This window comes from Euleptes europaea, chromosome 6, assembly GCF_029931775.1.
Source record: "Euleptes europaea isolate rEulEur1 chromosome 6, rEulEur1.hap1, whole genome shotgun sequence".
NCBI lineage: Eukaryota > Metazoa > Chordata > Lepidosauria > Squamata > Sphaerodactylidae > Euleptes > Euleptes europaea.
Genome location: NC_079317.1, coordinates 33,992,228 through 34,093,566, shown reverse-complemented (window position 1 = coordinate 34,093,566; position 101,339 = coordinate 33,992,228). Strand labels below are relative to the sequence as shown.

Genomic DNA, 101,339 nt, shown 5'->3' with positions numbered 1-101,339 from the left:
AATGCCTACTGTTTCTACAAGCAAAATCACAGATATACTCAATACTAGAGAGAGCTGTGAACTGCTGACCTTATGAAGAAGAAAAGTGGGTTTTTATACCCTTTTTCTCTACCGTAAGGAATCTCAAAGCAGCTTACAATTGCCTTCTCTTAACCCCCCCCCCCCGCCCCAAACAGGCACCTTGTGAAGTAGGTGGGGCTGAGAGAGTTCTGCGAGAATTGTGACCAGCCCAAGATCACCCAGCAGGCTTCATGTGGAGGAGTGGGGAAAAACCCAGTTCACCCGAGTCCACTGCTCATGTCGAGGAGTGGGGAATCAAACGCAATTCACCATATTAGAGTCTGATGCTCTTACCCACTACACCACACTGTCTCTCATGCTTATGCTACCTAAGCACATAAAGCTTCATTTTAGAGGTCAAAGGTCCCCACTAAAGTGAACCCATTCCTGCTGCCCCACCACTTAGCAGTCACTACAACACAAAGAGGCTGTTGCATTCTCTACAGCTACAAGTTCTGTTGCAGGACCAGCTATCCTGCAAGGGCCTACATGTGCTTTGAAACCTTTTGGAAAATCAAAGGCATTTCTCAGGTACCCCACCATGGTTATCTCCTGTGCTCAGGCATCTCTCTTCTCCCCCTTATCCTCACTAGGCCTATCAGACAATAGATGCCTAAAGTGGATTCTGACCTGTCCCAGATTCAGACAGCACTCAAGGAGACAGGCACCATCCAGTACTCACCTAAATTCAGGATGTGGGTGTCATTCAAGTATGTAGAGTTCATCTGGCCCCCAAATATGATCAGCTTGTTCCTCAACAGGGTGCCTGAATGGCTATAGGACAGGAAAGACCGTTCACTTTCATGCACTTTCTTTGAGCTCTATCACACAATCTTCAAAGCCAGAGATCTTGTCCACAAATTATGTTAGTTCCCACCCTTCCATCTTTGTGGCAATCAGGAGCTCCCATTGTGGAAGGATGAGTTTCAAAGAAGCTTCCAGTACAATGGAGCCACATCAAAGCTAGGAAGATCTTTGGAAGAAAAATTGCTAATGGTTCTAGCTCCAACAGGGCCATGCGAAAATAATGGTGCAGTACAGGAGGTATTTAGGAAACTCCTGGGTTCAAATTACTACTTCAAAGACATAAGATTCCAGTATGCAGGGATATAGCCTCAAAACATAGAATATGAATTACAATGAGCATTCCCAAAAATGTTTATTATGAGAAATATACCAAGCAAAACAATTTTACATACCACTGCCTGAGTAAACAAGAGCTATCTGGTTTAAATACAGAGAACATCAAGTAACCTAGAAGAATGGAGGGTTTTGTTTTCCTCTCAACACTAATGAAGCCTCTTACAAGAAATGTACTAGTAGAGAAAGCCATTGATTCAAGTTCCCATTCTGCCACATAAACCTCAAATCATTCCCTCAACCTATCCTGTCTCACAGAGTTGTTAAAAGGACAAAGGCAGTGGGGAGAAGATAAAGAGACGATACACCACCCTGAGCTCCTTGGAAGTAAAACAGGTAACAATATAATTTAGTTCAACAGGACTTTGTGAACAGAAGAAAAGTTTCAGCTAAACTCACAATTTGTATGCTATAGATGAGGAAGGCTTCATCAGAACTACTGAGTGATAAGAAATCCACGTTTCTACTGTACAGAAGTATAATTTTCAGTGAGAATGATAAGACAGGAAGATACATATAGCAGGGTAAAAGTGTCCTTCCAGGGAAGAGACATCAAGAAAACACAATGTACGAACAAAGTATTCCCCCCTCCCTCAAGAGAGGGAAGCTTTTTGAGAGAGCACTAGTTCAACTGAAGGGCCAGAGTGCATACCCAGGGCAGTCTTCCTGGGGTAATTTTGCGTAATGGTACCACCAGGTGGAGATACAAGAGTCTGAAAAACAATCACCTGAGTTACTTTCAATTGGGGGAAGGGGAGAAGAGCCCCAACAATGCAATTTGACATCCAGGTGAGAATACACATCAAGCTGCCTTATACTAAGCACCATCGGTCTATTAAAGTCAGTACTGTCTACTGTAAATAGAGGAAGCCATGGCCCTCAATTTGCAAGACCGGAGCAAGGCTGTAAACGGTAGGATATATTCTGGAGGTCATCAATACATAGAGTCATAAAAGTTAGAAACGACTTGATGGCATGTAACATGCACAAACTGTCTATCCTGGCTGGTTGCAGCTCTCCAGAGTCCTAAATAGATGCCTTTTACTTCACCTATTATTTGATCCTCTTTAACGGCGATGCTAGTGGTTGAACTTCAGACCCTCTGCATGCTCTACCACCAAGCCACGGCCCTCCCCAAAACCAAAAGACAGCCCCTGAACAAACAAAAATATCATCCTCAAATTTCTCTGAGATATCAAATGTAAAAGGTGCCTCACCCAAGCCTAGGCAGAGGCTTCTCTCCCTCCACAATGGGTTGGTACCAGATCTCATACTCAGGGTTGAAAATGAAAAGTGAATTACTGCAGGCTCCAGTCTCCAGGGATGAGATTTTTGGGAACACCCCTCCAAAGACAAACAGCTCCTTCCGATAGATGGTGGCACTGTGGTAGGCCAGTGTTGGCACCTTGCCTTTGGCCTGAGGAAGAGATCTGCAGTCACAACACAGCCTTTGCATATTAGAGGGACTTGAGTATGAAAATCGGGGGGAGGGGCTCCAGCTACAGACAATACTAGATGACTCCCCTCAAGGTCCTGATTGAGGTACTTGGTCTCATAAAGCACCTGCTCGCTCACCTGTGACCTGAATGAGGCATTAGTCCACCTCTCTATTAATTTACAACACGCTTACAAAAGGAGTTAGGTGAGCTGTAGGGTTAGAAAGAGAGGAATGGACAGAGAAATGTTAAGAACCTATTCTGTTGTTAACCAACGTTTGTTTTAAGGCCAAACTGCAGTTCTCTACTAGTTCTGTCTGGGTTCCCAGACCCAACTTTCAGTCAGACGCCAGCTGCAAGGTTGCTGCTAAGGGACCAATTCAGACCATTGTCACCCCTCAATGAGGCCATTTCGCATCAGAAAAATTACATGGGGGGGGGGGGGAAGGCTGAACACCACCTCTTTATGTATTTGGGAACTAAATGCCCAGCAAGGAACTTGCAGATGACATCTGATGGGCTGACAGAAAATCAGGTAGGGGAACCCACAGCCAGTGGAACATGTAGTTTGGCCCTCACTCACAGATATGCGAAGCCACTTCCAAGATGTCGTGTCCAGGACATGGAGGCTGCTATAGCACTTCCCTTCCCTTAGGCCACCAAAGATGTAGATGCGCTTGGTGTCTGGGTCATAGGTGGCAGTGTGACCCCGTGAACGCTGTGGCATGAAATTTTGTCCTGGGAAGTCCACGGGAAACCAGAAGTCATCATCTGCAAATTCAGTAGCACAAGTCAAGAAGCAAAATCAGGGTGCACCTGTAGCCATACTCATTAAAACATGGAGCCAGCTTCTTGACCATCCAGACTGAAATATCAAGAAACAGCAGCTTGTTCTATGTTACTATCCACCATGGATCTCAAGAGACCATACAGAGGGTTGCTAGGAGGTCTCCCGTCTATCATTGACCAGACCCAAACCAGCACAGCTTTAGCAGAATTATGTGCCCCCAACCATACCCACGGACCTATGCATTCTTTTCAGATTACCTCCAGGGCACTTTCAAGTCCAAAATGCCAGGTACGACAGATATTCCATGGACTACTCCTTTCTCATCCTAAGCCCCATCAGCCCTCATTTAATCTCTCCCCCTGCCACACACACACACGCGCAACTACAATCAGAGAAGATGCTCACCAATTTCCAGTTTCCAGAGAGCATCCTTGCAAAACTGCTGATTGGCTCCTTCACCGCCAATCAAAACAGCTGTTTCAGGGTCACTGAGGCACATGGCATGACACCATCGAGGGCTTGGACATGCTGCAGAGCAGAACTTGATATAGTCAGCAGAACGAGGTTATTGATCCCACCCCACTTTGAGAGGGTAGGTCAGGAGACCCTTATCCTCAAAACAATTATGTGAACTATCTTGAACTCTCTATTTCTTATACACCTTGTAAAGGGGGTGAAGAAGAAGAGGCAGTTCAGGTCCTCCACACACACAAAATCAGAGCAAAATAATCTTCCTCAAAATAATAACTGCTTGATCTGCTTCAAAATAATAACTGCTTCAGGAATTAGCACCACAGGTAAAATGTCTACTGGACCAGCTGTATTTTAAAACTAGCTCTTAAACCAAAATAGATGCTGAGATCAAAGAGAAGTGCTATATAATGAAATCAGATGTTATTTACCAGAGTATGCATGGTTCTTATTATCGGACATTTCATCACTCAAGTATTTAGTATATCCTGCACTTCTTCCATCATAGAGCCCAGGGTGATGAATATGGAGTTCAAAGGCTCCTATCCAGGAACTGACCAGATCCAGACTTGCTGAGCTTCAGCAAGGTTGCTGTATCAGGTACCAGTACCCTAGGACTGTGAGGGTCAACATATGAACAGCCGCTATTGGGAAATATTGCATTTAAGGTGATGGGCGGCAATTTGTCAAAGCTCACTTTGAGGCTTTTGACTGCAGCAGCTATTTTGCACTCATCACTGCTTCCTGTTATAGCTTTTGAACAACTCAACATAATTGCTTGCATGACTATGTTTTAGCTGTTAGTAGCCAAAGTTCTATTAGAAATAAAAAAGATATTTTCAACTAGTGATGTAGGTTTTCCAGAAAAATTTGTTTCTGAGAATTTGCCAACTCAAATTTAAATTGTTTAAATTATGTTAGCAAAAGAAGGCAAATACACCAAACACTGGGCTTTGTCCGTGCTTCAGGTCCCATCCCATTTAGCCCATCTAACATGATTGATTTGCAGCACAACAGCCATGGCAACTATAAGTAATCTTTATTTACATATGTCCATGGAAAAATATAGCACCAGAAAACTGTCTGCCCCACATCACTGGCCTGAACTTCAGGGAAATTCGTATTTTTGCTCTGCAAAACTGTACCCAAGAGAACTACCTTCAGCCAGGAAGCTTACAACTCTTTGAAACAATTATGGACATGATCAGAAACATGGGAATTCTCTTTTTCTGCTTATAAAGGAGATACAAATGGGCACCAATTTTATTTTATCTCCTTTTATAAGGAGTTTCTGGATCTATCCAAGAACAAGATTAAGATTAGCATACTTCTTCTCAAAAGGCCCCAGGGATTCATTTATTTAAAAAAAAGAAGGCAAAATGACAACCGGTACCCACAGATTTCTCTTTACAATACTCCCACAAGTCCTTCTGCAGTTGTGTCTCAGCCTCACATTACTGGAAGGAAGATAAACAGCAACAGATATAGTACTAGTCTGAGTGTGGAGAAAATGCAGTGTCCCAGAAAGAGGAGCATTTCCTTGAGAAAATACTTCACTCCTAGGGAAAAGATGAATTTAATCTCATGTTGCCAACCAAATATCCGGATGAGGAATCTAACCAACTTAGAGCCACCTACACATGACCCTAGTTGCCCATATCTATTATGTGTAGAGGGGGAGCAGTAAAACAATTTAAAATGCCAATGGGGTACAGAAGAAGCTACCGTAACCTATCTTTGACCACAGCTCTTGGCCTTGTACTCCACCCCCCTCTTCCCACTTCCCCCCAGACAGATCTGGACAAGAAAGAAGTGCTTTGGGAGGGGGAACAGCACCCCCCCACAGACATCCACTTACTTGGGGCATTGTTACTTCTGTTATAGTTAGAGGAATTTCATTTCTGGTCCACACATTTGAGAATTCTGAGGAAAACCAATAAAAACATACAAGAACCGCTGCCCATAGTATAAGAAACCCAAGAAAAGTATATTGGACAGAGGTGCTCACCTTGCAGCTCTTTCACCTCTAAATCTGCAGAGAGAACACACACAAATTATCTTAATGTGATGGTGTTTCATGCTTCTTTTTTGTAGAAGGGAGAGGCAAACTCCTTTCCCTTCTGAAAACTGAACTTTTACTCATTTCATTTACCAGCTTTTTCATCGATATAAATATCAAAATGAACATAACATATTAATTGGACAAATTAGAGAGAGAAATGCAACTCTACCAAAGAGAAAATAAACAACCTTCAAGTCTGTATCTCCTGCAGAGGGGAAATGGTCTTGACTCGCTAGAGGTTTTAAAAGATGAGAAGAGTGGCAATGTGTAATGTGGCGGGAATCTTTTGACCCCCCCCCCACCTTCTAGTTAGTTGTGCATGGTCCTCCTCTGCCTGCTTCTTACCAAAGCAATGCCAGAGAGTGTAATAGGAAACCACAAACCATGTTCTTAAGACAGCCTCAGACCACACATTCATAGTAGTAGAGCATATAGGTTTATTAAAGGTTATAAGGCATAGAGAAGAATAGTACTCAGACAAATTTAACAACACCCCACATGGATACACACAAACAAATAACATGTTGCAAAGTACTTTGGGTCATTCCAAAGGAGAGAGAGAATGCTTTCTCCCTGGGAAGGACAAAGAACTGATATTTGGACTGTTCATTTATAGAGAGGAGGTCTCAAATGACCCCTCCCTGTCACATTCTTAGGAAATGAGTTTTCTGCAAATGACTTAATTGTTTAGAAATATCTTGTTCCATAATAATTCTTTCAATGTCCGTTTTGATATCTGATTGTTTTTGTCCATCAGTCAGTGTTCCAATGTTCCAAAAACAATTTCTCCCTTAGTGAACAGATAATTTGTTGTCTGTTTTAATAACCTTGCATAAATTTTGGGGAATCTGATGTGCTTTGGGTGATTAACTGCGAGCAATGCAATTTCTTATGACCTTTTAGGTCAGAGTCCTGCTTGGGGCTGATGTCAGCTATAAGGGCTGCTTTTAAAGGGTCAGGTATTATTATTATTCATGGTAAGGTAAGCATGTGGTCATTTCTAACCCAAACTCATTTAATATAAATTAATAAAATATTTAATATGAACTAATGTTCAATACTGAAAATTCTCGCGACATGTAACTGCGTGACCTACTGGTAACCCTGAGCCTGAAAGAGGTGCAGAGGGTGGTAGGCACTCTTGAGTGGAGAAAAGGCGTCACAATCACAAAAAATCAGAACCTTGGATTTTAGAGGGCAAACTTAAGTTATATTCACAGGTCAATCTGTATGTTTAGTTTTTGATTGCAGAAAAGAACTACCAGAGGGTTATGTTAATGACACGTAGGTTTGGGTAGGCAGCTGCCAGAGAACAATTGACAAACTGGAGTACTCTGAATGCAAGCTGAATGGTACTTGCAGAATAATAGGTATGGGTTGTGTGGCAACTTGAATGTAAGTTGAAACAGAGCAACTACACCCTGTGCTGCACAAATCCACTCATGATCACAAACTAATTTGAACAAAGCCTTCTGAAGGTACCACCCTGCAAAAGGAGATGATTGACTCCTGCCAGTACCAGTGCCGGATTTACGTATAAGCTAAACACGCTATAGCTTAGGGCCCCACTCTCTTGGGCCCCCCCAAAAAATTTAAAGGAAAAAAAACGATGTACATTTCCAAAATATAAGATAAAAACCAAATAAAATAAAACCTACATACAGCAAATTGCTTTAGATACCTATTAGGTCCATAAATTACCATATAGCATATATTCAACACAAAAAAAAGAGACAATTTATTGTTGACAAAGGACAGCTGGACATATAAAGGGCCCCATTACCTTCAATAGCTTAGGGCAGGGGTGGGGAACGTCAGGCCCGGGGGCCATTTAAGGCCCGCGAAATCATTTGGTCTGGCCCTTCGTGGGTCCTGGCAGATCTCTAGCTCAGAAGGATCTAAGACGGGTGGGGAACCTCCGGCCCGTGGGCCATGTAAGGCCTGTGACATCATTTGGTGTGGCCCGCAGAAGCTGCCATTGCCACCACAGGTCCGTGCGCGCAGGTGGGAAGGCTTCCCCTGATTGTGCTGGGCCGCTTGCATGGCCTGGTGACTCTGTGTGTGTGGAGGGGAGGGGAAGCCGGGAAGGCTTCCCCCGATTGCCGGGCTGCTTGTGCAGAACCCAGTGAGTGCATGTGTGTGGAGGAGGGGGGAAAGCCGGGAAGGCTTCCTCCGATCGCAGTGCTGCTTGCGCAGAACCCGGTGAGTGCATGTGTGTGTGTGTGGAGGAGGGGGGAAAGCTGGGGAGGTGTGTGTGTGTGGGGGGGGAAGCCTCCCTCCTCTGCAGAGCCTCTCCTAGATTTGCCAACCTCCAGGTGGTGGCTGGAGACCTGGCAACCCTAGCCTCTCCCCCCACCACCGCCAGGAGATCTACACCTAGTATGGCCCCCGAATGATGTTATAAATGTGCAAATGGCCCTTGGCAGGAAAAAGGTTCCCCACCCCTGGCTTAGGGCCTCATCAGACCTAAATCCAGCCCTGGCCAGTACGTGTGTTTTCTCTGCTATGCCTCCCACCTGGCGGAACAGCCTGCCTCATAAGGTCAGGAAGCCCCCGTACTTGTATTGCTTCACAGAATGTGCAAAATGTTCAGCAGGGTGCTTTTATAAAGGGAATGGGGCTGTAGAATAATGGAATGGTTCAGAAAAGCATTTCTCTAAATGGAACAGGTCTGTAGTCTATGCTCTTACTACACTGTTTATTACTTGTATAATTCCATTCACTTGCATTGTTTGATTTATCATATCTAATACATTTTTTGCAGTGCTATTAACTTGTAATCTTAGTCTTACTGCATTGTTGTTAGATGTCTCATGTTATTGGATGCATTATTTGACCCCATGAAAGCCACCTTAGGTCTCAATAAGAAAAGCCAACCAAATGGCCATCACTCCTTTATTATGAACCAATTTTACCATCCACTTCCTCCTGTCCATTGGTTGCTGAAGGCTCAAAGAGAACCCTTCGGGTCTTCCGTAGAGGTACTGGGCTAGGCTGGCAAGTTTTCTGTTCGGCCTCCTCACATTCTTTGGCCTCCTCACATTCTTGTTGGGTAGCAGTTGTTTCTGGAGCTGGAAGCATCAACAGATTCTCCAATGACAGAGAAAATTCCTTTTTTTCGATCACAATTTCTTTAACAGGCACTGCTGATCGCTGACCTTCAGCCTGTCCAACACAGTAGAATTAGATTAAGAGGAACTTATTTGTGAAGAATGAATGGGCAGTCTTGAAAGGAGAGTCATGCACGGCACAACTCTTGGCTGCAAGGAATCCTGCAACCTTCAATGAGAACCATAACATCTGGGCAAATGTTCTGCAGTTGGTATAGGGTATTTGAGCTGGAGCCGTCCTATGCATTATGAAAGAAGAGATCTGGATTGTACTTATTACTTATGGACAATCCAAGCAATGCTACTGTCAACCCATTTGTTCAGTCAGCCAATGTGAAGTTATACTTCTGAATATTCTTCCATGCAAAAAACCCCAAATATCATCGAACACAGAAAACAAACTGGGGAAATCAACCCCCTCCCATGAATATATTTGTATATTTATAATTGTGAACAGAATTGTATATGTATTAGGATGACTGTACTGTGGTCCAGATAACTGCAGCAGAGAATTCCCTCAGGAAGTGGAAGGAGCCTGAGAGCTGTAGAGCAGGGAGGGCTGAATAGCTGTGGAGAGAGCTAGGCCCCAGCGGCCTGACTACAGCCAGTCTCAAGGAGTCCACAAAGGGAGCTGCTACAGTGAAGTGCAGGGAAGAGGAGATTCCCCTCCCCATGAGAATGCTGGCAGAGAAGCCTCAGAGGATTGTAAATCTGAATTAACATATAGAATAAAAACAAGGACAATTCTGCATTTTTCTATTGTTATCAAGTTGGCGTTATATATTAAAGAATTCTGTTTGGATCTGAAAGAGCTGTTCTTTGACTTTGGAAGCAAGAACCTAAGGCCTAACTACGTTAGCCAACTCCAAGATCCTGACACAAGCCCATCGAGGAGAAAGGCATGTAGAATTTCAATGGGGGAGCAAAATCAGTACCCCTCCCCAAACACACCCACACCCAGTCTGAAGAAGCTTAGTTCAGGAGTCTGCCATTTCAGTACGCTTTGAATGGTTGCTGATCTCACCACACCCTTGAGATTCACATTCATTCAGATGATACAAAGAAATAACGAAGATGAGTGAACAAGGCTGCTAACAGAAGAAGGCTGAACAGCTAAACATACCTCAGGGGGCTCATCTGATCCCTTGACGTCAGAAACAATCTCCTCAGGAAGAACAGGCGACTGACTGGGTTCCAGGGCCTGAAATGGGCGAGTGGGAGTGCTGTTGAGCAGCTAAGAAGGAGATGCAGATATGAGGACAGCTGATTCCACTTGACCCAAGTTTAATACAGAAATGGCCAGCAGATGCCTTTGGTCTTTCAAACAGATGGTCAAAAGACCACAGTATGGTTGCTTACTAGGTGCTTAGTCTGAAGTAGACATCTTTCTTCTGCTCACTACTGATGGAGACTCCAAGCTATGCTGTCATAGGCTTTTTGCATTTCAAAGTTCTCTCTGCTGTTTTCCTTTTTCAAAGACCCAGTTTGTGGAGATTTTTCCTCACGTAGAAAGCAACTGCAGCATTAGCTGCCTATGTGCACTCCAATAAAGCACCATTGAGGCTTTCCAGGGCTACCTTTTTTTTAAAAAAAAAATCCTTCCTCTTTCTCCTCAGCTTATTTAATTATGTCCTGTTCGCTCCTGAATGGGTTCCTCATCAGCTCTTAGTCTGAGCAATGGGGGGGGGGGGAGAAAAGGAAGCATCAATTGCTGCTGCTCTTATCTTTACAGCAAAATAGTTTTGTTCATTAATTTTATTTCTGCATCTGCTACCCATGTCATTATGAAATTATGACCAAGAAAAAATTAAAATATTTCAGTTGCACAGGAAAAAGCAATAATTAAACCCCCCATCAGGAAGGGTGGGGCTCATTAGAGTGTGATGCTACATTCAGTGATGGCTCATTCAGTGATGCTACAGCCCTTTAAGTTTATGGGCATTAATTAAAAGAAGAATGAGAAGCACTCTCATGTTGTGAAACAAGAAAATATCAGAATTTAAAAGGACTATTCCTGAATGGGACTGATTTGCATTATTTCCAAGTAAACATAATTGTAAGGTCTTACCCATGGGGATAGGCACTTCTGGATTTTGTTTGGAACCAGTTTCAGATCCATGTTAAGCCAGTCGTAGAAAAAGGATTTTTCATCAGTGAAAAGGGGTCATAGGCCATTTATGCAGGGCTGTCTCCGTCAGTCACCCTGCCAACTGCTTCGGGGCTTCCTTTTGATTATGCATGACTTTCCCGACCGTCAGAGGTCGCCTCACTCTTCCCATGTTTCACCCGCTTTTTCCAGATGCTGTTTTAGCCAGAATCTAAGCGGGCAAAACGCACAGAAATGCACGGGGAGCATGAGGTGACCTCTGACGGTCAGGAAAGGCATGCATAATCAAAAGGAAGCCCCGAAGCAGTTGGCTGGGTGACCATGAGGGAAACAGCCCTGCATAAATGGCCATACTGTGGAAGAAACTAGTGGGGTTGTTGTACCTCAATCCTATATTGCATTACAGAAAGATGGACAAATCAAGACTCAAAGCCATATTTCAGCAGTCTCTTTAAACAATTTCTGACAGCTTTCCAGGAACCAATTTCAAATTGCAGTTGAGGGAGGGGGACTGTATGCTAAGGAAATATTTCAGTACTGAGCAGGGAGACTGGACAGTGGCCACAGCAGAAGTCAAAAGAGCTGGACAAAACTGCTTAACACTTGCCTGCCTGCCTCTAATGTTGCAAGAATGGTTTTTATTGTTTACAAAGAACAATTGATAGCATCACTGCTGGGAATTAAGAAAATCCCCTCTAAACTAGTAATTCGTAAAACCTACCTGAATTCAAGACAACATAGAAGGTCTAGGGGGAAAATGCAGACAAGTACTTTTCAGAGATCTCAAACAAGATATTAGATACAACAAAATGTTCCCATCACTGGTCAAAGTAATATTACAAGGATGGATACTGTTTTCAAAACAACCACTTTGTGGCTTGGGTCTAAATTAAATGAATCCGGATGGCTCAACTGCAGGGCTCAGAAATGAGATATCAGGTCTCTTACCTTTTCCTTGACAGTCAACAGCAGCTTAATAGGGTTACCACTCTCTGCCTGCTTCAACGAAGCCATCAGAACATCCACCCTCCATTCACCTTCCCACACTAAACACCTGCCCAAGAAAAATAACAGGTCACTATTGACAATGCTCTGGAACTATTTCATTTTACGTCGATAACTGTTGATATAATGACAGAGATGGTATGGAGCATCTTAAGGACTACCCCAACAGATATACGTGCTAACAAGAGCAGAACATCCAGGGTGAGCCTCATGAAGGACAATGCATCGTAAGTTGATCCTTCATGTCTAGATTCAAATTCAGACTGGAATAGTATCCATACAGGGACAGGCCTGTGTGGTTTCCCCATTGCTGGTTTGATGGTCAATACAGAGCAGCAATAAGACTTCTACATGGCAGGTGTTCCTGCAATTAACCTGTCTCAGACTCCCAACAGTGGCCCATTCCCTCACCATAGCCAGAGCTGTTTTTAATTTCTTTTAATTGTAATTGAACTATTGTTATAGTTATATTATGTTAAATAAAATTATGTTATATTAGCATAATTATACTAATATAACATAATTTTACCAATATGGGTAACAGATTATCTGAATCCTCAAACTTTCTTTTCTTTTTAAAGTATGTCTTTAGCCTCTTCCATTGTGGAGTGATACTTTTCCTCTTATATCTCTTTCCTCTTATATCTCTGCAATGGAAAGGGTTAAAGACCTACTTTAATTTTTTTTTAAAAAAACAACAACCCTCCCCCTGGTGCGTGGAAGAAGTGGCTGCTGCAGCGTCAATGCCAAGGAAAATGGCTGCCATGCGGGCAGGAAAATCCAAGCTTTACTGTGATCTTTCCCAAAACTTGCAAAGAGAAAAGGTGGGGAAACCATGTGAGGTGCACAAAAGCACCACAATGCTGTGGGGAAACGGGAAAACCCCACTTCCCGACAGCATTGACCCTGGGGCAGATAACCCCTGTGGAAATGGCCTGGGTGAAACATACTTATAAAGTGATTTAAAAAATATTCTGTCACAATAAGCTTGGAAAGGATTTCATGTTACCAGAACCACAACACAGGTGGCATGTTTCATTTGGTATCTAGAATTTACCTGGTTTCAGGCCCCAGTTTTCCAATCCTTTGTGGCTTAACATCCGGATTCACTAGTATTTCCACACTGAGGCTCATCTCCTGAGAACAGCAGCTCCAGTCACCCAAACCAAAAATCACTAACTGTTTCGGCAGCGGAAGCGGCAAGAGAGTCTGGTAACACTTCCGACTGAATTTTCTTGGGCAAAAAAAGGGACATAAAGAGGGGTTATTGCATCTCAAAAGGGGTGGGGGAAAGGGCAGAATTCCAGTTTCTTTGCTTATCATCTTTTAAAGGGCTCTTCTGCTTGTAATGATGCTGTGCTCCCAAGAGAAAGTTGACAAAACGAAAAGATGGATGAAGGACATTGGAAATGAGACATAATAAGCAGTGTTTCATCTATCGCTTGTTGCCCGGACCATATCATTTGTGATGGAGAATCCTATGCAAGCCTACAGTTTGTTACCAAAGCCTATAAGCAACTGATCTCACCATGACCCACACAGTGGGAGACAGGCTTTTTAGAATGACATTTCCACACTCTCCTTCATTTGCTTGCTTTGAAAACACGGCACCAGCAGGAAACCAACCAAACCGGTAAAACTATACATATTTCTGTGAAACTGACACAAAATTTATCAGTTTTCACGTTTGATTTTAACATTTTTACATGGAGCAGTGTGTGTGTGGGGGGAAGTGTACATACACACACATACAGTTCTGCAGGTTCACACATGCAGAAAAATTAGGGTTGCCAGGTTCCTCTTTGCCACCGGTGGGAGGTTTTTGGGGCAGAGCCTGAGGAGGGCAGGGTTTGGGGAGGGACTTCAATGCCATAGAGTCCAATAGCACATTTGGCCATTTTCTCCAGATGAACTGATCTCTATCGGCTGGAGACCAGTTGAAATAGCAGATCTCCAGCTAGTGCCTGGAGGTTGGCAACCCTAAGAAAAATGCAGCAAAAAAACGAGGCACAGAATTTGCTTTACATCAGCCTGAGCATCACACGTTCACCTATGCTAAACCCTGGACAAATGGAAAGTCAGCACAAGCAAAGGAAATCTTGCGGTGCTAGTTTTCCGTTCACACGGAGGTGTTTTTTTCTATAACATTTTTTATTGTTTTTTATATTACAGTAGTTTCCATCATTCATTAAGATGATTATATGATATATAGAATAGAGAAATATTGTTTATAACTAATTAATCCATATATTTACGGTGACTTCCCCTCTCTCCTCCTCTAACTTTTTGATAACTTTATTGTCACCTTTACATGTAATTTCTAATTCAATACAATACTTCGTATATAAATCGGAACAATTCTTAAAATCTAAATCATTTATCTTAATAGTATTTCTACCTTAATCAATTGAATTAGAACAAAACATAACCTTCAATACTTCCCAATTTAAATTCATTTTGACAATATATTGGCCATGCCTCCCATTCTCCCACAAATTCTGTATTCTCCTTTTGATTTACTAATGCCGTAAGTTTAGCCATTTCTGCTAGTTCCAACATGTTATTTATCCAGTCCACGGAGGTGTGTGTGTTTTTTTTTTAATGCAAACAAACGCTGGAAGGCAGAAGCCACCACGTGCCACCGGAAGCGTCGCGAGCCATTCGACTGCCTCGAAGCTCTGCTAATTCGTTCCCCGGCATGAGTGAACCAGGCTCGCTTAAACGTGCATCCCTTCACACTCACACACACACACACACGGCAAAAAGAGCGCCAAGCCTGCTTTTAGCGTCACGTGGGACAAGCCACAACAGAGGGGGCAGCAACTCCACAGCGGGCAGCAGACGGGAGTTACAACAAGTTTCACTTCCGCACCTGCCGAATAATACGCTTTCAATCCGGTTTCAATGCACGTTGAAGCTGGATTTTACTGTGCAGAACGGCAAAATCAACTTGCAAACCGTCGCTAAAGCGCATTATCCAGCATGTGCGGAGTTTCCCCGCTTCGTTGCCACGCCGCGTCCCGGCCTTCCCGCTCATAAAGGCCCGGAAAACGAAGTCGCCGCCAGGAGGTCTCACCTGCTGAGCTGACGGGGCGGCTCCTGCAGAGACCAAAGGACGTAGAAGTCGAGCTTCGCTCCCGCCGGGGCGGAGGCGGCGCCTCGGAGCTTCTGGGCGGCCGCTGCTCCCGCTGCAGCCTCCCGCCGCCGCAGGCCTCCGGGCGTCCAGCTCCACCGACGGGGCAGAGGCTGGGCGCCGCCTGCAGTGAGGACGCTCGCAGAGAGCATGGCTGCCAGAAGGAGCCACGTGGAGCGCTGGCTTCTAATTGACGGAGCCCCCCCCCCCCGGGTTTGGGCATGCGCCGGCCAATTAACTCGGGGCAACCTCCCTGCCTGCCCTCTAATCGCAGGTGGGTGCTAAGGAGGGAGGCAGGCCTTTTGTACGTGCTCTGAGGCTTTCTTTATTACTCTCACATGGCCGGGCGCTTTACTTTTGCTACTAATCAAATAGGCTTCTAGCCCCTGGGCGCACCTGGGATCATTTTTCAAATGCTGGGGTGTGTGACCCGTCTGTGGAGAGGAGAGATCCTGAGTGAACAGAGGGAGGAAAGCCAGGACTCTGTCGTGGGTGCGTTGCATCCTCTGTGTCTGATATTTCACATCTGGAATTACCTGGAAACCTCTGGGTTGCACAGCGTTCAAACGAGAGGCTCTAGCATACTTCTGGGTAGAACCAAAATGCTGTCCTGCACATTTGCATTCAGAAGTTTGTTTTACAATTCCCATTTTATTGAGTATGGCTTACTTTCAGATAAGGGTAGGTAAGACTGCAGACAAAAGCTCCCGGCCTGTGCTGGAGCCAGGCAGTACTGGCTGAGTTCACATGCAAGAAGGCTAGGCTTCCAAACACTCCTACCCCAAACTCTTTAGCTTTTCCCAGTAAATTGCTCCACCTGCCTGATCTTTTCTTTTGTGGGGTGTCCTTTTTGCATGTTCCCCAGATGTGATACCATTTTGAGATGGGACACTAGCATTGTACACAATATTCCACATACAGATACACTTTAGATCTATGTAAGGACATTACAGTATTGGCTACTTTATTTTCAGTCCTCTTTTCAAGTAATTTGTTTAGAATGTGGCTTTTCCATCAATACTCTTGCAGTAAGTTAACATTTTTTCACTGAGCTGTTTACAAGCCCAAAATTTCTTTTATGTTCCATCAGTTCAGATCACATTAGTTAGGATTTTTACTTCACTTTACTGCTACATAGTGCTTCATTTGCCAAGTTACTATCCCCCCCATTGTGAAAAATATTAGGGCTCTTCACAATTCATATTTGCTTTCCCCAGTCTGAGTAACTTGGTGTCATTTGCAAACTTGATAAGTTCATTTCTAACTCAGCTCTTGTTTATGAACAAATACCAGTGCCCCACTGCTTATTCCCCTACATTATGAAATTTGTCCTTTTTCTGCTTCTGGTTTTTAAAATCGATTACTGATTGATGCACAAGAGTCTTCGTCTCCCATGACTATTTACTGAGGAGCCAGTGGTGCAGTCCTTTTTCAGAAGCTTTCTGAAAATCCAAGTATATAATGTCTCCCAGCTCACCCTTATCCATTAGCTTGTTAACACTTTCAAAGAACTCCACAGGGTAGGCTTCTCTTTGTAGAAGCCATGCCAGTTCTTCCTCATTAAGGATTGTTCCTCTATATATAATTCTAACTTTAATCATGGTTTCCCTTAATTTACCCAGAACAGATAACAAAATAACTGGTGTGCAATTTCCTGGATTTCTCCCCTCTCCCCAATCTCTTTTTAGAAGTTGGTATAGTGTTTGTTGCCCTGACCTGGATGGCCCAGGCTAGCCTGATCTCATCAGATCTCAGAAGGTAAGCAGGGTCAGCCCTGGTTAGCATTTGGATGGAAGACTGCCAAGGAATACCAGGGTTGCTGTGCAGAGGAAGGCACTGGCAAACCACCTCTGTTAGTCTCTTGCCATGAAAACCCCAAAAGGGGTCGCCATAAGTCGGCTGCGACTTGACGGTACTTCACACGCACATAGTGTTTGTTACTTTCTAGTCCTCGAGTAGGGAGGCATATTTTAATTACTGGTATGTGGTTTACAAACAATTTTCAGCTTATTTAAGAACCCTCAAGCATTAGCTGCCATATAGAGAGCAATCTTCAGCAGGTCTGCTTGAGCATATGTCTCATGTTATTCATGGGGCTTACTCTCAGAAAAGTGTCCTTAGGACTGCAGCATTATTTTGCCAGAGCCTGTGTTTTTTTATTTTACTTGTATGGGCAGGATTTTCACAAAGGAATTCTTGCCTTTTATAGTATCATTGGCATCCTTTCGGTTTTTGATAGGTAGTGTACTATTAGGAAAGGTACTAAGTTTCAATTATTGTCAAAGGTGGAAAAAAAGGAGCATCTGTTGAGAAATGTAACAGTAGCTTCAAGATTACTTGTTGCAAATACTGGACATGATGACACAAGCAACAGAAATATGGTTAGGGAAGCACTGGTATAGTATGATCAAACTGTATGCAAACAGTTAAGCGGAAGGAAGTTTATACACTCAGGCTATGTGAAAGGGTGGAGACCCTTTATTAATCACTGGAATATATTAAAACTAGGAGAAGATATGAAGGCTAGATATTGTCATATATTTAAATTTCCATTTTTTAGTTTCACAATGTTATAAAGAGTTATCTGTGGGTTAAGCATCTAGATTTATGGGTAACTAATTAGAATGATATAGTTGAACTTAACTAGACTTTAGGTTGTATGAATTTGTTGCAATGTTTTATTTAACGTATCTATTTTTTTTCTGTCTGAATCCGAGTTTGTAATAGTGATACATGGTGTATTCAAATATCTTCCATGTATCCTGTAAAGTTTTGAACTTCCTTCTCATTAGTCCCATTTTGTTAGTTGAGTCATCTTTCATTGTAAAACCTGAATGCAATCAGAATATCTGTACTTTTCCCTGACACTAGTTTACTAGATACAGCACCAAAAGACAGAAAACTTGGACTGTGTGGTGAAAATATTTATTGAAAGTCACACACTCAATCACAAAAACAACAACTTCACACAAAGTAACAGACTAATTTCTGGAGAGGGACACATTATACTTCATCTAGTTAATAGCAGAACATGTGACTCAGTGCTACAGCTTAGACAAATATCCTCTCAGTTTAAGGAAAAAATTGCTTGGGAGGACATAAGCAGCAGATTTGTGCACATAAATTCTGATTTAGAAGAGATACCACCACAGGCAATCATTCCACGTTCATTCCCTCTGGAAGTCTTCATGAATGACATATTGTAGCTAGAGAGTGAAGGTGACATTCGGTGCTTTTCTTCTTAATCACAATGCCCAGGCTTTAGTACTCCTACGAAGATCTCTTACAGCCCAATTCTATGCATCCATACTCAAAGTATAATAGGACTTCTGTTTAAAAGCCTATTTTTGTTTGAAAGACATTATTTATTTTTTGAACACCTATTTTGGAAAAACCTCACTTCCTGCATTTTGAACATTAGTTGATCCTAAACATCTGATCTACAAGTTCTTGGTCCGTTAGGTATTGCCCTACATCTATAGCAGTTTGGCACATTCCTACAGCCCAGCCTTTTCCATGTTTACTGAGAAGCCAGCTCCAAGTTCACTGGATATGTTTAGGATCGCATCTTAACAATATTGGCTTATACCTTAACTTGGGATCAAGCTGAGTATATTGTTTTTTAGTTGCATTTTCTCTGAATATTGTCATTGCTTAAGAAAACAACCTCCTTGATCCATAAGAAATAAGGACATGTTTTACAGGTATCTTCAACACTATGCACTTTGTTATCTACTTCACAGATCGTGTTTCTTCAAGAGAAGAAACCTGTACATTTCACCATGCTGAGTCTGCTCCAGACAAGATATAGAGCCTATTAGTGTATTTTAAAAAATGCACAGTTTGCTTGGCAGAAGTTACTTTTATTCTCCAGGGGGAGGGGGAGCAAACCACAGAGAAAGCAAGGAAGGGCCATTCAAGCACACAGCATGCTAGAAGGTCAGAAAGAAAGACTGGCCCACTGATTTCCCCAAAGATCAACAGATGATGCAGGACAAATTATTTCTTACATTGCATGGATTTGGATCTTGGTACTGGGGTGAAGCACTGTAAGATGACACTGTGAAACAAAACATATAGGAAAGTGTCAGGGGATGAGCTGGTACCTCCATAGATCCTTCCCTCTGTGCCTTCCTCACCTCATGCTATTCAGCTAAAAAAAATACTTTAGGGAACTATCACCTTCAAGAACACCAAGCCTTCTGCCTTGCTCTACCTCATCTGTCTGTAGTGCTAGAGCCATTACCCATCAGGTGATTTTAGGATAACATAAATTGATCATAAAATCGAATTTAACCTCACCACCTTTTAACAGAACATCAATGGAGCAATTGACACTAGTGGATCCCACTAGAGAATCTAAGAGAACACTGAAAATAGCATGCATCCATATGTAAAAGTGATGCTATTTGAACAACATCCTTGCCAAGTGGTTCAGAATTTGTCTACATCAAAATGAAGGATGAATTCAGCCTTCTGAAGTTCTTTTCAAAGAATAGCATCATTGTGTATTCCAACCAAACACAGAACAGGTTGAGAACAATGTCAAGATGTAGGGAGGCCTTTTGTCATCAGGGTTTGTTTCATGGAGCACCCTTGAATGTTTATCATCAAGTAAAAGTGCTAGAAGTACCAAAGCAATATACTTGGTCAAACATTGTTCCTGAAGCTGTGTGACCATATAGAACTTCCTTACTTCAACTTATCTAAAGATACAACTCAGCAATCAGTCCTTCAGAAGTTACTTCCTCAAGATATCTCAGCACACACTGCTGTGTTTCCCTCTTATTATCTTATCAAACTGATACAATCAGTAGCATCAGGAAGCTGCACCCCAGCTTATACTGCATTAATGAAATGGGATAGCATCTTTCAGCTGAAGAGAACCAGGCAAACTGTAAGCACATGGAATTTGTATGCAGTTTGATTAGCTACGTTTATGCTTGCTATTCTACTTTGGAGTAGTCAAAAAGGGCAAGAGTCCAGTAGAACCTTAAAGATTAACAAAAATATTTTCTGGTAGGGTATGAGCTTTCATGAGCCACAGCTCACTTCTTCAGATACAGCTAGAATGTGAATCCATCGGTCTTTAAGTAGAGGAACAGTATGTAAATGTGAATAGCAGGCTTGATTGGATTAGGGGTGATATGCAAAAGAGTCTGTGATGTCCAGGGGAGAGATGGGTGTGGAGAAATCAGCATTGGTAATGGGCCATGAATGCAAGGTCTTTATTCAGCCCAGGTAAATGCATTCTACTTATTCTACTTTGGGTAATCTTTTCTCAGTGGACCTTTAAAGGAGAAAAATGCCATCAATGTAGCTTAGCTGTGATGACAGTTTTGACCAAATGATCTTTAATTTCTCAGCATTTGGAAAACTTCAGTTCCTGTTTCATTTTTTGTTCCATAGTAAATCAGAAAACTACACTGGTTTTTAATAAACTTTTTCTGAATTTTTAAAAAAGTATTTAGGACCTGTAAAGTAACAGGAATAGGAGTGGATGGTAGAAGTCCTTTGTTATTAAGGTTAATGCACCTTTTCTGGTACACAAAGCAGCTTTGATTCTCCCAAGCAGCCTGAAAGGACCAATACAATTGATTAGCCCCAATTTATCTCCACAGCATGTTTTTCTAGCACAAGGAGAAAAGATGCAATTACAGAAACCTTACCAAATAGCATGATTAACTCTGCTTAAGATGGCTCTGTAAAGCACATATATGTATTGAATATACTATCACCACTTACTACAGTACTATCAGAACTGGGTTTTTTGTAAGAGGAAGGGAAATAAGCAAATTAAGTAAGGGCAGACACAATATCCTAAGTTAACAATTAGGCTACACACTGGGGATCAAATATAACAGGGCTCTGTACCTGTAATTGCTACACATTTTTCACATTTCAGTCCTGCTAATTCTATATAGTACCTTACGAACGTGGCTGAGGTAATATTTCTTCAACTACATCAGGGCTTCTGATTGTTATTTTAATCTGCACAGCCAATGTTTTGGTGGCCGCTGCTAAAACAGTGTTGGTTTTATTCTCTTGAAATCCTCTTTCCCAGTGTATTTTTTAAAATTACTACTCTTACCCCCCTGCACTTGGGCTTCCTCTGTGTGTGGCTCCACTTCCTGCAGTGGCCATTTTGTGGCTGGCCCCACCCCCTCTGACAGCCAGGATAGCAAGAACCAGTTCTCTTTTCCAACATTTGAAAGACTGAGGTTTTCGCTCTCTGAGCCTTTTTCCCCTTAAAAAGAGAAGAGTTAACTGGAACCAACTGTCTTTTGCAAACATATTTGCTTTGCTAGCTACATAATTCACATCACCTAGCAGTACACAACAAGACACAAAGGTATTACACCAGGCATCTTTGAAGCTAAATTCTTTGGCTTTATACCTTCCCTTGCTAAATCTGCACCAGCAAAAGACAGGTGTATTCACAGCAAAAGCATCCCCTGGGAAGGATACTATGAGTATTAGCTACAATCATGCTAAGAGACAAGCATAAACATTACAAAAAAAGCAAATGCTCTTTTTAAAAAGCATAATCACATTTGAACATGAAATCTTCATAAATAAATTTACCAGTCCTCTGCTAAAGAAACATCTTCTGCCCGGTAGGCAAAGTATTCATTAGCTTTCAGAAGGACCCTTCTCATTTGACTCCAAAAGGGGGGAGGTTTGCCCTCCTACTCCTGGACAGCTCTGCCTAGTTCACAGCCTAGTGATTGGGAAACAGGTTTCTAGCTGAGGTCCTAGGAAGCTCAGCTTTTAATTCCATTTCTCTCCTTCCTCTTTAGATTTTTGCCTCTCTGTCTCTTCTTCCCTCTCAGCTCATCCTAGGTATGGTAGAGAACCCTCCACTACTCAGGCCCAGAGAGCCTAACATGATCCTTGCCAAGCTAGTAGGAGCCGCCTCATTCCTCGTCCCGTCCCTAAGAGAGTGCCAGAGAGAAGAAACAAAGCAGCTTGCCCAGGCCCAAATTGATTGGAGCCATCTCTAGTCACTTCCTTTCCACTAGATATTTTTTCAGGGGAGGGAAGCGATCAAGACACACAAAGCACCCTGTTGTTATACTTAGCCCATCTCTAAAGGAAGAAGGCTAACAAGTCTTCTGATCAGAAAATAAAATCACATTCTTGTTTCTTGAGTGGGCAGAAGGGCACTTCACTGTTAGGTGGGATCAGTCTGTTCTTCTGCCGTTCTGTAATTTTTACTGTTTACAATACAAAGTTGACCAGGTTGCTTTTTCTCCATTTGAATGTTGAGGATGTGTTGTTTTTCTCTCTCTCTCTGTTAGACTTATGAGCTCTCCCTCTCCCAGTGCCATGTAGGAATAGGAAAGTAATTCTCCCTCCCAGAAGGCAATTAAGAAGCAGTCCTGCCACCTAGTCAGATGGGAGGAGGCAGCCTGAAGGCTAACAAATGCCCATCTACCTACTACAACAACAACAAGACCTTACAGTAAAAAAGAAAAAGACATACCCCTATCTGAACATCCTTCCCCCCATAAGACCTGAGCTATGAATGACAGGCAATTCCACTGCCATCTTCTGAAATGTAACAGGTAGCTGTGTTGTATTTGCTATGTTGGGCATTGACCTCTGATGTCTGAGCAACTGCACAGGGATGGAAAGAAACAGCATTTCTTAAAAAATGATTAAAGACCTGAGATCTTAAACTAAGTGTAACAAACATAAGGCCAGAAGATCTTATCAGACCCTTCAAGGGTCTGATCACATTCCACACAAATTAGGCAAAAGAAACCAATGCCTACAATAGAATAAGGGGCTATAACACAGCAGGGTTACTATGGCATGCATCATCATCATGCTCGGTCACTGGTACTATCTTGCAAGCCCCTTCACTGGAGTGGGTGTGGGCTGCTCATATTCCTCTACATAACTATCCTGTAATTGAGAATGCTTGCTCCAGGAATCCCAGGGTACTGCATGGCAAATGGGAGCAAAGCATAATAACCTTCATTATATTCAAGCTATAAATATCAAAAACAGTTTTTTTCCAATTTTAGTGTAACTGATTACTTTCATGAAAATCAATTAATCTCTTGCAATTGCACGGAAACTATAATCAGTCAAGGTGAAACTGATTGTGATTTGGTGTCAATTTAAAATAAAAGAGGGATTTTTGGTTAAAGATGTGGCCTCTGGGCGTCAAGTTGATGAGGAATTTGGCACTCCAATTCCACTGAGTTTGACACCCTTATCTTAAGCTACATTGTAACTATAGGACAAGCCCACTAAAATAATAAGTCCAAAAGCGCAGGGGAGTGAGGGGCTTGGCTACCGACAATTGTCCTAATCATTTCCATAATCAGAATGATCTAGTTTATAATTCCAACTTCCATAGTGGCTTTGCTCCCTTATTTAGAGCACAAACATGCTATTTAGACTCTTTTCACCCAGCCTGTAAAATCCAAATATATAGCAGCCACTGCCCTCCAGCTGTGGCGGGCAACGGACATGCTGCAGTTGCTGGAGAAACAACACTGTACATAAGGGGAGAGAAGACAGGCTGCCAGGGACTGAGGTGGCCCATGCATGTTCTATCTTACAAGATTCCCAGAGACCAAGCGAAAGGCAGTGTACAGCAACACAACAACATCACCATTCTAGAGAGTTCCACAGGCCATGTCGGCCGTTGTTTCCAGGGATCTATTTGCAGATAGCACAACAGAAGATGGCAATGTTTCCCTTCTTTGCCACACCCCTCAAAAAGGCATACTTCAGTTTCAGTTCACATAAGTGCAATAGAAAGAAAAAGCAGACACCTGAACAATGGTATCCAGTACATTGCTTGCTGTAGCTAAAATCCCAGCTTGTTGTCTGCCTAAAACAGACCCGAGTTGCCAGTGATCAGCTGAACCACTATAGCAGTGAGGCAGAGCAGAATGAGGTCACCTGCACATTAGCATAGAGGTGGGTGTCCGATTCTGCCATCAGATGGTGCCTGTTAAAGAGACATTAGTCTTGGCAGGCAATTTGCTTTCCTTATTTTGGTGCCCCTTCAGTCACGCTCACTTCCAGCACCACTGACTTCTTTAACTGGTATAATAAACGTGGAAGAAGAGAATCTTGTTGCGCAGAAGGGAGTAAGAATTGTCAAATTTGAGCAAGTAGATGCCTTCCCCTGGATAATCGTGGCTGCCTACTTGTACTTCCCGGTGACTGTCTCGCCGGTAGACAGGCATGATCTCCCCATAGCGATTTCGCAAATAGCTTTTGGAGCCCCTTTCCACATCACCAACAGGAATAGGCCCTGAGAAGAAGAAAAAACCCAAAACACAATGTAGCCATCAGTGATAGTAGTCAGTAGATGGTGCACTGAAGGCTTGAGGACATCAGTCTAAAAGGCAGCTACATGAAAAGCACATCATGCTACATACTGGACTATGATCTTTAAATAATCTGCTGCCAGTGATGCAGCTGAGGTGCCACATCTCAAAGTCCAACAGCCCCATCTTTCATACATGAACAATTACAGAGCAAATATATAAGCAGTACTTCATTGTTTAATGTTTTTTAAACTCTATGACTGTTAACTAGAAAAATTGTGGTCCCAAGGCTGTGGAATTCACTCACTTGTTTTTCAAGATGACGCACAAGGGCCATTTGTTTCAGCAGACAAGTCAGGGGTTTTGACAATGCTGTAGAAGTTTTATTCTTTTTCACATTTCTATTGCTGCCCTAGAGTATGGTCCAAAGAAGTATGATGCAGTTCTACTGCTGAAGTCACAGCAGTGTCAAATGAATGACCAACCAGGAACCACACATAATCCACTCTACGCTCATGAGGAAAAGACACAGCACATGAATGTCTAGAAAGCCATCAGGTGTTCAGCTTCAGTGATACTGAAGTTGATCTATCTGGTTTGGATAAATGATTGAGACTGTGGTCTATACTGCTGCATATAGCTTTATTGTAAGTAGAATCCTATTATGTAATTTTCTGTACCGCTTAATACATCATGTTAATACTTATGCTGTGCTTCAGTTCTTTCTGGTGGTTCCAGACTTCTAAAATCCTAATGCATTGGTTATTGAATGTCCCTTTTTGTTGACTGTACTGATTCACTATGTGTAATCCACCTTGAGTTCCTGTGACAAAGGTGGACTACAAATAGGGTAAATAAATAAGTAAATAAAATGTTATTAATGTTGTTGGCTTTAGAAGTTACTGACATTATGTTTTCACGTTGAAAGACACCTCAAACATATGGGGGGAATAAATAAATAAAAATTGCTGGCCATGCATGGTACAAATGAAAGACAGGTCTTGAAGGGCATTCTTCATTTGGTACATAAAGATGTGGAAATTCAATCAAGAAAAGTATGAACAAATGCAAATCACACTGAAGTTCATAGGTTCTATGATACCAGTCTCATTGCTTTGCCCCTTGTACAGTTGTGCACTGACCTTCAAACTCTTCTTCATCATCATCCTCTTCATCACTTGATTCACTGACTTGTACAGTAATGGCAGTATTAGTAACAGGTGTCCAGTCAAAATAGACTCCAAAGCCAATGTCATAATCTTCTGTGGCAAACTCCCAGCACACACGCTTCCCATCGGGATGGGTTGGCACCCGGACAGTTACTACTTCACCCCGTTTCACTACCATGCGGGCATTCTTCTCCTTTGCCATCTTTGTTTTGAAGTCCCTTATCTTGGCACTTGTCCAGGTAGTGGGAGGAATTAGAGGAGGTGGCTGAGCTAAAAAGAAACAAGACAGACTTAGACCAAATTCACACATGCCACAAGGCTCTTTAATTCTCCTACTGTTGATGTGCAAGTATGAAAAGCAGAAAGGCAGTTTTAAATAATCTTGTATCAGCGCTCTGGATCGATTGATGGCCATGCAGCACGATTTGCAGTCGCTTCCCTGTCTTCTTACCCTTATAATGCAATGTGATCACAGCCTGTATTGAATTGAACTGGGGAGGTGGGGGCAGACTATTCTGTAACAGAATTAGGCATTCTAGTCATAAAATTGCCACCTTTCAAATGACAAACAGTGGTTTTGCCCCCATGTATCACCAGAGCTTTTGAGCACAACCGTGACCACTTTCCATCCTCTTCACACTCATTACCAAACTTTCTGTGCCACCTGACATTACTTTTCTAGCGTGGCTGATTCAGTCCAGTGAACCTCACAGTGACACAGTTATGCAGCTGTTTTACTACACATCCAGCCCAACTTGGAGCTCTCCACACATTTAACACATCAGGGCAAAGTTTCTGTCTACATAGTCCATTTTTATCCTGCCTTTCTCCAAGGTACTCAGGGCTGGGTACATGATTCTCCCGTCTTCATCCTCACAAAAAGCCTGTGAGGTTGATGGAGAGAGAATTTCATGTCAAAGCGGGGATTTGAACCCAGGTCTTCCAGAATGTAGTCTGACTCTAAAGCACCTCACTGCAATGGATTCTGACAGTAGATTGGTGACAGCATTAAACAGTCACCAAAACATGGATTGAGTTAATCCGCTATGCTAAAATGTTTTTTTAGATAGTGCTTTATTACCTAACTGGCAAAAACATCCTGTGAAATTTAGCTTTGAGAATCTGCCCACCCCTACCCCCATGCCACAGATCAGAAAATGCAAAACCACCTCTGATTCTATTTTGTTTCAGTCTCTCTACTTTCCTGAGAACTTCCTGCTCTGCCATCATGCTTTAGTCATGTACTTTACTGGAAGCTCAATAGGATAGCCCCAGCCCAAGACCATACAAGAGAGGTGAAAAGGAGTGTTCTTCACCAGAATTCACATATCAGTTGACACAATTACAATGAAAAATAAAAATTTAAAAGAATCTAGTGCCCAGTCTCCCACTCTGTCAGCCTATATATGTCAATTTTGCCTTCAAGACTTGACATACCCTGTAAGGCAAATAAGCACTAAATTTACAAGTGTTTCTTACATAGTAACTTTGGCTACAGATCAGTCCCAGAGGCAATCATGCTGCTTACCTTTCTTCTGCTCACCCAGCAGGTCTGTGGTTTCCAGCTCTGCTGAAAGGACATCCACTGCACCTGTATATTCAGACTGTATCATGACTATATCACCTGGTCCTTGTGGGGCAGGATACTTTGTCATCTGCACTACAGCCTCCTATGCAAGACACAAATCTTCTTAATATCATACCAATGTCTTCAAAAACTCCTTATCTCTAATAGACTGCAGGCACTGTGTCTTCTGTTCCAAGCCCCTGTTCGCCCTGTGCAACCCTCTTCTCACATCTGCTGTGGGGCAAAAGTAGTCTTGCTAGCCAAAACAGGTGAGGTAGAAGGGAGGCAAAAGGACCAGTGAAGAAACTGAGCAGGAAGTATACTGCCTGCATCCTGCTTGATAGCCTCCGTTTTTAACAGTACAGGCTGGCTGCCCAATAAGAATTACCACCAAAATTGTCCTGCCTCATTCAAGCCTAGAGGTACTGAACAAAAAGGGTAGGTTGTATAGAGAGAGAAATTCTAGAGGAGTAGCCATGTCAGCCTGCTGCCAAAATAGTGAGAGGATTTGTGGCACTTTAAAGATTAACACGTGGCATAATCTTTCTTTAGCCAGAGCCTACTTATTCAGATGCATGTTCCAGTACAGGCTAGATTTTATATATAGAATTATCCTGTGCTGATATTTTGACAAATGCCAGCAAACGCACTTGACAAATTGCATTCATTGCAATATGTAGAACATTACCCTGACATTAAAAAGGAATCTATTTTTGGCTTTTAAAAATTTCCTGAAGCACCAGACTTCAATTTATATCTGACTTAGAGCCTCCAAGAGGGAAATATCAGGAAATAAAATAAATTGTTTCAAGCAGTAAAACACTGAGAAGAATTTATTGTTTGAAAAGTTACTCCCATCTCATTATGGCTTGGATCCAGACAAATATTTCCACAGGTGCAAGAACTTTCACCCATGGAAAGTTGCCTGCTCTCCCTATATTGCCGCCTGCTCTCCCTACTGCAGCTCCAAATGCCCCCAATCCTATTCCTGGAGTTCCTGCTACCCCAACAGCAGGATTGGGGGGCATTTTGTGCCGCTGCAGAAGTGGAGAAAGTTATGCTTCACAGGCATAGTATTTATATTAGTCTGGATCCATGACATTATATGGACAATCAAAATAAAACCAAGCAACTACATATAGTGTTCACTTCAATACAGCTGCACAGATACAGTTTCAGCAATCAGAAAGGCTCCAAGATTACATATGGCCATGTCCACAGATCCCAAATTAACACAAATTTGTTCTAGTAAGTTTTGCTAACAATTTATGCAGTTGCCCCCAATTACTATGTCATTGCCTGGTTAGTGATCACTTTCCAGGGACTTTCATGCTAAAATTAGCATTTGATAGTATAGGTTCAAATCTCTACTACAGTGCCTATCTGTACAAGCAACAGCTGTTCAAACAAATGTTCCTCCATGCCTCTTCCATTATGTCACAATTTTTTAAAATATAAATTCTAATGGTGTGTAGGATCCATTTTTTCAGAGCAATCCTAAGCATATCTTCTCAGAATCCTACTCAGGTCTATTCAATGGGGTTTACTTCTGGGAAAGTGTTTTTAGAACTGCACTGTTAAATTTGTTAGACTCCTCTTCTTCACCTTGGTATTTTTTCTAACTTTGCGGTCATCCTTATTGGACATAACCCCACAGAATTAGCTTTTCAAGGTTCCCTCCTATCTCACGCTTATTTTTAAAAAAATGCATACCCCACAGTTAACTGTCTAAAAAGAGTTCATGACTGGTTGTGCACAAATCTGATGCACTAAAAATCACTATATGAAAATCACAAAGAACAGCTCAAATATCTTAAGAGGAAACACACACATAATATGAACAGGGTATGACACAAACCTCAGGAAACACATTGGTCCTTTGCAGCAAAGGTGAATAATGTATTTGGAAACAAAGACGATAACACTGCACATCAAGACCCCCTACCTACCTGTTTTTGTACCTGGAACTGGTTGGCTTCCTCTCCTGCTACATCTTGCTCTTTCAGATCAGCATCACCACTTGTCAAATCCTTTGTAGCACCCCCTTTCACAGGCGATCCATTTTGCAGCCTCTCAGAGAAAGACAGATCAATTCAAAACATTTTACGAGCATGCAACAGGCAGGCAAAGCAAGCATAAATGAAGCTCTAATCAATCAATCAATCAATCAGCTGGAAATACGAAAAAAGGGCTCAAAATAGGACCCCAGATACTAAAGAAACAGGATTTCACTTATGCATGTTTTTTACTATCACATCCAAGTGAATATGTCTTAGTGTGAACCATCTGTCTGTTATATTCCCTTAGGTAGCAAAATTCAGCCCAGCTGAGCCCATCCAATAATCCCATCATAGCTGGATTACTTTGTAAACATTGGAGTAACAAATCATGCTCTCCACTCAGAATGAAGTAACTACCGCGCCGTAATTTTGTTAGGCAAAAAAGGACACCAGAATAATATGATACCTTTGTTCAAACAACTCTATATCTAAAAATAAAGCTTTCATAAAGAACTTTAAAAAGACTGAAGCCTTATTCAATTCTTAAGACATAACAGGCCTAACTGAGGGCTTACAACAGTAATAGGTTGTAGCAAGTTCCTGTCCCTGCCAGCTACCTCAAGCTCTCCAGGACCACAGGCAGATGTTTTCCCAAGCCCCTGCTATATGAGACCCATTCAACTGGAATTGCCAAGGATTGAACCCATGCCCTTCCACATGCAAAAACAGGTGTTCTAATGCTGAGCTATGGCCCTACCCAGTTTCAAAATAACAAAACAAGTTAAGTTGTTGGGAGAATTTGTATGAAAAAAGAATGAAAGCTCACAAATGGCTGAAAGCTGCAGAATAGTGCCAGTTTCTTCTCCACTCATTTCTAATCCCCTCATGTAAAATTATGTTCCCATAGAGGGGGTTTCCTTATGGATATTGCTGCTCATGCAACTGCCACTACTGGAAATTGTGTCTGCATTTGAACTGTAGCTGGAAGCCAACTGGCAACTAAGGACAAATCATGACCAAACCCAGAGATTTTTTATTAAGAGTTAAATCTGTACTAGAGCAGTGAACAAAAGTTGTGCTGCAGAAAATTACTAAGAATTCACACTAACCCAGAGATTATGCACAAAACTATTTGGCATCAACTAGTCTGCTACACCGCATCCCTGAATAGAGACAAAAAACAGGAAGAAGTGATTTAAATCTACTACCCTACTGGTTTCACTGGCATCGGAGCCAGGATTACTCAAACTACTTTTAAAAATAACATTGCACTTGTCATGAGGAACAAAAAACAAACTCTGACCCATTTAACTAATCTTTCTTTTTAAAGCACAGTTAGCTGCACTATATACAGTTCTAACTTTAAAAAAGTGTTACTGAAACACATCAGCAAAAGGCCAGATTTCTGTTCACGGGTACTGCATACAATGTGAACTTTAACTAATGTGGATTTTAGGTGGTTATAGTGGTTTTAAAATACAATTTTACTGTGTATGCTTTAATTTGTTAGCCACCTGGGTGGCCCTTGTACAGGAAGAAAGGCAGGATATAAATTTTGTGAAATGAATACACTCAATATTAATACATCATTCAAAAAGTTTTGCGCCAGCAATTAAGCTCTCTTGAATAAGAATAATTGGTCTTTCCCTACTTTACACGTTTAGCAAAATAGACAAGACTTCATAACCAAACATTTGGCAGAAGTTACATTTCCCCCCTTATCTTGAGAGGAAAAGATCAGACTGCCAGATCTGTGCTTCACAGAAATGCATGGCAGAGAAAGATGTCTTCTTCCATTCTTTGCTCCTGAACAGTATTTCACATAGGTCTATATCACACATCTATTTCCTACCTGCATTGTAAGGTATCATTCTCTGAAGTGGCAGCTGTCTGGGATGCATGTTCTGACTTCTGAGTTGAATCTTCATTCTCTAAAAGAGAGCAAAGAGACAATCTTTTATCTTGCAGTATGTGTAGGGTTCTAGCGAACATCTAACATTACATACAAGAAGTCTTGCAGACAAGCAGCTTTTCATGCAATAGTCAGTTTTTGTGCCTCAGTAGGTTTCATAGATCTTAATGAATCTTTAACAACTTCCAGTCAAAGAGCTTTGAAAAGACAACACATCTGCTGTATAATGTGCATTAAAAGAATAAGCTTTCGCTCCAAGGCAATTGCCCTGACCTGGATAGCCCCAGATTAATCTGATCTCGTGAGATCTCAGAAGCTAACCAGGGTCGACAATGGCAAGTATTTGGGTGGGAGACCTCCAAGGACTACCAGGGTCGTGACATGGAGGCAGGCAATGGTAAACCACCTCTGAATGTCTCTTGCCTTGAAAACCCTACGGGGGTCATCATATGTCAGCTGTGACTTGATGGCACACACACACACACAGACACCCCAAGGCAATTAGATCTAACTTCAGGAGAGGTTCTAACCACAAAACTGAAGAATGACACTGTAAACTAGGATTGCAGAGCCCTAGGAAACACATAAACATACAACAATCCCCCAAGGGGATGATGGTAGTAAAACATATTTTAAAGTGTTCATATTCTATCCCTCAACCAGATAAATTGTCCCCAGGATAGCTAACATGTTGAAAAAAATTAAAAACAATGCAAAACAAATTTTAAAAAACCTCAAAAGCCAGTAAAAGCATAGAAAAGCAGAACAAACGCATAAAAAGCACAAAGGGATAGAACATGAATAAGATTTAAATATAAATATATAATTAAAAACAACACCATTAAGAAGCGAACAAAAGCCACACAGAATATTAAAGAAGATTCATTGCTTAAAATGAGTTTTCATCCAACACTGAAAAGGCATCAGATCTGGTGCCAGAGAAGGATCACAAAATAAATACCACATCTGAGAAGGTCCTGCTACATGCTGGCATCTGCTTCACCTTCAAGAGCAAAGACAGACTGAGCAGGGCTTCAAAAGAGGATTTTGAAGGAGGAGCAAGAACATTTATATTTGTTTGTTAGGCTCCAGACCTATCAGAACCACAATTTAAAATGTATGCTCAACTTCCTTAATGTCTGTTTAAATTCCAGGAAGAACACAGGCAATATCCAGATTTCACAAACTGGTATTGCACAAGTTTAAAGACACAATTAAATGCTTACTGAAGCTACAATATTGATGTTCTCAAATCACAGGACTGTTCCCCAGAAACAGCATTTTGGGAGACATTTTGGGCTGCAGTGGGAAGGAAAAGATAGTCACTATTTTCAGCAGAATCCAAGCCTTCAAAATTAAGGACACCAAGAGTGTGTGAACCGTGTCACGGATATGTATACACCAGTATTTGAATGAACCTGGAATCTCAGGTAGCTTCCATAGGGAGTGAAGCAAATCTATTTTGGAATCTATTATGTAATCTAATAGTATTATAAATAAATACTATTTATTCCATAAATCTATTATGGAATCTTGCAAAATTGTTTTCAGTTACAGTACAGGACTACTTTTAATCCCATGCTCTCTGTACTGCAGCGGCTTTTGATAGCAGGTGTGTCTCCCTGCTAACGAGTAGGGAAAGCAGAGGAGCAAAGACCTCATTCATGGATCATTGGAATAGCTCCCAAACTGCTTCCAAGACTGTTGCTGAAAATCAGAAACATTAATATAGGGTGAAAGCCAGGAGCACTGAACAGGATAATGACACAGATTTAAAAACAGCTACAACCAATATCTTGATTAAAATCTGGGATGTTTCCATCAATCAGAGACACCTGAGAATCATGCAAAGCCATGCATCACATGACTGGATGACTTTTTTTAGAAAAAGTCACCAGATGACACTGGTGTTTTCCACGCAAGAAGAGGCTTGTGTATTTTCCCTGTTGCTGCTCCAGCTGCTAATGTAGCACAGCAGCAATGGGGCTTCCACACAGTAGGTTTCCCTGGTAATTAGTTTTCTTTTTTAATTGGTGATTTCATAGTGTTACACTCATACACCGTTATACCAAGATATGCATCAAGATCTCTGAGTTCCCAGCTTTCATCAAAAAGAAGTAGGCCCATTTCATTGCAGAGATCACTTTCTCCCAGATATCTTCACAAGGAAAGCAGCTAGAGACTAAGGTCTTTTATGCATGGCTGTTTCACTCACCATCACCCCTCTGATGACTTTGAGTCTTCGTGTTGATTATGCATGCCGTTTCTGTCAGAGGTCACCCCACTCTCCTCCGCCTTTCCCCGCGTTTTGAAATTCGAGATAAAACAGGTCTTTGAAAATACTGGCAAAATGTGGGGAAATGCAGGGGGAGAGAGAGGCGACCTCTGATGGTCGGAAACCGCATGCATACTCAACACAAAGACCCAAAGTCGTCAGAAGGGTGATGGAGAGTGAAACAGCCATGCATAAAAGGCCTTATATTTTTAAAGGAAAGCTGGGAACTCACGAGAACCTGATGCATACTTTGATATTTATTTATTATTAAATCAATAAATATTTTGGTATAACACTATCATAAAACACTATTAAATCACCAACTGAATGGAAGACAAAACACACTCTGTAGTAGGGAAAGGAAAGGCTACAGTGGGGGCAATGGCTGCTGTGTAGGCCGGACCAGGATAATCCAGACTTTTTTGACACAAAGCAGGTTTGAGAAAGATCAAAGAAAACCCAGGGAAGCCCAGCAGGTGCATAATGGCACCCCGATGTTATGAGGAGTAGGATCAAAATCCACTTCCCAACAGCATCAAACTTGGGGCACATAACTCATGCATAAACACCCAGTGTATCTAAATCTTTTCCTTGCAAACAGAGACCAGGCAGAGATCAAATTGTTGTAAACTAGAGTTCACTACAACACAGACAAATCACATTCTTTACATAACCCCACTACATATTCTTTTACTATACTTTAATGTAAACTTTGGGGTAGAATTTGGAAACAAATAGTACTGTAGGCCTTGGATACCAGTAGCCTTCCTTGGAGAATGGTGGGCTTGCAAATGTTTTAAATACATAAAAAATCAATTTCATGCATCAAAGTCCAAATCTCAGTCATAAAAGCACAATACCATAGTTAATGGCAGAGTATGCTTTGCACTCTGTCAATATAAAAGAAATCATTCTGTATCTTTAAAATGTACTTTATATCCTTATGTATGCTTTGTTATTTTGTACTATTTATCTTGGTTCTATGATTCAGCTTTTCCAACAACAATTCCTTAGCAATTATTGGAATGGAAGGAGGAGAAAGAATGGAAAGTGGATTGTAGAAGATTTGTGTCAGCTCATAGCATGGAATGAGCCCTGAAGGGAACTGAAATAACAGTATTTAACATTATAGGTATATACATATTTTTTTAGAACTTTCAGAGTACAGTATTTTGTAATCCTTATCACAGCCCTGAAAGTATGCCAGTGTTATCTTTATATTAGGATGGAGGCTGAGAGAACAGCAGCTTGCCAAAAGATACTGAGTTCATGGCCAAAATATTATTTGAAACAGGAATTTTCTGATCAAAGCCCAGCTGTTACAGAGTTTAACCCCCTAGGTTCAATATCATTCCTTAACAGTTCTGCTCAGTCCTTCTCCTGTTTAGGACATTTCCTTCATGTTCTTGCAGCTGTAAGAGCTAGAATTTGCTTTTAAAAATGCTAAGACCTCAAGGATACCTATTTCTGCATTAAATACCAATCTGTGCTAGTATTGTGAAGGTGCAAAATACTTATAACATTGAGTGAAAATGTCAATACCAGTAGAGTCAAAGGGTGCTGGAGATGTGTCCAGGATATTCTATGACTGATCTGCCTTTGCCTACCAGATTCTGCATTTGTTCAGTACTTCTGCTCACTCATGGGACACATACATCCCCAGATGCAACATCCTTTAGCATAATTTGCTCAAGACAAACCAGCTGTTGCTTAACACACACACACACATAAGACTTCGGTGAGACAATGTATTTTGAGCATGAAGTATCATAACAGTTCAATCCTAAACAAAATTACATCCTCCTAAACCCACTGACTCTGCTTAAGACTGCAATGTGAATCTTGCAAGGGTTACAGCTTGTGCAAGGAGCAATGACTAACGGTTCAAAAAGTTTATAAAACAGATTAATGAATAACATTGATTCCTGAAGTGCTCACAAAGGAGGAATCAAACAACCTGTTTCCAAAATGGTCTGAGAAAAATCAGTTCTGATGCTTTTTCTTCCTAGCACTTTAAAGTCATTTGGGAAACCGTTTTGCTTCTTTGACTAGTTTTATAGACTTTTGTTTAGATGCTCTAAAAAGGAATGTTTGGCAAACAGTTATCACAAAATATTGTAGAAGGCTTTCACGGTCAGAGTTCATCGGTTCTTGTAGGTTATCCGGGCTGTGTGACCGTGGTCTTGGTATTTTCTTTCCTGACGTTTCTCCAGCAGCTGTGGCAGGCATCTTCACAGGAGTAACACTGAAGGAGTAACACTGAAGAGAGACACTGTCCTTCAGTGTTACTCCTCTGAAGATGCCTGCCACAGCTGCTGGCGAAACGTCAGGAAAGAAAATACCAAGACCACGGTCACACAGCCCGGATAACCTACAAGAACCAATGTTATCACAAAGCTTCTACTAATGTAATTATTCCTCTCCTATTCTGGGCTTCAAATACCACCACCACCACCCATCTAGCATAACTGATGAACTACTCAAACTGAAAAACAAACAGCTCAGAAAAGATATCTTTTTAAGAACTTAATAGATACTACAGATAAGACTAGGCAAGTATAGATTTTGACATCGCTATCCAGCTATCCAAGATTCTGTGAGCTCACTTTTTAATTAAAGCACACTTAAAGCTTTTATGGCTGTGAAGATAAGGTTGAAAATGTGTGGATAGTAACTAGTAAACAAAGTACTGAGGGAAAGTATAGAACAGGAATTCCAGTGGAGCAGCAATGTGATTTTAGTACTGTTGGCATAATTAGGGCCTCAGAATGGGGGTCTTCTTTAGTAGAGGATACATTTGGGGGTTTTGAGGGGGTGAACACACAACATGGTCACACACACAAAATTCAGATGGCACAGCCATCAACAGCTTCAGTGTTCTGAGGATCAATGAGCATGGAAAAAAACGATGAAAATAGGAGCAGAGAGAAAAAAATCTGTGGAGCTTCACCCATAGTTGTGGAATTTAATCACATGGTACCAAAATGGAAGCAATCGTCCTAAAGCTCTCATGGCTGCAGTGGGAAAAATGTTTCAGAGGAAGAACATCTATTAATTAACTTTACAAGCATTCAAGGAAAAAGAGGTCAAAACACCATCTTCTCCAATCATCTAGGAAGTTCACCAGTTTCTGTCTGTCTCATCCAGCACAACAATAGATATTTCAGCAACAGATGTACCTGGCTTTAAAAGGAAATATTCAATGCACTTTGCATATTGGCAGAGATATGGGCCAGCTCTCTCCAGGGATCTGTCTGAAGTAGCTCACAAGTAAAGCAGCACAAAAAATCATAATGCCACATAAATTATATTGCTCTGATATTAGAGCACTAATAATCTTCATTTCACATATGTCAGTGGTTCCCAACCTTTTTCGAGTCGTGACCCCCTTTTACAATTGCCAAGTAACCTGCGACCCCCGCCACATTTGCATAAAGCCATAAATGACATTTTCAATAGGATAAAGAAAACACAATACAAATAGATTTATCAGAATATAATTCCAATGTAATATTTAATTAATTACTTTCATTAAATAATTAATATTTAATGTGATGGTTGTGCTTGCATCTGGGTAACCAGCTTCAAAATTCATGGCTGAGTGTTAAAGCCAACCTCATGTCATCCTAAACATTTAGTCTGTTTCTTGTCTTTGTTTTGATATGAAGAAGCGTTGAAGGGCTGGGGGGGGACCCTCGGGCGGCCTCAAGGGGACCATCCTCTTCTCCTCCGAGACCTGAACAGGTTGAGCCAGGGGAGCTTCCTCGGCCTCCCACACATCCCGCCGGGTCATCCGCCTGGCACAGGCGCGACCGTGCACAGGACGGGCCCGCCAGCCTCTCAGCTGGGCTGCGGGGCTACAGCTGGTGTGCGGCGGCACGCCACCACATCTCTGCAGCCCAGCTCCTTCCGGCTGTCGGTGGGCCGGTTCCTCGCCTCTTTGCTTGGGGTCTTCCCTGCCCTCGCGGACGGATCAGGGTTACAGGGCATCTGGGTTAGTCCTGGACAGCCCGGGATGGGGGCTGTCCCAGGACAGTGGCGGTGACCCCCCAGAAAACACGTCGTGACCCCCTTGGGGGCCGCGACCCACAAGTTGAGAACCACTGACATATGTTATTTTATTGTCATATATTATTTATATCAGTCATAATGTAGAGTATATTTCCCTATTGCAAAAGGGAGACAGACTGCGACTTGCCTAAATCTAACTGGCAAGTGTATGACAGAGAAATGATTTGAATTGGGGACATCCTGATTCATACCTCAGTGTTTTAGCTATGATTCTGCATTAGGTCTTAAAGAAAATCCTGTAAGGAAACAGTCTTTTCTATATGCCCTGTGGAAATCAAGTCTAACTCTGGAAGCAAAACTAGAACTCCCTATTCCTAGGCCCTCAAGTTTAACCATTACTCAACAGAGCCTACTGCGTTCCCTTTAGGCTTGTAGTAGTACACTTGAGAGTGCAAACGATATCCTTGCGGGTGTATAAAAACAAGACAGCAAAATCCTTTATGGCAATGTTATTATTGCTTGTTGCATGATGCAATTATTACAGCAAGGTGCATTAGCCTAATTAAAGAGCAGATGGTATGTTAGGGGAAATTTTTTTAACAATCCAATCCCCAAGGGAACAGAGGCTATTAGAGGCCATCGACTGACAAACAAGCCTATGAAACAAGCAATGTTACAGCATGAGAAGGCTGTTAACAAAGAAGTCAGACAAATTATTCCTTGGATGATAAATGCAACATTGAACGCAGCATTAGGAGTCTTCCTGCTCCACTTTTCAATACTTTTTAATGGAATGATTTAACTTTGGTTAACAGTCTATTGAACAAATTCTGTGATATCCTGTTATTTTATATTGTTGATCTGGTTTTGTGTTCCATCTTTGGCAAGCAACAATGAGGATAGTGCTGCAGGTCACAAAACAAGCACCAGCTTTTAAATCAAGGAGGACAGTTCTTTCTGTGGGCAGAGCACATTTTCCAGGGTGGTTTTCTCTGTGCTCCAATTTTGCTCACCTAAAGTACATTTACCACAGAGAACCTCTAATGCTCACCACCTAAGCTTTTCGTTGAGTTCATTCATACTCATGGCTCTTGTACTACATGGCTGTGAATTCAGGGGAACAAATCAGCACAGAAGATGATGAAAGCCACTTGTCCAAGTAACAAATGCTTCCAGGAAAGGGCTCACCGAAGACTCATTCTGGGGTGCAAATACATCTACAGATGGGTAAGCAACTATAAAAGTACTGCTAAATTTATTACACTTTAATTACCTGCAGTGCTGGCTTAAGGACTGTGTAGGCTATCTTGTCCGGAAAAGAAGGAAGAGGAGCAAAGAAGCAAATCCAAAATGCACAACAAGGGAAGGCTACCCCCTTCCCCACAGGTTTCAGAATTAACCTGCCCTAAAGGGGATGTATTAAAACGGCCCTCACCTTGCAAGATTTGAGCAAGGCTGTTTACAATAGGTAACTTTGGAGGTAACATAGGGTTGCCATGAGTTGGTAGCAACTCAACGGCAGGTCACACGCACATACCACGAAGCCTTTGGCATAACACTAATTTCTTACAAATGGCCACACAAATACATTAAGCAGAAGGAGATTGGTTACTTAAAAGGGTGTGTCTAGGGAAAAGAGCCAATTTTATTTATTTACTTCATGTATACCCTTCCTTTTTCCTGAACAAGAACCCAAAATAGCTTACATTATTCTCTCCTTCATTTTATCCTCCCAACAACCCTTGAGGCATGTTACGCTGGGAGTGTGTGTGACTGATCCAAGGTCACACCTAGCAAGCTTCCATGACAGAGAGGCAATTTGAACCTAGCCTCCTAGATTCTAGTCCAACACTCTAACCACTACACCACACTGGCTCTTCAGTACAGTGTAATGATTAGAATGCTGAGATGCAGGTTCAAATTCACACTTACCAAGACTACTAATCGGTGACTTTGGGCTGCAGATACTCTCTCGGCCTCTCCTACCTGCCAGGGTTGTTGTGAGGATAAAATGAACGAGGGGACGTTTGTCGCCCTGAGCTCAATGAAGGAAGGACAGAATGAAAATGAGCTAGCTAAAAGAGAGGCTAAATAGATGGACTTGCCCTTACTAATAGCCTCTCAAAAGTACAAGAGGGGGTGGAGATACTGAACAAAAGATCCTTTTCATACTGCCTGAGTAGCCAGAGATAAGCTTTGACACCACCACCCCCAATTCTTGTTCTAAGCACCTGCGATGCCAACCAATTCTGCACGCCTCCTGCCAGGCTTCTCTCATCGGCTTTGCGCAACACACCAACCCAGAAGACGACCCCCCCTCTCTCCCCACTATAGTGTCGCCTCCAACTCAACGATATCCCCGACAGACGCAAAGCACGCCCGCTGGGGTCTTTCCCGGCGGCGCTTCCCCGCCTTGAACAACGACGCGACCGGCAGAACATTTATTTTATTTCCTTTGTTTACATCCCGCCTTCCTCCCTCAACGGGGACCCCAAGCGGCTCACGATCGTTTCCCCTTTTGTCCTCACAACAACCCTGTGAGGTCGGTGCCACCGGGGAATCACCTCCTGTCGCAGAGGGCCGGGAAAGAGGAGGCACCTGTTGAATTTCCGCCTTGCGGCCAACTGTTAAAAGCTCTGCTAGGACAGCGTGCCGGGGGAGGGGTGGAGGCCGAGAGGACATCTGATGTCGCCCTGCCCAAGGGAGAAAGAGGGCCTGACAAGGGCGGCCTCTGCCAGCCCCCCAACAACTGCGCAGGCCGGCCCCCAGAGCCCCAGCCCGCCGCGCTCCCGCCACTCCAGTACCTGGAAAAGAAGGCGGCGGCGGCGGCGGGCGGCCGTCCTCTTCTCCGTCAGCCCCGCTGAGGCCACCGTCGCCGCCTGGCGGGCCCCCTCCTGGGGGGGGTTCGAACGGGGCGGCAACGGCTGCGGCCGGCACGTCCGACATGGGCAGGCGGAGAAGCCGAGAGCCGGGCGAAAAGAGCCGGAGAAAAGCGGAAGCCTTGCCGAGGGCGAGCCGAAAACACCCGGAAGGAGCCGAGCGGCGACCGCCGTCCCTCCCACCACCGCCTCAGGCCTCCGCTCCACGAGGTTTCCCGCCTCGAGCCCACAGCCCACGAGGGTCGCTCCCAGCCGCGTCTCAGCTTTCGAGCCGCCGGACGGGGAAAGGAAAGAAGGCAGCACTTCCCGGAAGCCGCGGTGCCCATGGCGACGGTTGCAGGAAGGACGCGTTGCCATAGCGCCGCCGCTGCGGGAAGCTCCGTCGGTTGGGCGCGGGCCGGTCGGGATGGACGAGAAGCCGGACGAAGAAGTGGACGAAATGGTGGACGACGACGACGACGACGATGTCGACGACGAGGACGACGAGGTGGAGGAGGAGGAAGGAGGCGCCTGGGTCTCCCGCCGAAAGCGCCCGTCGCGCACGCCCGACTCTCACGCGGAGCTACACCCGGCCTCCGCGTCGAGCCTCCGGACTGAATCGAAAACTTACTCCGACGAAGAGGACCAGGAAGAACCCGGAGGCGAGCCCGAGCCTCCGCCCTTGACGGGCCCCGCCTTCTTAACCTGGACCCCCGAGGAAGTGGCTGACTGGATAGGATTGTTGGGCTTCCCCGAATATAAGGTAAAAAAGCGGGACGCCGTTGGGCCCCTTCGGTCCGGAATGGGACTCTCCCTAGTCAGTCAGTCACGTTTATTGTATAAGGCCACAGGGCGGCCATTACAATCTAAAACAGTATAGTAACAGGTTAAAATTTACAAAACCAGAATCATTAAAAGAATACTAAAATTTAAAAAAAAAAGTTTAAGAATTGAAATATGCCCATTCGGCTCTAACCAGCTTTGCCACCTTTCATGGTTTGCTTTGCCCTGATTTTCTTGGCCACCAGGCCATACAGTGCCATTCTTTTGGGAATATGCGGGTCCTTTTCTGACAACAAATAGATCAATCTGTCAACATGAGATGGCAATTGTGACCCTAAAAGAATGTTTGCCAGAAACATGTTCTGCGGCTCAGTGTATAAAGGATAGGACTTAATGGGGGAGATTTTCCACTGAAGCCCCACATAAACAAATGCGTTGAGCCAGTGGTATTTAAAAAAAACGTCCTGCAAGGAGTTCCATGGGCATGGTTACTCTCCCTAGTCAGTAGCGACAGAGAAAAATTCAGCATGAAGGGAGACAGGGCTTCAGTGGAGCCAGGAAAAGCCTCTTGCTTTGTCCCGATATTGGGCCGGACTGTCCATTTGCTTACAAGGAAAGTGCCCCCGGGGAGTGTGCAGGAGGTAGCCAGTACGAAGCACAACTAAGCCCCTAGAAGCTCTGCTGGCGCTGCAGCAGCCAAGTTGCCAGCAGGGCCAACCCTGGCAGTGGTGTAGGAGGTGGCAGTGAGTGAGCCTGCACCCATTCTTGGTGCCTCTGGTCAGGTCAGAGTTCAGTAGCTTCTGCAGTGGTGCATGGACCACTAAGTCTGGCTCACTCCGGGCTATTATTTTAAGTTCCCAGTCTGCCTCTTCCTTAAATAGTTTAATGACTGGGTGTGCAGAACTCGTTGCTGTAGTTAGATTAAGCAAACCTAACTACCTTCTAACTAACTAACGGTAGAAAAGTTGAAGGCAGTAGGGAAAGAGGAAGATCCAAGGTGGGATGGACTGGCTTATTAAAGAAAGCCACAGTCTTCAGTTTTTAAGACCTGAGTAAGGCTGTGAATGATACTGTTAGAAAACTAATATCTAAGGTATCATTAGCTTCAGAAAAGAATTTTATTTCTTTTTTAATGAAATTCAAAATCTCTGGGTTATTAACCAAATAGCTATTTATTTAATCTTTACATAGGTCTGGTTCATCATGTGTGTGTTAGGTGCTTTAAGCACTGTTGAATATCCTGAGAAGTGGGGAGGAATGAGATGAAAGGAAGGAAGGTATCATCACAAAGAGGGCATTACTCAGTCTTTTGCTGTGAACCGTGTCTTGGAAATTCTGGGTTTTTAGTATGGGACTGGCCCATAATGGATCACAGGAATTCTGATACCTGAAGTGTGATGATTAAAGTGTACGTAGATAAAATGGTCTGGATATGGTAAGTCCATGAATCGGAGATACTTAGTTATTGAGGGTATTTATTATTAGTGATGATATTTCTGTTAGTGTGCCTGGTGTTTTGCACAGTGCAAAAAGACAGATCCAAGATGTGACAAGAGAGACAAAGGAAAGGGAGGGAGATAGAGGCAAGAACGACCAAGGAAAGAATAGTTGTTCATGCAACAGTTTCATGCACTTAGACATACTAATGGTTTGGGGGAGACAAAATGGCTGTGCCAAAGTTTCTACAGAATCTCCCTTGAGTTTTGAGGGGTGATATGAACAAAGGTGCAATTACCTGGACATTCTGGGAGACCTTTGTAGGCAAAAGGAGCAGCAGGGGACGCAAGGGTGGAATCAATCCAGGAACTATTTATTCATTTGCTGAATAGATTTTGTCATTGTTTGATGGTGCCAGTCTACTGGATTGTATCAGAATTTAGCCAAGGATGGCAGTTGGCAGACTGGGACAAACAGCCAAGATTTCTAAGGTAAAGTGTACCATCAAATCACAACTAACTCATGGTGACCCTATGAAATTGCGCCTCTTGGGGTTTACAGTGCAAGAGATAAGCAAAGGTGGTTTTATCACTTCTCTTAGCACCTGCTACATAGTATTTACTTTTTTGTGTGTAACAGGAATGCTTTACTGAAAACTTTATCTCTGGACGGAAGCTCATCCATGTAAACTGTTCAAATCTGCCACAGATTGGGATAACTAATTTTGAGCATATGAAGGTGAGCACATGGAACACGGTTGTATCCTCAATGTAACAGTAAGGCTTAAGTTATTGTCACAACAAAACCACAGAACATATCTATTTTTACATAGATCATACTTTTTGTCAAGTTGTTATTCCAATTTTATTAAACGCATGCTAGCCTATTTCCTCACATTGTTGTCACTTGTTCACTCAATTCAACCACCAGTACATTGCATTCCTGTGCAGTTGCTCCTGTTCTTTTTTTAGTGTTCGCCCCCCTCCCCCGCCCAGTCCATATAGGAATGTGGCACAATCCTCACAAATGTAATCTGGCATGATGCTGTCATTTTTCTTTCTGGGGTGGAGCTTTCTGTAGCACATGCGACCACCAGACTGGTGATAGTGTCTCTTCCCACAACTTTATGCTTGCATTTTGCATTACTTGTTTGCATCTTAACCATGAAGTTTCATGTGATAGCCCCTTCTGTTTTTATTTGCCATTTTGAAATTTTTTTGCTCAGTAGAGCAATAGTGCGATATAATAGTTCTTAAAAATATGAATTAATTAAAGCACAATTGTATAAGAAAATGAACTGCCATGGTCAATCACTGTTGCAAAGATTTATTATTAACTTGGGAAAGACATGGCTGTAACCAGCAGTCTTATCTTTAATAATAAAAAAGTATGTCTGTCCGTTCATCCCTCTGATTGTGGCAGGTGTAACTCATGAGAAAATAAAGCAAAAATTATCAAAATTGACCACAAGCTTCAGGATGATCATGGTAGTTGCAGTGTCAAAATGAAGGGAATTGCAACATCCTGGCCCCAATTGTCTCCAGAACTTTCTCCTGTGCTATCTATGATGGAAGTGATGGTTGTCTGTTTGTGACAAGCTTAATACGTCATCAGAAAGTAGGGCTAGGACTTTTCTTAAATTATCTACCAGCTGCTGGATGATTATGGGAGTTGCAGTGTCAACAATTATTATTGTTTTTAATTATTTTGAGAAGAACTATAATAAAGCTGATGAGTTGCAGCCCTGCATCAATTGGTCATACACGTGGAGTAGTATTCAAAAACACAGCTTCAGGAAAAGTATGCTGGGTACCACTTGTGGTTTCATAATAAAACTTAAATCCAAATGCTGTATTTTTTTCTAGCCATTTTTTTCCAGAGGAATTTGAGACAATTAAATCCAGTCTTCAGAGTGAATTGACAGTAATAATAATATTTTGAAGTGTTAAAAAAACAAGCTCATCTTCTTTGGTTTTGGATTACTTAATTGTTATGGGAAGGAACTGGCTTAATGTAATTGTCAAAACATCACAACGTTTCCACATTCTGCCTCCTTTAATCACCTCTGTTGCAAGTCTAGAATTCTGTGGTGTGAGGCCAGTGAGATGTAGTCAGGGTCAGAATAAGATCTGGGCAACTTGTGTCCAAATCCCCATGTCTGCCATGAAGCTCACTGGGTGACATTGGGCCAGCTGTGTCATGATCTAGACCCTGAACCCGTGGCAAGTGTTTATCTCTCCCAAGAGGGGAGAATCATGAGAAAACAGGCAGTTCGGTTTTGGGGGTGGGTAAACCAAACCATTTTCCCTACCTGCCAAAGGAACTGATGAATGTGCATCATAAAATCTGAATTTGGGGGGGGGGAATAGGGGACCCTGAGGAACAACATGAGAGGAGTCTGCTACAAGAAAGGGAAATCACCAGAAATTGGCAGTTTAGTCAGGATCCAGCCTGCTCTGCTGAGACAACTTCACACACCTACACAAAATTTTCTGAAGAGGCCACCTTGCACCCAACAGCTACCCATCACTGAGTATTCTCCGTTGTGACTTCCATCTACAGAATAGCCTACCTGACAAGATAAAACAAAAGTCCAGTGGCACTTTAAAGAGTAACAACACTGAAATCTTCCACTGTTCTGTTGATTCAAAGAATGTGCAAAACAGAACTGCTTAGGAGGGCATTTTTATAAAGGTAATAATGTTGTAATTGCCTCTGAAAATTTTAGGCAGTTTCTTTTTTCCCTTTCCCCTTCATTCTACGATTTGATTATTGCTTTATTTAATTGTTCTCTAATTGTGAAAGCCAGTTTATTGGATATAATATACTTTTTATTTCATCATTCTCTAATTGTGTCATCCAATGATTGTATTTACAGTCAGCCTTTCTCAGGGAATCAAGGCATATTATGCATATTATATGCATTACACTTCGTTGCACTGTTTGTATAATCCTTTAATCCACCTTGAGTCTTAATGAGAAAGGCAGACAATAAATTATCTAACTAAATAATATTCTCTTAACCAAACGTGCCCTATGGGATTGTTGCAAGGACAAAATGGGGAGGAAAGAAACCACCCAGAGCTCCTTAGAAGAAGGGTGGGATAAAAGAATTCTATCCGTACTGAATAGCTTTCTGTCTCTTAAAGCTCTCACACAGATGATGTGATTTGCTTGTAACAATAAAACAGCAGCCGCCGCCAGCGTAATGCTGAGAATCTGCTAACATCTTTCTGATGAGAACAGAACATTCAGATTTTTACCCTGCCAGGTTACCTGTTGTATCATACAGTACAAAGAAAGAAAAAGTGGAATCAGAAACTGAAAAGAGTCTCCTGTTCCATTTTATACCCAATGAAGATTGTTTTCGTAACCTCCCTTTTGCATTTCAGGAAATTTCCCGTCATGTCCGACAACTGCTGGAAATAGAGGAGCCTTTGTTTTCCAGAAGCATCGCTCTCCCCTACAGAGATAACATGGGATTATTTCTCGAACAAAAATCTCGGACAGGAAAACGAAGCGATGCTCTCACCTATTCTAAGTTTATCCAGGATGCACATTTAAAGACATATGAGCCATGTTCTTCAGTTCCAAAACGAGTGCCAAGTCCATATTCAAGTTCATTTTCATCAAAATAAGAACTGTTGTTGTGGTCTTTACAGTGTTGTGAATCTCCTTCCTAGGTTTGAGTGGTGGTCCCCAATCTGAGCATATTTATTTTATTTATTTAAAACATTTCTGTGCCACCTTTCCATCTACGTAGGGTTCCCAAAGTGGCCAGCATCAAAATATTAAAATATTTCAGCATTAAAACATTTAAAATCTGAAGTATATGCAAAATCATTAAAAAAAAAACACGCATAATTCCAAAACCAGGGAGGAGGGCCAAAACAGTTACTAAGGGTATGTCAAACAAAACAAAACAGTCTTCACCCGCTGATGAAAGACCATGATAGGTAGAGACAGATGAATCTCCCTGTGGAGGGAGTTCCAAAGTTTTGGCATCACAACCAACAAGGCTGCTTCTTTGGTTGCCTCAAATGGTAAAGGCACCTGAAACCGGGTTTCCGAAGACAACTGGAGTGGACAGGTCATATGGAAGGTGGCGGTATTTAAGGTATATTGTCCTCAAGCTGTTTAGTGAAATGTTGACATTATCAAATCCTATGAAAGTTAGACATTCAGACTAGGAAAGGATCCACCATTTTAGGTTACGAAAATACAAAATGTTCTCTCTCATAATTTATTAGCTAAGTTCTTTAGGCTGCAATGCTTTTCTGGGAGTAAGCCCCACAAAACAAAATTATTAAGTAGACCTTAAGATTGTACCTTTAAATACCTGTCATATGTGGAAATGAACAAAATTTTCTTGGATTTAAAGACCTACCTGGGACTATGAAAACTTTTTCCCAGAAGGACCATATATTTGCACCTGTCCTTCAAGTGACATTGGAGTCAGGTGAATCTTCTGCAGTAATGGCAACCACAACTATAGCCCATGACTGTAGAAATGGTTGGTTTGGGAATCAGTCTTTAAGCTTCTTTAAACTTCACTGAGTTTATGGGGCAGATGGAAATGTGCTATGAGGGTATCCTACACCCCATCCCCCAAACATAGGTGACCTCTATTGGGTTTCAATTAATCTGGTTTATTATTACTTTTATAAATTAGACTTGTTTTTAATTTAAGGAAATGTTCTCAATTTTGTAATACACTTGAAACTGACATACTGAATCAGATCCTTGGTCCATCACTGTCAGTAGTGTCTACTCAGACTGGTAGTGGCTCTCCAGGGTCTCAGATTGAGGTCTTTTCCCATCACCTGGTACCTGATCCTTTCAACTGGAGATTCCAGGGATTGAATCCCCCAAATTAACTGAGCAGGTACATTGGGTATGATTCAGGTTGTTCTTCCAGAAAAATAGTGAGATTCATGTTCCCAGTCGTAACCGCATGGCTGTTGCTTCAAATCAGCTGCAGCACAAGACTGATCCAGCTGCTAACTTTGACCCTGAGTGAAAATACTGAGAAGCAAACCAAAACAGGCACTCATTAGGAGAAAGCACCATGGGTGCACAGTCCAAATCTCTTTGCTCAGAGGGAGTTCTCATTCATTTATGTGAACATTGCCTACATAGGGATATCCTACTGTGCGTCACAGAATGTTCCTCAACTCTAAGAACAAAACAGGAAGACCAGCTGCAGGAAGCATGGAGCCCCTGGTTCACAGGAAACAACATTAAAACCCAAAATATTTCTCTACAAGTGTGACCCATGGATTTCAAAATATTTTCAAAAAAAACACAAGTTTATTATTACAATTCCATGAAGCAAATAGTGTCGTTCCTATTATTCCCTCACCCTGAAATGGGAAACCTGGCCATCATCATTATATTGCAAGACTGCTCAAGAATGTTGCAATGGTTAAGCAGATCTACTCAGAATTCTACTCTGGTCTATTCAATTGGGCTTACACCCAATAAAGTGTCCTTATGATTGCTCTGTTTTGGTCTGGCTGTTGTATTTTGGTTTGGCTGTCGTATTTTGGTCATGTCATGAGACGACAAGAGTCACTGGAAACGACAGTCATGCTAGGAAAAGTTGAGGGCAGCAGGAAAAGAGGAAGTCCCAACAAGAGATGGATTGACTCAATAAAGGAAGCCACAGCCTTCAGTTTGCAAGATCTGAGCAAGGCTGTCAAAGAGAGGATATTTTGAAGGAGTTTCATTCATAGGGTCACCATGAGTCAGAAGCAACTTGACGGCACTTAACACACACAATTTAACTAACAGAGCAATCACTTGTTTTGTATTCACCTTAAAATTTTATTCAGGACTTGGTAAAGGAGGGAGAATATAGGCTTCGCTAGATTAATAACTAGTTCTTGAATAATTCCTTCCATTTCACTTTATTTTGCCATAACAAAGTAATTGAGTAATTTCCTCAAGTTTTTTTTAATGCCCCCCTTCTGCTATGCTTCTGATTTTTCCATGGCAAAATATCCTCCAGTGACATAGTTGCACTACAAGTAACTAACTGTTTGGATTCTAGCAATGCAAGTAGTTAGGATAAGTTACTAGTCAGTATGGCCACTGTAGTACTCAATGTAAGCAGTTCCACTTATAAACTAACAGTTCTGTGATTCAAGTGTTTAGGTCTTCAGATTCACTACTAGATGCTTCCTCTGTATTATTTGGACAAGTCCCATATGTGCTAGATGCTGTTAATCCCCGATTTTTGGTGGGATGTAATAGCACAGCTGATAGAGGTATTTTAGAGACGTCTCCGTTGCTTTCTTTATAATCCGCGGCCAATAGAGCAAAGACATTACAATACAATGCAGCAATGCTATTCTGGAAAGATGTACTTGTTGCTAGAAGCTGGCTAAGGGGAGACACCTTTAGCTGTACACTTGTCAGGTCAAACCATGGGAAAGTACTAGGAGAAAAGAAAAGACTTTGTTATCTATTGCTCAATGTTATCCATTGTTCAACATTCATTTTGCTATAAGGGGGATGTTAAATCCTTCCATTACTAAGTATAGATGAAAAAATTAGGCCATGAAGAGAGAGTGGGCAGGAAGAAAATTGATTCATTTGAAATGTGGTGTTGGAAGAGTTTTTTACAAATGCCATAGACTCCCAAAAGACAAGTAGGTTCTAGATCAAATCAAGCCTGAATTCTCCCTAGAAACGAAAATCGCTAAACTGAGATTATTATACTTTGATAGTATCATGAGAAGACAAGAAGAGACAATAATGCTAGGAAAAGTTGAAGGCAGCAGGAACAGAGGAAGAGCCAACACAAGATGGATTGCCTCCATAAAGGAAGCCATGCCTTCAGTTTGCAAGGCTGTTAATAATAGGACATTAGGGAGGTCATTAATTCATAGAGTCACCATAAATCAGAAGCAACTTGATGGCACATAACACACATACACAAATCCTTACATGCTGCAGTATTTATCCATGAAGTCCTTTTCCGTTTCTGTGCAAAGGTGTCAGAGAAAACACCAATCCACAGAATAGTGGTGGCCAGCTTGCACGCCTGGGCAAACTGCCTTCTCTTAGCAATGATGGAATCTCAGCAAAGAAAGTAAGAGAATAATAGAACAGCAAAATTAATACAGCATACATTGGGAATGATTCAGACATTATAGCTATTGGAAATACTTTCACATGGCAGAAATTGACTGTGGAGCAGGAAAGTTTTCATCCCATGGATAACTCCAATTGCACAGAATATCAACATGCTACTGCTGTACATATTTAGTAGCTATGGGAAGGGCATGGAAACCACCCACGCTAAGCTACTTTCCATTATTATGGCCTCCCTCATGGCACCAGGTAGAAATTTTTCCAGCAGCTTCCACAAGGCTGGCTAACAATTGAACCAGGAATTGGGAGGTGGGGGAGAGAGAGAGAGCTAACTCTTCAGGACCAAAGCCTTGGCTTATTTACTCTTCAGGAGCATACCCAGGATTCTTTTGCTCAGAAACACTGATTCCAACAGAGCCATTCTCTATAGCAGGCATCACATTTTCCTCTTCCCCCTACTTATCTCAGTCTCTCATTCTTTCTCCCTCCTTCCACCCTTTTCTTACTCTCTTCTCCATGCCTGTCACTTTTTCTATTTCTGCCCCCACCCCATCACCCTCCTGGCCTCCCACCTGCTTCTCCAACAGCAGTTCTGGTGGTCCCAGCTGCTCACCTGCTTCCCCCTCCACTACAGAAATCAATTCTGCTTAGAGTTGCCAGCCCCAGGTTGGGAAATTCCTGGAGATTTGGGGCTAGAGCCTTGGGAGGGTGAGATTTGGGTAGAGAAGCAACTTCAGTAGGTTATAATGCCATAGAGTTCACCATCCAAAGCAGCCATTTTCTCCAGTGAACTGGTCTCTTTCATCTGGTGATCAGTTCTGGATGGTCTCCAGCCCTCACCTGGAGGCTGGCAACCCTAGTTCCCCTGGAGGAAATGGATGCTTTGGAGGGTGAAATCTACAGCATTATACCCTTCTGAGGTCCCTCCCCTTCTCAAAAACCACCCTCCCCAGGCTCCACCCCCCAAATCTCCAGGAATTTCCTAACCTGGAGTGGGCATTTCTATCTCCTTCTCACCCAACAGCTAATCTACCTTTATCTGCCCCTCTGTCTGTAAGTTTTCCATCTCCCCCCGGCCTCTGCCTTGGAAAACTACAAACTTTCTCCACAGTGGGGACCAAAGCAGCTTACATTAGTCTTCTCTCCTCCTTTTTATCTGCACAACAACCCTATGACTGGTCCAAAATCACCCAGTGAATTCCCATAGCAAGATGGGAATTTGAGCCTGGGTCTCACAGACCATGCTCTGAAGCTCTAACCGCTACAACACACTGGCTTTCATAGGATGGCTGTAGATGCAAGTCAGGTGATCACAAGTCACCGAGTGGTTGCCGCCAAGCCTAGGGTTGCCACCTCCAGGTGAGACCTCAAGATATTCCAGAATTGCAACTGAACTCCAGATGACATTGATCTGTCCCCCTGGAAAAAATGGCTGCTTTGGAGGGTAGACTCTATGGCGTTATACCCTGCTGAGGCCTCTGCCCTCCCCAAACCCTGCCCTCCTCAGATTTCACCACAAAATCTCCAGGAATTTCCCAACCTGAAGCTGGCAACCATAACCAGGCCGTGCCCCAATGAATCCTTCAAAGGCCAACATAGGCCTGGAAAGAGCCCTCCCCCCGCCTTTTATTCATAGAAATTTAAGCCTGAAATGTTGTGGTTGCGTAGCAACAGCCACTGAGGGAATCTGCTGCTTAAACTACAGGTGCTCCTTTTATCATTGTTAGGTTTTTTAAACCTCACAATGTATTTTTTTTTTTTAGATTTCACGTTTTTCTGCAAACCTGGGGCCCCTTTTAGGGTTGTAGAAAGATCTGTCTTGCCCATTCACAGCTCCAGTCACCAGATTTAAGTATCCAGTAGAGTAGAGCAGTGGATTGCACCTTTTTTGTTATGGTGATCCACAAGACCAAATTTACTAGGTATGGTGACCCATTGGGGAAAAAAACCCAGACATGCATAATCAGTAAAACTTCAAAAGCCTGCCCTTTCAGAGGCTTTGCAACCCACTTTTGGGTCAGGACCCACAAGCTGGGAAACATTGAATTAGAGCATGATTAAATACAGTTACATCCGGGTTGACTCTACTTACTCATCAGGTGTCAGGGAGGAAGCAAAGGCCTTATTGATAAAGCTTTCACAAACAAATGCTGGTGGAGGTGGTGACATCTGTTCCTCAGAGGGGGTGGTGACATCCTCAGGAAAACATACTTTATTAAGTAACTTCAGGGCCTCTGTGTAGGGTAAATCCTGGCATGTGTAGCTGTTTAGAGCAGCATAGAAAACAGCCTCCAGCCACTTTGGCTTGATAGCAATTGCTCCTGCAAAGATAATCAAGAGGGCAGGCCTAGATTAGATTTTAAGGCGAATTGCAACACCTCCAGATTTGCAACTCCCTCAGAGACAACATCTGGTGGTCTTTCTCACATTTTCGTAGGACTGTCTATGGCAGGGGTAAGCAACTCCCAGCACCTCCATTTTGCTTGGCCCCCTGGACTGCTTCTCTGCCCAAGGGATCAAGATGAGCTTCTGAGATGCTGACACGGGGGGTGGGGCAGCGGCAGCAGCTCAGCTTGCTCTGGACCAATGCAACGCTCATCTTCTCTCCCCATATAATTTGGTGTCACGTCAACATCTTCACAGGTGAACATGGGTGTCTTTTTGGTTGTCAGGCCAAAAAGTTTGCCTAACCTGCTCAAGGATGAGAGAATGCCTGCATTGCTACCTGCGTCTTCCTCCTCTCACCTAGATTCAAGGTCAGGTCTGCATATGCATCAGAGTGAGGTGGGAATGTCGAGTTCTGGGGGGAAGGGTAGTATGGACTTTACTGCTTCAGACTGCAGGTGATGAGGGGGGGAGAACACAACTGCATCATTACTGTTCTCCAGTGTAAACAAAATTACCTACAAAGAGAGATCTAGCACAACAAAGAACAGGCTGGGCTATATACCCTTTCATCCTGATGGGCTTGTTCTTCACTCACAGGACATTTTTAAGTTGGGATGTCTAAACATAGGGCATGCATACACATCCACACGCGCACTTGGCCCAAGCCAAGTTCACACAAGAATTGAGCTCCAAGCAACATCTCTTTCTCACATGATCTGCACAGTTGAAGGGGAAAGTACCCATAGCACCAAGGGGACACGTAGCCTGCACAACAGCTGGGTCTTTGAGTGCTTCCACAACCATCTTGCTCATCTCCCACAAGGTGAGGGGGCTGCCATCTGTGAACGTGTAGTGTGGCCTCAAGATAGCATTGGAGGAGAGGAGTTGCTTCAGCCTGAAAACAAGCAAGAACTAGGTTGATAAAGGTCACAGGCAAGCGTGCAGAATGGTTACGGGATAGATCTGTAGTATCACCATCAGAAAGAAGAAGAGTTGGCTTTTATATGCCGACTTTCTCTACCCCTTAAGGCAGACTCAAACCGGCTTACAAGCACCTTCCCTTCCCCACAGCAGACACCCTGTGAGGTGGGTGAGGCTGAGAGAGCATGACTTGCCCAAGGCCACCCAGCTGGCTTCGTGTGTAGGAGTGGGGAAACCAATCCAGTTCACCAGATTAGCGTCTGCTGCTCATGTGAAGGAGTGGGGAATCAAACCCAGTTCTCCAGATCAGACTCCACCGCTCCAAACCACTGCTCTTAACCACTACACCACGCTGGCTCTTTTTACAAATCTAACGAACACCCTTTGGACTGTCTTTGGTGACAAGTACACAGTCTGAGGAACCAGCAGTAACTTAACAGAGTTATACCCTTCTAAACCCATTGATTCCAACGCACTGAGAAGGGTGTAACTGTTTAGAATGGCACTGAAAGTGCATTTAGCTGACAAAAGCCATGAGGAAGGAAATACGTATGATTTTTGCCTTGGTGATTGTTGAGATTTAGGCTGTATTCAGATGGTGTTTAGTTGGAGTTGCACTTGAGAGGCATCACTGACTGCTGCTCTACTGGCTTTTGCCTCTTGCTTCTTTCATTTCACTCCTCCTCCTCTAGATGAGCTTCTCCAGCTTAACCAAGGGCCAATTTATCAAGCTCATTCAGATGTCATGATGACGTCGTACCTGGGCAGAGAGATAGCTGTGACCAGACTGTATATAATAGAAGATGGTTTGAGTTCCTTGTGAACTTCCAAGCAGATGTATGGGAGGTGGCATGGGAGACAGCAGAGAAACACAACATCTGCCCAGCCCACCAGCTTCCTGTTGTTGTAAAAGCAGTTGACTCCCAGTTTCGGAAATTCTACTAGAAAAGAACAAATAAAAAAAAAGATAATCCACTCTGCATGCTTCATTTATTTGGGCTTACAGCCAAACTATCTCAAAGATTCAGGCTGAATAATAATAATAATGATTTTATCCTATCCTTTCTGTGTTGCTTTATCTTTGGCCACCAAATGAACAGTCTGAATACATCTAATACAGCTTCCAGAAGATATGCAAGATTAGGCTCTGGTAAATATGGAATTGGTGCTGAGGGCCAATTATGTAACCCCAAAGTTACCCAGTGAGCCCATAATCACTCCCCTGGGATCTGAATCCCCACATTTCCCTGCTCCAAATCCACTATCAATCATGATTTTGAGTCATTTGAAAGAGACAACTCTAGAAAATCAAATAAAAAAGAACAGCAAGGACTCAGGGGGGTTGTGGGAAGATGGCTGCCAGCTATTTGAAAGATCCAGGGTGTGCATGTCTCTCCCTTTTGTTGCAGGTGGGCAAGGCCAGGAGCATGAGCCAAAGGGCTCTCTGCCCTTGGCTTTTAGCCTGTTGCTTGCAGCCTGTGGCTTTGATGTACCACCCTGCAGAATATCAGCCCAGGCTTGGATGGTTTGTGTTCCTTCCCCCCCTTCTTCACACTGTATTTTGTTTATATTTATTTGTATTGTTATGTTTGTAAGCTGCTTTGGGCCCCCATTGGAGAATGAAATATGGATAAGAAATATGCTAAATACATAAACAAATGCTTGCATCAAACATTGATTGGCAATGCAGACAGAGTTTCAAGGGACAAATAAACAACATTTGATTACTACTGGGTATTGTCTAACTATGCCAGGACTGGCAAAGCAATAAAATCTGCTTTTGGGAATGCTTCTGCATGTTGGAAGCACAGATGGGTCTAACTTCTGTCAAGCATAGATTCTTACACAGAGTCTCTGGCCGCCTCGTGGAGATCTGGATATTCTTTCCTGGAAAGCCACCCAGTTCAAGGAGTACTCTGGCCAGCTGTTTTCCAATGTGACCTCCCCCAATTATCCCAATCCTCAGGCTTCGAAGATTTTTTTCCTTGGATTCTTGGGCATAAAGAGGCACTTTCTCAATCTCTGGTTTCTGCCTGAGGAAGGACACAAAAGCAGAACTATAACACCGTAATTACAATTAGGATCGTGTCCTGTACCTCTGGAAGCCTCTGTGTGCGTGCGTGTGTGTGTGTGTGTGCGCCATCAAATCACAACCCCCATAGGGTTTTCAAGGCAAAGGATGTCCATTCGGAGATACTCTGCCATTGCCTACCTCCACATGGGCTGAGAAAGTTCTGTGAGAACTGTGACTGGACCAAGGTTACCCAGCAGGCTTCATGTGGAGGAGTGGGGAATCAAACCCAGTTCTCCTGATTAGAGTCTGCTGCTCTTAACCAATACACCACACTGGCTCCCCATAGAAACATTCAGTAGAAACACTGGCCTGTCATTATTTTTTCCTTTTCCCCTCTGCTCTTATAGAGCATTGTGTCTTGCAATCTGCTGTTGTGTTTTCCCCCCTAATTGCTGTATTGTTCATTTTTAAAAAACAAGCTTTAATTGATATTTTATTGTGGAAGCCAACTTTAAAACCATTGGCTGCGAGGCAAGGTATCTTTTTTTCAGGGTATTTTTTCATCAATTTGACCCTCACAACAACCTTAATTTCATCCTGCATTAGGCTTGTGTACTGTACTTTGCCGTTGTTAGTTAGGAGTGTTTCACCCACTGTGTGAATGGATTATTCCTTTGACTGTATCTTGTTTTACATTGGCCTCTTTCCCCATTCACTGTGGTATGTAAAATCAGGCCCACCAGTTGTACATTTAATTTATCTGAAGAATGAACTGTGACTCATGGAAGGTTATGCTGATAGCTATTTTGGTTGTCTGCAAGGCGTCAATTGATTATTGTGTAATTTAACAACTACGTGGAAGAAGTTAGGCTGAGTGACTGGCCCAAGGTCACTCGGCAAGGTTCATGGCAGAGTGGGGATTTGAACCTGAGTTACCCAGACCTTAATCCAGCACTGCAACTGCTACACCAGGTTTGCTGTCAGTACATTGAAGACTGCAGCTGAGATAGCAAGAGAGGTAATATTAGCAGGGGTGGGGCGGGGCTATACTGACGGCCCACTCTCTGACCATTGGAAGCTCTACTCAATCAAGTTCATTGCCCACACATTTCTTACTAGTTTTCACAATGAAGATTGTGGCAGCATAAAAATAATAATAAAACTGACATTCAGTACTTGGACAACTCATATGGAAAGGTCACCAGGCTCTTTATGTTGTGGAAGGAAAAGACCAAGACCATTCATAAAACACCACAAGCCCATTACATTTTCTTCCCACTTTTCTGACAACTGCCTCCCAAAGCAACTGACATCAGTTAAGAGACACAGGCTCATGCCATCTAAAAAGACAAGACAAGCAAGGGAAGAGGAACTGAGGGAACAGAGGAGGGAGATCCAGTTGACAGTGGTCAGAGCATTGCTGTACGGCTAGAAAGAGACCGCCCCATCCCACCTCCAAAGAAGCCATGGGAGGGGCTTATTTCGGATGTCAGTGGCGGGAACAGAGAGCCGGTCGCCATTCATCCTCGGGCCTGACGTACGAAGAGGGGAGGGTCCAAGGGAAAGGGGGCTTATAGGGTCTGGGTGGGTGGTGCCTCCATCTTTGGAAGCGAACGGAGGAGGCAGCATCTACCTGAGCCGAGAGGCTTACAATCAAGCCACGTGGCTAAGTACCGGAAAAGGGGGGGGGACGCTGGGGGTGGCTTTGGACTCCCCGAAGCCCTCTGATACAGCAGCTGGCGAACGGCAATATTTCCTGCAAACCTTCCATCGATCATTTTGTGGCTCTTTAAGGGAAAGCAGCTCGGAGCAGCCGCTCCCCTCCTTGGTCTTTCCAGAGCCGGGAGGTCACTTTGTTAACATCTCTGCTTCATTAACTTCTCGCAGCGTTGCAGGCGGCCCGGTGTCTTCGGGGTCTTACCGCCCAACCCATTTGGCCTTTTGCTTTCATTTCTCCTTTGCCGACATTGCTGATACGTCCAAGCAGCCGGGGAGCGCCGACCGAGCTTTTCATCCGGTGCTTGGGCTTTGCACATTTACAGCAGCCGGGGATGGGGCCAAAGAGAGGTGCACCAAGGGCTAGCGGCCCGCCGGCTCAAAGGCCCAGTAGGACAAGGAGGCTCACCCTACAAGTGGAGGAGGGACAGGAGGTCAGCCACGCTGCTCAGAAGCAACGAGCTACCAGCCAGGCTGCCCGGAGGGCCCGGGGTCCAAGCCAGGTGCACGGTGCCAGCAGGGCGCGGGTCACCAGGGGTGGGCCGGGGCCTCAGGGGGCACACGACCTTGAATCCATTTATCAGTTTATGTCTGCGATTGCAGGGCGTTTGACTGCCTTGGAACAGGGGACTGCCAATTCTCCATCTCTGGAGGCAGGAGGCAGGGAGGCCTTGGAGAGCAATGGTGCTGTTCCTGCGAGGATCCGGGAGGGCTATGCACTGCCCAGCTTTATAGCGGCAGGGCCCTCAGAAGCAGGTGAGTCCCTCGTTCATGCACATACAGAGGCCACGCCCCCTGCCAAGGAGTCGTTGGTTAACACTCATGCGGTGGGCTTGTCTCCTCTATACTGTAAAACTGAGCCAATGCAGGCCACTGGGCCCCCTCAGCTATTGGGGCTGGCCCCGGGGGCTGCCTTGTCTTTGCCAGGGGAGCAGGCTCCTCAACAGCCCACAGCTGCTGCCCAATGGCAAATGGCAGTGACCAACCAGGTGTGGCAAGTCGCCTTGCCCACTCCGGTGCCACCAGCTCCTGCTGCCTCAGCCCAGCTGGGGCGGGCCCCCCAGACAATTCAGATGGCAGTACCGGGAGGTCAAGCTCGTTCTCAGATGGCGCTGGCAGAGGGGTTAACCCAAGCTGTGGGAGTCTCACCAGCTCTTGGGGCGGTAGGGTTGCCTTTGGGGGCCCACCTTCCACAAACAATAAGGGATAAGATACTTAAAGGGGACTATGTGGATCTCTTCTCACTGCTAAATGGAGAGGAGGAGATAAAAGCGAAGGACGAAGACAGGAACAGGGACAAGTTGTGGAAAAAGAAAGTGGATCGTAATTGGTCCAACTGGCTGTCGGGATACCTCATTTACATGGGGGTGATTGTGCGTGAGCAGCCGTTGAGGGCCTCAGCATTGACCAAGTACCTGGATATTGTTCATCGTGCATGTAATGAGTTTGTGGGTCAGGCATGGCTCCAATATGACGAGAACTTTAGAGTGCGAGCAGCTCATAACCCAGCTCTCGCCTGGGATGTCCCACAGGGTGAGTTATGGATGCAGTGCATGATGCCTGCAAAGGCAGTGCAGGGAGAGAGGTCCTACAGTGGACACCTTATTGCTCGCTCCCCGAGCCTGCGGCCCCCAAGGGTTAAACCCTGCTTGCTTTGCTGGGAGTTCAGTTCTACTGGCCGCTGTCATCGTCACCCATGTAGATATAGACATGAATGCTCCATCTGCTGGGAGCCTCACCCCTTCACTTCCTGTTCCAAGGGGTAAGCCAATAGATGGGTGCGTAGGGACCAAGGCTGGGGGCAAAAAGGCAGCGGAGGGGCCAATGCAGGCATTACTCCAAAAGGTACCCAGTCCAGTTAAGGTCCCCGAGCTCAGGCGCTTTTTAGCCACCTACTCATTGAAATTGGATACATGTTATTTGGTTGAGGGTTTCACGTGTGTTTTTCAGATCCTAGCAGTGGGTCCTAGGGTGCATAACCCCCCGGCATTGAATCAGAAGAGTCTCTATAAGAAGCTGGGGCAAAGAACACCATCGTAAAATATTATACTTACCTGTGTTCTTACTTGTGGGAAATTAATTATAGAAATTTTGTGATATTGTGAAAATTGACATGTAAACTCTCGAATGTGCATTAATATGCAACACTAATTTGTGTTGTTTTGGGATATAGTTTGGCCATTGTGCTGTTGATTTGATCTTTGCATTCGGCACAGGGTTATTTTTGTATCTAGGCTCTCTTTATTATGCATCTGCGGAAAAGACCGCTCCATCCCACCTTCAAAGGAGTGATGGGAGGAGCGGATTTTGGCTGCCAGTGGCGGGAACAGAGAGCCAGTCTCCATTCATCCTTAGGCCTGACGTATGAAGAGGGGAGGGCCCAAGGGAAAGGGGGCTTGTAGGGTCTGGCTCAGGCATTTCCTCCATCTTTGGAAGCAAATGGAGGAGACACCACCCTCCCTCTGTTTCAGAGCAGGCGCAAGCTGGTCGCCCATCTGGGGGCTGGGTAGGAATTTTTACCCCTCTGGCACAATTGGCAACAAGCTGGGGGTGGTTTTTTGCCTACCCTACTCTGAAAGTGATAGGTGATATGCAGGAGCAGTGCGGGAAAAGGTTGGTTCATGGTTCAACTCCAGTGAGCACCCTGAGGCATCAGTTTGGAAGATGAAGGGGTAACCCTCGGACCAGGCCTGGGGCCTCGGTGCCTAGCAGTGACCTGGGACAGGAACTCCTTGAGGGGTGCTGCTATCCTTGACCTATAGACCTTGCGGCTTGGGAGATTGGATGTGGCACACCTCCCTCGAGCACTAAAGAAGGCTTGCCAAGGAGGAGCATGAGCCATACCACACGTTACAGCTCCAAGCCAGGGTGGTCTCGCCTTAAGAACTGGGATGCACAAAAAGGGGCGGCCTGACTCTTCTGCATCTGAACAATTGCCCACACTGCAGTTAGTCTGGAGGTGTTTTGGCTTGTGGGTGCTGCAAATCCCTCTTGATCAGATAAATAAAGTTGGCCTTTTGATTATCCCAGCTCTGGTGTCAGCTCTCTTTGTTATGCATCCTCGGACAAAGCTCACATGGGATAAATCACAGAAATGATTCTGTTTGTCAGTGTAAGAATTACATACAAAACAGAGTTAAGTGCAAACTGATATAGCCTCACATTTAGGGTTGTCAACCGCCTGGTAGCACCTGGAGATCTCCCGCTATTACAATTGATCTCCAGGCAATCGAGATCAGTTCCTCTGGAGAAAATGGCTGCTATGGCATTATAATCTGCTGACTGGGGGGGCTCCACCCCCCAAAATCTCCAGGTATTTCTCAGAGCTGGCAACCCTATTCATGTTTCTCCATGTTTTAAAGCACCAGTCCCAATGGTTAGGATTCCCTTCCCCAGGTTTAAGATACCACTTTTAAAATGCACAATCAGAACATACATTCCTCAACTTAATTCTACTGTCAGTTGTCCATCTGAGCTCTAGCATAACATAATCTGTTAAAATGTCCTTACCTTATGATACCTACACACATACACACCGTGTTCATTACTAAAAATACCTTGACTGGTGAAACATAGGGGAGAGAAAAACAAAGTTGAAGATGAAAGGAAAATTGGTCCTTTTATGCTTTGCCTGCCCACACCACTGATTGAGAGAAGGGAAAGGAAATGTCTTTTAATCCTTTTGACAAAAGATTAAAGGTCATCCAAGGGCAAAATCAGCAACATGTTGAAGCCCTCTCTCGGCTAAATTTCAATGTGCAATTAATAATAAGCAGTGGGCCTCCATTTTAAAAAGAGTTGTCAATTTGGAACTTACTTATACTGCAGAACATTTTGCAGTGACAAAAGTCCTAAAGGCCAGGTTGCCCCTGTCCATCAGCAGCTTTAATCAGCCCTAGGAAATCTAAAGTGGAAAAATGTTTGTTCCCTGCCTTACTTGGTGTCCTCGAGCATCTGGCAGAAGAAGACCGCATGGGCACAGGCATTCACTGTCAGCCCTTTGGCATAGTTTCTCAAATGCAGGAGGTGCTCTTCAGTTGCCTCTATTTCATAATCAGGCTGAAAGGTTTTCAGATTCAGCATAAGATCAGCCATCTTGAGCTTGAACAAAATTCGTGTGTAGCAAGCAGCAGCTGCAAAAATAATAACAAGACTTTCCCATGTATAGCTCAGCAGTGGCCATTGTTTCTGGCAAATGTGCCACAAGTCAGGTCCAGAGTGTAAGGTAGTTCAACCCTAGTATACACAATACATCAGCTGTTTAAGTAACTTGTGCACAAATCTTTTTTGTTTTGGTCTTTGTTTTGCCTACGTGGTGTCTTCACTTTTTGCTTCAGGTTATCGTGGTTGGTCTTATTTTGCAGACTCATCCAACTTAAGAACCTTTATTGGAAAAGACACTGTATGCTATAAAAAACTACAACCAGCATAGTTTTGTTTTGTTTACTTCATTTATAGCCCACAACTTTCTTGCAGAGAATCAAGGAAGATTACAAAAACAATATAATAAAAACAATAAATGCAATAAAAATACCACAAAGATTTCCTCACATTAAAACCACACAAAATTATCTTCATTAAAAACTATCCTTAATAGTTCTTGTTCAGTGAGGCAAGACCTCACTCTGCCATTGCCTGTTTTGTCTTGTTAGTAGGTAGGATATTTCACTGATCCCTACGCTGCTACCTACCTCTTCCCCCTTTTCTGCTGCCACAACTCAAAAAGCGAATATGCATGGGAGGTTTAGCCTTGGATTTGTTGCTCTCTAGTCTACATGCACATTTTCCCCATCCAAATTCCCAAAACTCTGCATGGGGGCTTTTTTTTTTTTTAGTTTTAAGAATTAATATGGGAGAAAATGCATTTAGAGAGCAGCAAATCCAAGGCTAAACCTCCCATGCATAAATGGCCAAAGCTTTTCTTCAAACCATACCGCTGTGTATGGGTACGGTTGGAGATCTCCCACTATTACATCAGATCTCCAGGCGACCGAGATCAGTTCACCTGGAGAAAAGGGCTGCTTTGGAAGATGAACTCTATGGCATTGTAACCCATTGAAGTCCCTCCCCTCCCCAAACTCTGCCTTCTTCAGACTCCACCCCCAAAATCTCCAGGTATTTTCAAAACTCGAGCTGGCAGCCCTAAGTATGGGGCATCTGCTTTACTTCAACTTATTGTGACATCTCAGTTTAAGAAGAATTCTCTTTCTGCATGGATAATAGAAAGGGGAAGGTCAAGAACCCCCCCCCCAAAAAAAAATATCCAGACATATTACTATTTATGTTTGCTACAGCTACATGAACAAGTAGGTTTTCAGAGGTTAATTTTTCTGCCCTGTAGATAATCCAGATCTGATACAATCTAACAGAGTAAACTGATAAAACAGTACTTGGTAATGAGTCACAGAAAAAGGTCTTTCTCTACCTCAACTTTTCAACTTCGCCACCCTTCAGCCCTAGCCAGTACACTAACTGTCATTTCCCCAACTGACATTTTTCAACTTATTTTTCAGCTGTCATTTCTCCTTCTAAGCGGGAAATCTTAAACTGGATGCAGAGTAACTAATTTAACCAATCCCATGCCAGCTATTCTCTAACTAGTAAGAGTCTTGCGTTATACTTTAAATTAATTCAATATCCATCCTAAGTACCGGTATACATACTAAAAAATGTAAAACTTCTTAAATCCACCCAAAACTGATGAAATCATTTTGAAATAAGGCCAAGCTGCATGTTAGATGCAAATTTATTTAATGATGTACTAACATTTATAACTGGAGAGAGAATTCTGGCAGAGCCTCTGTTGCTATTCACTCTAAGGCCAGGGGCTCCTCCATGCCTTTGCTGGCCTGGGAGTGAACCCAGAACTACTAACAGTGCTAGCCCCTTCAGTCCTTGTTTAGTTTAAAGCATAGCTCATTCAAAATTAGTTGCCATCCAAGGCCTTAGAGGTTCCACTTAAAGAGGGAAATTACGTTATTTGAATGCAGCAACCAATTCCCCCCCATCCCCACTGGTGAGCAAAGGAGTAAGCTTTCCATAGCCGGCCATAAGAAAAGAAAAATCTCTCACCCATATCACTCACTTACTGGAATTGTTGAGCAGCTGCTGTGCTCCAAGATCCCTTTCTTTCCATCAGCCTCCCGCTCCAACTCCTCAACTGCCATTCTGGCAGGTAGCCAGTATCACACTCCAAACAAATGTTGCCATGGCAAATGCTTAGTTACCAAAGTGTAGAACCTTCATGTATTTGTTTTTGTTGACTTCATATTCATACTCTTTAAAAGAACAGAAAAGCATCTCCGGCCTACCAGAGAATCTGAATAAAATTAACATCGAAAGCTGCCCTAAAACACAGTAATTAGTTTATATTGTCAAGAATTCATATCATTAGACCTTCTGTTTGAATCTGCTTTGGAACCTTGCAAACGTGAATGTTGTATTCACAATCAGGGTATGTAAACACTTGTAAAAAGGGTGACTTCTGTTTTCAGTATCTGTTTATACCTGCTGTGAAAAGTCAAATTTGAATTAAGGGTTAAGAATAGTTTTTAAAATATTAATTAAACCACACTTGCGTCCAGTGGTCAGATGGAACATGCGAAAACATGTCTCCAAATTTAATAGCCTGCCCCTTTAGGCATTCTACTGACCAATTGAATGGAAGGGCAAAAATGCTTCAAAGGCCTCAGTATGCAATTCCCCATCATACTTGCAACTCCTTGGTGATTTTGCAGTTGAAAAGGCTGTTCTGCTCTAGATATCAGGAGACTTCTCAAGGAAATACACAACAACCACATGCAGGGAGACAAAGCTTTATTTACAGGAACAGAATATGAAGGAGCAAGAGGACAGGGGAAAGAGTCCCATTAACAAAAAGGAAGCCTAGAGCTAAGATCCAGGCCTGCAGCACAGCTTAGAGCAGAAGTACCGAGGGCCATTTAGTTCGAGCAGCTCTCATTGGAGGGGAAGTACTCCAGTTGTCCAGTAAGTTCAGCAATACTACTGGATTGGCCCCAAGTGGAATTAGCTTCAAGTTCACTGGATGAAAGTCCGAGTCATTAAAGACAAGTATCTGAAGAAGGGAACATGAGCGAGGTTCATCACACACAACCTTCCAGTCCAGGAGTGTCTTTATGCAGACTTCTCTAAATAAGAATCCCATTTACCTTGGTTAATTTTTAAGTGCTTCTGGAGGCAAGAAGAGCACTTAGCACAAAGTTTTAATTCCTATCAAAGCAACAACTGTCTTTAGCTTCAGATACGGATGAGGTGGAAAGTCTGGCTGCCTCTTCATATATAGGGACTTGTTTTTCAGATGAAAAGGCCAGTAGTCTGCAGGAAGCACCAGGTGCTTCAACGAAGTCCATTTCTTTTTGTACAATGATGTCCTATCCACCATGTGGCCAAGATTACTGCAAGGAGTGTAGACTTCAGCCTGTCTGCTTTGTATTCCACTGGCTGAACATCTCTTTTGGCCAACACCAATGCCTAGATGTCTGTTTCTGTCCCAGGAACCCCAGGCAGTGCCAGGTGACAGACAAATTAAGCAGTGGTCCAAAACAACACACACAAGGTTTGGCAATTTGCCTTGTGACCATTATTGAGCCAGCAAAATAAGGCTTCTCCCACAATGAGTGAGCACCTCTCAATTTTTCCACCGGATTTGCTGAAAAAGAACAGATGTAACAGGTATCAAAAACAATCACATTTCCAAGCACACAATGTCTTAAGAGAGCTTCATGATTTTGAAAAGCTGTTAATTCAACCAGCAAAAACAAAAGGGTTTTAGGTCCAGTTATTAAGTCATTAGACACCTTGCAATGAGACTATAAAAGGGATCAGAATCCATTTCAACAGTGAGAAGGGAAGGATTAATTAAACTCAAAGGACATTAGTTGAATATAGGAATTGGGAAGCGGTTATAAATTATTTTTCAATGGCAGTATACATCAGATAGATTAGCAAAGATTTCAGATGAACCGATTCTGTTTTGGAAATGTAGTAAAGAGATGAGAGCATTATTTCATATATGGGTGGGGAAATCCTGGAGAACATTGAATAGAGACACTGAAGAAATGATCAACCAGAAAACTGAATGCTCCATAGCAATGTACTTGTAAGGCAATTCTCAGAAAGAACAACAGGAGTATAGAAGTTCAGAGGTCATTAATTCATAGGGTAGCCGTAAGTCAGAAGCAACTTGACGGCACTTAACGTATGCACACACATAGAAGTATGGTAATGAATGTAATAACTGCAGCAATATGATAGTGCAGATATAGAGACAACAGGTTACACCAGGGAGACCGGAATGGTTACAAAGAATATGGCAAATGATAAGGGCCTCCATAAGAGCACAACTTCTGAAAACATGTGGCAAAGGAAGAAATGGTCACAATTTTGCAAGAAAGGGCCTCCATTCACTCAATACTGGAAAACACAACTTATTTAAGCAGTACTTGTAAATACTTGTGTGGTTTGTAGATTTGTTACATGTTTGTGTGTGTGTAAAGTGCCTTCAAGTCACAGCCGACTTATGGCGACCCCTTTTGGGGTTTTCATGGCAAGAGACTAACAGAGGTGGTTTGCCAGTGCCTTCCTCTGCACAGCAACCCTGGTATTCCTTGGTGGTCTCCCATCCAAATACTAACCAGGGCTGACCCTGCTTAGCTTCTGAGATCTGATGAGATCAGGCTAGACTGGGCCATCCAGGTCAGGGCTACATGTTTGTAGTTTGCAATATAATCACAGTTCTAGACCCTCTTGGAACATACTCAGTGAGCTTCTGTCCACTGAGAGAGACAGGAACAGAGGAGCTCTTATATGGCCCCCTGCATAGTAGGGAGCAGAGGAAGGGGGAGCAAGAATGTTCCTCAACTTCACTCCTATGCGGTGTTCACCTGCTTCAGCTCCAACTCCATCACCCAATCCATTCAGTGACTTAACACGCAACTAGTGCAAAATCCAGTGTGTGTGTAGGCTCCACAGATTTTGTCTAACCCTTTGGAAAGAACCTACAAAATGCAGGATTTGGCCCCATTCACTGAACAGCTGGAACAGAAGGCCAAGTAAGTGCATGGGGTGGGTGAGATAAGACATGCTCTCCTGTCTCCCAACTCCCGGTTGCCTGAACCAGCCCATAGTAAATACAGTGAAGTTTTATCTATTAAACAGATTACAAAGATTTCCAAACTCTAGTTTCTGCAACCTAATCATAACTATCACCTGAAACAGCATCCTACTAACAGAGGAGACACCAAGTAATGGACACGTCAGTTTGTCAGCTAATGTCCTACACTGTATATAGGTAAAGATAGTACCCTGTGCAAGCACTGGGTCGTTACTGACCCATGGGGTGACGTCACATCACATTTACTAGGCAGACTGTGTTTATGGGGTGGTCTACCATTGCCTTCCCCAGTCATCTACACTTTACCTCCAGCAAGCTGATGGAAGGCTGAGTCAACCTGAAACCAACTTCCGTTGGGATCAAACTCAGGTCGTGACTCTCGAGCAGAGCTTTGACTGCAGTAACTGCAGCTTACCAATCTGCGCCAAGGGCTCTTCTGTGTCAGTTTGTGTGTGTGTGTAACCAACATAAGAGAGCGGCCTCATCCATTCACTTCTGCAACTCCACCCATCAGCCTCAAAAAATCCTATGGGTTAGATTCCAAAGGGGTTCTTCTGGCAGCACAAGGGAATTTCCACTTGGAGAATGGCACTTCTCTTTATATGTGTGTGTGTGTGTGTGTGTGTGTGTGTGTGTGTGTGTGGGAGAAGGGAGGGTGTGCCAATTTGGGTCCTTGAGCCTTGTCATCTTTTAGGAGGCACACCTCTCCAGCAAGTAGACATGTCCATGACATATTTGGAGATGCATACGTCTCCATACTTAGGCACGCAGGAAGAAAGCTTGAGTGCAATGTAAAGTGTGAATCAATTCTTTGTATGTCTCCATGCGCTACTAACCCATTGTAGTAGCAGTGCATTCTATGCAGAATTACTCCAGTCTAAGCCTACTGATTTCAGTGGGCTTAAGACTGGAGTAACTGCACAGGATCGCAGTGTGACAGTTTCCTTTTACCATTTCACCAAGATCAATTTTAAAAGATGTAAGGAGATATGCGGGTGCCAATTGTATATTACCTCACTTTATAGTGAAGTCTGACCATAATGAGTGTTCTGACTCCTTATATAAGACAGTCTCACTTTTGATTGCAGTCTTTCCTGGACCTTAGGAAAGGCTGATTAGTTATGACCTTCACTGGCTGGCACACAGGCTGTCCCTAGAAGTGAGGAAGATTCACCACTGGTCTTTATGCAGCTGATAAGACAACTGGTCAAACAGAGGAAAACTGAACAGGCTGGATACATTGCTCTTAAAAATGTTCTCAAGATATAGTCTCATTTCCATCTGTGTCTTGGCAGGCAGCAAAATGGAGTTAATTTTTCTTACCGGGTTGCTCAGGATACTATCAATCTTCTCCTCTGCTGGAGAGCCACGTTCGACTTTACATCTATATGCCATCAGCTGGAGGCGGTCCTTCAGGTCTTTATATGTCTAGTTAAACAGCAAAAGTAGAAATCAGCAAAAGTAACTTCAACCTCTTATGACTCCTTTCTATCTCACAGTAGCCTAGGGATCAATCATGCAATCCCCTTCACACCCATAGCTACCAGGCTGCCATCTTCACAAGCTGATCTTAGAGAAAACCAGTTTTGAAGGCTGCCCCAGTGGAGAACTAGGGCTTTCAGCGTATCAACACATAAAACTACTTTATACCAAGCTGGACTCTTGGTCTATTGAGATCAGTATTATTTATTCTGACTGGCAACTGTTCTTCTGGGTTTGAGCACCTATCCCGATTTTTTTGAAACTGGAGATGCTGAGGATGCTCTACCATTGAGTCCCAGCCCCTCCTCAACCTTTCTGGGAAAGGAGCAGTCGTATCAGCCATTCATTCTCATACTTAGGTTCGCTTTCCATCATACTTTGCATGTTTAGTTGATGCTTGATCCCTGGGGGTTAGGGCTAAAGGGTAAAGAGTTACTTAATCAACTGTTTCCTATTATTTGTGTTTTATCTCGGTGCCTTTTAGGCTACAGAGGGAGACATTAAAAAATATGGCATGAAATAGAAGACAAGGACCCATGCCTCTACCCGTCATATTTAGAGCATCTTTTTTACAGAGTCATGAACTTGGTTCTACAACAGAATCCATAACAATAACATTCCTATAGAATCCCACTATTATAAAATAGCACTAGGAACTACAGATTTAGGCCAACTGAAATTATTTGCTAAAGGCAGCAAGATTAAAGAGTTAAGAAGAGTTTCAGTATTTGGGTGAGAAGCATTTTTGCTTTCTACAGATCTTCATTTCTTCCTGTGGGGCAATCCACAATTCCCTGCCCCACAGCTCCCACTTCTTTCCCCCTTCTCCTACTGCACTACTTGGCAACCAGCTCATCTGCCATGGATGACATTTCAACAATGCAAAGTAAGGTCCCTGCTCATCACTCACTGCTCAAGAAACCAGGAGAGAAATAGGGGGGGAAATGCCAGATAAAAAGAGCTGCAAGGGCTAGCAGGAATCAGGAAGCTCAAGCAAAGGGAGAAATCTTCCTCTTCAAGTTACTTATACACTGTAAAAGACCAGCTAGAACTTGCAGCAACACAGCAGTTGGACCAAACACCAGCAAGCGGCTTAAACTGACATGCTGATGCACAGCCAGATGGACCTCTCAGGAGCCTACTAGAGACTTCTCTGTGTACATTTATTCCTGAAGCAATTTAAACAGCTACCAAGAAATGAGGGGAGAGCCAGCTCCTCTGAAGCACAGGCTGCTGCAGGGAATCCTTAATGGAGAGCAGAAACGAAAGAGCATGATGGGGGAAAAGAGGACCATCTGGCCAATCTTTGGGCTTCTGAGAGACTAGTGACCTGGGAATGCTTGTGCAAGTGGGCCACCATGCTTCCTCCATCTATCTCTGGTTGATGTTCATGCAAAATCCAATAAGATTACCCTTGACTGTACAAGGTCCCTAAAATCTAGGAGGCTTAACAAAAAGATTTGTGTAAATGGGAGATCTACACCCTCCACTCATTTGCTCCAGTCACAGACAACATACACAGCAGGAGCAAGGGCCATCCCCTCCCCACCTCATGCCAGCAGGAACTCACATCTATAACAACATCATGGCACTTGTATTTCATGGCAAGATTTAACTTTGTCTCAAGATCTTCCACCAGGCGAACATACTCCTGTAGGACCTGAAGAAGAACAGGAAGCATCAGCAGAACTATTCCGAAGCTGTGCCTTCTCCTCCATCCTCCCCACTACCTAGAAATTCCTCCAGCAAAACCGAAGGGCAATCAGTGAAGAGCCATCCTTTCTGATTGCCCATGTAAACAGAGCTAACCCCCCACTTGTGCAGAATATGAACACACTGCAACTAGAGTGAAATGACCTCCTGCCTAGTAGACCAGCCCTAGAAGTAGGCTAGCAAGCATGTTGCGAAGGGAAGCTTGCACACTCACTCACCTGCACGGGGGCATTATTCCGCTGTAAGATCTCCGCTACCCGATGGAAACCAATGGGAGCTTTCTTCTTTGTGTAGCCCAACCAATTCTGAAACCATATGAACCATTAGGACTTGAGATAAAAGCATACATGAGGGTACAAGGAGCTAGAGGGAGAGGCACTGAACCAAATATTTGGGAACAGACAAGAAATGTATTTCAATTGCTCTTCCTGTATGTTAGGTGCCCAAATGGGCAATATATTTCCTTTGGTTGGGGATACTGCCCTCTTCTGATAAGCTTTATCTGTAGAATTTATCAGCAGACTGCTGTCTCTCATAATTGTACTGAATGCTGAGTGTTTGTTCCTCAGACAGGAGGACTGGAATAAGCTTCTTCAAGGAGACCCCTCAAAATATGAAGGACACTGAAACCAAACACAGAAAAATTCTGTGCCAAGTAGTATGACTCATGGATGCCCTTCAGCCAATGAAGAACCAATATTTTGTCCAAGCTCCAACCCACCTTAGTGGTGAACAGAGCATCTACATCATGCCAAGCCCGGAGTTTGGCACGAGCAGCTAGAGCTGTCAACACATACTGTTTGTCTGGAATCTGAAATGAGAGAAAGGGAAGCGTTAGATTTCAGTAAGACAGAAGGTAGATCACAGTCTGACCCAGTGACCAGTTTCAGGCAGATTACCAAGTACCTGAGGGTTCTTCGGATTCTTGCAAAATATGCTGAATGTGTCAAACCACAGCCTAAACTAGCAAGGCACTTTTTAAACAATATCAAGTAACCTGGATTATTTAAAATAGATTAGATATGCCTCAGACTGTTGAGAGTCTGAGTGGGCACTCTTGCTTTGTAAATTTGGCACATATTGGTATATTATAGGGATTCTAGTAAAAAAAAGAAACAGACCACCTCTGCATTCCAACACAGACTTTTTTTTTAAAAAGCCAACACCAACAAGCATGGCAGAAGCTAAAAAGCATGCTCCATATCAATGGATTATACTTTCTATGATGTAAGGCAATATCAGGCTGGATATGGCTGAGACCTGATGAGTATTTTAACCCACGTTGGAAATAGAAAGAGCTGAGACAGGAAGCCACACAAGAAAAGGATAGCAGCAGATGCAGAAAAACCAACTGGCCCAAGGACTACTAGGAAAGCAAGTCTACTGTCCCCAATCCAGATCACAGAACTGTAGAGCTGAATGCATTTATTGTATAAGTCAATATGCTACTCAAAAGGGTGGGCTATACCCACCCACTTGGCACAGATTAACTTACATAAATCTCAATATATTAGCAGAGAGCAGCAGGACACCCTAGAAAGGTGAATGCAGAGCCAGTGAACCCAGATGAGTCAAGAAAGAGAACCAAGTCACATGCTACACTAAGGTGACTTTGCTCTGAAACACGAGAAAGCCTACCCATTAGTGTCTCCAAAAAGGAAAACTGGAAGGAACTTCATGTCTCAGCCCTACCTGTGGTGCTCCCTAAGCCCCATGCAAAACACCACATTTATCCCAACTGAATGGAAGCCTCTGCTCCAAGCTGGTAAAGGAGGCTGAAAGACAATCAATTATCAAAGACAAATGAGATTCTAAGCTGTCTCACAGAGCATCCATGGGTTCTTACAGTCAAACTTCCCAGATGATCCTGCAGAAGCATTTGGCTTTAAGACATGCAATGCTATGAACTCTAGGAAGCCCATGCCAAACAGGGTTGGGAGAGCTACCAGTCACATCTTTGTAGAATTTATATAGAACATCTGGAATACTGTCACTCTAAGGCATACTGCCTGTTGTGTACATGTCTAAAAGCATTTCCCTTTCCTAGAACAATGGAATGATTGGCCTACTGGGGTCTACCACGTGAAGTCTTGACCCTTGGCCCTCATGGCTAACAGTATCCTGCTGGGCTGTGTTGGTTGACTGAAGGTGCTGTTCTGACCGCTTTGAAAGAGGTGGTTGTGAGACTCCTCCTGAAGAGGGCGTCCCTGGACCCAAATGATTTAAACAACTTCCACCCAGTGGCTAAAATTCCATTCTTGGGCAAGGTGCTCAAGTGTTTGGTGGCTACATAGCCTCAAGTAGTCTTGGAGGAGACAGACTATTTAGAGCCATTTCAATCTCGATTGAGGCCTAGTTTTGTGATGGAAACAGCCTTGGTCCTCTTGACCAATGAGCACTACAAAAATAGCAATGATGGAGTGCATCTCTGTTGATTCTCCTAGACCTCTCCGTGGCTTTCAGTTTCATTAACCAACATATCCGTCTGGAGAGGCTGGCTGAGTTGGAGTGGGGGCATCGAGCTTTGGGGGTTCCGCTCTTACTTGACCAACCAATTCAAGGAGGTGGTGCTGGGAGACTGTTACTTGGCATTTATGCTGTGGAGTTTTGCAAGGTTCCATCTTATGCCCCATGCTGTTTAATATTTACAGGAAACTGTTGGGAGAGGTCATCCAGAGATTTGGAGTGAGGGGTCACCAATAAGCAGACAGCACCTTGCACTATTTCTCCTTAGGAACTAAACCAGGTGGGCCTGTGAAAGTCCTGAATAGTTGCTTGGAGAAGGTAATGGGATGGAGAAGGGTCAATAAACTGAAGCTCAGTCCAGATAAGACTGAGGTACTGTTGGTAATGGAGAAGCTACTTGGGGACTGTGGAGCCAGACTGTCCTGGAGGGAGTTGCACTCCCCCTGAAGGAGCAGGTTTGTAGCTTGGGGGTGCTACTGGATCCTGGCCTGCGGCTGGAGGCTCAGATCTCATCTGTGGCACATAGCACCTTTTATCAGCACTAGCTGATTCACCAGCTATGGCTGTTTCTTGAAAAGCATGATCTGGTCACAGTTATTAATGCTTTGATTACATCCAAGTTAGATTACTGTGGTCTGTTTGGGACTGCCTTTGAAAACAGCTCAAAAAATTCAATTGGTCCAGATTGAGGTGGCCAGGCTAATGTCAGGGGTTAGTTACAGGGATTGTATCACCTTGAGCTGAATGATCTGCACTGACCCATCTGTTTCTGGGAGTAATTCAAAGTGCTAGTTCTTACCTTTAAGACCCTGAATGTCTTGCTGCCAGGGTACCTGAATGTCTTGGTGCCAGGATACCTGAATGACCGTCACCTCCCATACCATTCAGACCACCAGTTAAGATCTCCCTTTTAAGTCCTGCTCTCTAAGGTGAAGCAAGTGGTGACTAGAGACAGGGAATTTTTGTGGTAGTACCTCATCTTTGCAAATTCCTTCCCCTTGAAGCTTTACCCAGGCTTTTAAATAGGGTTTTTAAAAATCAGGTTTTTAATGGGTTGCTTCCATTTTATGGATAGTTTTTATGTTGTTTATCTCAAATGGCTTGTTTTTAAAATTGTGATGTGCTTTTAATTGTAAGCTGCTCTGAGCAGCACTCTGAAGAAGCGGAGTAGAAATATCCTAAATAAATAAATTAAATAACTGCATACTCCTTACCTTAAAGGTTTTTTTTAGGTTTGCTGGACTGCTGAATGTTCCCTGGAATGAAGAGATATAGTAAGCTCAGCATAAGGGAGACAAAAAGGATGGTGCTGTGGCATCCTAGAAAGTACCACCACTGATAACAGACATTCTAGGGAAAAAGTTATTCACCGGTCACCTCAAGCTCTGTCTCTTCTTGCACTTCACAGAATAGTCTCCTTACACCTTTACCCACAATAAATCAAGAGCTATACATTCATTCTCTTGGCAGCAACCCCAAAGAGGCAGCTGTTAGCCAGAGTGTGTATTTGTTGAACCGAATACACAAATCAGATCCAAATTCATGTCCCTCCACTCAATTATGTCCCTTCCCCAGAAATCCTGCAATACTTCTGTAGCATATTATTTACCTGGAGATCAGGAAGAGAATTATATGGCTAGAACTGTATGATGCAGTCTTGCTCTTCCCTTTCTTTGAAATGGCATGGGGTATTAGTTGAGCTTTGGTGGATAATACAGAGGACCTTCAGCCCCTGCTTCCAGCTAAAGACCCCATCCCTGGCCATCCCCATAACCATTCTAACCTCAGCCTCCGTGTAATGGTAGAAGCAAGAGTAGAAGAGGGTGGTGACCAGCGGCATATTTAGGATGGAGGCCTTTCGTGGGTGTTTCCGAAATATCTCCGTCTGTCCAGAGGCTTCTAAATGCTTGTCACTTGTCTGGGAAAGCAGAACAAGAAATGTGCAGTATGAAAATGAAGGGAACCATGGCTTCAAAATTCAAGAGAAAAACAAAACAAAACTAATGACAACCAGTTAAATCCCAGTTTACTCAAGGCAGGAAGTGTATTCAGTGAGCTTAGTCCAGTTACTGTCTCTCAACCTACCTGACAGGGTTTTTCTGAAAAAAATACAGACAGTATACTTCACATGCATTTCCCTGGGCTTCTTAGAGGAAGGACAGGATACAAATCTAAACAACATTGTTATTATTAATGAGAAGATAGCCTGGCCTTGTTTTTTAGATCAGAAATATTTTATACACAACATTTTTTATAATTGGATGCCAGGCTGTAAAGTATCAGCACATTCTGAAAACCAGGAAGCTCTTCTGCACCTTTCCTGAAGATCTGGTTGTGGGAAGGAAGCTGGCATATCCAAGGAGGGACGTTTGCTTTAGACAGCCCCATTTGTAATTTTTTTCCTTTGAATCCAGACATGTGAGGAGATCACTTCTGGGAAGAGTACTGGGCTAGGACTGGGGAGATCTGGGCTCAAACCCTCCACAAAGCTTACTGGGTGACTTTGGGCCAGTCACACTCTCTCAGCCAAGCCCACCCTCACGGGTGAAAACGGAGGGAAAAACTGGTATATGGGGGAAGACAGAACCATGCATGCTTCTCTGAGCTCCTTGGAAAAAGAGGGGGATAAAAATACATAGATTGAGCAAAAAGCCAGGAAGATCAGAAGAACTCTGACACATGAGCCTTAAGGCCAAAATAAAACTGCACTTACTTCAATGATGATCTGCCTCTCCAGGAGTGTGTAATGATCTTGGACAAGAGCAGAATCTTCTGAGGAAAATGGTAACCTAAATACAAGAAAGCTCTCTCAATCTTGCTTTGCTTTTGTACAGCTCCCTCTCTTGGACAACTCTTTCATGCTTTATCCATTGACTGTAAACACTTCACAGTATAGGCTGATAGCTAACTTTCACTCCTCTTCAGCATTCAAATTATAAATCCCTTGGACATCTCTCACCTGAATCATCCCAAACCGGTACTGTTATAATAATGATTTCTTGATCCCATTGGCCTCCACTTCACAAAGAAAGCACTTGGTTTGGTAAAGGTGCCCATCACTAATATCCCAGCCACAAAGGATGAGAATGACAAGAAAGACAAAACACTCCCCCAATATAGCAGTGTCTTTAGGTCAAAAGAGTAGTTCTCAGCTGGTGACCTCTGCAGACTCTTTACATAACTATGCCATGCCTCTTTAATTTCTCAGTTTGGGGAGGAAATTAAGGCCATTTGTACTGGTCATCACCTTATTACACTTCTTACAATCCTGTAGAAGTCTCTATCTGCATAACTATCCTCTTACCCAATGCAACCTTTCAGAAATTCTTTTCGCTTCTCTGCATCCTGGATGATCAGATGCTCACGGTACTGTGTCAACTGGAGAGGGCAGAAAGAGAGACGGAGAACAGTCTCAGGAAGGAAGAGAGAAAATGTTCAGTCAAGGCACTCTAGCTTTACCCAGTGACCTAATAAAATGAAATGTGGAGAGGAAAATAGCAAGCTGTTTCCCAGAGAATATATTTATTCCCCCAATTAAATGCGAACTAAAACTTGCTAAAGATACTCACTGCAACTTCCTCCATCCTGTCCAAGAACCTGCACAGGAAAAACAAGCATCAGATCTGCAAGCTGCTACTCAACATTCAGCATGACATCCAGTGCGCTGTAGTGGCTCCACCTCTGCCATCAAGATCACTGGGTGATTTGGGGCAGGCAACCTAACAGCATTGTTGTGAGGATAAAATGGGGAAGGGAGAACAGCATATTCCTTGGAGGAACAAAAGTGTGATGGATAGGCAGGCTCTTACCTCAACAGATCCAGGAGGAGCTTCTGGTCTCCAATCTCTTTGAGAAAATGTATGAAATGGCACAAGGCAACCTGCCGCAGCTCTAGCTCCCGGAACAGAACTTCTGCAAGAGGAAATGAAAAGGCCGGGTCAGGCCCGGATCATTCCCGCACTGATCAGTTGCTTGGAGGAAAACAGCACAACCCTTTTCCTTCTAGTAGAAACAGTGGCTAATGTGCTCAATTTGACAGGCAAAAAACCTGATCCAAAGTACCCTTGGATGGGAATTAGTGCAACGCACATTATAGACACATTAACAGGCACAGAAATCAAACGTAGATTTAAATAACAATCCAAGGCTTCCTCTTGCTCGAAGTCAGTGTTGCCATACTTACCGAAGGAAAAATGGGTTCATGTGCACAACTCATTTTATAAGGCTTGGGGGTGTGCTAAATCAGAGGTATTCTATTCCTGATAACAAAGCTATTGATATAAAGAATACAACATCCTACCCATTAAGATTATCCCTTTAATCATGAAATGACTACTGTTGTATGAAATGGAGTTGCATAAATCGTTATTGCCTAGACTTTCACTGGTGAGGACTGGGACAACTCCAGTTACCACCTCATGATTCATGAATACAACTATGGCCATTTCCTGTGGCAAGGCTGCTCCCCAAACAACCCTAGCAAAATTACCCTGCTTAACTTCTGATGAGTTCAGGCTAGCCTGAGCCATCCAGGTCAGGGCTGCATAATTATAGCGCAGCACAATATATATTTTTGAAAAAGAAATAGAACAAAATATCTACTAAACTAGCCCCTGCCATCGATTCTAGTCACTTCACAGCCACACATACCTTTCTTCAAGGTTCTCTTCAGAAATACTAAAACCTGCAAGAAAACAGAGAGACTCCTTAGCTGAACTGATTCTTCTCCATCAAAGTCTTGCAATATCGTTGGGAAAGGTGGCTTAGTGGCACCCTAGTGCTTTTAAGACCTCTCCAGTACCACCTCTACTTTCTATCATTTTGTTGCCTATTTTGGTACTGGACTATTTATATTTGGGAAAGAGTAGCACACAAGATATAGAGGGGGATATAATCCTTTGGCACACAGTGATCTGGGAAAAGAGTTATGCAAAGGCTTGCACGCTAACAAAAAGGATGCTAGTGGATACACAACAAAGACTGAGCACCTTTGGGAAATGGTACAATACCTCATTTACAGTGCAATCCTAAGCAGAGTTACCCTAGTCTAGGCCCATTCATGTTTCAATTTGCTTTTAGTCAATGGAAATGGTTGCTTGGTGTATGTTGCTTTCATTTGAGATGATCAACTTGGGACCGATGTCACCATCCAGGTACATACCAAAATAAGAGACCTCATACAAAGTAAGAGTGTCTCATATAGACACTAAAATCATTGGTTCATGTAACCCACAATGGTGTGGTAGAAGCTCTCCAAGGGCTCAGGGAGAGGTCTTTCCTATCCCACTACCCAAGACCTCTTAGCAGGAAATCAATTCAAGTGGAACCATATGCCTGCAAAGCTTGTTCACAGATGGGCAGCACACACTTGCATAGGATATTGAAATTTAGGGACATTTTAGGAATGAGTTAGATAATATTCAAGGGTCTTCAAAGAGCCATATTCTTCGGGGAAAGCTGAGTGAATGCTTGTGTAGCAACATGCATCCTGACATTTCCAGCGCTCAGTGAAGCTGGCTTCAAAAAGTCAGCTTCCTCATCTGGAAGACCCCCCCTTATGCAAGATCACTGCAAGACTTACAGCTGTAATGACGTTGCCATCGTGCCCTGCAACAGCTTCGTCCAGCAGCAGCAGCTTCTCCTGCAAGGAGTGAAACCTCTCCAGTGAACAGACCTGGAAGGGGATAATGTTTAATGTTTAAATGTTTAAATGAAGGGGTGCCATGGAACAGAGAGGCATCTGGAAAGCCTGAACCCACAGAGGTGGCTGCAACCCTGCTGGCAGAGCTGTGCTTGGAGAGACATTTGTATGAGCTGATCTCCCTGCAATTCAGGAGCTGAAGCACACCGTAGCAAGCCATTTCTAGGGGGCTGTCTTGGACACGACTGAAACGCCCCTGAATGGCTAGCCGTGTTATGCTGGGCTCATGAGTCTGCTGCCTGCAATGCAGTGGCTACTGCCTGCAATTCAGCAGTTATTAGTGGCTTCTTCTGCTCAAATCCTCCTCTCAGCAGCTTTCAGAGTCTCTCAGTCCTTCTCAGCCAGCTGCAAGACTCCAACAGCAAGGCAGAGCCTCACTCACTACCTGAAGACAGTGGCTTGGATCCTGTAGAGTACATACGTAAGGAAGTGCGAGCATGTGGTTCTTTCCTGCCTTCTCCTTCCCCCAGTAGCTGCTAGACCTCCAAAATGCTGATGCCAGAGGTTGAGGGACTCGTGGACAAAAGGCCATATGAGAGTGGGGGACTGCACCAAGCAGGAAGAGAGAACCAGGCTGCTTCCTCTCCTGCGGCAACAGAATTTCCACTGACAAAAGAAGGGGGGAGGGCAATTTCACCAGCTTCCCACTGGCATCAGGTCCAGGAAAACCTGCAAAATCCACCTGCATCAACATTCTGAAGGTCTCAGGGAGTTGCTGGGAGTGGAGGCAGGAAATAACCACACCCACATGGCCTGTGGTAGGATCCTGCTCTGTAGGTCCAGAAATGCTCTGCTCTGAAGGTCCCCCAATGGCCCCTTCCTCCGTTTAAGCCTATTACTCTTCTGAGCCCCTTGTCCTGACCTCCACGACTACCTTGCTTTCTAAAGTGCACCAACACTTTTCACTTAAGTCCGATTTTAGGCAGCCTCCTGAGAAAAGTCAAAGGATATGCATAAATAGTTACAACCATATATACATAGCATATTAGGGCATCATTATTTCTGAAAGCATCTGAGATGAAACTGCGCATCACCACCCCCTTATCCAGCCACAGTAAATTACTTTCCTCTCCAGCTACCAGCAACATAAGGAATTCCTTTCAGGGTCCTTGATCCTTGGACGCTTTCTCAAAATAATCACTCTACAGCTGATGGAGCCATAATTCCTTATCAATAGAGACAGATTTCCACTGTGGCTCAGAGACTGCTACTTCTGCTATAATAATCTATTAACCCAGGAAATGAATACTGCCCTTTTTTCTTTTAGACAGGAAAATCAGCAGAGAATTCTGCAAAGCCACTACAAGCCATATCTCCCATACCGATATGCATTAGCATAAACAACAGTGGAGAGAGAACAATCTGACAATGCAATCCTAAATAGAGTTACACCTTTCTAAGTGCACTGAAGTCAAAGGACTTAGAAGGGTATAACCCTGCTTAGGATGGCACAGTGGGAATACATAACCTCTTAGAAGCAAAGATGAAAGACACCCTACCTTGCCTCTTTGCAGCCGCTTAACTGTCTCTTTAGGGCTCCAGACACTCTCGTAGTCCTAAAATGTAAGAACACAAGATGCCTTTAACATTTGAGGGCCCCCGGCCTTACCCATTCATGGGTAAGGTAATGGGGGGGACACCAAATGATTCACAGGAGACTCAACAACTAGTATGGAATGCATGCAAAAGGCACATTGTACAGGAACACAGTATAACATGCAAGAAGTCATTGAGCCTACCATGCGGTACTTTGTGGGACAGACTGACCCAAAGAGCTGAAAGGGCATTGCACTAGGTCATGCAGATGTGTTATGGCCCCACTACAGCCATATCTTTGGCCACTGACAAATGGCCCATGGAAGGAAGCTGAATACTGCACACAGATATCAACTGATGCCCACTACACATTGCCCATTTCCTGATCTAGTTACTGACTGATGCTAGACACATCCAGTGATCTTTACTGCCCATCATTTACTCCAGTACAAATTAAAATGCCCACCACTGGGTTTTTCCTGAAACAGAAAAGCCCAAGAGCATGTTTCTCTCCTCTCTCTTCCAACACTACTGATCATGAAAAGGCTCTTCAAAGGTTGGAAGAGACATCGCCTCCATGCCTGCCCTCTTCCTCTTTAAAACCTGTTTCTTTGCAGATTGTTAATGCAGCCAGTCAGCGGTATATTTTGTTGTGCGTATCCAGCAGATAGACCTTGCACAAGAAGATGAAGCATATATATCCAGCAGTCAGCTGATCTACCTGCTCAAACAGTGTTTGACAACTCCGTCTCAGATTTCCCCATCCCATCAAGCGGTCTTTAACCCATACACTCAAAATGCACCTACCTTGTACTCTGCTTTTGGTCTGCGCAGTTCTGGAGCGTAATTTTTAAATCCTGTGTCAATGAGAGCTGTGTTGGGAAGGACAGGATTATTTCTACATGTCTAACCCACTTTTCCACCCAGTTTGAGTCCGTGAGGGAGCTTAAAACTTATGAAACTTCAAACAGAACCACCATAAAAAAAACTCCTACACTATTAAAAATCCCATCAACATCCCAATAAAGTAATAATAATTCTGTGTCCCGAGATGGCGTGCCCATGACCCACCACACTGGGCCCATTGCCACAGCCCCTACTCACTGGGATGCTTGGCATATCAGGCCACAGCCAGTCCCGGGATGACAGCTGCAGCAGCAAGGAAGGGCCACCGGGGAAAGACAGCAGCACAGCCGCCAGCACCACAATCCCCCACCCAGCTGGAGGGAGGGCAGGCAATTTTTCCTCCAGGCCAGATCGGCCAGGGATCCTGGAGGGTGGTTTTTTCTTCTCCATCTTCCGGGTGTGGAGTAGGGGTCACTGGGGATGTGGGAGGCAGGGGAGGTAGTTGTAAATTTCCTGCATTGTGCAGGGGGTTGGACTAGATGACCCTGATGGTCCCTTCCAGCTCTATGATTCGATGACCAGCACCATGCAACTGGGTCATATTTTTCCTGGGTGGGGGCTGCTAGGAGTAGGAAAGGAGGGAAAACTGAAGGTAGACTGGCTGGTGTGTGGGAAGGAGATGAGACAGGAAAAGGTGAGTACCTTTAAGAGGTGGAGGCTTTAAGGGAAAGGAAAAAAGAAATAGCAGGGGAGGGAGATATGAAATGCCCCTCACAAGTCTTTGCAGGTTCCTGCTGGTATATTCTAACAGTCACCTCAGCCAAATCTGAGGATACTAAAATCCAGACATAGGGTGGGGAGGGGATACAGGGGAAAGTGAAGAGTACTTCCCACAAGTCCTTGCAGGTTTCCTACAGTATAACTGGGGCATAGTTTTCTTGGGGAGAGACTACTAGTGGGAGGGAATTAAGGAAAGATAGGGGGATGGGTAAAGGTAGGCTGGCTGGTGGGTGGAAAAGAGGGAAGGAAGTAGCAAAAGGGGAGAGGCTTTGGGGGCTTTCAGGAAAGGGAAAGAGGATAAAAGGGGAGATGAAAATGAGATGCCACCAGCAAGTCATTATAGGTCCCCCATTGTAAAAATCTAAGTACTTACCATCAGAAAGCGACTGAAAACTCCCATGTTTGTTTCTCCCTGGAGGAAAAAAACAGAAATATTTCAATTTCCTTATAACTGAAAGGCATTATTAATGTAGATGGATCAACGTAGAGCCTTGATTTCACACAAGCCTCCCTCCCAAATGTTTTTGTTTGTCAGTTTGGGGCAATTCCCTACCTGAAAGCTAAAGGTTGAAAAGATGATGGAAGAGGAACTGAGCCTTACCTTTAGAGAGGAGAAGGCCTCAACAAGATGTCTTTGCTCTATAGCTACGATTCCAGGTCACACTCCCAAACTCATGTATGCAGGGCCACAGCTGGGGTAGGTGTAAGAGTGCTTCCTGTGCTTTCCCCACTCCCGTCTGCTATGGGTGACATCCACAGGGCTGCACAGGGATACTGTGTGGCTTGTGAGATCAGGCACTCTGGATGTTTGTGCCCCAGAGGTTTTCTAATTCCTTTACTGATGTACTTACCATTTAACACAGGAGGAACAGAAGCTGAACAAAATGCAGGCTACTTGGGAATGGGGGATTTGAGCTTATTGGCACTTAAATCCAGAACTCCTGCAGGCAGCTCTACTTTCTTCCACCAAATGGGAGATTGTTGTGCAACCTAGCTAGGAACTTAATAGAGCAGACTTGGAGATCTTTCACCTCAAACATTTCTGCAAGGAAATGTGGAAACTGTACCTTGTTTTCAAAAAGGTACCTTGTTTTCAAAAAGGTAAACAGTAAGTCTACTGTCTCTACAAATAGAGGAATGTGTGCATGCCAAAAGGTATCAGGTGCATATCAATTCTGTGCTGTCTCACTGGAAAATTATTGGTGAAAAACCCATTTCATCAAATTTCAACTGCAGCTCTGTGAAGGCTTGAAAGTAGTATCAGTTGCTGATACAGCTTTATAAAGAGTACCTATTTTTTTAAAAATCTGACAGGCGATTAATACATTGCATCCCCATCTGGCTAGATTAAAGCATCCCTAAAGGCTGGATGCCAGCCACTAGCCAGGCCCCTGCCTGCCCCCCAGTCTTGCAAGGTTTTTGAAAGATGCTCAGGTTCTGAGCCATGGTAAGAAAATTCCACTACTGCTGGTTAATCACCAAGAATGTTCACTGTATGTATTTGTCCAAATGTGACTCATGGATGCTATAATGAAAGACAGCGTAAAATAACAGAGAACGTATGGTATACGGAGATGCCTTTGCTAAGTTGGGCCTAAAAGTCAGCGTTCTGCTGCACAGTTCTAGGGCTTTTATACAGGGAGATTCTACCTTTGAAAAAGCTGCTTAGCGAGTAGGAAGAGGATTGCTTGGGGAAAGATCCAGTGGAGGAAGAGCCCTTTTGCAGGCCCAGATCACTTCCCTCAGGAGTACTGTTGGTGGAGGCAGTCTCTTTGATTGACCAGGATATGCCTGTGATGGGGGGGGGGGGGGGAAGAGGAGAAAGAACCCAGCCTTTAAAAATTCTCTTAGCAATTATGTTAATTACAAATTTTTTTAGACATTTACATCCAGCCTGTTCAGCTATGAAACCCTGAAGGCAACTCACAGCAACAACTTATACAAGCAGATGCCTAAAATCCTAGAGCAGAGCACAGATCATGTCACATTGTATGAATTGGGATAACCCTAAGCTTGCCCAATTTCTTTCTGAGTTCTAGAGGAGAATCAAAACTTGAAGTGAGTCGAAAGATAATCAAGAACCCTTGCCAAATTCTGGAGATCTTAATTTACCTCTCTTTCACCCAAGATAAGTGATGATGTGAACAACAGCAGATAAGTTATTTGGGATGTTCACATGTCCATAGAGAAACATAGTAATGCATTAATGACCCATGTTAAACATGGCAAAGCAGTGGTGCATGCACTGCAGAGACTGACTCTGGAAACAACCTCTTAAGTAGCGGATGACAAAAGAACCCTATCATGTCTAGTTTCCTCCACCAGGATGGGAAAATGGCCAAAGACAATACCCAGCATTCCTTTTTGCTAACTGAAATTATTGATATGCAAAAAGGAACAGCAAAACAATACTTTGAATTAGGGCCAGATTCATCATGTGCTGTACAACCCTTCAAGTTACCCAGAACTCTTCCTTAGGCAGCAAAACAGAAAATTAAACTGATAAAAACAGTGTTTAGAGAACAGAGCATTAAACCCTACCAAGAAGAAAGTGTAATAAAGGTCCCTGTTTGGACTTTTTTTCTCCCCAAGTAGATCACCAGGATTACCTTTTGTGATCTGCTTTAGTGGTTTCCTCCCCTTCATTTGTCTGTCCTTGCATACTTCCTACCCAGGAATGGAAGAAGGGCAGACAGAATTCAAACACGATTATTTTAAATACTTCTGCCAAGCCGTTAAGTACCACCTGTCCCCAATGTAGCTAAGCAGCTAAGGAGTACGTTCAAGGTGTTACATGGCACTTACTTCCAAATAAGCAGGCTTAGGACTTGGGCTGTAAGTCCTAATGGGCTTCCAATAAATGTATTTTAGATTGCAGCTCTAAACTAGCTTTTTTGCTGACTGAGCTAAACATGAATATCAGTCCAAATAAGTATGCTTTTGTACATATCCCATTCCCAAATCCATTTCAGGTTCCCTTGCACTTACTGCCCACGGGCTCCCCACTCCAGCTGAACTTCTCAAGATCATCGTCATCATCTACAATATCTCGCAGGCTGTTTACTGCTCGCTTAGATTCCTTCAGCTACGAACAAAACCAAAGTTAGATGGAAGGCAACCTCCATTTCTCACGACAGACTGCACGATTTGTTGTCAAATAACCTGCACTCCAGCAACAGATGTGTCCTAGACTCGTGCAAACTAGATGACACCTTTGGTTGCCCAGACATGATAAAAAAATCTAACTATTAGATTAATGCCACGTTTCTAATAAGACCTCAAATTTGTAATGCTATCCTATTATTACAGTGTTTTATATCGAAGTTATACCATTGTGTACTTTGAAATGTTGTGGCAAGAAGCAATTCCAAAACGAAGATTAGTAGAGAAAAATAGTTTGTTGGAGTAAGGACTAGTAAAACTCTGTACTTTTGCATAGCATGTAAGTTTTGCATCCTGAACTCTACAGCCTTCTGCACACATTTTTTTCATGGGTCTTCACAACCGTAAGGACTAGAATTTTTTTTTTGTTAATAGATTACAAAAATGTCTATATCAGGAATCTCAGTTCTGTGAAAGAAACATAACAGCTCTGTGGAACAGACCCATGGTCCGCCCAGCATCCAATTTCTCACAGAAGCCAACAAGTGCCCTGGAGAGCAAAAAAACCCCAGTGTATAGCGACCAATTCCTGCCTGGGCAAAAGCCTCACCTGGCCTTGCCCACTTCTTAAGAACATTTGGTGGGTGCTATGAAAGATACTGGAGGACACCACAGTGGGCTCCCTAGCCTTACACTTATTTACACAACTTAATTTGCCACATTGTTACCTACTCACCCAGTTTAGGGACATCCTCCTAGAGCTCTTCACAATCTCCCTTGGTTTTCACTATCTTGAATAATTTACAAACTTAACCTCTACACTGTTCACTCCCAAATCCAAATCAGTTATAAAGAAATTAAATAGCACTGGTCCCAATGCTTGTGGGTCCCCACTGCTCACTTTCCTCCATTGCAAGAACAGTCCATTTACTGCTCCTCCCTAATTCCTGCCATTTAACCAACCTTTAATCCATAAGGGACCCATTCTTTTTGATGACTGCTAAGCTTACTCCTAAATCTTTGGTAAAGCACCTTCTCAAGACCCTTTTGGAGCTTGGATCACCTTTATCCACATGCTTGTTAACCTGTCAAAAGAACTCCAAAAGTCCAAAGCCATTTAAAATTCTGCAATTCACCACAAAAATACAATATTCACAGTTCACTACAAAATACAGTATTCAAGAACTGTCCCTTATACACCATACTGCATAGTAAGTTACCCACACATTCAAACTAGAAATTATACCTGGGAGAGTTCATCATCTTCATCATCAAAAGTGAAGGCCTTACACTTGGAACTGTGCCAGTATTCTTCCTCATCAACCTTCACTCTATTCATCTACACAGAAAGAAAGAAAGACAGACAGACTTGGAAAACCTACAAATTCTCCTTTGGTCAATTCATTCAAACCCTGGATCACATCATTTCAATAATTCAGCAGCCAACAGGCAATACACAAAAGAAACAGAAGATTTAATGAAGAGTGTATGTGTGTATGGCAGGGGGGAAAGCTATGACTGAGAATGTGCTCTACCACTTCACCACAAAGTGATCATATGAACATATATTCAAAACTTCCCACCAACTTTAACGGAATGTACAGTGAAGCGTGAATGACAAGCATCTTCTAAGGGGAGAAAGATCTGGGGCTTGCTTTTAGGAAACAGAATGGATTAACAAATAGTACAGATGTTGCCCAACATAGAGAGCCAGCATGGTGCAGTGGTTAAGAGTGGTGGTTAGGAGCAGTGGACTCTAATCTGGAGAACTGGGTCTGATTCCCCCCTCCTCCACATGAGTGGCAGACTCTAATCTGGTGAACCACCTTTGCCCAAATATGTTGCGCTTAACAGCAAATAATCCCAAAAGGCAATAGAGATGGTGACAGCATCTTAAGTCTAGGTCCAAAACAGACCTACAAGTGAATTTCTTACTTCCCACATTCGGCCTATTCTGCTTCCCCCAACACTTACACAGCACACCCCCATAATAGTCAATGTACAGACCTAAGTGGACTTGATCTTGAACAACCCCAAAAGCAAAAAGGCGACCAAGCACATTGGCACATTCAATTTGCAAATATCTTCCTTAAGGCAACACTGCTAAAGGATAAAAATCTATGTTCCCCAGTCAAGGAACACATGAACGAATGCAGGTAACCCTAGATATCCACTTCACCTAGGAAAGAAACACATACCCTTAAAAGAGCAGATCGTCAGGAATGGGAGCTACCAATGGCCCAGGTATTCGATCATGCAGTCTCCCAATCCATATTCTGCGCTGTACTCGCCTTTCTCTGGGCAGAGCAACAACATTGCTGGGTCCCCTGCAGGGACCGTAGGAAGGGAGAACCGCTGCTTTCGAAAAGCATCCTGGGATTAGTAGTTTCCAAGAACATCATTCCCCATTCTTATTAAAGTACGCGAGCATTTAAGAAACTACAAATCCCACCACAACCAGACTGCCTGGTTCCGGCAATGACACCTTAAATCGGAAAACTATCGAACTACAGGTTCAAGCAAGCAACTAAAGAAAGCAAGTTGGTCATAATTCGGTTTTTTTTTTCCTGTGACTATCTCGTCTCTCTAGCGAAAGGTCGGCAGGGGAATCAAACGTCTTCCGTTTGAAAAGCTTTGCGTATAAGAGTATAAAATATTATTTGTGCAGAGGTAGAGGGGAGTTGCTGCGGAACCGGATGTGGTTGGGACAGTAGAGAGCGAGAGAAAAAAAGACTTGAGCGGCCCAGGTTAAAAAGAATTAAAAACCGTCAGTAAGGGCACGACTTTCGGTTACTCAGTCTTAAGCCTACCATCTCTATGATGAAACTCCTCTATTTTTAATACCGGAAGTGCTGCGAGTATTCGTATTCCCTTCCCCCTTCCTCCTCTCTCTCACGCTCTATGGTTCCGGCCGGTAGCATTTCAGGTTCGGACCCGGTGACGGTTGGGTTATCTTGTCGTCATGATGGGAAGAAACGGAAGGAGCTTTTGCCGGTGGCGGAAGTCAGGAGGCGGTGCGGTTGCCGGCACTTCTAGCAGCTTCTAGACGGCGCGTGCGCGCGCGCATGGGAAGACGGTGTTCGGCCTCGTCGAGGCGAAGTAGGAGCGGCGGCGGGAGCAACAGCAGCAGCGTGCTTTCCAGAGGCGCCGATGGCCAAGTGGGGAGAAGGGGACCCGCGCTGGATTGTGGAGCAGCGCGCGGACGCCACCAACGTCAATAACTGGCACTGGTGAGGGGCGGGGGGAGTGCGCGCGCGAACGGCCGGGAAGGTCGGGGGAGGGGTGCGCACTCACCCAGCCAGCTGCTGAGGCGAACAGGTGGGCGGCCGCCCGCGCTTATTTTAGAGCCGGGGAGGAAGGGGGCGGCGCGTTTGTGCGTTCTCTGTCGGCCCCTCATCCGAGGGGCCCATGGGCGCTTCTCTCCCCCAGCACCCCAAGCCCGGCCTCTGCTTGTCTCCTTGCCTGCCTGTCATTTCTACCGCAGGTGCCTCTGGGAAAATCCTTTGTGCCTTGCTATACGTCCCCGGGGATGAGGGAACGTCTTACACCCCAATCCCTCTTTGTGCTTTCTCTGCATTGAAACCTCCCCCCCCCCTTGTGAGTTTATGAGGCTGAATCCCAAGCAAGTGGGTAACGTGCGAGGGTTGCCAACGGACGTTTAGAAGGAAACCCTGTGCCTGATCAGCGGCTTGGTCTACCGAAATCAGCGGGTGGAACTTTTCACAATAGAACAAAACACTAATCTCCAATTAGTGGTGGGAAAAAGCTGTCATCTGTAGTGTGCAGTGGATGACAGCCCTAAGTTCCCTGTTTTGTCTTTCACAGATATTTGATAGCTTGGGGGCTTAAGACAGTAGACCTGTACTTAAATCGTATCGTGGGCCCACCCTCAATTTCCTCTTCAGGGAATGAAGAGTTTTGCCACTTTTAATCCCAGAAGCATGTTGTGTTTTTTCCGGCACACAAACTATGCCCCCCATCTAGTCATTCAGGGTTGACTTTCATAGCTGTGGAATGATTAGTTACTGTATACATGCCAAGTTGTGAACTGTATGAATTTTATGTTTTAAAAAATGTGAGGTACAGATCGAGTATCCCTTATCTGCACTGCTGGGGACCAGAGGTGGTCCATATTTTGGATCTTTCCATGTATTGGAATGTTCTGGAATTTTTACATATACATAATGAGATATCTTGGGAATGGGATCCAAATTAGTTTATGTTTCATATATACTTCATACACATAGCCTGAATATAATTTAAAACAATATTTTTAATTATTTTGTGTACATTGAACCATCAGAAAACAAAGTTGTAACGATCTTACCAGAATACCTGTATCAGCTGTTAAACAAGAGCAACAACAAACAAACTAATAATGGTAGGCTTTCAGTCTCCACCTATGATGCAGTGTACACTGTATTTTACTTTTTTAGGTGAGAGGAAACATTGAAAGCAGGCAGCACAGATCTGCCTGCATGCCGGCTCGAAGGGTCCAGTTTTTGGATCAGTCCAGATATGGGATGTCCAGATAAGGGATACTCTACCTGTAGTACTTGAACTTGGAGCTGTCCAATGACATTAACTGGCAGAAGGCTGATTACTTTTTCATTAGAAAAAGTGGTGGTGCAGGCTCGAGCAAGCCAGTAATTTATTCCACAGTAAGCAAGTGAACTATGGGACAGTAACAGCTATTACTGTTGTTGCTAAATGGAACATATATTCAAAGCTAGTATACTCCACCTGTTGAGATGAAATAGGAGGTGGGTCTTCATGATTGCTTTATAAATCTTCTTAGAAGATACTGCTGGAGTCATAATCTAGATTCAGATAGTTTTTAACCTGATCTAGTAAGGCAATTTTTCTATTCCCATGGAGCTCACTTGAAAACCTTACAGGTAGGATTCCTGACTAACCATCTGGCCTTGTGCTGTGTACGTAGAGTTCAGTTTATTTGTTTAGGTAGTTTTAAATCTCCTTTTCTCCTGTTACAGATTCAAGGCAGTGCTTTTTGGCATATTGATGCAAACTTTTTTTTTTTTTTTTTTTGCAACAATTGCCTACAAGTATGGAAAACTGAATCCTGTTCATGGTGGCAGGGACACAAGATGCATGGGTGGTTGTAAGAAGAGCCCCTTCTTGCAGCTGTAAAAAGCCCAACGTGTTAACTCCTTGTAGACCGATTTTTGTGCCATGATATTTTGTGGCCGATAGAACTGGCTGCTTTCAGGATTAATGCTTGGACAGGTCCACCCACTCACCAAGGCTTTCATGTACCTGAAATCTTGGTACAGGCAGTTTTGTTCCTTGTAGAGTCAAGTAACTGCTGTTCTACACCATTGGACAGCTAGAAACATAATCACCATACTTCTTATGTGATCAGAGAGTAGCAGCTATGTTTTGAGGTGCAGGAGATTTTTAAAGAGGAAAGGATAGAATGGGTGTATTCCTTGCACTGGGAAATAGCCAGACAATTATACCACAGGGAGAGGCTTTAGTTTGTTTTGAGGCTTGTTTGAGATCATGGTTTATTCAGACCTCCTGTGCAGAGCATGTGCTTCTCACAAAATTCTGAGAGCTTTCAATTGGCAGCTGCCTCCTCTCCTCCTCCCCTCAGAAAAAAACTTAAAACTGCAAAAAACGGGGACACAAGCAGTGCCCAGTGAGCCAGCAGCGCATTATGCAGTCGTGAGAAAACTATGTCCAACGCTTGATGCAGCAACACAGACTAAGAAACATGCAGGCTAATTCCAGCTTTGAAACCATGCTTAGAGGTTGTATGTTCAGACTTAACCAAAACCATATTTCAGTCTTGGGTTTTAAGAGAGAACTCTTGGAAACTGTGGATTCCTGTAATTTGGCAGAATGTTATGCAGTATTGCACTTTCGTTTCTCTTCATCCAGACTTTGTAACTCAGGCTTTGTAAGATCCTCTTGTGAGTTTTGAATTTGATTTCAGTTGACATACACTGTAGAAATAGGTGTAGCATCGTTTAAGTAGATGGAGCAGTAACAAATAGGACAAGAAAGCAAAGTTGTCTGGGTATTATGTGGGAAAGGCTGGATGCTTTTTCCGCCTCAGCTATGGTCTGGAATTTTCACAAGCCATTCTCTCAAAGCTCCTAAAGTGGTAATAATGTACTTTGTGGGGATACTTTCTATAAGCACAGAATCATATGCGGCCAACATGTCACAAGAGGTGCAGCTGGAGGGAGTTTGTGGCACTTTTGGCCCTTTGGGTTGGCTATTAGCGCAATAAAGAACTAAATGACACTGGCAATTAGTTCATAGCTATCCCTCAAAATTTGAAATCATGGCTTATTTAAATTTGGCGCTTGCGTTTCTACCAGGAAAAATCCTTTTTGCATTTAGTACCCCCTTTTTTTCTCTGTCGTGTTACAGGTAGTTTAAGAATTATGATTTTAGCCTTTACGAGCTCATCATGCATATTGTCTGGTGGTGTGTTCCTGCCAGTGCAAGTGAGCAAGCATTCTCAAAACACTGGGATAGATTAGAATATAAACACAGTAACTTTGAGCCAAAACCCTTAGCCTACTGTATCATTTTCAATTTCCTTCCACTTTTGCCTTGTGATTAAATTCTCTGCAGTGGTCAAACTTCAAGAGAATCCAGTCGATTGGCTAGACCTACACGTCCTGATGATGAGAAACCACTGGGATTGGCTACTCATTAATAGTGTTAATGATCTCATTCTCAGATTACCAGGTAGTTTTTATATTTTAAAAAGGGATAGTCTGTTTGATTTTGACTTTGAACTCCATCTGCATTTATACTGAACTGAGGCATGACCATTAAAATACTGTGCTAGTGCCCAGGTCAGAAGATAGCATGGTTTCTCTCTCAAGATTTAGGATTATGTGGCATGCAAATGTAGTAACGAAAACTTGAGTATAATTTTTATGTAACTCAAGCCTGAGCCTACTTTATTGTAATGTAGAACAACCCTAGTGTAGAGAGAAGTTGTAAAATAAAACGTGTTTTTCTTTAAAGCCAATCATTATCTTCCCTACTGATGTCCTAATAGAATTTATTTCTAAATAGTCTCTGCCTGGATATGAGTCCTAATACTCAAGTCAGCTCCTGGTTGTCTAGCTATTTTTTGTCTGTAATGCTAATAGATACAGAAGGGAGTTTTGTTATACCAGCAGTAAAAGTGGCAAGGGTTCTTGGCCATGGTTAGACCCTTTCTGTGTATAAATGAGATATTCGTTTCTCCATTTAATTACTTGATGGAGTGGTGGAAACTGAAGTAAATGTGGAGGAATTATGTGAATAGAAATGGAAGTAAATCTGATTTGGCCACTAAACCCTGTTTGGCTTGGATGGTACATGACAGAGTTTGGGTGTGCTAGGTAAAGTGTACTTAATAATCTTGATCACTCTCTTCCAAGATTGTACCAGGAAGGTTTCCTAAATTCACTTTTGAAGGTGTCACATTTCAAGCCATGGTTAGGCAAATAAGCTCAGTGGGAGGGAAGGTTTGTGTATAAAACACTTTATAGTACAGAAGGGTAGAAAGTTGACTATGTATTACTGAATTTTCAATTTGAGGTGTTTTCTCTTCTTAGGACTGAAAGAGATGCATCTAACTGGTCATCAGAAAAGCTGAAAACTCTGCTTCTGTCTGTTAGAGCAGAGAATGAAGAGGGGTCTTGCGAAGTGACAGAAGTGAGTAAGCTGGATGGAGAGGCCTCTATAAACAACCGCAAAGGAAAGCTAATTTTCTTCTATGAGTGGAACATCAAGCTAGCTTGGACAGGTGAGTTGGCTGTGAGTTCTCATGCAGGGTTCTGAATTGTCACAAAGCATAATGCCTTCGAAAGATTTACCAAAGAATTACAATAATCACCCTGGAGTTTGGAGGACATCAAAACCTGCCAGGAATTGGTTTTAGGGAACTGAAATAGAGCCAAACCTTAATTTAATTCGTATGCTGCTGTCTACAGGCACCACAAAGGCAGATGTGAAGTACAAGGGGCATGTGGAGATTCCCAATCTTTCAGATGAAAATGATATTGATGATATTGAGGTAAGTACAGTTAATACTTTTGACTGCTATTTCACTGGACCACAGTGATGAATACTTCCATGTTTTGCAGTAATTGTGAACTGATGCATTTTATAGGTAGCTTTAAAAGGGGATTAGCGAGATCCATGGCTATTAGTCATGACAACTGAAGGGGGACATTCACATTCAGAAGCACTAAGCCTCTGAATAAGAACATAAGAAGAGCCCTCTGGATCAAACAAGTGGTCCATCTAGTCCAGGTCCCGTCTCACACAGTGACCAGACAGTTACTGTGAAGGGCCGACAACAGGGGGATAGAGGGGGAGGCCTTCCCCTGATGCTGCCTCCTGGCACTTGTATTCAGAGGTTTACTGCCTCTGAACATGGAGGTTCCCTTAAGTCCCCATGGCTAGTAGCCACTGATAGACCTAACCTACATAAATCTGTCTAATCTCTTTTTCAAGGTGACTATGCCTGTGGCCATCACTGCATCCTCTGGCAGCAAATTCCACATTTTAGTTACGCATTGTATATTTCTCTTTGTTCATTCTGAATCTATCGCTATCGGTTTTATTGAATGCCCTCAAGTTCTAGTATTTTGGAAGAGGGAGAAAAAGTTATCTCTGGCCATTCTCTCTACCTATGCATAATTTTACAAACCTCTATCATGTCTGCCTTTAGTCATCTATTTTCTAAACTGAAAAGTCCCAGACTCTCCAGCCTTTCCTCATAGGAAAGGTGCTCCAACCCCTTAATCATCTTGGTTGCTCTCTTTTGTACTTTTTTCCAGCTGTGCAGTGTCCTTTTTTGAGATGCAATGACCAGAACTGTGCACAGTGTTCCAAAAGAGATGGCACCATAGATCTATACTGAGGCATTGTAATATTGGCTGTTTTATTTTAAATCTCTTTCCCAGTAATCCTTAACATTGAGTTTGCCATTTCCACTGCTGCAGCACACTTGCTCGACATTTTCATTAAGCTATCCACTACAACTCCAAGGTCTCTTTCCCTCTCCGTCTCAGCAAGCCCAGATTCCATTCACGTGTACTTAAAGATGGAATTTTTCCCATTGTGCATCACCTTGCACTTACCACCATTTTACTTTATTTGCCATATTGTTGCCCCATTTGAGAAATTCCACTTAGAGCTCTTCACAGTCAGCCTTGATTTTCACCATCCTGAATAGTTTTGTGTGATCTGCAGACTTTGCTGCTACACTGTGCACCCCAAGTTAATTTATGAACAAATTAAATAGGACCGACCCCAATACCGATCCTTGTGGGACTCCACTGCTTACTTCCCTCCACTGTGAGAACTGTCCTTTATTCCTACTCTTTGCATCCTGTCGTTTAACCAGTTTTTATTGACCACTAAGCTTATTCAGGAGTTTTTGGTAAGGTATCTTGTCAAAAGACTTTTGAAAGTCCAAGAGTATAATGCCTACCAGGTCACCATTATCTGCACACTTGGTCACTTTCTCAAAGAACTCCAAAAGGTTGGTGAGGCAGGACTTCCTTTTGCAAAAGCCATGCTGATTATCCCTCAGTAGGCCTTGTTCCTTTGTGTGCCTAACAATTCTGTCTTTGATTAGTTTCTTTTGATTGTTTTTACTAGTTTTGCTTTATATACACAATACAAACACATTAAATCTTGAAGTTATAATATTCATTGAATCATCAAATAGTTTAACAAACAGTAGACAAAAGCTAGCAAACAATTATTTTCTGTGCAGTAGACAGTAACACAGCATCATATACTGGTGAAATCTCAATAGTTCTCAGTAGTCCTAATATCTTATAATAAACCAGAAGTTTTCTATATTATACTTATAAAACAACATTTTCAAATTGAATGCTATTATACAACCAAATTATTATTAAATGATTAAACAACTGTCTATCACAATATTATATCTGAGTTGCATGAATTATAAATAACAAGTTGTAACCCACCAGGAAATAGCAGGAGCCGCCATTGCATTCCTTCTGCTTTTGCTTCCTCCCCTCTCCCCGATGCCTTCTCTCACTTTCTTTCTCTCTATCTCGTTCTCCCTCTTCCAATGCCTGTCTTTCATTACCTGTCCCCCTAACCCCTGCTGTCATTCTTTCTCTCATCGTTTCTACATCCCCAATGCCTTCTGAAACACACTCACTCAGTATCTCATCGTCCAATGCCCCTGTCTCACACATGCGCTCATATACACACACACATACACACTGCTGTTAATTTCTCTTTCTTTCTCAGTCTGTCCATACTCTTTAACTCTCTCTTACATGCACTTGTTAATTTTTCTTGCGTCCTTCCCGTCTCACACATACACTTAGTTTCTCATTACCTTCTCCCCCTCTTCCCCCCCCCCACTCACTGGGCCACCCACTCGCTGGCTTCCAATGTTTCAGCTTCTGCAGCTCAGCTGGGGGGAGGGGGAACAGTTCCAACTCCTCCTTCCCTGCCTGCCCCCCCAGCTCTTCCTCCCTTTATCTCCCTTTCTGCATGCAGCCTCTACCTACCTAGCTCAAGTGGTGACAACAGCCACTCCTCCTCCGACTGTTACCTTTGCTGTGAGGAGAGTGATGAGGCGAGTTGATACTGCCGCGTTCTGTGCGCAAGCGCAGACAGCCTTACTGTGTTTTTGGTTAATCCCCTCCTCCATTTTTGTTTAAAGTTCTCAGATTTTTCAGCAAAGTTTGTTGACAAATCTTTCTGTGTGAATGGGCCTGGTCCATACATTTAAGTGTCTGCACATGGCCCCCCTTCATTACTGGATTATCCATAAATGGAGTGATTAAATTTTAGATTACTCCGAGAAATCAAATGTTACTGTTTAGGGGTAACTGTTCATTGACATGCTTCCAATTAGTGCGACAACAGCTATATCTCTCACCAGATCTTGAGCCCCGCTCATAATTAGCTCCAAGATCGCCTCCTCTTCTGGTTGGCTGGGTGACCAACTGTTCCAGTGCACAGTCATTTATGATGTGTAGAAAATCTAATTTCTGCAGCATGACTTGAGCGCATGTTTACCCAGTCAGAGTGAGGGTGGTTAACAAAGTGTCTGTGGTGATCTCACCGGGGAGTTTTTCCTTCTTAGATCAGCGTAACTCTTGCCAAAGATGAGCCAGACACCAACCTGCTAGCCTTGATGAAAAAAGAAGGTGTAAAAAAGATCGCCGATGCTTTGGAAACTTACATCAGCACTCTGAAAACAGGTATGCATATAGGGTAAGAGAAACTGTAGAGACCTTTTGCTAGAGCTTTCCTGTCTAGCTTTCAAGTGGAGGACAGTTAACAGTTGCCGTTTCTACTTCTGAGAGAATATGTTTGTTTGGGACAGACTACTTCTCTCATGTGTTCAGAGACCAAATAAATGGCTCTTTAGGCTGTCTTCAGCAACTGAAGTAGTTGAACTAGAGAATTCAGCAACCAACATGAGGTGGTGAAACCTGAAATGGTAAAGAGCAACTAAGTAAAAGACAATTTAGGCGCAGGAAAATACTTTCAGTGTAACTGTACTATACTGGGTTGCCTGGGTCAAGTGCAGCTGCAGCCTTATATGTGTGGGAAGAGGATGTACCTGTCCATTAGCACCTCTATTCAGGACTACTCATGGGTCAGACTCAGTTCAGGAGTAACAGTTGAACAAGGTACCACCCAGCTCTTTCCTTTTTTTGCTGTTACTATGAACCTTTAGCAGTAGTTACTAATTTTTATGAGGGGACCTTACTTTGTATTTACTGACAATACAGAATTGTCTACATGTCTAACTTGGGGAAGTCATATAAACTTTTATTTCAAATTCTTAAGGAATTTAGCTTGGTTTCAGCCTATAATCTGTATCAGAAGGCATCCTTTGAACATGTAGCATGTATTGAAGGGTGTACTGTGCATGCAAATTGAATAAACCCTTTCTGTTTCTGTGGGTAGCAGGGGTAGCAGGTCCCCTAGTTCATGCCCTGTTTGCACCAGAGGAACAGGACTTTCTCAGTGCTCCCTTCTCTTCTGTTGGTGCCTATTTCTTCAGTTTGTAAACCTGAAATTGCGGTATGCCTTGGAAATAGTTTCCTCATCTCTTTTATCTTCACCTTGCAGTTTTTATTTTAATCCCAGTTTTCATGGAATTCCTGTTTTGACCTGGCCGTGTGTACCTTAGCAGCTATGTTTATAAATGAAATATACGGATTAAGATGTTACTATTCTATGCAAGCAGTCTAAGATTGATCATGTCCTTTCAGAGTTTACCCAAGGCATGATCCTGCCCACAGTGAATGGTGAACAGTCAGAGCCAACCCCTCTTCCTGTGCGTAAACCAGAAGAGCACAAGGTGAGCAAACCGGTTTCTGGGTGCATATGGGCCTGTAACCAACCACATTCTGAAAACCTATGAGCGTTTAGGTTTTCTTAAGAGGGTCTGGCAAATGTATACCAATTCCCACCCCCACCCCCCATCAATTACTACTATGCTGTAGATCATTTGCCCTTTGAAATGGGATTCCCCCCTGGAGTTTCGTGGCCCCCATTTGTGTGCATGTATAACACACCTTGGTTGCACATGAGCAAAACAGCATGTGAAATACCACTGAGTAGTAAACATGGTTTCTAGGCCTGTGTGTATGATTAGAGGTTAATCCAGATTCATCAGGTGGTGTAACTAATGCAGGCTTCTCAGGGCTGCCACTAATTATCTTGAGGATTAGCGAATTGACAGAGTGAGGAGGAAGCGTGGCTCTAAGTTTCTGTCTTGCTCTCAAGGTATCTAATAGCCACTTGTGATAGCTACAATGGTTGCTTTAATGGGTGGGTTCTGCACTGTTAGAGTGCTGAAGCAATTAAGATACATTTTGATGTTTATCTAGGCCTCCGAACCTGCTGCTGGCAATGCACGTAAATCTAAATCAGTAGGAGTCAAGATTCCTACCTGCAAGATAAATTTGAAGGAAGTTTTCCTAACATCCCCTGATGAGCTGTACAGAATATTCATTACGCAAGAGGTAAGTCAGCTAATGTGTATCTAGCGGTCTTTGCTCAGCACCTTTGTCAGCGCCTCAGAACACATTTAGCAAGAAGTCTCCTGGCTGCAGGGGCTGAGTATTCCTCCATGTGTGTCTCCAGTGCTCGTTTTACTGTTGGAGGGACTGCCTGCTTTCCGCAGCAGAAGTAGATTGGCCCTCTGTAGTGATTTTACAGCTCAGGAGGAGGATTGCTTTCCTTCACTACCCCTTGTGGCAGAACCTCTTCCTTATTTCAGAAGATTCCCACCCCAGCTGATCACCATCTGCCACTGTACAGCCTGTCCCTTATGGACACTGTCAACCCCCTTAGTGGTTGTCTGGATCTTACCTTCCTGGACCTTGATTATAGTCACTTTTGGGTGTTTACGTATCCTGAGGGTCCCTTTATATTCTGGGGTCCTCCCCACCGTAGATTATTTTTTAATTAATTTATTTATAGTCTGCCTTTCTCACTTGGACTCAAGGCGGATTACACAGAGTAAGTTAAAACAATAAACAGATGGGACATTCTATAAACAAAGCAATAAGTTGTAGAGCCAACCAGAAGTCTATGCCATACCCTGGTGGTGTACGCAAGCCTCTTTGGTTTCTAGCTCTTTCAACCTTTAATCATAAGGAATCAGTCATGAGAAAATGTCGTTATGATATAACCAAATGTTAGTTGATGGATGTACATAACAAGAAAAATTAGGGGATAAAACTAAGAATAAAATGTAGCGGTTAATAGAAAGACCAGACACAGACATTCTGACAGGCTCTCTACACACACTGACACAGACTCTTCCTCCCCACTATTCACACTCAGAGCTGCAGGCCCCTCCATCCTTCAGCTGATCATACTGCATGTGCAAAATAGAATTCCTCCCACACTCTCACTGGCTTTCTAGTTCAGACACACAAGCCATCTCCCCTCCCATTCTCACCAACATTTACCAACAGTTGCTATTACACTTCCATAGAATCCAGAGAATGTCACACCTTCCAAGAATGATGCTGATGAATATGGACCACTCTTCCCACCACGTGCTGTAGAAGGTTTATATATATATATTCCTACAGTTGCCTGCCTCCAAATATGTTCCCCTCAGAGCTGATGGTGTAGAAGAGGCATCCTTCCTTTCCCCATCCTTGAAATGGCACTTGTCTTCTTCATAGTCTCTAACGGGATGCAGGAATCAAGGTCAGCGTACTGGAATGCTGGAATTAAAACAGCCATCCCAGTCATTTGAGCTGTTGGCTCACCTAACGGACTGGAAGTCATGATTTATTTAGTGCAAGGAGTCACCTTGATACTAGGCTGATGAGCTCATTTTTCTCTGCAGATGGTGCAGGCTTTTACTCACTCGCCTGCTGTCATGGAGGCCGATAAAGGAGGAAAATTCCAGCTACTGGATGGCAGTGTGACTGGCGAGTTCACCGAACTGGTAAGGAGCGGCTGCTGTGCGTTCCTGTCTTGCCTGAAGTGCCTTCCCGTCTGCCTCATGATCCAGGTGTTGCAGTATCTCACTGAGTTCTTACGTCATCCTTCTCGGAGTAAACCTCTTCTGCAGAATATAGGTGGATGAGGTTGTTTCTGTGCCAGTAGTCCATGATAGTTTATAAACTCCCAGTGTGTTTTGAGAATAAATCAGTCTACTTGGTAGTTACCTTACCTGGCTTGTTGATCCATGCTTGGACTTGTATCCCATATAGCATTTCTGCTTGCTCAAGAGCTCCTGAGCAAGCAGAATCACAAGGCAGTCGTCACCAGTATCCCTTGTGCTAATCTTGCATTTCCGCTTTCACAAGATTTAGCGCAAAGTATATTTCAGCAAGCCCCTTCCCCACTCAAGTAATGACTTCCTTTGATCAGATCACACCTCCAAATTGGACTGTAGTCAAATAGCCTTTTAATTTTTATACACAGCAACATGGATTGGAAATGAAAAATAAGAACTTGATTTTACATTAGTTCTTGCGCAATGACTTGTATAAACGGAACTGCATTAAGTAAAACTTCTGTCTGGCAGGACCAAACCCTTGGTGATTTGTTATGGGCAAAAACCAGTGTCAAGTGAAATTTATGCACCTAGACTGGATAAACTCCACATATGATCATAGATTAGTTTAGATTATTGTGGTTTCAACTGCATTAAAGCAGCTGGTGAGCATCTTAAGTCTTTTGTTTATACTTCCTGAAACATCAGCCAGTATTTTCATTACTCTTAATAGTAATATTCTAAGCATTTCTCAATATAGTGTAGTGGTTAAGAGCAGCGGACTCTAATCTGGAGAACCTGGTTGGTTTCCCCACTCCTACACATGAAGCCTGCTGGGTGACCTTGGGCTAGTCACAGTTCTCTCTGAACTCTCTCAGCCCCACCTACCTCACAAGGTGTCTGTTGTTGGGAGGGGAAGGGAAAATGATGATAAGCTGCTTTAAGACTCCTTAAAGGTTGAGAAAAAGCAGGGTATAAAACCAACTCTTCTTAACCTCTTTGGTGTTCAAATGGGAATCTGCTTAATAGAGCTAAATTTTTCTACCTTTTCAGGTTCCTGAGAAACAAATTGCTATGAAATGGAGATTTAAGTCATGGCCTGAAGGTAAGTAATTCTCTTGCATACAGCAAGAAGTCATCTTAAATTTTGCTACACTTCTGGCTATCTTGCACTGTCTGCTTTTGAATAAGGTGGTAAAAAGCACAAGGCTTCTCAGTTGATCTGCAAGCCATGATCTTGGTTGTACTATAAGTTCCCTTAACATGAGGGGAAAATACTGTCATCTGTATTTAGTACTAGTAATCTTTACTGATTTCCCAACAGGATAGTGAATGTTTAAGGGGACCGTTGGTGAAGAATTGATGGTTTTTTCCCCCATAGTAGGTTTCTCCAGTGTCAGGAAAGAATCAGGTGGCTTGTCTGATTGCACTTGTACCACATTACTGATATAAGCATTTACTCTACAAGCATTTACTCTGGCTTTTCTAGGGCACTTTGCAACCATCAACTTGACCTTCAAAGATCAGGCTGGTGAAACAGAAGTCTGTCTGGAAGGGAAGGGCATCCCGGCCAGCGAAGAGGAGAGAACGAGGGAGGGCTGGCAGCGGTACTACTTTGAGGGTATTAAACAGACATTTGGCTATGGAGCCCGCTTGCTTTAACGCTGGCCACTGCGGAGAGTCTCCACCTGAAGATTCTGCCGTGTGAACTGATTGGCTTCTTGTCTGTCCCTTTCTATCCTCTGTTTTGCTGTTGTGATGAGCAGGACGACAGGCTGGCTAGTGAAGGCCGCTGAGCAGCGCAGATTCCAATCCTTCACTTCTCGTGCATGTCTCCTGCTGCAGGGGATTCCAAGGTGGATTCTCATTAAATGTACATACATCCGTATTGCTAAATAAAGATAACTTAAAGGGGATGGCACTGGCTGTTGTATCTGCATGGAGGAACTGGAAGTTGTTGTTTTTTTAAACCAGAGAACGAATGGGTAAACCTCTTTAGAAAGATAGTTGGAAGTTCTTAGTGCACAGCATCTGGGAAGGGGGCAGGTGTCTGCTTTACCCTTCTTAAGCACCTGGAGGGGCCTGGTTTTTACATGCTGAAGTGAGTAGAATATTGAGAGGGTAGAATGGGATGTGCCATTTTGACTGTGGGTGACAGATGCCAGCTGGGGATGTTCCTTTGCATGCAACTCCATTCAAATAAAAAACTGGCACAGCAGAGAGAAGGCTTTTACCCTGTTTCTCCTTGCACGCTGGTTTTCTGTTTTTGGACAGTGCTTTATAGCATAGGAAAGTATTACCAAATGTGAATATCTGTTTCTCCACCTGCAGTTTGAAGGAACCAGCTCAACCCGGCTCTACCATTCAGAGCAGGGCTGGCCAACGTGGTGCCCATGGGTGCCACAGTGCCCACCAACAGCTATTCTGGAGCTCGCCAAGTGCTTTTAGGAAGTGGTTGGGGCCAGGTAGGGCCTTTGCACAGCCAGTCTTCTGATTGACCATTGGAAATTTGATTGGCTGTGCAATTTTTAAAAAACGTTGCTTTGGCAGCAGCTGCCACCACAGAACAATGATCTGTACTGTGCCCATGGAAAGCAAATACTGGGAAACCTTAGACAAAAAGCTGCACATGGTGGAGGTGGTAGCGAGGAGAGGGGATCAGGTGAAAATAATGCCTCCTGTCTCTTCTGGCAGCAATGCTAACCCCAGAGCAACAGGTTGTACTGCTGTAAGGGGGGCGGCAATTTCACATTTCCACTTCTCACTGCAGCTGCCAGTGTTGTTTGGCTTTTGCCCATGCAGGTTGCCTGATTCCCATTATCAACACTTGCATGTCAAAAGGTGGGACTGGGAGCATTGAACACATACAATAAACAGTGGCTTCCAAACAGAGAACAAGCTGACCTGCTGGAACACTTGTATAGAAAAGAATGCATCTGATAAAACAAGCTGTCTCCAATAGAATCTCTTCCCTTACATCATTCGCTCTGAAGCATCATGCTGCAGTTTGTGCTCTTGCTACCACAGCCAGAAGTAGCTACAGTTAACTTTAGTCTGGCAGGTTTCTGTCTTGCAGCCATATATTGATTTGTTTCAGGCAAGTTATTTATTCAGTTGCCCACAGGATGGCAGCACTACTGAACACAATGAAATCTTGGCTTTGTGATAAAATGTGTTCCCCTGCCCCCCAGATTTGAAAAGTGGCTGCCACAGAGATCTGGCTTATATACTGTTTGTTCAAATTCTGTCAGAAGAAGTCTGAACTGAAGTAAGGGTACACAAATGCAAGATCAATGGCTAGAA

The 101,339-nt window shown here is 43.4% G+C and overlaps 4 protein-coding genes and 1 long non-coding RNA gene across 5 annotated transcripts; 2 read left to right on the top strand and 3 right to left on the bottom strand.

Moving 5' to 3' along the window:
- Positions 1 to 24,322: 24,322 nt before the first annotated feature.
- On the bottom strand, positions 24,323 to 40,490 carry TMED8 (transmembrane p24 trafficking protein family member 8). The gene is made up of 6 exons (XM_056851387.1): positions 40,349 to 40,490; positions 31,199 to 31,277; positions 29,296 to 29,416; positions 27,308 to 27,446; positions 25,753 to 26,049; positions 24,323 to 24,594 (listed from the first exon to the last, which is right to left on the bottom strand). The coding sequence occupies exons 1-6, from the start codon at positions 40,488 to 40,490 to the stop codon at positions 24,377 to 24,379; spliced, it is 996 nt and encodes a 331-aa protein (XP_056707365.1). The 3' UTR covers positions 24,323 to 24,376.
- A 599-nt stretch (positions 40,491 to 41,089) lies between these two features.
- LOC130479079 (uncharacterized) lies at positions 41,090 to 46,193 on the top strand. Its single transcript, XR_008933362.1, has 3 exons — positions 41,090 to 41,165; positions 43,262 to 43,360; positions 46,015 to 46,193. It is a non-coding gene; the product is annotated as an uncharacterized LOC130479079 (long non-coding RNA).
- A 2,573-nt stretch (positions 46,194 to 48,766) lies between these two features.
- On the bottom strand, positions 48,767 to 60,854 carry NOXRED1 (NADP dependent oxidoreductase domain containing 1). The gene is made up of 6 exons (XM_056851844.1): positions 60,697 to 60,854; positions 54,875 to 55,062; positions 53,790 to 53,970; positions 52,849 to 53,003; positions 51,813 to 52,041; positions 48,767 to 49,061 (listed from the first exon to the last, which is right to left on the bottom strand). The coding sequence occupies exons 1-6, from the start codon at positions 60,852 to 60,854 to the stop codon at positions 48,767 to 48,769; spliced, it is 1,206 nt and encodes a 401-aa protein (XP_056707822.1).
- Positions 60,855 to 64,129: 3,275 nt separating this feature from the next.
- Positions 64,130 to 85,819, bottom strand: VIPAS39 (VPS33B interacting protein, apical-basolateral polarity regulator, spe-39 homolog). Its single transcript, XM_056851383.1, has 20 exons — positions 85,717 to 85,819; positions 84,765 to 84,857; positions 83,405 to 83,501; positions 82,067 to 82,207; positions 80,790 to 80,828; positions 79,598 to 79,662; positions 78,754 to 78,810; positions 77,135 to 77,227; positions 76,204 to 76,237; positions 75,363 to 75,465; positions 75,123 to 75,150; positions 74,858 to 74,931; positions 74,267 to 74,342; positions 73,337 to 73,471; positions 72,768 to 72,809; positions 69,809 to 69,898; positions 69,306 to 69,392; positions 68,945 to 69,034; positions 67,216 to 67,320; positions 64,130 to 64,428 (listed from the first exon to the last, which is right to left on the bottom strand). Exons 2-20 carry the CDS (start codon positions 84,855 to 84,857, stop codon positions 64,408 to 64,410), a joined length of 1,470 nt encoding a protein of 489 aa, XP_056707361.1. The 5' UTR covers positions 85,717 to 85,819; the 3' UTR covers positions 64,130 to 64,407.
- An 810-nt stretch (positions 85,820 to 86,629) lies between these two features.
- On the top strand, positions 86,630 to 99,952 carry AHSA1 (activator of HSP90 ATPase activity 1). Its single transcript, XM_056851386.1, has 9 exons — positions 86,630 to 86,748; positions 91,108 to 91,298; positions 91,486 to 91,568; positions 94,641 to 94,758; positions 95,782 to 95,870; positions 96,403 to 96,537; positions 97,881 to 97,982; positions 99,090 to 99,141; positions 99,526 to 99,952. The coding sequence occupies exons 1-9, from the start codon at positions 86,669 to 86,671 to the stop codon at positions 99,696 to 99,698; spliced, it is 1,023 nt and encodes a 340-aa protein (XP_056707364.1). The 5' UTR covers positions 86,630 to 86,668; the 3' UTR covers positions 99,699 to 99,952.
- The last annotated feature ends 1,387 nt before the right edge of the window (positions 99,953 to 101,339 follow it).

Bases quoted from the DNA above. Each gene is read 5' to 3' on its own strand.
- TMED8 (XM_056851387.1), bottom strand. From the start codon at position 40,490: ATGTCGGACGTGCCGGCCGCAGCCGTTGCCGCCCCGTTCGAACCCCCC. The intron at 31,278-40,348 runs GTACTGGAGTGG...GCTCTCTTTTAG, and splicing joins GCCGCCGCCTTCTTTTCCAG to AGAATGAAGATTCAACTCAG. The intron at 24,595-25,752 runs GTCAGTGCACAA...TCTTCTTCTCAG, and splicing joins TGATGAAGAAGAGTTTGAAG to GGCCTATTCCTGTTGGTGAT.
- AHSA1 (XM_056851386.1), top strand. From the start codon at position 86,669: ATGGCCAAGTGGGGAGAAGGGGACCCGCGCTGGATTGTGGAGCAGCGC. The intron at 94,759-95,781 runs GTATGCATATAG...ATGTCCTTTCAG, and splicing joins CATCAGCACTCTGAAAACAG to AGTTTACCCAAGGCATGATC. The intron at 96,538-97,880 runs GTAAGTCAGCTA...TTTTCTCTGCAG, and splicing joins GAATATTCATTACGCAAGAG to ATGGTGCAGGCTTTTACTCA.
- NOXRED1 (XM_056851844.1), bottom strand. From the start codon at position 60,854: ATGGCTGATCTTATGCTGAATCTGAAAACCTTTCAGCCTGATTATGAA. The intron at 53,004-53,789 runs GTACGACGTCAT...GCTTGTTTTCAG, and splicing joins ACAGCTATCTCTCTGCCCAG to GCTGAAGCAACTCCTCTCCT. The intron at 49,062-51,812 runs GTAAGTAGAGTC...CTTTTCTCCTAG, and splicing joins TCCTCCCTGACACCTGATGA to TACTTTCCCATGGTTTGACC.
- VIPAS39 (XM_056851383.1), bottom strand. From the start codon at position 84,857: ATGAATAGAGTGAAGGTTGATGAGGAAGAATACTGGCACAGTTCCAAG. The intron at 83,502-84,764 runs GTATAATTTCTA...TTTTGTTCGTAG, and splicing joins AAGATGATGAACTCTCCCAG to CTGAAGGAATCTAAGCGAGC. The intron at 67,321-68,944 runs GTGAGTTCCTGC...CTGTTTAACTAG, and splicing joins GCCATGATGTTGTTATAGAT to ACATATAAAGACCTGAAGGA.